This window comes from Thamnophis elegans, chromosome 2, assembly GCF_009769535.1.
Source record: "Thamnophis elegans isolate rThaEle1 chromosome 2, rThaEle1.pri, whole genome shotgun sequence".
NCBI lineage: Eukaryota > Metazoa > Chordata > Lepidosauria > Squamata > Colubridae > Thamnophis > Thamnophis elegans.
Genome location: NC_045542.1, coordinates 52,054,089 through 52,198,267, shown reverse-complemented (window position 1 = coordinate 52,198,267; position 144,179 = coordinate 52,054,089). Strand labels below are relative to the sequence as shown.

General features: G+C 41.1%; 2 protein-coding genes across 9 annotated transcripts; one reads left to right on the top strand and one right to left on the bottom strand.

Moving 5' to 3' along the window:
• Nucleotides 1-38,775: 38,775 nt before the first annotated feature.
• On the bottom strand, nt 38,776-114,220 carry TMEM104 (transmembrane protein 104). Its single transcript, XM_032210027.1, has 10 exons — nt 114,078-114,220; nt 110,339-110,444; nt 104,397-104,518; nt 99,506-99,587; nt 99,069-99,168; nt 96,241-96,321; nt 85,997-86,096; nt 85,078-85,186; nt 52,747-52,840; nt 38,776-40,598 (listed from the first exon to the last, which is right to left on the bottom strand). The coding sequence occupies exons 2-10, from the start codon at nt 110,381-110,383 to the stop codon at nt 39,838-39,840; spliced, it is 1,494 nt and encodes a 497-aa protein (XP_032065918.1). The 5' UTR covers nt 110,384-110,444; nt 114,078-114,220; the 3' UTR covers nt 38,776-39,837.
• Nucleotides 114,221-114,314: 94 nt separating this feature from the next.
• NAT9 (N-acetyltransferase 9 (putative)) lies at nt 114,315-124,348 on the top strand. Of its 8 annotated transcripts, none has more exons than XM_032210033.1 (7): nt 114,315-114,380; nt 116,767-116,853; nt 120,002-120,111; nt 121,731-121,871; nt 122,907-122,966; nt 123,766-123,860; nt 123,951-124,348. In XM_032210033.1, exons 2-7 carry the CDS (start codon nt 116,777-116,779, stop codon nt 124,092-124,094), a joined length of 627 nt encoding a protein of 208 aa, XP_032065924.1. In that variant the 5' UTR covers nt 114,315-114,380; nt 116,767-116,776; the 3' UTR covers nt 124,095-124,348. The 8 variants fall into 8 exon arrangements, with proteins under 8 accessions (XP_032065924.1, XP_032065920.1, XP_032065927.1 ...); XM_032210029.1 differs by having other exon boundaries at nt 114,321-114,473; XM_032210032.1 differs by having other exon boundaries at nt 114,379-114,655.
• The last annotated feature ends 19,831 nt before the right edge of the window (nt 124,349-144,179 follow it).

The window sequence follows — 144,179 nt, the reverse complement described above, 5'->3', positions numbered from 1 at the left end:
TTGCACCATTTCGGATCGCAAGACCCTACAGCGAATAGTGAGTACGGCAGAGAAGATCATCGGGGTTGTTCTTCCCTCTGTTGTGGACATATACACCACACACTGCATTCATAAAGCCAGAAATATTGTGGCTGACCACACACACCCCTCAGACATGCTTTTTACTCTCCTGCCATCTGGAAAAAGCTACAGAAGCATTCGGGCCGCACAAACAGATTGTGTAACAGTTTTTTTCCACAAGCCATCAGACTCCTCAACACAAAGAAACTGGAACCATAAATACTTGTGTATTTAGCTTGTGTATTTTTTGTGTATTTAGCTTGTGTATTTTTTTAGCTTGTGTATTTTTTCTCTCTTTAAGTTCTTAGATTTAGAGCTACATGTAGCTCTGTGTCCCTGCTTTATCTGACGTAGCACCTTGGTCCTGGGGAAACGTTGACTTGACTTGACTTGAAGATGTTGGATAACCATTTGTCTGAAGTGGTGTAGAGTTTCCTGTCTAGGCAGGAGGTTGGACCAGAAGACCTCCAAGGTCCCTTCCAACTCTGTTATTCTATTCTATTCTATTCTATTCATATTGCAGTTATGGGCATTGATAGCGTTTTACAGCAGTTTTATTGAAAAAATGGCGTTTACTTCCAATTTCCAGCAAAGTTGATGCATGGCAAACTATGGGTTTGCTTAACAATTGCAGTATTCCCTTAATGACCAGTGGGCAAAAAAAGTCATAAAATTGAGTCAGTCGTGTGAGCGATTTGTTTTACTCATTACAATTATTATGATGGGTAGGCTCCATTACAGTTGTAATTTGAGGATTTGCTGTACATAGCTATACATATCCATTTTTACTTTTGTACATTAAATATTCATCCTTGTAGCATGTCACATACAACCCCCTATCATACTACTAACATCTGCATATCTTTAAAAAGTTTTCCCACTTTTAGTAAGCATTCTACCAAGGTAACCAAATTAATGTAGTCAATAAGATGGGCATTGATAAATGATAAAATGAATAAATATGTTTGCTTTAGCTTTTTGTAATATATCTACAACCAGCAATTATTCATTCCATTTTCCTAGTGAGACACTATCACTTGGGTTTCTGTTACACTAATTTTTAGATGCATACATCTTGCCATCTATGTAATCTATCTCAGAGGTCACTAATCTTTCGGCCCTCAGGGGCCACTAAATTCATAATTTTTAATCCTGCGGACCACTAATATGAATTTTAAAAAAAGATAAATAGTATTTAGTGCAATATCAAAAATGCAAATAATTTTTCTGCAGACCACCAAAATTTTCTCATGGACCACCAGTGGTCCATGGACCACTAATTGGTGACCATTGACCGATTCTATCTAACATTGTCTGCTAATTATTCAGCTTCTAAGCCAACAACATGACATTGTCTGCAAATAAAAATACATCTCCCGAACCGATAACCTCTATCATCAACTCCTTATAACACTTCCTTATAAATATGGGTATATATAAACTAATCAAGGGACATTACACATCTTTGTTTTATTGTCTGCTCAATATTGAACCATCCACTAAGCTTTTCACACCTGTCATGTGTGCGTTCTTTCTATCATATACCACTCTCATCCCATTCAGCAACCAATTGGGAACTTCATATTCATTGTAAAGTATTCTGCATTTCCACACTATTCCCTTTATGGTACTTTCTCAAAATGAAGGAAGTGTAAATAAGCTTTTTTTCTCACCTCCATACTTTCCTTAATGACACCCCTTCCCCCCAAAATAAATCTGTTTTGCACATCCTCTGCCTGTCCTAAAGACAGACTACATCTTGCTTATAGCACCGCTTAGCAACGTTTTGCTAGAACCTCAACAAACATTATTGCAGCATGAACAGAGGTGGCCTTCAGCCGGTTCGGACCACTTCAGGTGAACCGGTAGCGGAAATTTTGAGTACTTTGGAGAACCGACAAATACCACCAGTGGTTGGCCCCGCCCTGCCATCCCTGTCGTTCCCTGTCCTATATTCCCTTGTTTTTTAGCTCAGCTGATTCACACGGCAGAGCGGATTGCCGTGCTTCAGCTGAGCTAAAAAACAGCTCAGCTGACCAGGGTTGACACTAAGGGCGGTCTTTGAGGGCTGCACATGCGCGCAAAGCGCTCTCTGTCATAGAACCGGTAGGAAAAGATTTGAAATCCCAACACTGAGCATGAACTAGTCTGCCTAGAGTTTCTATAATAATTCTTATTACAGGTAGTCCTTGACTTATGGCCACAATTGAGCCCGATATTTCTGTTACTGAGACAGTTGTTCAGTGAATTTTGGCCCACTTTACAACCTTCCTTGCCACAGTTGTTAGGTGAATCACTGCAGCTGTGAAGTTAGTAACATGGTTGTTCACAAAACAGATCACATGACCCCAGGACACTGCAACCATCATAAATATGAGTCAGTTGCCAAGCATCTGAATTTTGATCACATCACCACGGGGGTACTGCAAGAGTCATAAATGTGAAAAACAGTCATAATTCTTTTTTTTTAAGTGCTGTTGTAACTCCAAATGACCATTAAACAAACTGTCAAGTCAAGGACTACTTGTACCTCTCTCTTTATAGGAGGGAAACAAAATTGGCATGCTTCCAAGGGGCACCAATGCAGTCAAACTGCTGTAAAAGAAGCCACTTAGCCATGTCATAAGCAAACCACATCTGCAGTTCTTTTACTGTAGTTTCACCATTTATAACTACAGCCTTATTCAGAGAGCATTTATGGCTTCCTGTCAATTATATTTATATTATATTTTCATGGATGCTAACATTTACAGCATTCCTTTAAATTCTATCCACCATTCCCATACAAACTTCTATATATTCCTTCCAAGACACACACACACACACACACACACACTATCACTGTATAATCATTTATTTTTTTCTCTTTGCCAGAAGATTTTCCTGCAAGCCAGTCACACAACATTTTAAATTTTCATTTCTTATTTAATTTTCTCTGCTTCTTTTAATCATTACCATTTCTTGCTCTTTTACAGTATTTGTGTCTCCTTTGTTTTTCTTCTTTTGTGCAAAGTTTCTTTAATTCTCTCTCTCTCTCTCTCTCTCTCTCTCTCTCTCTCTCTCTTGCAGGAATCATTCTGTTATATGCATTTTCCCCTTCAACCACAACCTCTTTCACTTTACTATTCTAGCAATCTCTTTTTTAAACACACCTCATTAGTGTAACTTTACACACTTCAGTGGTACTCTATCATTTAATTTTTTTCATTCTCTCCCAGCTTCCACATCATTTTTCCATTCATTCTGTTGGGCAAATCTAATATACATATATATGATTCTACTTTCACTCTATTTTTTTTAAAGAAAACATTTTTCCATTTCTTCTACGTTCTTTTATTCATTATCCATTCTTGATACTGTGAAAAATGATCAGTTCAACATTCAGGATTTCTCGTCACTCACAAATCCTCTGTATGTATAAACCCTGTAACTGAAACAACAAAAATGTATTCTAAGTAGATGCTTTACAAAACAATTACCATTTCCTTTCCTTCTTGGGTAACATAAGACCAATTTTATTGCCATCCATTCATATTTTTCACCTAAATTGTTTATTATTCAATTCATTTAGCCACTCGACATATGACTCAGAGAACATGGACAGGAAATAACAGATTACAAGTATGTATATGTGCATGTGTGTGTGTTTATGTATGATTTGTTACACAGAAAAAAACATGCATGTGTGCGTAGATACACACATTTATTTATTTATTTATTGTTTCTTTGTTTGTTTATTTATTTATTATTTTATATTGCCACCTATTCGCCCATGGTGACTCAAGGTGGCTTACAGAACAAAAGACCACATTCAAAACAATAAAAACTAACAAAAAGAATCAAATAAATTAATATAGTACAACATAACAAAATCACCCCCACCTCCCATCCAACCTCCCTGCCCTGCTCTATTTGCAACATATTGCATCAGAGCAAGTTCAAACAATTAGAAATAATTAAGACACATACTTTAAAGACCCCAGGACACTGCAAGGAGTTCGATTCTCACTGGCTCAAGGCTGACTCAGCCTTCCATCCTTCTGAGACCAGTAAAATGAGAACCCAGATTGTTGGGAACAATATGCTGATGTTCTAAACTGCTCAGAAAATGCTGTAAAGCACTATGGAGCAGTGTATGAGCCTCAGTGCTATTGCTATTGCTAACTCAGTATTGTGGGGTGGGAGGGACGGGGGACGACAGCCAGATGTTAAGAGCCTTCTGAAACTCTGGAGAATGCCACTTTGTAAGGTAAGCTTAGGCACTAAGAAGCTATGACTCCTGTCATTTTCCCTTCATGACACTGCTTAAGAGATAGGGAGGACTCAGACCAATCCTATTGGATGGACAGAGGTGTCACAGACATACACTACCACAAATAACCAGACTCTGTGGTATGAAATGTTGAATTGCACTTGGAGTTGCAATTGAACTGTCTCTGTGTGAAGTTTTTTTATTTTTTAAAAATATACTTTCATTATTTTTTTAACTAAATATAATAGCAGATAAACCATGTTAATGTAAAACCAGGGTATATCTAGAACAAACAAATAAAAAATATAGAAAATACAATCGGGTTCTACTGCAATGAGGATTCTTTAGTTCTTGATTTTTAAGCTTATGATTTGGTCCTGTAAATAAATGCAGCGATAGTACTTATCTCCCATTTTTTAATCCAGTTAATCTAATTATTGGATCCAAGCAGGGGTGGGCTTCAAAAATTTTAACAGGGATTTGCAAAAAAATTCTGCCTAGTTGCTGGGTGGGCATGGCCATGGTGGGTGTGGCCTAGTCAGCCTCTTGCATCAGGGCCGGGGGGGGGTGTTTTTGCCCTCCCCAGGCTCTGGAGACTTTCCTCGAGCCTCCGGGAGTGCGGAAACGGCCTCCCCAGGCTCTGGAGGCCCTCTGAAGGCCAGAAATGGGTGCTTCTGGCCTTCCCAAACTTCTGGTAGGCCTGTTTTTCACCCTCCCCAAGCCTCCACGCCCGTCCTGCGCTTACCTGCATGGGCCCCGTGGGAGGGGTGGGCAGGGCCAGCCAGGAGTGGGATTTGGGAGTTCTCCAAACTGCAGAGAATCTTAGCTAGAGGTTCTTCCAAACCCCTGCGAACCCCCAGCAGCCCATCCCTGGATCCAAGTGTTAGTGCCAAGATTTCTAGAGCTAGGGTGAATAGTAAAGCTGATAAGGGGCAACCCGCCTTGGTATTTCTGAAAATCATGATGGGATCTGAATCATAACTGTTAAGTCTTATCTGGACTTTAGTTGGGCTGTATCATCAATCACATTATTAAATTTTTAAAATAAATTTAAAAAAAAATTAAATTTAAAATTTAAATTTAATTAATATTTAATCTCTTCCAACTGATGTGAATTTCACATGGTTTCATGGTGAAGTTTCTTAAGCATTTTACATATAAGCCATATGAATTGACAGAAAGAATGAAAATCTCTTATGTCCCTTCAGCTGTCAGGAATTCCACAAATGAGGGTGGGTTTACCCTGTAGCCAGCTGGAGTGTAGCATTGTCCTAAACAGTAACAGAGTTGGAAGGGACTTTGGAGGTCATCTTGTCCAACCCCTGGCTGACCCAGGAGACCTGTACTAGGGATTTGAACCACTGAACTGCTGACCTTTCTGATCGACAAGCTCAGTGTCTTAATCACTGAGCCACCTAGTCAGTCCTAAGAATCCCAATCTACTTCATCTTTCAAGTGGGGAGAAAATGTATGTAGTGTATTGATATGCAGGATATATGCTTTTCTCTGCCAGCAATAGCCTTTTATAAATTGGATAAGACAAAGGGAGAATAAACGGTTACAGTTTCATATTAGAAATGCTCATATTCAGAAGGTAAGAGGCATTTCTTTATATTGGCCACTGGTTGACTTAATCCACCAGTTACAGAAAAAAGAGTCATTATTGCAAATACTGGAAGAAAATGCTTCAAGAATGGTTTAAAAAGAAAAGAAAAACAGGAGAAAAATGTTAAATTGGCGTCTTTTCATAAAGTTCAGAAGGCAAATCCAGCATGAAATCGTCAAATCGCAATTTAACCCAAATTTTAATTTTGATTTTTTTTTCCTTTTTATCTCACTACCTTACCAATGTAAAGTTTTTGTCCTTCTCCCCAACATCACTCCATAAATTCTCACAGTAGCTATTTTGATTTAAAAATAATTTAATAATTAGCCACTTTACTTTTTGTATTGTGTCTTTATCCTTGTCCCTGTTTTGTTTTGATTTCCACTAGCCTCATTTCTCCACCAGTGTATGTACTCTATGTGCCCACATGCACACATCACAGGGTTGGGCTGCTGGGGGTTCGCAGGGGTTCAGGAGAATCTCTAGCTAAGATTCTATGCAATTCGGAGAACTCCCAAACCCCACTCCTGGCTGGCCCCTCCCCTCCCCTACTAGGAGTCCCCACACAGTCCGTTTTGGATGCAGGTAAGTGCAGTGGGTACACAGAGGGTCGGCCTCCCGGAGGTTCGAAGAAAGACTTCGGAGCCCAGGGAGGGCAAAAACACCCCTCCCTCCATGGTGCAGTAGGCTGACTAGCCACCCCCGCCATGGCCATGCTCACCCAGCAACTGGGCAGAGAACACCTTGCTAAAAACTTTGAAGCCCTCCCCCTGCACACATGGGTGTGCATGTCACTTTTGGATTAAATCAGAAGTAGATTTAGATTCTCAAACGCTCCTGTCGTAATTAGTGTGCTAGCCTGCAAAGTGCCCCCAACTCTGGTTCTCTTTACCTAGCTGAAGCTCTTATCTCTTATTAAAAGGCACACAAATGGCTCTGTGCCATTTAATTAAAGATGACATCACGATGTACATTCAGAAGCATTTCAAGAAACAGGCTCGGTCTCAAACTGGCACTTGCTAGAGGGAAGTTGTCTCAGCAATGTCACTGTTCAAGGTCACCATGTATGGCACGCTAAATAAAGGGAGGATGGAAACCTGTTAAAGTCCTTGCTGCATTTCAGCTGAATGGTTTTTTAATGTCTCATTGTGCAAAAACACCGTGCAGAGCCTGTTACTATACTGGGAGCTTAACTGGTTTAATAGCAGGCTACTGGGATAATTTACATGCTCTCACAACAACAACAAATCAGTCTGAGCCCACCCTTTAGCTAGAGAAGATACAACAGGGAGTTTACTTCCTCCTCCTTTGTCAGAAAAAGCACACTCAGTTTTTGTGAGATTTTAGCATTGAATGGAAATAGAAGTTGGCTCCTTTCCCTACACAAGAGTTTAAGGCCTACTGAACATTATTTGACCTACTGCAATCTAGGCTAGATGAGAGGCATTGATTTACATAACTTCACACATTAATATCTGAATTTGCTTTTTGTCTCCTGTTTCCTTTTTTGTCCCTATGTGGGATTATGTTCAACGAATTCCAAGACCTATTTTAGAAGTTAATGAACAGTAGCTCTGAGTGAAGAATGGTTCTGGAAGGAAACTTATTCAACTGTAATCTCAGGATTGGGGAATGGAGGTGGAACACCTCCGATAGTTACACTGGGCTAAAATAAGTATGTTTGCATTAAGAATCTACCTGTCAGGGTTCCAAATAGCTTCCAAAAGTAAGTCAGAGTCCAAGGCAAAGTATTGTTCAAAGTTCCAATTTATTAAGAGAGCCATGTTGGCACATCTGGAAAACCCACAAGTCCATCACATGGTCCAATCTTCCAATGCCATGCTGGCAGTTTCACCCATCCAGTTCCGATCAGGTGCAGAGACAAAGGATGACCTTGGCTTTCTAGAAAGAATTTATGGCTACGTCGCATCTCATTCCTATAATCCCCCCTCCCATTTTCCTACAATAGAAAATGTATAGTAGAATAATAGAAAGTGTGGCAAGCCAAAGATCCAAAAGATGCAGGCCTGACACTATCTTAGCATGGACATATAGGAGAAGAAGATAGTTCCTTCACAAGCAGGAGTTGAAACGTAGTCCCATCTTCTGCATTTGTCTAGAGAACAGTTACAGTTTCAATGAGACAAATATTCTTTTGGTATTTTTTTTTCTCTCCGACAATCTTTCTCAGCACCTTGGAGCCTATCTGGAACAGTTGCCTAAAGCTAACTTTAATTGGATGAATTTCATGGGTGGACGGTGCAATGTGAACGGGTAAATGAATATTTGCATTTAATCTGAAGTCACTGGACAATTGAAAACTACCATCTGACCTTGTTCAAAAATGGAAATTTCGATCAAATATGTTGCTTAAGTGAACTAAGGACCTATTTGAATATGCAAAAAAGAAAAAGAAAAAAACCTAATTAAAGCACTGCAGGAAAAAAAAAGCTTTGATTCCCCAGCCATGAATATAGATACAACCATATGAGCCAAAGGCTATTTGGCCTGGAAATTGCTCTTTGTATATATAAGACAATAAATCCTCAGTCTTTACTTACAATCAGTATGACTAGTATTAGATGACCTTGAAGAGATGTTTCTGTTTCTTCTACTGGACATCATATCTCAGCCTTTTTAAAGGCATGGATATAATAGCAATAGCACTTAGACTTATATTCCTTTTCGTAGTGCTTTTACAGCCCTCTCTAAGCAGTTTACAGAGTCAGCATCTTGCCCACAACAATCTGGGTCCTCGTTTTACCAACATCAGAAGGATAGAAGGCTGAGTCAACCTTGAGCCTGCTGAGACCCGAACTGCCAAACTGCTGGCAGTTGGTGATCAGCAGAATAAGCCTGCAGTACCGGTAACCCCATTATTTTAATTTTAAACAACATTTAAAGGGAAGTCAGAATGCTAGATTACCAATTATCAACTTCCAGAATCATCCTTACATTCCAGAAAACCATGAATTCTACATAGATCTCATAGGCATTCTTAAAACTGTTTTTCTTCATATATTAACTTAATAATTCCTATCATGGATCAATTCCAAAATATTTTCAACTAATATTAAGAGGCTGAATAATCTGGGGTGAAAAAATATTTATTTGCGCTGAAATGTAACTGTATATGTATATGCAAATAAAAACATGCAACTATATATGCAAAATATGCATACCGTATATACTCGAGTATAAGCCGACCCGAATATAAGCCGAGGCACCTAATTTTACCCCAAAAAGCTGGAAAAGTTATTGACTCGAGTATAAGCCTAGGGTGGGAAATGCAGCAGCTACCGGTAAATTTCAAAAATAAAAATAGATACCAATAATGTTTTTGAATATTTATTTCCTCCCCTGGAGTGGGGAGGGAATGTGGCTTTCATAGTATCCTTCCCCTGGAGTGGGGAGGAATTGGGGATTTTGCAGTATCCTACCCCTGTAGTGGGGAGGGAATGTGGCTTTCATAGTATCCTATCCCTGGAGTGGGGAGGATTTGGGGGATTTCATAGTATCCTTCCCCTGGAGTGGGGAGGAAATGTGGATTTCATAGTATCCTACCCCTGGAGTGGGGAGGATTTGGGGGATTTCATAGTATCCTTCCCCTGGAGTGGGGAGGATTTGGGGGATTTCATAGTATCCTACCCCTGGAGTGGGGAGGATTTGGGGGATTTCATAGTATCCTACCCCTGGAGTGGGGAGGATTTGGGGGATTTCATAGTATCCTACCCCTGGAGTGGGGAGGATTTGGGGGATTTCATAGTATCCTTCCCCTGGAGTGGGGAGGATTTGGGGGATTTCATAGTATCCTACCCCTGGAGTGGGGAGGATTTGGGGGATTTCATAGTATCCTTCCCCTGGAGTGGGGAGGATTTGGGGGATTTCATAGTATCCTTCCCCTGGAGTGGGGAGGATTTGGGGGATTTCATAGTATACTAAGTCAGAAATAACATTGCTGCGTAGCCAGGAGTGTGTCTCAGTCACTTAAACCTCATACATAAATCATTGTACGAGGCGCTCGACGGCGCCTCTTACCTGCCGCGGGTCCCACCAGGACCGGCCAGAGGCACAGCAAGCTCCGGAACCAGAGCGGGAGCCTCCGCCGCATGGCTCAGCTCCGCCAGGGACGCATCCGGCAAGGGGAAAGCGGGGTCCCCTCTCGCGCAGCGGGTGGAGGGCGCGGGGCGGCGGCAGGGCTGGGCTGCCTCCGGGTCCTGCCTCCCGGAGCCCTGGGGCTGCCGCGGGAGTCCGTGGGCGGCGGGGCTCGCTCGGCTTCCAGCAGGGAGGAGAAGGGGGGCTTCCCGGAGCCGCGCGCTCGGCAAGCTCGCCGCTCAACTCAGCGCCAGCGCGCCTTCATCTCCGAGCGCCCAGCGGAAGGGCCAAGCCGCTCGCCTCGGAGCCGCTGGAGCTGGGACGCCGCCTCCGCCGCGGAATTTGCTCCAACTCAGCCGCTCCGGCCCATTGTCAGCCGGCTGGTCCCTGCCTTCCCTCCCCTCCTCTCTCTAGCTTAAAGAGACACCGACTTGCCTCGGCTGGAGGCCGGGCACGGGGAGGAGTTGGCGCCAGCCCGGGGAGGGGGCTGCGAGCGGGCAGGCGGGGGGACGGGAGGTAAAAGGCTGGATGGGTTTGGTTGCCAAACCGAAGCGGCTCGCTCGGGGCTCTTCCCTCTCTCCCCACGGGTGGGCAGCGGCCGGAGTTCCCACAAATGCCGCTCCCCGCATTTTTCTGGACGGGGTCTCGCAGGAAGGAATCCCCTCCTCCTCCAACAGGCAACAGCACTGCCGGATCCAGTTGTAGACTCGAGTATAAGCCGAGCCGGCTTTTTTCAGCCCAAAAAGTGGGCTGAAAAACTCGGCTTATACTCGAGTATATACGGTATGTTTCAAGAGACTTACATCAAAAAAGGACAAAATACATTTATTGGCATAAAAACATTTTGACCACAATTGTGTAGTTTCAGTCAAATGGGGAAAAATGGAGTAATGGAAAACTTACCATTGGAATTTAGACAGATAAAACCAAAATGAAGAGTTGTAATATTACAATTTCACATGGGAAAATAACAATTACTTCGCATTGTGCAACAATTTATGCGCCAAAGGGTACCAAAATAAAGTTATATTAAAGATTTTCAATCATCCTTGAAATTGTAGAGGGCAATATTTTCATTTTTGGAGATATGATCAGAGGTCTTTTTCGAAACTTAAACAAATCTGCTTTATTAGGTGTATGTCATTACTTCCTTATTTCAATGTATAGAGACACAAGTATCTTATAGAAAAGGAATATTTTATTGCTCTTCAGTTCATAAAATTTATTTGAGAACAGATACATGCTGAATTTCCAATTGATTATTAATTAAACTCCTAAACATACACTCTTACTCAATAATTGTAAAATTAAACATAGGAACTTCTAGATCTAAGAGGTGGAATCTCAGTGGACTATTATTATTGCAGGAATATATCAAATCTATAGTGTGGGACTTTAGCAAAGCATTTATGAAAATATTATTTATCTCTCTAGAATCAAATAGAAAGGGAAAAACAAAAGGACACAGTAGTAAATGAATCAAAGCAATTAGAATTAACACTTAAACATAATCCAACATCAGATTAAGAAGAAAAGATGCAACTGATTTGTAATACTCACTAGGCCATTACTTTGTTTCAAATGATTCTAATTAAAAATGAAAATAAGATTAATAATCTTAAAGATTATTAATATTAAATGACAATTTGTCAGACAATTAATTTTATATAGTTTTTTGGGGGGGAAGTCAAATAGTGCAGAATTTAAAAGAACAAAGTAGTTTAGCACCACCAAATTCCAAAATCTGTTATCAAGCTAGATCCCAAACTTGGATTACAGACTGGATCACGTAGCCTTATCACAGGATTACTTCTGTTGAGGGAACATTATTTTACAAAAAATCTTTGATATAAGCAGAAACCCACAAATTGTAAGAGATCATTTAACAATATGCATAGGATAATCACAGAAAAAAATTGGTCAAGATCTCATCAAATTTCATTATTAAACATGTATTTCCATGAAAGTGAAAATTTAGATAAATTTAGTCAGTAGAGAAATAATAAATCATATGGACTGCAAGGTTTATCTGCCAGGAAGACAAATTTTGCAGAAATCCTTTGGGACTTTCTCTTCAAAATGATCAGAACCACCTGGCTAGTTCCAATGTCTTTACATAAGCCGTGTAATTTTAAATTACGAAAGGAAGGCAGAACATTTAGAGATTTGACTGAATTTGACAACTTTCCAACCCAAAATTCAGTAAGGGATTGGATAGAGTCCAGTTTGATCTGGTGGTGAAGGTTAGTTACTAGCTTAGAAACCTGGAGACTCTGAGTCAAGTACTGCCTTAAGCATGAAAGTTGACTGGGTGATTTTGGGTCAGTTACTCTCTCTCATAGAGTTGTTGTTGTGGGGAAAATAGAAGGAGGAAGGAGTATTAGTTATGGTCACTGCCTCGAGTTACTTATAAAGCAATAAAGGCAGGATAAAAATCTAGTAAACAAATAAAAAAATAAAGTATCTTAACTACTAAGAATGAGTTCCTCTCTAAGATCAGACAAGTGCAATTTGCACTGTGACATTAATATTTTCCCTAGCCATTTCTTTTCCTTCATTATGGTAGAATTCTTCTTTATCTACTTACTATAGCAAAGAAACATTTTTGTAAAATTATAAAGAGGCTCAACTGATGACAATACATAGTATATTTAGATGAATTATTAAGAGTTTTATTGTTTAGAATGTATTGGTTCCTCAGCACGTCTTGTCAAAAGATTGCCAGCAGGGGAAGTCTCCAGGCCAGTCAAACAGAGGAAAACCAATTTCTTCAACAACAGACCCTGAGTAAAATACATCCCACACATATTTATTTTATAAAGACTTGCTAATTAGATACCAGCTGCTTGAAAACCGATAGAGAATTCCCCAGGCGGAACCTGCTCAAAATGAGAAAGACTTTTGGACACCACATTAATTTGAGAGACAAGGGCAGATCTGCCCTACATCTGAATTCCAATATTCAGCACCAACGAGGAATTCTTAAAAGCAGCCAGTGGAACTCGGGACAGTTTTCAGTCTCCTTTTGAAGCTAATGAAATGCTCCGGTCAGAAACTGGAAAAGGGAGCTTTCAACTTTCTCGTATTGTCAGTGGCATCCCTATCCACCAGCCTTTTCCCACTCCAATTTATCTTTCCTGCAAATATTTTGTTGAGGAGGTATGTGTGTGTGTGCGCGCGCGCACGCACATTTGAAAAGCGTTGCATATGACTATAGACTCAAGAAGTTTAGATTGTATTTTTCTATTTCAAGAAGACAGAAATTTCAGAATCTATATTTGAGCTAGGCAGACCCCAGCCTTAATGTACCACCAAGCACGCTGTCGATGAATCATCCAAGTTTGTGCCCACAGCAAAAAATATGTGCCAGCAGAAAACACACTTGTTTTAAACTGGGTCGGCTGAAGACGACCTGAACTTGAAGCTGGGATGAGACAACAATGTGATGAGGTTCTGTTCTTTAAAAATATTTAGTGGAGTATCTACATGCTGTGGTTAAATGTGAAGCTGAGCCCTTTGAGATAATATTTTGGTGCTTTCTAGGGCAATCCAAACACTGGATGGTGACAGCCTCACCATCCAGTGAGAAAAGACTAAAGAGGAATAAATTGTAATTTCATTTCCACTCTTGCTCAGCCCAAAGGCAGGGTGCCTTTAGAATGTGTGACACAAGAAATAGCAATAAGTTGGAGGGCGGGTCTTGACGTCGCAACGACACGACATACAATCTTGGGGCTCCAGGATTACTGTTGATATCTCTGTTCCTCGATGGTCCTTTTGGACCTAAACTGATCTCAGGGGCATTGCAAAGCCCCCGACTGATCCAGGAGAAAGCTCTTGTTGCCAGCCACAAGAGAAGCAGTCAAAATGGCTGCCGAAGGTTGGAACAAGCCTCTGAAACAAGCAGTACAGGAATGGTGTCGAAATGGTGAGAAAAAAAAATATTATTAGAGAAGGGAAAACCCAAAAGAATTGGAATTTAAAATAAAATTGAAAACAGAAGAAAATAAGCAGCGAATTAACCCTGGTCTAAGACTATAGTGTTATCTTTTTTACCTTAACTTTGTTTGTTTTCTATGGATGGACTTTTTACAAATGGCTCTTACCTTTAAGCTGGACTGGTTTCTTTTTTTCCTTCTTTCTCTATACTTTTTCCATTTTTTGTATTCGTGGATTAAAAGCTTCTTCTCTCGTAAGACGGAGTGTAATTTTTAAACATTTTTTTTACCTCTCTCGGAACTGGTGTTTACAGAGAGAGGCAGAAACAGATGTAAAAGAGGTAACACTGCCATCTAGTGGCTAGAGGCTTGGCAATATCTGATAAAGCTTTAAGCTTTATTTATTGAAAGGCTCAGTGGAAAATGTTTTGTTTATGCAGTGTTCCTTTGAAGGTAAGAGAAAGCTTTGATTTGAAAAACTTCACTGAATTTGTTTGACCTAAAAAGTCTTGGATGATTTGGCAGTGTTTATAACCTGGAAAATTACACAATGTGAAGAAGAAAAGGCACTAAATTTGCAAAGAATTTTCTTAGAAATTAAAAAAGTTTTAATAATTACAGAGATAATTGAAAAGAGACTTGAAATTATAGATCAAAATACAGAAAGTACAGGGACCGTGATGAAGTTTGAGGACAGAGCTGAAAAATACAGAGACATATGAAAGTGATAAGAAAATTGTTGACAATGACAGCAAACTGAGAGTGGAGGGAAATGACAAGTGTGAAATACAAAAAGGAGAAATCGATGAACCGGAACGTTATTTCAGATGTCAGAAAATAGATGAAGAAAGGAGATAAAATTTGGCAGAAATAATGAGAGTAATCTCAGCAGAAGCACTAATGATAACAAAAGTTAAGCTGGTAAAAAGAGCAGATAGAGGGTTTCGAATTCTTATAAGACATGCAATGAACAACAAGTTCTTAAGAGAAGTCCACATAAGACTTATCAAGAAAACACTTAGAATACAGGCTTTACAAATGGCAAGGGATATTGGACTACACTATCTCTGGAAGGATACAGGATGATGAAATGAAATGTCACAATAAATTTTAGTTAAATGTAGTTAAATTTTGAGTGCTATGTACAATGTAATAATACCTATAATCAAATGAATGGTTAATAATGATAACAAAGCATTTATATATATTAAATTGATAATATGAAATTTTATACAATACTGTAAGTGAGGATTATGGAGATGATGTTGAAAAGCCTTTTTATAAAAGATAAATAATTTTATATAGAATAGAATATAAAGATGTAATATTGGATGATTTCAGGATGATGTAATAAAATGTCATAATATAAATTTACTTTAAATTTAATATGCCTTATGTTGAAAGGATGTAATAATAGCTAGGCTTAATGAATGTTTAATAATTATATCAATTTGTATACAAGTATATTAGATTGATGATACTAATAATAAGGGGGAAACCATTGAATTGAAAATTATTAGAGAATGTTATTAATGCTAAAATAATAGAATGATGTCACAATAAATTTTAGTTAAATATAGTTAAATTTTGAGTGCTATGTACAATGTAATAATAGCTGTAGTCAAATAAATGATTAATAATGATAACAAAGCATTTATATATACTAGATTGGTATTATGAAATCTTATACAAATTGTAAGTGAGGATCATGGAGATGATGTTGAGAAGCCTTTTTATAAAAGATAAACAATTCTATATAGACTAGAATATAAAGATGTAATATCATTGGATGATTTCAGGATGATGTAATAAAACATCATAATAGCAGTGGACTTATATACCGCTTCATAGGCCTTTCAGGCCTCTCTAAGCGGTTTACAGAGAGTCAGCATATTGCCCCCAACAATCTGGGTCCTCATTTTACCCACCTCGGAAGGATGGAAGGCTGAGTCAACCCTGAGCCGGTGAGATTTGAACCGCTGACCTGCTGATCTAGCAGTAGCCTGCAGTGCTGCATTTAACCACTGCGCCACCTTGGCTCTGATATATAAAGTTACTTCAAATTTAATATGCTTTATGTTGAAAGGATGTAATAATAGCTAGGCTTAATGGATGTTTAATAATTATAACAATTTGTATACATGTATATTAGACTGATGATACTAATAATGAGGAAAAAACATGGAATCGAAAATTATTAGAGAATGTTATCAATGCTAAAATGATAGAATGACTTAGAATAGAAGGAAGCATAATAACGATGTATACAAAGATATCTTGATTGTCAATATGTGAATTTTGATAAAACTCAAGTGATGACTATGGAAAGGACACAGAAGGCCTTGTAACCAATCGACATACTGTGTGTAGTTGAAGAGGCTTTTATGTTATATGTGCTGTGTGTTTGTGTTTGTCTGAAAATAAAATTTTATTAAAAAAAAAAGAAATAGCAATAAGCACTTAGACTTATATACCACTTCACAGCACTCTCTAAGCAATTTTATAGAGTCAGCGTATTGCCCCCAACAATCTGGGTCCTCATTTTACCGACCACGGAAGAATGGAAGGCTGAGTCCATCTTGAGCCGGTGGAACTTGAACTGCCAAACTGCTGGCAATCAGCAGTCAGCAGAAGGATCCTGCAGTACTGCACTCATTTGATGGATGCTAATCACACATATTGACATATAAGAACAGCAAATTCACCCCAAAAAAAAGATGTTTGTTTTCCAAAGCAGGTACAGTGATTGTGTTTGTTTTGTTTTTGCAATTCTATTCATGTGCTGTGGACTTTAGACCGGCTCCTACAGGATTAATTAGGCTTCTTCCTTCTTTTAAATTATATTTTAGCTTTTAACAAATAATATGTGGTAACATAAATCCAAGATACACATAGAGAAAAAAAATCAGAATATTCAAAAGAGATCTACTGCAGTGAAGATAAAGAGACAGGTACTGTACACATGGACATTTGTCTCATATGTGTGTGTGTTTGTGCATATTTGGGCATACCAGGGGTTGTGACACAATATATGTATATGTATATGTATATGATGTATACATATACATCATATACATATACATATACATATACATATACATATACATATACATATACATATACATATTGTCAGCCTCTGCTTTGCTGCTGCTTCAGCTGCCATTGTAACGGGGAGGGGGGGCATGGTATTTGGGAGGGGAATCATGATGTGCTGGAGGAAGATTCTAGACGCTGACCTGACCAACTTACTGCGCATGTGGAGGAAGGGAGTTTTCCGCCAAGGTTAACTGTCCGACATTCCATCCTGGTGATGACTTTTGAAGTTATCTCCCACCTGACAGTTGGGTGCATTATAATTGGACTATGGACTGGGGTGCCAAGGGGAGGGGATTGAATTATACATGATATTCTTTGCTTTCGCGCCTAATTAACCAGATTCAGCTTAGCTTTGCTACTGTTCGTTTATAATTAGTAAAAGTACACTTGATTTCAAACAAATGGAGTTGAGTGGTTACTTTCCTGATTATTAAATGAAGTTGCATCTGACAATAAGCTGAATCTCAATCGCACCCATCCTGGAGCGAACAACTTCCGAGGGGGGTGTCCTCACAAGAAGAAAAGAAAATGTCTTTGCATGAAAGCGACCAGGAGGAAGAAGTGGGGACAGCGGCGGGACCATCTCTAACAGAAAAACTGGACGAACTGAGAGTGGAAGAACCTGCCGTCCGTCCCAGATGGACTTGGGGTGTGGGACAGAAAGAGGAACCTGAGGAATTACAAGCTGGAGTCACGAGAAGGAGACCAAAGAAAAAACCAGCGGCTGACTGGAGTGGCACTGGTGAAGAAGACTACAAAATCTCCCACCCCATGAGGCTCCTCGAAGAGGCATGGAGTGAACGTCGAATTCGAGAGAGAGCTGTGGAAAGGGAGCCAACAGAGGAGCTGGAGAAAAGGTACTCAATGCATGGCTTAAGGGAAACTGGAGGGCCCGAAGGGGGATATGCACAAGAAAACCCAGAACCAGCCTCCCCCCTGCAGCTAGAGACATTCCAAGAGCGGGGGGGGCAGGCGACGCCGGATGGCTAAGGTCCCACCCTTAAGCGTAAAATATGATGGAGACCCCAGAGGCCTCGGGTTGTTTATTATTCAGGTCTGGAATTATATGGAAATATATGGACCTGATTTAGAGACAGATGAAACTAAAGTGAGAATGGTGTTAATTTTTTAGATTTTTTAGATTTTAGATTTTATTGACATTTGTAGGCCGCCCTTTTCCCTGAGGGGACTCAGGGCGGCTCACATAAAATCAGGGAAGGGGAAATGCAGACAATAACAAAGACACATATAATAAAACAGTAACCAACATGCATTCATCATTCGGGAGGGGCAACTATCTTCATCCCCAGGCCTGACGGGCTAGCCAGTTCTTCAAGGCTGTGCGGAAGGCCTGGACGGTGGTGAGGGTACGAATCTCCACGGGGAGTTCGTTCCAAAGGGTCGGGGCGACTACTGAGAAGGCCCTCCTCCTTGTAGTTGCCAGCCGACACTGGCTGGCCGATGGAATACGGAGGAGGCCCAATCTGTGTGATCTTATTGGTCGCAGGGAGGTGATTGGCAGAAGGCGGTCTCTCAAGTATCCAGATCCACTACCATGTAGGGCTTTATGGGTGATTAACAGCACCTTGAAGCGCATCCGGAAATCGACAGGTAGCCAGCGCAGCTCGCGGAGGATAGGTGTAATGTGGGTGAACCGCGGTGCACCCACAATCGCTCGCGCGGCTGCGTTCTGTACCAGCTGAAGACGCCGGATGCTCTTCAAGGGCAGCCCCATGTAGAGCACATTGCAGTATTCCAGCCTAGAGGTCACGAGGGCCCGAGTGACTGTTGTGAGTGCCTCCCGATTCAGGTAGGGTCGCAACTGGCGCACCAGGCGAACCTGGGCAAATGCCCCCCTAGCCACAGTCGTCAAATGGTGGTCGAACGATAGCTGTGGATCTAGGAGGACTCCCAAGTTGCGGACCCTCTCTGAGGGGTATAGAGTTTGACCCCCCAGCCTGAGAGATGGAATATTGGTGGAATCCCTGGGAGGGAAACACAACAGCCACTCGGTCTTTTCTGGGTTGAGCACAAGCTTGTTAGCCCTCATCCAGTCCATAACCGCCTCCAGGCCCCGGTTCATCACGTCTGCCGCTTCATTGAGTTGGCACGGGGCGGACAGATACAGTTGAGTATCGTCCGCATATTGATGGTATCTGATCCCGTGCCTGCGGATGATCTCTCCCAGCGGTTTCATGTAGATGTTGAATAGTAGGGGGGATAAGACCGAACCCTGAGGCACCCCATATGTTAGGGGCCTAGGGGACGATCTCTGCCCCCCCACTAACACCGACTGCGACCTGTCTGAGAGGTAGGAAGAGAACCACTGCAGCACGGTGCCTCCCACTCCCACCCCTCGCAGTTGTCGCAGAAGGATACCATGGTCGATGGTATCGAAAGCCGCTGAGAGGTCAAGGAGAACCAGGATGGAGGGAAATCCTCCATCTCTGGCTCTCCAGAGATCATCAGTCAATGCGACCAAAGCGGTTTCTTGCTGTAACCGGTCTGAAGCCTGACTGGAAGGGGTCGAGATAGTTTGCTTCCTCCAAGGACCGCTGGAGCTGAAAGGCCACCACCTTCTCAACACCTTCCCAAGGAAGGGAAGGTTGGAGACTGGACGATATTATTAAGGACAGCTGGATCCAAAGATGGCTTCTTTAGGAGGGGTCTCACCACCGCCGCTTTCAGTGCGGCGGGGAAGTTCCCCTCCCAAGAGAGGCGGTCACGACCGCCTGGATCCAGCCTCGTGTCACCTCACTGCTGCTGTAACCAGCCATGAGGGACACGGGTCCAGTACGCAGGTGGAGGCACTCACAGCCCTCATGGCCTTGTCCACATCCCCGGGGGTAACATCCTGAAACTCAACCCAGAGATGTTCCATCTGATCCCTTGTGCCTCGGCTGAACTGCAGGGGTGGAGTCCAAGTCCAGACCGAAACCGAGCAATTTTGTCCGCTAAGAATTGGGCATAATCCTCAGCTCTGCCCTGCAAGGGTTCCCCCGCCTCCCTTTTATTTAATAGGGAGCGGGTTATCTTAAACAGGGCGGCTGGGCGGGACTCAGCGACGCAACCAAGGTGGCTATGTGTGGATCTTTTCGCTGCCCTAAGTGCTCTGGTGTATTCCTTGGTGCAGGTGGTTACCATTGCTCGGTTCGATTCGGACTTATTGGACCTCCATCGGTGCTCTAGGCATCTCCTCCGGCGCTTCATCTCCCGGAGTTCCTCGGTAAACCAAGGGGGTCTCCGGGATCCGCCGCCTCGGAGGGCCGTAGTGGCGCAATCCGGTCGAGGGCCTCTGATGCTGCCGAATGCCAGGCAGCAGCCAAAGTCTCTACCGGATTGTGGGCGAAAGAATCAGGAATGACCCCAAGTTCCGTCTGGAAACTTAATGGTTCCATGAGTCGCCTGGGCGGAACCACCTGGTCGGTTCCTCCTCCCTACAGTGGGGGTTTGGTCTCTGGAAGTCGAGCCTCAGTAGGCAATGGGTCTGACCACGACAGGGGTATGATGTCGTTACCCCTCAGACCAAGATCACAAATCCACTGCTCCGAGAGGAATACGAGGTCGAGCATGTGACCCGCCGAATGGGTTGGGCCCCGAATTACTTGGGTCAAGCCCATGGCTGTCATGGAAGCCATGAACTCCTGCGCCCCATCAGAGTTTTCACCGAGCGAAGGCAAATTGAAGTCCCCCAGGACCATCAACCTAGGGAACTCAATTGCCAGCTCGGCTACCGACTCGAGGAGCGAGGAGAGGGCTGCTGCAAGACGTTGTTGGGAGGCAGGTACGTTAACAGCAAACCCACTTGACCCTTGAGGTCCAACTTTATCAGCAGAGACTCACACCCGACAAGCTCCGGAGCAGGGACCCTACGAGGAACTAACGACTCCCGGATAACAGCGGCCACACCCCCACCCCTTCCCTGGGCTCTCGGCTGGTGCAGCACCTGAAATCCTTCTGGGCACAGTTCTACAAGGGGGACTCCTCCCTCTGGGCCCAGCCAGGTTTCAGTAATACATGCCAGGTCTGCCCTCTCGTCTAAAATTAAGTCCCGGACGAGAGGAGCTTTATGTACCACAGACCTGGCATTTAGCGACAGCAGCCTGAGTCCAGGGTCCTGATTACTTGCGCCATCTGGTCTCGGAGTGGGACTCACAGGGCCGGAAGGAGGGATCTCTGTAATGTAGCGAACCCTCCTCCCCGGTAATGGCCTGCCCTGAAGTCCCCGCCGTATCTGCCCCTCCCTGTTACGACCATAATACCCCGACCCTCTCCCGTGTCTCTAGTTCCCTCAACCACCCCCATGGCCCCCGCTTCTCCTGGCAGGTCCTCCGAATCAGACATACTCATTCATTCACCCAAGCAGTCCCCACAGAAAGTTAAAACACATAAAAATACAATGATAATGAATAATAAAAGTGGGATCATTCACTCAAGCACATACAATCCCATGCACTCATCATACCAGATAAAAAATTGCGCGGTTAAACGGTTGTGCGAATTGGTGAAGGCAGGATCTTAGGATTGGCCTTCTCGTTAATAAGGTCTAATGGGAGTCCGATAGAAAGCTGTAAATGGTCCAGAAAAGTATATGTCCAAAAAGAAATACTAACAATGTCCACTGGGGGGAGTCTAAGTTCTTGGCACACTGCCTCTCTGATGTAATAGTGCTGGATGATGGTAAAGGTTTCAGATAAGTACCCGTAATGGCCACTAGAGGGAGTTCAGTTTCCCAGCTAACAGCACTCCTGAGGCAGTGATAATTGTAATGGTGGCAGCTGATGGTAATGGCTGCCACAGGGAGTCCGTAAATTAGTTCTTCCAGTTTTACTCCTAAACCAAGCCGATAGATGGTCAGACCTTTTAAGGTCCTGCAGAAACAGCGTTGAAATCGTGGCAAAACGCCCTTTTAAAATGCAGGGGGGGGATAGGAGCGAAGCTGTAACGGAGACAGGAAATCAATTCCTCTGCCTCCCGGTCCCAGTCCCAGTCCAGTCTAGACATCTCTCCTGGGCCTCCCACCTCCTCTTCGGGGCATAAGCCAGCCCCACGATGTTGGTCAGTCAGTGAGGGGGTTCGGCACTCCTCCAAACGGCAGGGCCAAAGCCTCCGCCTCTCGCACAAAGCCGTCGCCGCCGCTTCCCAGCTGTTTAGAAAGTCCGATGCAAAAAGCCACGCCAGGGAGGATCTCGTCGTTCCGGAGCTGTTCCTGGAGCCGCTTAAGGGCGGTCCCCTCCCTAAACGACCACCTCCCTGGGAAGGCTGAAGGCTGGTGCCCAAAAGGAACCCCTCCGTTACCATGTTAGGGGTCCTGGGCGCCACGGTTAATATCTTCTTGGTCGCAAGCATTCGGAGCGGTGGAATTCGGCGGCCATTCTATATATGGATTATATGGTTAATGGCTTTGGAGAAGAAAGCGGCCGACTGGATGGTCAGGCTACATAAATGCAATTCCCCTCTCCTGAGGAATTTTGATGAATTTATGGCAGCCATGAGAAGAAGGTTCGACGACCCTTTGACCGAGCGTCGTGCTAGGCTGAAATTTACGGCCCTTAAACAGGGAAAGAAAACTGTGCCTGACTATGTGCAGGAATTTCAGGAATTGTCAGCCTATATGAGGGGGTGGTCGGAAGAGGCCTTGCTGGATCAATTCGCTGATGGCTTGGATAAAGATGTTTACCAGCAATGCATAAACAGATGCCTTCCACGTCATTTAGAAACTTGGTATGAAAACGCGGCAGACGTGGAATTGGATTTAGTCAGATTGCATTGCATGAGAGAGGGAGAAGTTGAGAAATCCCCCCCAGCACCTCCTAACCCCCCCCCCCGCCCAAGAAGTGAAGGCAGGGGAAGTTTTGCAGGCAAAGCCAAGCCTTTCGCTTGTTTCCGCTGTGGAAAGGAGGGGCATCATGCCTAGTTAACCAGATTCAGCTTAGCTTTACTACTGTTCATTTATAATTAGTGAAAGTACATGTCAGGCTCCGCTTTGCTGCTGCTTCAGCTGCCATTGAAACGGGAAGGGGGGGCATGGTATTTGGGAGGGAAATCATTGTTGTGCTGGAGGAAGATTCTAGATTTTGAACTGACCACTTTACTGTGCATTTGGAGGAGGAGTGTTCCCGCCAAGGCCAACGGTCCAGCATTCCATCCTGGTGATGCCTTTCGACGTTATCTCACACCTGACATTTGGGAGAATTATGATTGGACTGTATTCGGTGCCAAGGGGAGGGGAATGAATTATACAATATATTATTTGCTTTCGCGCCTAAATAATCAGAATTAGCTTAGCTTCGCTTCTATTCATTTATAATTAGTAAAAGTACACTTGATTTCAACAAATGGAGTCCGGTGGTTTTCTTTCCTGATTTTTGAATGAAGAAGGGCTGACAGTACACTTGATTTCAAACAAATGGAGTTGAGTGGTTTCTTTCCTGATTATTAAATGAAGTTGCATCTGACACATATACATATACATATACATACATACATACATACATGTTGTGACTCAGCAGCAGTCTTCTCTGAGTCTTTTTGGAATGCAAGATTAACGATGCAGCTGGGGCTCGTTAGTGGGGTTTGGGGGATAAAAGGATGGATGGTGCCACGCCCTAGTTGCAGGAGTCAACGTTCCTTGGTTTGTTCAACATTGATTGATAATCAGTCGTGGTTTATGTAAGATACACTTGGAGAAGTGCTTTGATTTCTGTAACCCTGATTCGTAGAGACTTTGGAAGAAGTGCTTTGCTTTCGTTTTGTTCACCTTGTTTTGCCGTAAGAGAGATTTCTTTTGTATTCTGTTATCGGGTCAGAAACTGTACTTATGTTATTTTTGGGCTCGAAGCCAGTCAGAGCCGAGAGCTGATAAAGAAAGTTCCTTTTAAGTTTGTTTGCCTGCCGTTTGTTAACGAGCGGAGAAGGGGGGACAAAACAGATTGACTCCTGCCTGACAAGCCTTCATTTCAGTAATTATGGAACAATTAATGGATGCAAATAGACTAATGGCACAACAAATCGCAATATTGTCGGACCAAATTCAACAGTTGCAGAGAGCTGCAACCCCCTCCCCCCAGCCAAGGAGGAAGTGCCCAGTAGCCATGCCAGATAAATATGATGGGAGTCTGACCATGTTTGCCGCATTTCTGGGACAAATGCCAGCTGTTCCTGAGTTTGAGAGCGGAGGACTTTCCCACTGACCAGATGAAGGTGGGATTCATTATCAGTTTGCTCTCAGGCACAGCTGCCCGTTGGGCTACCCCCTTGTTAGTTCAGCAGAACCCTGATTCAGGAAGATACACTTGGAGAAGTGCTTTGATTTCTGTAACCCTGATTCGTAGAGACTTTTGAAGAAGTGCTTTGATTTCTTTTTGTTCACCTTGTTTTGCCGTAAGAGAGATTTGTTTTGTATTCTGTTATCTGGTCAGAGACTGTATTTATGTTATTTTTGGGCTCGAAGCCAGTCGGAGCCGAGAACTGATAAAGAAAGTTCCTTTTAAGTTTGTTTGCCTGCCGTTTGTTAACAAGCGGAGAAGGGGCGACAGAACACATACATACATACATACATACATACATACATACATACATACATACTCGTAGATTTTCACGGGGATAGATATGCTGGTCTTGTTTTATTCGGGTTTTTTCCCGAATACACGGGAAAAGACCCGAATACAACAAGACCAACATGCTTGTGCGAGCAAAGCGTGATCAGAGCTGCCGTCTTTCTATAAATATTGGTGGAGTGCTGGCTTTGTTGCTGTAAGCCGATTGGGTGGCTGTGTTGTAACATCTTGATTAGTTGATGGAGTTGATGTTTGCAGATTAGTCGGCTGTTTCGTAACATCCAGTGTGGCTGAGGTACTGGCTGTGCGCCTATTGTTCTTTTGTGTTGTAACGACCTGGGTAATGGGCTGTGTGATGTCATCCTGCGCTCTATTGTAGTGATATCCTGAGTCCTATGCTGCTACCTCCTGGGGGGGGGGGGTTGCTGCGTTGTAACATCCTGAGCCTTTGCGTTGTAACCTTCTGAGTTCTGTGATGTAATGTTCTGAGCTGATGGCTGTGGTGTAACATCCCAGGCTTTGGTTTGGCTCCGAGTTTGCGGTCTGGCCATGTTTTCATGGTGTGTGTCAGTTTGCTTTGTGTGGGGTTCGGAGGGGGGTGCAGCAGTTGGTGATGCCGCCGTGGTTTGGCTTCTGGATGGTGGTTGCATTTGGTCTATGGGATGGGTTTGGGTTCGAGTCTGGTGAGGGTGACCCAAATCAGACTTGAAGTCACCAACGTTCTCTGCTCCAGCACTCCACCCGGAAGCAACTTACATAAAGAAGAACAAAAAGCATTCACCAACATGAGGAAAGACAACAACATAATCATTCTCCCAGCAGACAAAGGTAACGCCACTGTGGTGATGAACACATCTGACTACCAAGCCAAACTATCCAATCTATTCCAAGACCCCGCTTACAAACCTCTAAACACAGACCCCAGCACCTACCTGGAAAAAACCACCAAATACAAAATAAAAGCCTCCCCAGAGAGAACTCATCCAGATGCCCCAAGCTCTATGGCCTCCCCAAGATACCAAAGAAGGAACACCACTCAGACCCATAGTCACTCCATAGGCTCACCTCTACAGATCCTGCCAATTCCTCGCCAAACACTCCAACCCTACGCAGAATCCATCACCTCACATGTACAAAACTCACTCCACTTCATAGAAACAATAAAGAAACAAAACCTACAACCTAGCGACCTACTCGTGAGCTTCGATGTCATATCCCGCTTCACCCAAGTGCTTATAAAAGAAGCCTTGACAGCTATCCAAAACAAATACAACCCCCCAAGCATATCCTAGATCTGACCAACCACTGCCTAACCAACACATACTTCATCCGCAATGGACAAAGATACAAACAGATAGAAGGAGCAGATAGTGATCCTCTATGGGATCACTCCTCTTACCCCCCATCCCAAACCTATACATGGAACATTTTGAAACTAATGCCTTAGATAAATCTGAACACAAACTCAAACTTTCAGTCGGGTTTCAAGCCTAGTTACTCCACCGAAACTGCTTTGGTCACGCTGACCAATGATCTCTGGTGGGCCAGGAATAGAGGACATTCCTCTATCCTGGTGCTTCTTGACCTCTCAGCGGCTTTCGATACCATCGACCATGGTATCCTTCTGTGACGACTGGGGGAGGTGGAAGTGGGAGGCACCGTTCTACAGTGCTTCTCTTCTTACCTCTCAGGTAGGTCGCAGTCGGTGTTGGTTGGAGGACAGAGGTCGACCCCTAGGCCCCTAAAGTATGGGGTGCCTCAGGGCTCGGTCCTGTCCCCTTTCCTATTTAACATCTACATGAAGCCGCTGGGTGAGATCATTCGCCAGCACGGGATCAAATACCATCAATACGCGGATGATACCCAGGTTGTATCTGTCTGCCCCGTGTCAACTCAGCGAAGTGGGTAGAAGTGATGTGCCAGTGCCTGGAGGCTGTCAGGGTCTGGATGGGAGTAACAAGCTGGCCACTCAATCCAGACAAGACCGAGTGGCTATTGATGTTGCCCCCCAAGGACGGTTGCAGATATTCCATCTCTCAGCCTGGGGGGTGAAACTATCACCCCTCAGAGAGGGTCTGCAACTTGGGTGTCCTCCTGGATTCACAGCTGACATTAGAACATTACTTGTCGGCTGTGACCAGGGGGCTTTTGCCCAGGTTCGCCTGGTGCACCATTGCGGGCCCTACCTGGACCGGGAGGCACTTCAAATGTCACTCATGCTCTCGTCACCTCTAGGCTTGATTACTGCAATGCACTTTACATGGGGCTTGCCCTTGAAGAGTATTCGGAGACTACAGTTGGTCCAGAATGCAGCCGCGCGAGCAATATCGGGTGTACCTAGTACACCCATGTTACCCTATCCTTTGCGAGCTGCACTGGCTTCCATCGGTCTCTGGACGCACTGTCAAGGTGCTGGTTATGGACCTTTAAAGCCCTACATGGGTGAGATCATTCGACGGCACGGGATAAAATACCATCAATACGCGGATGATACCCAGTTGTATCTGTCCGCCCCGTGTCACGCAGCGAAGCAGTCGAGTGATGGTGCCAGTGCCTGGAGTGTCCAGGGTCTGGATGGGGTTAACAAGCTTGTGGCTCAATCCAGACAAGACTGAGTGGCTGTTGTGTTTCCCTCCCAAAAATTTGGTTAGTATTCCATCACTCAGGCTGGGGGGTGAATTTTACGCCCCTCAGACAGGGCTCGCAACTTGGGAGTCCTCCTGGACCTACAGCTGACTTTAGAACATCATTTGTCGCTGTGACCAGGGGGGCATTTGCGCAGGTTCGCCTGTGCACCAGTTGCGTCCCTACCTGAACCGGGAGAAACTCGCAACAGTCACTCATGCCCTCGTGACCGCAAGACTGGGACTACGGCAATGCGCTCTACATGGGGCAGCCCTTGAAGAGCAGTCGAGACTTCAACTGGTCCAGAACGCGGGCCGCGCGAGGCCGATTGTGGGTGTACCTCGATACACCACGTTACACCTATCCTCCGCGAGCTGCACTGGCTTTCAATCGTCTCCGGATACGCTTCAAGGTGCTAGTTATTACTTATAAAGCCCTTCATGGTTATTGGACCTGGGTACTTGAGAGACCACCTGCTGCCAATTACCCTCCCAAAGACCCATTAGATCGCACAGGGCCGGCCTCCTCCGGGTTCCATCTACCAGCCAATGCCATCTGGCTACGACCCGTGGGAGGGCCTTCTCTGTTGCAGCTCCGGCCCTTTGGAATGAACTCCCCGCGGAGATTCGGACCCTCACCTCTCTCCCTGCTTTCCCGAAAAGCCGTTAAAACTGGCTGTGTCGGCAGGCCTGTGGTTGAGGAGCTCCCCTCCCCTCTCGACAGATGTGGGTTGTTGGTCATTTTAATATGTTTATTTTGTACTTGTATGTTTCCCCTTCCCGTTTAAGTTGTTCGCCGCCCTGAATCCCTTTTAGGGAATAGGGCGGCATATAAATAAAATAAAACTTAAACTTAAACATGGCTTGAGACCTGGATACCTGCGGGACCGCCTCCTGCCACATACCTCCCAACGACCCATAAGATCTCACAGGCTGGGGCCTCCTCCGGGTTCTGTCGACCGGGCAATGCCGGTTGGCGACCACTTGGGGAGGGCTTTCTCTGTAGCTGCTCCAGCCCTGTGAACGATCTCCCCTCAGAGATCCGGACCCTTCCCACTCTCTCGGCCTTCCGACAAGGCCACTAAAACCTGGCTGTTCTGGCAGGCCTGGGGCTGCTGACCCCAAAATACGGTCCAGCCACATCTAGAACTGAGTGCATGGAGTGTTGTTTTTAAATCTATCTTTTGTTTCCTTATATTTTGTTTTGATTTTATTTTGTATTGTAAGCCACCCGGAGTCCTACGGGATTGGGCGGCATATAAATGTTATTAAATTCAAAATTCAAATTCAAACTCTGGCTTAGATATGTTGATGACACTTTCGTAATTTGGCTACACGGGAAGGAAGAACTGGACAACTTCCTCACACATCTTAACAGCCTACACCCCAAAATACAATTTGCTATGGAAATAGAAGCTAACAGAAGTCATTACTTTTAAAGCCCTACATGGTATCGGACCTGGCTACTTGAGAGACTGCCTCCTGCCAATTACCTCCCTGAGGCCTATAAGATCGCACAGATTAGGCCTCCTCCAGATTCCATATGCCGGTCAATGTCGGCTGGCGACTCCCTGGGGGGAGGGCTTTCTCTGTTGCTGCTCCGGCCCTATGGAACGATCTCCCCATGGAGATCAGGACCCTTACTACCCTTCCGCCTTCCGCAAAGCGACCCAAGACCTGGCTGTTCCGGCAGGCCTGGGGCTGTTGATTTGTCCAGCCCCATCCTAAGTTGTGAACGTTGGGGATCTTTTAATGTTGTCTTGTTTTTGTATGTCCTTCCTTTCCCTTTTTTACTTTAAGCCGCCCTGAGTCTCTTTGAGAGTGGGCGGCATACAAATTTAATTAAATAAATAATAAAAAATAAATAAACAACCAACTTCCCTTTCTGGATGTCCTAATCTACAAAAAACCCAATGGCTCTCTAGGACACACTATCTACCGGAAAAAAACACACACCAACCGCTACTTAAACGCACAATCCCACCACCACCCTGCACAGATCAACTCTGTAGCCAAGACCCTCATCTCCAGAACCAAACACCTAGCTGACAAAAACCACCTGAAAACTGAATTACACACTCTCACAAACGTATTAATCTCCAACGATTCCAAAGAAAAACAATTACCAACCTAATCCAAAAGGAGACTCCCCACCCCCAAGAACCAAGACACAGAACAGGACAATGGCATCACCCTCCTTCCTTACATCAAGGCACCATGGATAAATCAGCAAAATTATCCACACCATTAAGCACTATATCAAGACAGCCTTCAGCACTGACCAAAAAAATTAGCCAACATCTTAAGAACCTCAACCACAAGATCCAGCTACAAAACCAAGGAGTCTACGAAATACCATACAAATCTGCCCTGCCAAATACATTGGACAAACTAATAGGAGATAAATGCATGCATCGCGAAACAAGAACGCAGTCAGAAAAAAAGAAAAAACTTCCTCCCTTTTCCAGCACCTTTAAAGCAACAGGACATGAAATGATTTTGAAGAGGAACCAAATTAATCTCCAAACTGAACACTCAACAAGAGAATATTATGGAAGCATTGAAAATAGAAAAACACCCCTACAACATGAATAATATGATGATACCTCTCGCCTATCAGACATCTGGAAACCAGCCCTAGTCACAAACGAGCCCCACCCACCCCCAGTCGTTACAACACAAAAGAACAACGGACACACAGCCAGCACCTCACCCACAGGATGATATAAAACGTCTGACCAATCTACAAACATCAACTCCTCTACCAATCAGGATGCAACTACAACAGCAATCAACCCAGCTTACAGCAACAAAGCCAACCCTCCACACACTCCCACCAAGATTTATAGAGAGACGGCCACTCCGACCATGCTTTACCTCGCACAAGCATGCAGCCAAAAACACTAGCCTGAAGATGGCGAGTGGGACCTTGCTGAAACATTGCCAAGAAATCTCAATCTTACACGGGAAAGCATCAGAATATATAAAAGACCAGCATCTATATTCAGGCTCCTGAGCTTCCATTTTTGGCTTGCAACAGACTCCTGCAACTGTGCTGCCAGCAAAAAAGACGGAGTTCACACATGTCCCTACCAAGCTCCATCTTTCATTGGAAGAGGCCATACGGCCAGTCCTTTGCTGTTTCCAGGGTAGCTTCATGGGGCCAGATCTAAGCACCCCGCAGTTGGAGTCTGACCCCCAGGCCTTGATTGACACCCCTGACGGTCAACCATAAAACCCATCCAAATTTGATAAAATTGTGGGTTTCTGCCCCTCATCTCACTAATTTAACTTTGTCTGTGACTTTTTTTCCTAATGTAGAAATTGAAGAGGCCTTTGTTATACAATAATACAATGGCAGAGTTGGAAGGGACCTTAGAGGTCTTCTAGTCTTCCTAGGTAGGAAACCCTATAACCGTTCCAGACAAATGGTTATCCAACATCTTCTTAAAGACTTCCAGTGTTGGTGCAATTCACAACTTCTGGAGGCAAGCGTGTCCACTGATTAATTGTTCTAACTCCGGAAATTTCTCTCAGTTTAAGTTGCTTCTCTCCTGATTAGTTTCCACCCCATTGCTTTTTGTTCTAACCTCAGGATGCCTTGGCGGAATAGTTGACTCCCTCTTCTTTGTGGCAAAGGCACACCCTGAGATAGTTGGAACACTGCTATCCTGTCTCCCCTAGTCCTTCTTTACTGATTAAACTAGACATTTACAAGCTCCCTGCAACCATTCTTCATATGTTTTAGCCTCCAGTCACCCTTAATCATCTTGTTGCTCTTCTCTGCACTCTTTCTAGAGTCTGCCACATCTTTCTACAACGTGGAGATGAAAACTGAATGCAGTATTCCAAGTGTGGCCTTACCAAGGCATTATAAGGTTGGTATTAACACTTCACCGTGATCTTGATTCTATCCCTCTGTTTATGTATAGACTAGAACTGTGTTGGCTTTTTTTGGCAGCCGCTGCACACTGCTGGCTCATATTTAAATGGTTGTCCCCTAGGACTCCAAGATCCCTCTCAGAGTTACTACTATTGAGCAAGGTACCCCTATATTGTACCTGTGCACTTCGTTTTTCTTGCCTAAAGGTAGAATCTTACTCTTTTCACCATTGAATTTCATTTTATTAGATAGTGCTCGATGTTCAAGTTTGTCAAGATCCTTCTGTATCTTAAGCCTGTCTTATGGAGTGTTGGCTATTCCTGCCAGCTTGGTGTCATCTGCAAATTTGATGAGTTCCCCATGTATTCCATCATCCAAATAATTGATGAAGATGTTGAAGAGTACTGGGCCTAAAACAGACCCTTGGGGTACTCCACTGCATACTTCCCTCCATGTTGTTAATCCACAACTCAATTGTTGTGTTATTTAGAGTTGTCAAATGTTGCACAATTATTATTTTGGCTGCTAAGATTAGACCAGTGGTTCCCAATGTGGGGTCCATACCACACCAGAGAGGCAATTTGATTTTTAACGGGCAATTTGAACCTTGTTTAAACCAAGTTAATGGCCTTTTAGGCTTCCTCTGCGTGATTAGAGTTCACTTTTTGAGTAAAGTAAGAATTATATGCCACAGGGGAGGCATCAGGATTTTAGAGATGCTTAGGTGGGGCATGACCAAAAAAAGGTTGGGAACCACTGGGTTAAAGTAAGAAGGTTGAAATCAATGCATCACAAGAATTCTCCAGATGTACCTTAAACTTTACTTTTAAGCAGCTCTACAACACGGACATTGGAGGCAATGTTGTTAAAATGGCCTTTCCGCTTCTGCAAATTCCTCTAATTCCTTCCTAATATAGCTAGCAAAATGAGAAGCATTTGAGAGCATCAAGATCCTATCCTCTGCAAATCGATTTAAAAATATCTCTTATCTCCCATTTTTATCCTTTTAATTTGATTATTGGACTGAAGTGCTAGTTCTAGGGCTTCTATAGCCAGGTTGAATAGTAAAGGTGATAAAGGACAATCCTGCTTGCTTCCTCTTAAAATTGTGATGGGACCTATTAAGTTGCATCTGAAGTTTATTTGGTCCATAAATATGTTCAATCATCTTATAGAAACCAGCCACAAATTTAAATGCAATTAATCTTTGTTTAAGACTCCTGCGAGTCCCTTGGATCAATCAAACCGGTCATTCCTAGGGGAGATCAACCCTGACTGCTCTTTAGAGAGCAGATCCTAAAAATTAAACTCAAATACTTTGGCCACCAAATGGGAAGGAAGGACTCAGTGGAGAAGAGCCTAATGCTGGGAAAGATTGAGGGCAAAAGAAGAAGGGGAACGGCAGAGAATGAGGTGGCTGGATGGAGTCACTGAAGCAGTCGGCATGAGATTAAATGGACTCCAGAGGGTGTTAGAGGACAGGAAGGCCTGAAGGAACGTTGTCCATGGGGTCGTGATGGGTTGGATATGACTTTGCAACCAACAACAAATCTTTATTTTAAAAATTGTATATCCAAACCTTTTCCTATATTTGAAGAATATATGGCTAATGAAGATTATTATGTTCATTATAAATTTTTCTAATTTGTATATTATTTAATAATTTCTTAATTGGGGTAGATACAGTATGGTCTGGAATGAAGTAAGACTGATCCATTACTATTATTTTATCTATAATCACTTTTAATTTGTTCAATACCTTTGTCCTTAACTTCAAATCAAAGCTCAGGTCATTAATTTTAAAGAAGAGATAAGTAGTCAGATTGGTCATTGCAGTTTTCTCTTTCATCCTTAAATTATCTCCTGCTACCATTCTGTAAATCTGCCAACTCAATCTTTATTTCAGAAATATTCTTTTGAGCCCTGCCTATTAAAGATAGTATTGATTGCAACTTTACTGGCAATAACCTGACCTGTATCTGCTATTTGCTGTGACATTTCCTTAAATTGTTTATTCATTTGCTCAGGCATACCTACAATAAGTCTTTAGTTATTCACATAGCATGTTTATCCTACTCTGCCTTCTATTCTTTGTTTTATTAATTGTCCGATTACCACCCTATTGGATGTCTGTCCATGTCGATGGACAGTGCTTCCTTCCTCCATTGCTTCTTCTTTATTGCTGGGAAGAGGCTCCTCAAACTCTTTCGGGTCTTTCAAATTAGCTTTGATTCCCTTGGCTTTGAGCAGATTCTCCTTAAGATTCTGCTTAAATCATTTTACTGTCTGAAGATATTTAATAAGGTAAACTGGCAATAGTAAAGAAAATAGCTGACTTGGGGCAAGAGCAGAGAACACAGCACAGACTCCTTATCTTTATATAAGCCGTGGTGGCGCAGTGGTTGGAATGCAGTACTGCAGGCCAACTCTGCTGTCAGCAGTTCGATCCTGACTCAAGGTTGACTCAGCCTTCCATCCTTCCGAGGTGGGTAAAATGAGGACGCAGATTGTTGGGGGCAACATGCTGACTCTGTAAACTGCTTAGAAGGGGCTGTAATAGCACTATGAAGCAGTATATAAGTGCTATTGCTATATCCCTCCATCAGGCTTCTACTTAAAGATAGCATAACTAATCAAAAGAAGCTTTAAATAGTGACCAGGTCTGATCATAAAGAATTCTGCTCCATACAAAAACACATTTATCCTTTTCATCCCTATGTCAGATTCTTTTCTTCTTTTAGGCACTGGGTGCCAGCAAATGTTATTACTGTGCTAGAACAAACTTCAATATGCAAGAACCTTTTATCTTAAAAAAAAAGCAGTTTGTGCACAACTGCACAACAAAAACTTCATTTACATTTAGAGTAATAGCAGATAAAGCAGGTTCCTTGCTGTTCAAAGGAGATGGCCCTGCTGGATGACAAAGGGAGTAAAAAAAAAACCATTATTTTTTCTTTTCTGCTTTGTCCCTAACTATGGCATTTTACTTTCAAGTGCTGTAAGATGTAAAGCCAAGAGCTAGTTATTTGAAAATTGTTCCTCCCAAAATAAACAGATCTACAGCAGGTGGATGAAGTAAAGATTATTTTGATTGACAGTTGGAGGACATACAGAGTTTTTCAGAATACATCACACTGCCAGTTTATAGGTCTTGTTGTACAAAACCAGAGGCCTAGATCTGTATACTGCTTCCACTTTGGTCACATTTTTTTGGTTTTATTTGATTGTCATTTTGTTTTTATGACATTTTAAATAATTATTTTATTGTTAATCATCTTGAGTACTTTAGAAGGCCTGGATTTATTTGGAAATATATATAAAAAAACCTACTACTACTATTACTAGATTATCTGCAAAGAAACAGTGACATATAAAATATAAGTAATTCAGGAAGAAAAACATTATCTCATTATGTACTCTTGTGTATTTTAATTATAGAAAGTTTTTTCCCATATTCCCTCTTTAAGCATTTTTTTTAAATCAAGGGTTATTTAACACTTCATTGAAGTTTTATTTAACACCAGAAAGTACCATTTCCCCAAAAATAAGACCTCCCTGGATAATAAGCCCAGTTGGGCTTTTGAGTACATGTGCTAAAATAAGCCCTCCCCCGAAAATATTGCAACACAGCAGCAGCCATGAGGTGACCACACTCTCTGCCTCTTGCACCTCAAAAATAATAAGATCACCCCAAAAATAAGGCCAAGAGCTTATTTCAGGGGTTAAAAGAAAATAAGGCCCTATCTTATTTTCAGGGAAAAACAGTAGTTAAAAAAAATATAGCAATTGTTTTACGTTTAAAATAAAAGAATTCTTCTAAGAGGGAATTTCAACCCAATTTTACAGACAGGATTCTAAAGAGAAAGAGGGAATGGTTTCTCCAGAACTTTCCAGAGATGTGACTGATCTCAAGAAACAGATCGACTGGACCATGGCAATCACAAAATATTCTAATTTCACAAGCTTCAGTGGAACAATAAGTGAAATGTTGACAATTCTCCCTATGGTCCTCTTCCTCAAATTTGGTATCACCAACTATCCTACATTTGGAGGTGGCTCTTTGCCCACGTGATCTTTGAAGTGAGGGGGGGGAATGGCCATCAGCTCTAGCATCACTTTGATTTCAGATTTACACTCCAGTTCCTCAATAAATCTGCCAGTGCTTTAATCCCTCAGACAGAAATAATGTGTGAGCCACAAAAGGGGAAAATAGAAACTGTTTATTTCCATCATAAAGATGCCTTTTAATATTTTAACATAAATCAAACTGTGGTTTATTATTATAATAAATTTACCAGGAAGAAAACCAACACTTCATTTGTTGCCCGAGACTGTGGAATGATTTGATTTGCTCCGTTTTTCAGTTTGAGAAAATGTAATTGAGATGGGTGAGGTACAGCTGTTTTAATTGAGTTTTCCGAGAGTACCTACTGCTGCTGGAAGCAGGAGGCTAATACGGAATGAAAAGGCACACACACACAAACACAAACCTTCTCCATGAGCTGCTGCCACAAGGCTGCCCTTCTTTGCTTCTGGCAATAGAAACCAATTCTAGATTTCCCCTAACCCCTGGAGGAAGGCCAGACACCCCAGATGCATAACATTTTGGAAAAATAATCACCCTTAGGGACAAATCAAGGACACAGAGCAGTAAAGAGCCATAGGGGAGATCTTTTGCATTAGAATAATCCATTAAAAATATCTCCCATGTTAAAACAAGGGGAAAGCTGCTCATACTCACCCAAGGTATGTTCTGGATTTCCCTGTCCTTGCAGTCCTTGATTATGGGGTCAATTAGGATTATCAAAAATAATCCTAAACTCTTTCTTTTGAAACTTTTTAATGTAAGTTACAACTATTGCGGAAATTGGATCACACTGGCATTTGCTGGCATTGGGACACTCACTCCAGCTCTAAGGAAGCCACCAAATTGGGGGCCCAATGGAGGGCACTATTATTAGGCCCATGGGAAAAATCTGATTCCCATTCATGCAGAAAGCAAGCCACATTTATCTAGAGCAGGGGTGGATCCAAAGATCTTAAAAGTTGTCAAGGTTAGATACCCCTGATCTAGAGAGTTGTTCTGAAATCAGGAAAAAAAAAACTACTATAATGTTGTGTTTTACAACCTTCAGAGCAGAATAATGTTGGTTGAAAATATATTTCATACAACGTGGACCTGGCAAGGAGCTGCCAGGGGAAATCCCGCAAAGCATACCAGAGGCAGGAGCTGTGCATTTAAGTAAACAATGGGAAATGAGTACACTTGAAGCCTGTGGTTTCCTCTTTTCAAGAAGGAAAAATGAGCGTCTGATTAACAGAAGACAGTTGCAGGAATTCTGCTTTTGCTGAAACCCAGGCCTTCTTGCCTGCTTCCAGAATCAAGCGATGGCCAACTCTATCTTCAGAGGTTCTTCTAAGATGAATGTCAAGGATGAAAGATAAAACAAAGAGGGAAGAGAAGAAAAACCCTGTGAAGATTCGAGAGGGATACATGCAGGAAATGAGTAATCCTCTCTCCAGAAGAAAAAATACATGGTAAATTCCTTTAGGTGAAATAGGACATGTGCTCATCTTTCAAATAATTCAAGGCCTGAAGATTAAGCCGCAATAGCCAAAATGTGCATTCTCATCATGTATAGGTGATCCCCTAAGGCATAGGAGATTTTGTTACTAAAATACTAGCAGTCACTCTATCTTTGCTGGTATCTTATTATTCCGAGGATAGATTGGTGCAGCACCTGACAGCTCTTGACATGACTCTCCAGGATCTCTCTTCTGCCGCTTAGGAAGGTTTACGGCAATTGTAGGCAAGAATCACAGAAATGAATAATGTTAAATCTACGTGCTTGTTGAGATAGATGATTTCCTATTTCAATGGAGGGTGGATATGGTTTTTTTATACAAAGAAAAGAAAAACTATTTTCGTTCTCCCTGAACCAGGGCGGAAATCTGACTCTTATGGGCTCAGTCATTAAGAGCTCTCTGCAACCTGGTGTCTGGGATCCAGCCTTATCCATTTGCAAGCTTTGCAGGTTGTGTACGTGATTCTCTGATGCACCAAAAGGGCTGCCAAGAACAGCCTGACATCGAGAGGGTGCTGTCATCAGGTCTTGATGTGCCTGCAGAAAACGTCCCTAGCTGCCAAGCCTAACGTTATGCAATCTAGCAAAGACACGGCCTTCTTTTGGAGACAGCTGAGTTTCACTGCAGAAAAGATACTGTCTCTCTCTATTTTTTTTTAAAGCACAGCCGCTGCCAATCTCTGTAACAAAAGCAATTTGGGCTTTAAAAAAAAAATCATTCTACTTAATCATTCTTTAAAAAAAAAAACCTAACACCACCGAATTTATCAACTAACCTTGGTGAACATCAAATTTAATATCACGGGTACAACCAGCCTGGAGAAGAGCATCATCATCCACCTGTTTGGAAGATGGAATTTAATAACAGAAAAAGCACTTTCAACACATCTATAGCCAAAGGAAAGAAAAAATAATACTTTCCTTATACGTATAACTTTGCGAGTTGTGATCCAAACTCCTCTTGTGACTTTGTATCAAAGCAGTTGAAGAAATATCCCTTCTTAACAAAGTCTTATGGTCTCAACTAGAAGAAATCAAAATCCAGTATTTTGTTCATCATATATCCAGTTGAATGTAGATATCGGGTTTAAGATCCAAATACTGTAATAGGTGATGGATATTGGGAATTCTTTCAAACTCCCCCCACCCCATTTCCCCCCCAGAAGGTTTAGTTGTTATAGAACAGCCTGAGAAAAAGAGAATACCACTATGGCTAGAATACTGCATCCAGTGCATTTTAGTGGAGACTTTGGCAAACTGTTATTTACTTATTTAGTTTGGTTTACATAGCTCCGCATCCATAAACAGCAACTAAGATGTTAAGGAACCTGGAAGGAAAAAGTTATGAGGAGATAGATAACCTGGAGAAAACTGCAGGGAGTTGTCTTAAGTAGCTGAATGACTGTCATGTAGAAGGGGATTTGTTTCTATTTTATTCATTAATCAAATTTATATGGCCACCCATCTCACAGGAAGTGACTCTGGGTGGTGTACAGCATTGTTCAAAGTTATTTCAGAAGACAGAATGGCAAACCATGGAAGAAATTAGTAATGGGTTGTCTGAATTTCCTTATAGGAGGAGCTGCTCAACAATGGAACAGATTCCTTCAGATGATGACTGACTTCACAAGAGGTGTTTACACAGTGTGGAATCATGCCCTGGGATGGCATTGGATTCAACACTCTCTAAAGTCTCCTTCAACCTTTACATTTTATGATGTGAACATCGGTTTAAGGAGAGAGAGAAATGAGATTTCATGGACTGGACATGATTTAGCAAGAATCAGGAGGCATCATTTAAAATATTCTGTTAGAAGATGGAATGGCTTTCAGAACAAGTCTCTTTCCACTTTCTATAGTTTCTCCCCTCACCCTAAATTTAGAAAATTATTTACATACCGTGTTTTCCCGAAAATAAGGGTCTTTTTTTTACCCCCGAAATAAGCACTTGGCCTTATTTTTGGGGAGGCCTTATTATTTTTGAGATGCAGGAAGCTGCGAGCGTGGTCACCTCATGACTGCTGCTGTGTTGCAATATTTTCAGGGAGGGCTTATTTTCGGGGAGAGCTTATTTTAGTGCATGTGTTCAAAAGCCCGATTGGGCTTATTATCCAGGGAGGTCTTATTTTCAGAGAAACAGGGTAGATTTAGTCATAATATATTGTATCCAGACAATATAAGCTGCTCTCCACTTTTATCCAAGTAGTCCTTTAGTAAGAAATCAACATTTTCACCATATAGAAAGCACGGGGCCTGCCCTGCTGCTGTGACACTAGCATGATTCCATTAGCAGTATAAAGAGAAAACAAGGCATTATACTGGGAAACATTCCTTATTACTTATTAAGAGATGGCTTTGTATCAACCGAGTGTATAGTTCATGGTAGGACTTCCTGCTCAGACCTATATTGTACATAAACAATTGAGGAGGGAAATATCAGAGATAAAAGAACAACAAAGATTAAAGCTTGGCAAGTTTCAGTCTCAGGACTGCATTATATGAAACAAGGCAACATGGAAAGGCATTGGAAAGGCTGAAAAACAAATGGGGAAAAGGGTCAAAGCAGGACTAGGGGAGAAGGAGAAGTGATGGGGCTCCTCTACTCATTTCAGAGCGCTTAGGTTGCCACATACATCATGCAATATTAACAGTTATTAAACCAAGTACCATCCTTTTGCTCCTAATGTTCAATGAGTTGGCAGGATAAAAAGCCGCTTCACAAGGAATACGAATGATTAGGGAAGCAGATTTCATTAAGTCAGATCTTGCTTGAGTCACTAGCTATTGGCTTGACTACTAAAACTTTTAGTAAAACTGTTCTTTTTCATCACGTGAGGGATTAGACGCATATCCAACAGTCTCTGATATCTTCTGACAGAGAGGAAAATACCCTGCTTAAAAACTGATCATAGCAGCCTGATGTAGGACAGAGTCCAATTGTTTTGTGCATGAAATGGAAAATCAGAATCTGAAAGGTAACTCAACAAATAGCAAGATGCCTCAAATGAGCATCAAGCTCAATATTGTATTAGTAGTTTAAAAGTAGTTTAATCTTAAATTAGCTTAAAAATATCCTTATTAGGTGCAACACCTGGAGCAGAAGTCTTAAGAGATCATCTTAACCAGCAATATTGCTCCATTAGTTTTTTGTTTCACTCAAAATTATATTTGCAGTCACAAACAAAAAACAAAAAAGTCCCCAGAGCAGCACAAACCCAATCCAGAAGGTGTGCCGGAAAGGGGACAAATGTTTATTGAGTGCACGGTTTCTAAAGGTCGTTTGTGTTTCTTTCCGACTATAGTATGCTAAAAAAGCAGGGATGATGTACTGGATCCCATTTCCAGCATAGGCACCAGTGATTCCCACCAAGGATTCCAGATCATGAGTACAGAAAGCCACAATAATTGGAGGAATTAGTGTGATGGCTGGGAAAAAAATCCTGTCCACTACCCATGGGTAGGTTCCCCCTTCCCGGTGGAAGAGAGTTTTCCAATTATTTCTTAGAGTCACAGCAATTATAGGAAAGTTTGTACTGATGGTGAAGACAGGGAAGAGTCCCAGGAAGTAGCGGATAAACGCAATGCTGACAATGTCACAGTTTGTGAAGTTGAGTGTATACATGTCCATTAGAGTCCCATTGCGGAAACAATAGATAGCAGTGAAAGACAGAAGACTATAGAAACCCAGGATCAAGACATAATCCAGCAGGACTAGCTTGTTAACATGCTTTTTCTTAGAGATGGGAGTGATGAGGGATGGCAGGGAGTGCTGACACATGAAGGAATAAACACAGACTCCAAAGAGATTCCGTACACCTGAGAGCTGAGCCAGAGGGGGGTGACCTTCCTCTTGACCCTTGGCGATGCGGAGGAGGGCCACAATGATCATGATGATGAATGCTGAAACAAAAAGGGGGAGGGGGAAGGGAAGAAGAGAGAAGGAACAGAGTTAGGTCAGAGAAATAGACAGGATCCTAACTTTTGTGACTTTTTCCCTCTGTCTTAGCTGGATCTTTCCTAGTCTGTAGCTGAAGGGACAAGGAAAAAACACTCATCTGGATAAAGCTGTTCCATGAATAAAATAGAATAACAGAGTTGGAAGGGACCTTGGAGGTCTTCTAGTCCAACCCCTTGCTCAGGCAGGAAACACTACACCACTTAAGACAGCATACAACATCTTCTTAAAAACGTCCAGTGTTGGAACATTCACAACTTTTGGAGCCAAGTTGTTCCACTAATGAATTCTTCCAACTGTCAGGAAATTTCTCCTTAGTTCTAGGTTGCTTCTCTCCTTGGTTAGTTTCCATCCATTGCTTCGTCCTGCCCTCAGGTGCTCTGGAGAACAAGTTGATACCCCCCTTCTTTGTGGCAGCTATCATGTCTCCCCTAGTTCTTCTTTTCATTAAACTGGACATACCCTGTTCCTGCTACCGTTCTTTATATGTTTTAGCTTCCAGTCCCCAAATCATCTTTGTTTGCTCTTCTCTGCACTCATTCTAGAGTCTCCACATCTTTTTTAGGAGTTATGAGTCATGAGGAGTTATCAGTACATAAACAACCCACCTGATTGTACTGAAGGTTGAAAAGGGATTATATAAGGCTCTGTTTAGGCTCTTCTAAATACCCCTATTTTTTCCTCAGGAGCACCTACTTCACATTTGAATTGTAGAAGAATGTACATGGTCCCTTCATTTGAGGGGTCTTGCCTTGTTTGTGCTAATAAAGTTGCATGGGGAAAAAACTTCTCAGCATAAGCATATACCACTTCAAGATGAAAGGTCATTTGAAAAATTGCCCCAGGCAGCGCAAGAGTACATGCCCTGTGGTTCAGGGCAGCATTTGTTAAATTTTTAAAAAACCGACAGGGCAGGAATTCTTGTAAATGGAATAAAGAAATCACCGGCATTGTTCTGAATCAAGAACAGTTAAATTTACTGCCTGTGGCTAACTGCAATCTAATCGCAAGAAACTTGGGTAAGTTATCATTCATTGTGCGTTTTATTTTCTATTATTTTCCTCTTTCTTTTTTGCATAAAAATGCATGCACCTTAGAAGATGTACCACTGCAGTTTATTGTTTCATTATAAAATGTTTCACTCTAAGGAACTAGCGCCCCCTCAGCTCCCACCTGGATTCTTTCAGTACTGATTTTCATCATGTTTGCCCAATGTGAGCAGACTTCTGTCTTACAAAATTTACTCCTTTTCTTCATGAGAATTTCAAGACCGACCAATTGTAGGGACAAGGTGGCTCAGCTCAAAGCATCACAAATAGAATTAAGGAGCAGTGAGTTATTGAACATAGACGTTAGGCTCTGGATTTGATTTCAATAATGTGTGAGCTTTCACAAAAATCAATTTCTGATTACTGCCTCCCCAAACTGGTCTACCTTCTGTTGGTCACCTGGTTTAGTTAATGTAGCAAATCTAAGGAGATCAAATAAGACTACAGTATTTTCAAAGTTTGCTCTCAATCATCTGTATGTCGGAGGCGAGGTATTTACTCCACATTTCAAAGTGGTTCATTGTTTCAAGATCACAAAGGCATTCCACATAACCCAGGACAAATCGATCTCTATAAAAATCTTAACTGTAAACAAAACCTAAAGCTAATTTTCTTAGGATTTATAATGACATGTTTCCAATAACTGATAATAATGTTTAAAACCACTTTTAACCCGAAGACTCCATTTTTTTTTAAACAATCAAACTGTGAAATGTAAATAGGGCTGCTGCTGTTTTGTATGTTTTTGATCTTCAGATGAAATGTATTACAGGCCAAAACAGCAGAGAACCCAGTAAATAGCTGAAAATATGAAGGCTGAAATTAAAGATTGAATTCTATATAACTTGTGCAGAAAAATTAATAAGACTCAACAGCACAGAACGCAGACATTAAAAAAAAACCTAGCTGGCAGAAATTCCTAGCTATACTTATTTACCTGTTTCAAAAACAAAAACCGAAGCTTCCTAAAGTAAATATTCTGCCACTTCAATTACTGCTTCAACTTCTGCAGCTTCTTGGAGAGGCTCCTGGGGGCATAAAAACTCTGTTCCTTATCCAACAACTTTGTTATAAAAAAAACTAAACATGTCTTTATCCAACAGAGAAAGCAGTTGGGTATCTGGCACTGAATACTGTATTTGACAAAGGGCTATTTCACAGTTGTAGACGGTGAATCTTTAAGTCTGCATTCTGGCAGGCAGACTATATTCACAATATTCCATTTTATTTTACTTCTACTACAGCCCAAAAGCAGAGTAACATGGAACAAAAAGATCCCTGTGCCTGCAAGGGGCAAATGTCCAAATACCAGCTTCTGGATGCTGGTACCTCATCAGGAACCACAGAATTGTGTCCTTAATTTGAAAATTATTCTGCAATATTGGTATAACCCTTTCTGCATTTATGAATGGAAAAATCTGCCTGTCCAACCAGATCTGATAGGGTGGGCCCACTTCATGTCCTTTCCTTTAAATGCTTCCACTTCATGGGACTTAGGTTGTGTATCACAGCAGCCCCTGTCCTGTGGAATATCCTTCCCCCTCAGATCCAGCAGGCTCCTACACTCCTCACATTCTGGAAGTCTAAAAAGCTGGTTTTTTCCAGGAGTATTGGGATCCATTGGTGGTCTGTTGCCTCTGGAGAGCCAGGATTCCTTTTCTTTTCTTAACCTGGATTAATATCTACTGATTACATCTTCCCTTGTTTTAATTCTGGACAAGGCACAAATTGTATTTAGGGTAGTTTTTATTTCTTTTTTGCTGTTACTTCCACAAGGATTCCATATTACACCACAGACAATGGTCATATGAAATAAATAATACCTTCCTCCAATTTCGGTTTGCACTGGAAAAGGTATCTTTCCCAATGGCTCAGTAAAATATAAAATAATAAAAACTAAATTAGAATTCCTCAGCTCCCATTTTTTTTCTTACAGAGGGGGTCCTTGGTGCTCTCTGCACTTGCTTGCACAAACAATGTCAACCCTGAGCTACAAATACTCTCCTCTATTGGTTCTTATAAACTGCTACAATATTTCAATACAGAAAGAAGTCCTGGTTTTTATTTTCCAAATCCAACTGTCTTTCCATGGGACCATAAAGTTTTTTTGAATATATTATGTTAACATATTCTACATGGAGAAAGCAGCTTTTTTCTGTTTTGGAGATCCACCGCCCCTTGTTGAAGAAAGCAACCTTAAAGCTCAACCTGTAACAGTTACAAGTCTCTTATTGCTTCTAAAAACAATTATGTACAAAAGCTCTAAATCACCGCAGGAAAGGTACAAAGCTCTTCAAATTATCTAGAACTCTCAAAAAGACATAAAATATTATCAGTAAGGCAGCAAGAATTGCAAGCTCACACATCCTGACAGGAATAGGACAGCAGGCGCAATACCAAATGGTAGCTTCAAAGAAAGATCAAGTAAGACAAGTTAGTCTTTTCAGAAAATACTTAACTCTCTATTTGGAGAAAAGAGTTTGATTTATGGTACATAGTCCCATAAACACTGCTGGAGCTTAATTATATTTAACCATAAGACCTCTGTACCTCTCCTCCTGCTGGAGAGTGAAACGATATATCTCTACTCTTTCTGTTCATTCAAGGATGAAGATCTGACCTATATCCTCCCAAAGCTCTCTTTATCAGGTAGAGACTGTTCATTATTTCCCATAATAGTAGCATGTGAGTATCAGTGGTGTAGCCCAGCAAACACAATCTTTCCAAACCCTTTGGTTTAAAGTCACCTAGCATCTTTATATATAACATCCTCAAATTCACATTCCAGGAGGCAAGTCACCAATCACTCAGGTGTAGCTTGAACCCGCCAGTGTGGGAACAATTCTGATGTTCACTTTGTAACATTTGATTTTTTTTTAGAAAAAGAGAGAGAGAATGCATTATTTCTGTGCTGGAAAGGCAGGGCCAAGCTTAGAGGCCATAGGCAACAGTGAATTGATACTTTACAGAGTCAATGGCAATTTACGAAATCAAGTCCCAATCTTTGCTATATATGGAAAGCTATATAAAGATATCTGTGACTGTAGCTGTCCCCTGTCCAGCTGAACAAATCCAGTGACAGGGTAACCCGCCAATTTTCTAAATTGGTTCCACTATCTAAATGCTTTTTCTGTTAGAAAAAATGTTCATACCATTTACAATACCTGGAATCTGCCTTCATATAATTAGACCCATTATTCTGCATTTGTCCCCTAGAATGATAGAGACTATGTATTTTCTACTGCCATAAGAATATGCTTGCTCTACTCAGAGAATATGTCTATTCTGATCTTCTTATTCTACTATTCTACTCATATAAATGCATGCATATATGTTCATATGAATGCATGCCTAACTTTGCATCTGTGCAGTTAAATGGTTTGTATCTGGTAACTGATTTATGACATTACCGTAAGTTCAGATTTTTTTTTAAAAAAAATGAATTAATCAACAGCTATACAACAGAAAACTCACCCACAAATAGACATACACAATTATTTTATATGAGAATTATTTATAACATCTGACTCCATTTTTGTATAGGATATATGAACAAAATGTAAACTATGCAACTATGAGTCTCAAACTTTTCAAACCAAGTTATGATTGGTCCTCTCTGAATTTGATTATTTTCTTGCAGAATTTTCATTATCCCAAGTAGGTAACATTATTAGTGCTAGTTATTTTTAAAATGTGCAAAAACATCACTAAAATGTTAATTTTTTCCCCTCTAGGAGTGATCTGGTTTACCTTATATTTTATAAGCTGTAAATCAAAGGTTTTGCTGGAAATGTTTATTTTTTTCTGATCTACAATTAACAAAAGTCTAATGCAATTTAAGATATTTAGCAATTATCTTACTAATTTCTTTCCGAGTGAAGGGGATAATGGGAACATCTTCTTGCTTGTGGTACAGGTACTGCAAAGCTGAATATTCATATGCTAAAATTATCTTTCTGTCCTGAAAGGCAGCAAGATGAAGACAATGTTCCAAAACCCAGTTATGTCCAACAATAAATCAAAACATAGAGGGTAATAACTCTTGATAACAAGTATTAAAGCTTGTTATTTGGTGGCATATGGGACATGCCCTGTTCATCCAACTTCAAGATCCTCAAGTAATGAGAAAGAGTACAAACATCCAATTTTATGAAAGTTAACTATGAAGTGGGTATTACTAGCTATTCTTCTTCAAATAAAAAATATTAAAATACTTACCTACCAGTGATGGGTTGCCCCACTGTAGCGGTGGCAGGAGGCACCACCCACCCGCTTCTGCACATGTGCAGAAGCATTGTGTGCACATGGGAGCGTGCATGGGAGTGCACCCAAACTGGTAGTAAAAATATTTGCAACCCACCACTGTTACCTACATATGTCTTTATTAGAAATTGATAGAACTTTCAGTTTGTCAAAACATAAGCTGCATCTGTAATTAAATGCAGTCCTGAATACGCGTGATTTAAGAAAATAGACTGCTAGATATTTTGGGTAGTACAACACTGTACTTCTATAATTCTACTTCTAGAGTGTTATAACTGGAAACAAATTTTATGTGGGAGTCGTTAATTGTTGGATGTAGGGCAACATAAAACAAATATATGTATGCAGAAAGAAATAAACTGAGAAATCCAGAGAAAATAAAAGGAATAAAGGTGAAAAATGAACACAAAAGAAACAAGCAGCATAAGAAATAGCTCTACAAAGTTCCATCAAGTAAAAAAAAAGGGACACATATTTTCAAGGAAAGGAAAAACAAATTCTGATTAAGAGTGTCCTGCTGCCCAGGTTTGATGCTCCTCCAAATGTGCCTTTTTTCAATGTTCACTTAGTTTTCTTTCTCACTTTACTTTCACAGGGCCCCTCAAGATTATTATAATTAAAAATAAAATAAATGGAGAGGTGGCATCTGCAAAGCATCTGCCTCTAGCATCCCATTTATTTGCAGGGGTTGTTTTTGTCCTTTCTGGGATATTACAGAGCATTTTGGGAGAGAGGAATTGAGCAACATGTCTAGCCTTCTCAAAAATGCCAATTAAGAATCCAGCAGATGTTGTATTCTTCCTCAAGCACTTGACACGGTACTTTGGCAATTCTAGAAAGAACTCTAAAAGCTTATAGACAGAGCCAATGTCAAAAGGATTCTCCTTAAAACACACTGAAAGGATGATCCCGAGGTGATCCTACATTTTAACAAAGTGACAAACATGTAGAGGAGTAGATGAAAATTAAGATTTCCATTTCCAACCCTTTTAGCAATTCTATCTTATTTTATGCCACAATTTTTACAGCTTGGGAGCCTTAATATTAATCAACAGAAATATCTTACTCTAGTTGTCATTGCCACAAACAATCTAGATTAGAACAGAGCATAAAATCATACTGTATCATCATGAGAGAAAGGGAGGAGCCTAACCCACATTGCTCTTTTGATCCAATTTAAAATCATTTGTTTAAGCAAACAACTATTAACCATTTTGACACATTTATGACAGAGCTATCTATCAGTACTAGCTCCTGGCGTGACACATATTCCCTTCAAAGCTGAGAGACAATATTCTAGACCATAATGATAATGAATCACCCTCTTTAAATATGTGCTTCTTGCTTCATTCTTCATGAAAAAACTAGCAGGATTTTTGTGGGAAGAAGAATCTTGAGGGAAAGAGAAGGCAGATGAGACCAAATCATGATCTCTGGAAAAATTCTCTTTCAAACATATTTTAAGGAAAGGCAGGCTCTTTGGCTCACAACAGGCTATCTCTTATAACAAAGGTCTTCAGTATTTTAGAGTGATGGACTTTACAAACTACATCTTAAAATATGAAAATAGGCTGATTATGCTATGTAGTACTATACTTAACTGATCAGGTTAAAGATTGTAACACTGGAATTAAGAGCGGTTTTAGAAATTATTTACAAAATTTATCTTCAAAGTCTACAATACTGAGAGAAAAAAAGTATCTTTAATGAAATTAAAATTGGAATCAAATATTTCTGTTTGCATTTATAGGCACACTCATGGGTGATATGCAACTTTACCACTAATGGATGTAGAAGAATTTTCATCTTTCTTTCATCTGGAACTGGATTCTAGATACTTTGCTTGTCAAAAATATCCCACATAAGCAGAATCCAGTAGAATGTTATCTTCTCCACTGTACATAAAAATTACAGGGGTGTAAAGTACCAGCTGATAGGTTCCCTGTGGCTTTTGAAAAAACCCTTAAAGGCCTTTCTGGAATGCCCATTAGGTTACTTCCAGGAAAAAGCAGAGGTTGATTTTAAAAGCAGGCTGGGCTTTTTCATTTTTTAAGCTGCAAAAGTTTTATATCTATCAGGAAAAAAATCCTACTACATTTCCTGTCCTGTACAGAGAGATTTTTTTCCAGTCTTCAGAAAAATCCTATAGGTAGCCCTCGATTTACAACCACTTCCAAATGCAAAATTTCCAAACCCCAGGTGCTAAGCTGAGACAATTATGTAAGTTTTGCCCCATTATATGACATTTCTTGCCACATTTGTTAAGTGAATCACTGCAGTTAAGTTAGTCACACTGTTCAGTGAATCTGGTTTCCCCATTGACTCTGCTTGTCAGAACATCACAAAAGGGAATGTCAGATCTCACGATATCATCCATCATAAGTATGAGTCAGTTGCCAAGTGTCCCGATTTTGATCATGTGATTATGGGAATGCTGTAAAGGTTGTGTGAAAAATGATCCTGTCAATTTTTGCAGTGCTGTTGTAACTTTGAATGGTCCCTAAACAAACTGTTGTAAGTTGAGGTCTACCTGTACTAACAAGTACCAGAGACAAAACCTCCCCTGATGAACTTGAAGCTGACTCTGGAAAAAAACAGAATTATTTTAGGCTTAACATCTCTACGGTAAAATGAACACCATTGATAAAACAACATCCCATTGCCCCAAAGCCCCTATTTTCTTTTTGAGGGTTGAAAAGCCCTTGGGTAAAGGAAAGACTAAGAAGCAAGATGGCCCTATTTTACTCTACCAATCATATTTATACTATAAAATGGAGAATATTTCAATTCTGTATCTATGAAAATAGGTTCTTCTCTCATCATATTATTTATGAGAGCCACTCTTGTCCTCTCTGAAAGGATCAAGAAAAATGGTTTTATGTGGGCACATATAAAAACTTTATGAGCTAAAGACACCAGTTAAAAACCTAAACATACAGTATATGATGGTTCAGGCTTCTATGTAAATTAAAATCTAAGGAGGAATAAATCATACAAGCTTTTCATGAGCACTCAGCTTTTTTTCACTTCACCTGGGTAAAATGTAATGATAAAGACAGATTAATGTCATTAACTTAGTAACAGATTTTATATATCATTATATTAGCCATGGCTCTAAATATTGAGAACAGTTCTCCCCAGTTACAATTTGCATAATAGCAAAACTAATTCAGAGATGGATCTGCTAGATACATTTTAATTTTAAGATACATGAAGGACATAGCTAAGAATTCAAAGTCTATACAACAACAGCAGTGATGTAAAATGATTTTTAGCTGTCACCATGCTTTTCAGAGGCACCTATTGTGACTCTCAATTACACCAAAACCAGATGTGATTACTAATAACAATAGGTTTACCAAACTCTATTTCATTTTAATGTCATCCAAATTAAATATGTTGTATCCTCATGCCTGTCATTTAATCTGATATGAATGTCTATATATTGGTCACTTGGTTCTGAAACAGCTGCAAATCTCAAATCTATTTCTAAAATGGTCAGTTTGCTGGAGAAAGCAACTTGGTATACATGTCAAAGTCTGGAGTCTTTTAGAAACATAAGAATAATGTATATGTATGTCTTAAGCTTTTGACTTTGAAATTGTTTTCTGAACTGAGTTTATTGTTAAATCAAGAGTAATGATGGAGTTCAGTCATTATGTTAAACCATGATTTATTGAAAACACCATAATGGTTAGTATCATATGAAATGTTAAAACATAAACTGTGATTCCTTAAATGAGTTCACACAACACACTATGGCAAAATTAAGCAAATCACTTTGTGTTCAATGTGTACGTATGAAGCCAGCTTTCCCCCTTAATGATGAAATGATTTTTCCCCCTTATGACTCAGATTTATTTCTTCATTAGGCTTCTACATTCAATTATCTACGAGTACATTTTAATTCTTCTTGTGTTTAGAAAAAAGTAATAAAACTCTAATTTACCTGCTTACTTTCATGTGGTATACAAAAAGTCAGAAATAGACCAATTTAATTTTGTAACATAAAAGACTTTTTGGAGTCTGAAATATAATTGACACAAAGGAGAGAAGTATGGGGAAGCTTTATTAACTAACTGAATCAAGTACAATCAACGATTTTAGTTAATATATCTTTAGGGCTGATTTTGCATAAGGATAAGTGTTGTGACTCAGCAGCAGTCTTCTGTGAGTCTTTTCGGGATGCAAGATTAACTATGCAGCTGGGGCTTGTTAGGGGCATATTCTGGGGATAAAAGGACGGATGCTGCCATGCCCTAGTTGCAGGAGTCAACGTTCCTTGGTTCGTTCAACATTGATTGATCATCAGTCGTGGTTTATGTAAGATACACTTGGATAAGTGCTTTGTTTTTCTGTAACTCTGATTCGTAGAGACTTTGGAAGAAGTGCTTTGCTTTCGTTTTGTTCCACTTGTGTTACCGTAAGAAAGATTTGTTTTTCATTACGTTATCTTCAGGCAGAGACTGTAATTAGGTTTATTTTGGCTCGCAGCCAGTCTGAGCCGAGAACTGATAAAGAGAGTTCCTTTTAAGTTGTTTGCCTGTCATCTGTTTAACGAGTGGAGAAGGGGGAACAGAACAGATAACCTTACACTATATGTATTAAACCACTGTCCCTGTATTTTTTCTGATGTAATAGAGAACTTTATACCATATCATCTTATATCATTTCAGCAGTCCTTAAAATGCTAATTATTAAATCCTGTTTTCTTGCATAAAATACTGAATTTTAATTAATTCTTGCATCCACAATACAATGCATCTATTTATATTTTGTTAAAATATATCACAGCAATTCTAATAAATCACTCCCACATTATGGACTAATTGCAGTTAAAACAGCAGTACTGAGTGACAAATGGAGTCATTGTCTGATCCAGGAGGAGGGCAACCAAGGGCAGAATGACTGAATAGAGGAGATGCCATGAGGCAGCTAAGAGATGGCAGAGACTGTGGGAGCAGGCAACTCCATAAAGCATGGAGTAAGCTAATTGATTCATAAGTGTGTTTGGTTATATTAAAAAGAAATGACCATCCCAGGTTTGGCTTGTAGGGAAGTACTGGGAAATGACAGGAATTTGGGAAGGAAATTAACCCTTAAGATCAAAAAGTCCAATTTATGTTCCTTTCATATTCTTTCTGCATGTATTTGCTACTCCTCAGATATCTTTCTCTTCCCCCCTTACTCCCCCCCCCTGCAATACAAGGTACCGGAGTTCATTAGGAAGTTTTGTTCATTGTTCAATTTGATTGTAACACTGAAATACAGTGAGAACAATTTGAAGCATATTTGAGACTGGCATTTCTTCTATGGTGTTATGGTCCCGGGCTGAGTTTAGCCATACCTTGCCTATTCTGATCTCAGTAGCTCTGAGGATGGACATCCTTCTTTTCTATTCCAAGCATCTCCAGTAAAAGAGATGAAAGAGTCATTTCCTTGAGAACCTAAAAATTTCCGGTTACAGGAACACACGGTGTAGCATCCCTGGATGGGAATCAGCCTGGGAATTTTTTTATTTTAAACTAGAAAGTTCTGCAGCCTGAAAAAAGGATTCAAAATCCTGATCTAGAAAAATCAATATATAGAGAAATCAAAGATTTATGGAAATCAAAGATATGTTGTTAGCATGTTCTTTGCAAGTTAATACAAGTTAAGTCTGGCAAAGAACAAATTCTTTATGATCAGTCATGCCCAAGAAATATCAATTTTGTAGTACAAAAGCAATTACCTAAGATATTTTTTCAATTGTATCAAATTTGGTAGGTTAAAATTTGGTTTAATTGCAAACAGCTGGTGATCTTTCTATAGTGTTCCATATGTGTTCAGGATGAAACATTGAGACTAGATTGGGGGTATTTTATGACTGATTTTAAGCAGCATACAAAAAATAAACCAAAAAATTGATGAACAGTAGCACAGTCTCTTTTATTATGATGGTAATATATTCAATTAATGAGTTAACCATAGATAATTGGGATATTATTAGCATCTTGATCTCTTTGATTCTGGGTTTAATAATGCCCATTAAAATCTCTCTTTTTGGGGGGAGGATGTAACTATCTAAAATATGATTATGTCCCAAGGGAAGGAAGGAGGGCATGACTGACTGACTGAATAAGTGTTTTTTCCACTACACTTTTGCTTAATAGCTGGTCTCAGTGGAAAAGTCCACTGTGCATGCATACATATACAGGCAGATCGTTGGGAATACCTTTTGAAGCAGCCACACAAGCCTTGTAAAATATTACTGCTTTAGTATTTCAGTAATAATGAAAGGTTTTGCAAAACACGTGATTGTTGTATGCCTTGCAAAATATCTCTTTTGAGTTTTTTGCAGTCCTGGTAGTGATTGCTACTCATTCATTCAATTACAGAAACAAAACTACTTAATTTCATATCATGAATCATTTTGGTTTTTAAGAATTCTGCCCTGGTCAAAGGAGAATTTCTATGGTGTACCCATTAAGCCATCATCACAACTGCAACATAAGTGAAGCAATCACATACATTTTTGTACCAACAACACAGAATGGTATTCTTCCTCCCTCTATCTTCCCACAGCTGGCCAAATCCAATCCAGAGTTGGGGATATTCGAAAACAGATGTGGGACACATATGGATGAATAAAGGGAAATCCTATTGGTCAAGTGAAAGTCTATTCAATTAATATTGTACACAATCCGGAGAGGTCTCTGTTTCTGTCTGTCTCTCTCTCTCTCTCTCTCTCTCTCACACACACACACACACACACACACACACCTGTGATTTGTACACTTACCTAACCACCTCATTAGCGATGTCATGATCTGAAGATATTTAGTTTTCTGCACATTAAAAAAGGTGAAAGGACCCAAAAGAAGAGTAAATACTGCCTGGAAGAAAAACAATTGAGAAAAACAATGTAGATTAGGAAAAGCAGCTTCCTCGTAGAAGTATAAAGAGTTCACTGATATACAGTTTTATTATTAGTCACTTTAAAAAAGTATTAGTCACTTAAAAAAAGAATAAATTTGCTTAGTAAACAATTTACTTATTTTTTTTTATTAAGGTAGCGGCATAATACTAATAGGCTTCATCACACTGGCTACAGCTGATAGTGCTACACAAACTACTCTACCTCAGATTATACCTAGTATCCATTATTAATATTTTTTTGCAAATTTCTCCTAGGAAGAAACAAATTTTGGCATTTTTAGTAAGACTCAAATTCATTCTAAAGTGGTTTATTAAACTTATATCATTAATACTAAAATATGCCATATAGAATACATTGTCAGAAAAAGTGATAAATAGCAAAATAAAAATTCAGAATATACATTTATGTAGGTGCAAAAGCAGCCCAATATTTCTTGCACATTTCACTACTAACTTTAAAGAGGTTGTCATAATTAAAATGACTAATCATCCATTATGTTGTTTTTTTTAATTGACAAAAAGGTGGACAAATCAATTGGGACTGAAGTCTAAAAGAGACTTTCTTTTCACTCTGCTTGACTCAATGAAAATCACCCCTAACTTATTGTTTGTCCTACTAAATATTCATGTTTTGTCACCTGGGATAGAAGAAAGGGAATGTGGGCATGAGCATGCATTTCATTTTCATTTGGAAATATATCCCAGGTGCAATCATGTCTCTCATGGTTAACCAAGGTGTTGAAAAAAATGATGGGAGATTCAAATTTCACTTCTTTTAAGTATTTGGTCCAGGAACTTATCTCATGGCCATATTTTCAAAAACTGACAGTAGTGATGCATCGACAGTATTGTAAGAATCAATAGTTTTATAGGATTATCAATAACCTGTTTCCCTTTCAAGGATTGATTTTATACTAATCACTAATGATTTACTTTCTAGGGTGAAGAAGACAAAGATTGCGGCTAGGGTCCTTTCGGATCATAACCCAGTTTGGATGGAATTGGGAAGGGCAGTGCAGGCAAGAAGGTCTTGGAGGCTGAATGAAAACTTATTCAGATATGAAAAGTACATTAATGATTGTAAAAAATTGTTATCTGAATACTTTGTTTTGAATATGAATAAGGGTGCACCTATGGAACTTGTATGGGATGCAAGCAAAGCATATATGAGAGGAGTATTGATGAATATAAACAAAATACATAGACATAAACAAGGGCTAAAACGAACAGAATTGGAAGAGGAAATTAAAAGGAAAGAGTTGGAGTTAACATTGAATCCAGGCGATACAAAGGTTAAGGAAGCAATTACCATATTAAAATCTCAATTTGACATGTTGATCTCTGACCAGGTAGCCACTAGTTTATTATATGCAAAACACAACACTTTTTGTAACGCAAATAAACCGGGTAGATGGTTAGCTTATCAGATTAGGAAAAAAAGGAAAACTCAAAATGTAACTAAACTGATTTATAGAGGGAAGGAGGTGTTTCAACAGGAGGAGATTCAAAAGGCATTTCGGGAATTTTTTACAGAATTGTATAAAGGGGATAAAATTAAGGGCTTAGATATAGACAAATACGTAGATAAAGAGAAAATACCCTTAGTCAGAGAAGAGCACAGGCAAAAGTTGAACCAACCAATAACCTCGGGGGAAATTTTGCAGGTAATTAAGCAACTAAAGTTAGGGAAAGTGCCAGGTACAGATGGCTTGACAGCGGTTTTCTATAAAAATTTACAGTTAGAAATGGTAGAACCTCTTAGAGAATTATTTAATAAGATTCAAACGGAAGGTAAAGTGCCTCCATCTTGGAAGACAGCGTTTATATCTTTGATACCCAAAGAAGATCAAGATATTACCCAACCAAAAAATTATAGACCTATCTCATTACTTAATGTAGATTATAAAATTTTTACTAAAATACTGGCAAATAGGTTAATGTTGGTTATTCAACAATTGATACACACCGACCAAACAGGTTTTATACAGGGGAGACAGATGAAGAGTAATGTTAGACTAATCATTAGAATATTTGGGAAAGAACAACCAAATTCCTGCTGCGTTCATATTTCTGGATGCTGAAAAGGCCTTTGATCGAGTTAACTGGCAATTTCTGTTGAAGATATTGCAAAAAATGCAGATAGGAGACAGCTTTTTACAGTCAATTAAAGCAATATACCAACAGCAAACAGCTCAAATCATAGTCAACGGAGGTTTAACAGACCCTTTTCAAATTGGAAAAGGTACAAGACAGGGCTGTCCTTTGTCCCCACTATTGTTCATTATAACTTTGGAAGTATTGTTGAATAAAATACGGGGCTTGGATGGTCTAAAAGGGATTTCAATTTCAATTTTTTTTTTCAATTTCAATTTACTTTATTTGTATACCGCCCTTTTCCCTGGGGGGACTCAGGGCAGCTCACAATTCAAGGGAAGGTAGGAATAGACAAGTTACAAACATGAAGACAATACACCGTTAAAAAGCACAACAGTCATACCATTTGAGTGGGGTTGAAGTCTTTAGCCCCAGGCCTGTCGGAACAGCCAGGTTTTAAGGGCTATGCGGAAGGTCTGGAGGGTGGTGAGGGTACGAATCTCCACGGGGAGTTCGTTCCAGAGGGTCGGAGCAGCCACCGAGAAGGCTCTCCTCCGGGTAGTTGCCAGTCGACATTGGCCGGCTGATGGAATTCGGAGGAGGCCTAATCTATGGGATCTTATTGGTCTAGTGGAGGTAATTGGCAGTAGGCGGTCTCTCAAGTACCCAGATCCAATACCATGAAGGGCTTTGTAGGTGACAACTAGCACCTTGAAGCGTACCCGGAGATCAACAGGCAGCCAGTGCAGCTCGCGGAGGATAGGTGTTACGTGGATGAAACGAGGTGCACCCACGATCGCTCGCGCGGCTGCATTCTGGACAAGCTGAAGTCGCTGAATACTCTTCAAGGGCAGCCCCATGTAGAGCACGTTGCAGTACTCCAGCCTAGAGGTCACAAGGGCATGAGTGACTGTTGTAAGAGCCTCCCGGTTCAGGTAGGGACGCAACTGGTGCACCAGGTGAACCTGGGCAAATGCCCCCCTGGTCACAGCTGACAAATGATGTTCAAAAGTCAGCTGTGGGTCCAGGAGGACTCCCAAGTTGCGGACCCTATCTGAGGGGCGTACTATTTGACCCCCCAGCCTGAGAGATGGAACACTTGGCCAATTAGTGGGAGGGAAGCACAGCAGCCACTCAGTCTTATCTGGATTGAGTACAAGCTTGTTAACCCCCATCCAGTCTCTAACCGCCTCAAGGCCCTGGCTCATCACGTCCATCGCTTCATTGAGTTGGAACGGGGCGGACAGATACAGCTGTGTATCGTACGCATACTGGTGGTATTTTATCCCGTGCCGTCGAATGATCTCGCCCAGCGGTTTCATGTAGATATTAAAGAGAAGGGGGGACAAGACCGAACCCTGCGGCACCCCATACGTTAGGGGCCTAGGGGTCGATCTCTGCCCTCCGACTAACACCGACTGCGACCTGTCCGAGAGGTAAGAGGAGAACCACCGTAAGACAGTGCCTCCCACCCCCACCTCCCGCAGTCGTCGCAGAAGGATACCATGGTCGATGGTATCGAAAGCCGCAGAGAGGTCAAGGAGTACCAGGATGGAGGCATGACCTCCATCCCTGGCTCTCCAGAGATCATCGGTCAATGCGACCAAAGCGGTTTCTGTGCTGTAGCCAGGCCTGAAGCCTGACTGGAATGGATCAAGATAACTGGTTTCCTCCAAGGACCGCTGGAGCTGAAAGGCCACCACCTTCTCAACAACCTTCCCCACAAAGGGGAGGTTGGAAACTGGACGATAGTTGTTTAGAACGGCTGGATCCAAAGATGGTTTCTTCAGGAGGGGTCTCACCACCGCCGCCTTTAATGCGGGGGGAAAGACCCCCTCCCAAAGGGAGGCGGCAACAACCACCTGGATCCAGCCCCGTGTCACCTCCCTGCTGTTGACAACCAGCCAGGAGGGGCACGGGTCCAGCACACATGTGGAGGCACCTACAGCTCTCATGGCCTTGTCCACGTCCTCAGGGGTAACAGCTTGAAAATCAATAGCAATAGCAGTTAGACTTATATACCGCTTCATAGGGCTTTCAGCCCTCTCTAAGCGGTTTACAGAGTCAGCATATTGCCCCCAACAATCTGGGTCCTCATTTTACCCACCTCGGAAGGATGGAAGGCTGAGTCAACCTTGAGCCGGTGGGATTAGAACTGCTGAACTGCAGATAACAGTCAGCTGAAGTGGCCTGCAGTACTGCACCCTAACCACTGCGCCACCTCGATGACCTACCAGATTATCCCTTAGTGCCTCAGCTGGTTCTGCAGGATTGGAGTCCAGGTCCGCCCGAAACCAAGCAACTTTATCCGCGAGGAATTGGACGTAGTCCTCAGCTTTGCCCTGCAAAGGATCATCCGTATCCCTCCTATTTAGGAGGGAACGGGTTATCCTGAACAGGGCGGCTGGGTGCGACTCAGCGGAAGCAATCAGAGAGGCAATGTGTGTTCTTTTTGACGTCCTAATTGCCCGGCTGTAAGCTCTGATGCAAGATGTCAAAAGTGCTCGGTTCGATTCGGACTTGTTGGCCCTCCATAGGTGCTCTAGGTGTCGCTTCCGGCGCTTCCTCTCCCGGAGCTCCTCGGTGAACCAAGGTGGCCTCCGGAATCCGCTGCCTCGGAGCGGCCGTAGTGGCGCAATCCAGTCAAGAGACTCCGTCGCTGCTGAGTTCCAGGCAGCAACCAGAGTCTCCACCGGACTATGGGCGAGGGTATCAGGAATAACCCCAAGCTCCGTCTGGAACCTCAAGGGGTCCATAAGTCGCCTGGGGCGGAACCACCTGGTCGGTTCCTCCTCCCTACAGTGGGGGTTTGGTCTCCGAAAGTCAAACCTCAGTAGGGAGTCGTCCGACCATGACAGGGGTAAGATCTCACTACCCCTCAGACCAAGATCACAACTCCACTGCTCCGAGAGAAATACGAGGTCGAGCATGTGACCCGTCGAGTGGGTTGGGCCCCGGATTACTTGGGTCAAGCCCATGGTTGTCATGGAAGCCATGAACTCCTGCGCTCCATCAGAGTGTTCACCGAGCGAAGGCAAATTGAAATTCCCCAGAACCATAAGCCTGGGGAACTCAACTACCAGCTCGGCTACCGACTCGAGGAGCGAGGGGAGGGCTGCTGCAACGCTGTTGGGAGGCAGGTACGTTAGCAGCAAGCCCACTTGATCCTTGAGGTCCAACTTCACCAGCAGGGACTCACACCCGACAAGCTCCGGAGCAGGGATCCTACGAGGTACTAGAGACTCTCGGATCAAGATTAGGCAGCAAGAATACAGAGTCCGCGCTTTTGCGGATGATTTGGTCATAATATTGGAACAACCACAGGAATCTAGTATGGTTTTAATGAATATGGTTAATCAATATGGTCAAGTGTCTGGTTTTAAAATAAATTTAGGAAAAACAAAAATATTAGCTATAAATATGAATACTAAACAAAAGGAAGAACTAGGAGGGATGCTAGGATGTGAGGTAGCCAAAAAAGTCAAATATCTTGGGGTTAATATTTTAACCTCAAACGGGAAATTATATAAGCACAATTATGAACCACTTTGGCATAGTATACAGATAGAGATGAAAAAATAGGAGAAATTGCACTTATCTTTGCTGGGTAGGATAGCGGCAGTGAAAATGAACATCTTACCAAAATTTTTATTTCTCTTTCAAATGTTACCTATACTTTAAAAAGATGCGAATCTTTTAGAATGGCAGAAGGGTATCAACAAATTTGTATGGGCAGGAAAGAAGCCGAGGGTAAAGATGAAAATAATGCAAGATGTACGCGAGAGAGGAGGCTTGAAATTACCTAACCTAAAATTATATTATGATGCAGTGGCCCTATCTGCAATTAGTGATTGGACTCATTTAACCAACGATAGAATACTGAATATCGAGGGACACGATCTGGTATATGGTTGGCATGCTTACTTGTTATTCAACAAAAAACTGGATAAGAATTTTAAAAGTCATATTTTAAGAAATGCTTTACTGCGGGTCTGGAAAAAATACCAATATAAACTAAATGACAAGATACCCATGTGGGCAATTCCTAGACATGCAATTGAAAATATGAATATAACACAAAAACAGAACCACCCACAGACAGCTTCTCACTTTGGAAAGGGGGGTACTACAATTTAAATCTTTAGCGGTATTGAAAGAGGAGAAGGTAGTTCAAACATGGTTCCAGTATGGGCAATTACAGGCCAGGTGGAAAATAGACCAAAAAAGTGGTTTTATCCAAGTTGAGGATAATTTGTTTAAACAAATAAGAGATCAAAGCTTAATGCACATAAAGAGGATATATAATGTACTAATACAGATGGATTCAGAAACAGAATTAGTTAAAGATTGTATGATAAAGTGGGCTCAAAATATTGAAGAACCAATAATGTTGGACACATGGGAAAGAAGATGCGTAAGAAATGTGAAATTTACACAAGCTCAAAATTTGAGAGAAAATTTTTACAAGATGTTCTATAGATGGCATTTAGATCCTAAAAAGCTGGCTTCTATGTATCCGAATGTAAAGCCTAAATGTTGGAGGTGTGGTTCTCTCGATGCTACATATTTTCATATATGGTGGACTTGTCAAAAGGTTAAGGCATTTTGGATAAAAATGTGGTGGATTATGCAAAATATCTTTAAAAGAAGGATAAAGTTTACTCCTCAGTTATTTTTATTAGGTATATGTACTGACTTTACAGTGGTAGAGACTAACTTGGTTCTGCACCTAATAACGGCAGCAAAACTGTTGGTGGCGCAATACTGGAAGAAGGAAGACTTGCCTACAACTCAAGAATGGACATTGAAAGTTACAAACCTAGCCGAGATGGCTAAAATATTGGCATATCTTAAAGATCATTCAAATGAGAGTTATAAACGAGACTGGAAAAAATGGATTGACTATACACAAAACAAATACGGGACTAAGAAATTCCAGATTGCCTATGCTTAAGATCAGGAATAATCTAAACTGTTCAAAGTTAGTGCAACAGGAAGAAGCTGAGTTGTAGAGATGTTATTAACTTCTTTTTTTATTTCTTTTGTCTTAATATATTTTAGACTGTGTTTGTTAAAAATCTATACCGTGTACGGGCTCTGGGAAGTCGGGGGGGGGGAAGGGAGGTGGGGTGTTAGGAGGGAGGGGGGAGGGGGATATATAGTATGTGTTAGATTTCAATGTAATGCGATTGCACATGTATACTGTTGCTCTTTAATTTTACTGTAAAAATAGGACAAGCTGAATATATTGACATATAGTAGAAATACACCAAAGGGAGGAGTAGCGGGATAGAAGAAAGAGGGGTAGAGAGGGTGGGAGAGAGGATTGGAGGGAGGGTGAGAAGGGAGGGAGTGGACTGGGAGAGAGGAGTGGTAGAGGGGGAGGGGAAGTAGGGTAGAGGGGAATGATGGAGGGAAGATGGAAAGTTGGAGGGTGGTGAAAGAAAGAGATGTATGGAAGGTCGAAGAGGTATATTGGGTTTCTATTTTGGGGGGTATTGTTGACAAGAGGAATTGCTGTGTTTATTGTTTAATGTTGCATGGCCCCGGTTATGCACAGTATATATGTGACTGTATGAAAATGAAAAATGGAAAATAAAAAACACATTAAAAAAATAAATAAATAAATAACCTGTTTCCGTATTTCCTTTCAAAGGACTTCCAAAATGTTCAGAAGTATCTCTTAAAGCATATCATAAACATTTTATAAATTATCTAGATTATTATTATTATATACACATTATATAGAGCCGAGGTGGCGCAGTGGTTAGAGTGCAGTACTGCAGGCCACTTCAGCTGACTGTTAGCTGCAGTTCGGCAGTTCAAATCTCACCGGCTCAAGGTTGACTCAGCCTTCCATCCTTCCGAGGTGGGTGAAATGAGGACCCAGACTGTGGGGGCAATATGCTGACTCTGTAAACCGTTTAGAGAGGGCTGAAAGCCCTATGAAGCGGTATATAAGTCTAACTGCTATTGCTAACTGCTATACACAACAATATGAAATTACAGCTGCCAGTTCTTTAACTGGTGTTAGCCTTCGTAAGCGCTAAGTTCTTCCCAAGATCTAAGTCATATGGCCTTTTCTAATTAGTAGATGGAAATTTTGTCAATGTGCAGATTTACTAAGTGTTATCCAAGGCTTTTTCATATACCATCCAGTGTACTGATAACCACTGTGACCACAGCCAATTTATGCCATAATTTTTCAACTTTATTTGTGATACTTGGTGATCTCCAATTCTTTGTCTTCTATTCTACTATCCCGATATTGTCACATCAATTATCCACATAATAATTATCCATTCTTCTTCTTTTCAACCACACTTAAATCTGTTGTGTTATGCAGAAAGACTTTATTGGTTTGTATTTGGAAATCCCACAATATTTTAAACTGCTCATTTTCAATTAATTTTTCCAACTATTTCTTCCCATTAATTTACATTACTGGGTCATGATAATTTTTCATAATAGGTTTGAGCTGTGTATATAATCTACTATTCCTCCTTCTTTGCACAATCTGCACTTTGAATCGTTAGATTTTTTTTTCAGTTCTGGCCTTGATTGTATTAGTTCAAATAGCTTGTTCTTGAACAGCCAAAATCAAACCTTCAGCTTCTTTTTCTAATTCTTCCAATTGTAAGCTATTGCCATGTTTTATCTTTTCCACTTTTCCCTCCATCTTTTAAAGAAATTGACCATGTAATGCTTTACCTTGCTGGCATTTTGTTCATGTATTATTTTGGTATTTAAATATTTTTTCTGTACATTCAGCAAATTCCAATTTTTATCCTGCATCAGTCCCCTTTTTTACTGACATTTACACAACCATATGTGTTCTGACCCCCACCTTCTTCGTTCAAAAACTACAGCCAAACAGAACTTCAAAGGAAATATTTTTATCAGTCCTGGCTTTTGCTGGCTGCGAGCCCAAAATAAACACAGATAAATTCTCTGGCAAAAAGTTAAACAGCAAATGCAAAAACAAACTCTTACAGCAAACCAGGTTTATATAAAGCAATCACTTATCCAAGTGTTTCTTCTCGATGATTGCAAACAAACAGAGACTTGACTAGGACAGGTACGGAACGGACGAACATTGACTTCTGCAACTAGGGCATGGCACCATCAATCTTTTATCCGCAGGAGATCCTTAATGAGCCACAGCTGCTTGTTATCCTGCATCCTGAAACAACTCACAGGAGGTTTATGCTGAGTCATAACACATATGCATGCTTCACAGTTTGTTTGACCTAAAGTAAACCTCTGCCTCTATTTTTGCAGATGTACAATCTATCAATATCACTTCAGGGACATAATGCATATCAAATAGTCATCAGTTTTCTTGTTTTTCAATCCAAACTGTCCAGTTCAGCTTGTGTCCAGTTAATTACTCCAAGTGTGTGTCAAATCACAAGTTTGGCCCAGGTATTGATAGATTTGATGGTGTTTGTATCATTCAATTTTGTCTTTAGCGTTTTTCTTATTCTTTGGATGTATTCTTTATTAATCGCTTTTTAAATTTATCCATACTTGATGTTAACAGAATAACAGAGTTGGAAGGGACCTTGGAGGTCTTCTAGTCCAACCCCCTGATTAGGCAGGAAACCCTACACCACTTCAGACAAATAATTATCCAATATCTTCTTAAAAACTTCCAGTGTTGGAGCAGTCACAACTTCTGGAGGCAAGTTGTTCCATTGATTAATTGTTCTGTCGATGTCAGCCTCCGCTTTGCTACTGCTTCGGCTGCCATTGAAACGGGGAGGGGGGGTATTGCATTTGGGTGGGGAATCATTGTTGTGCTGGAGGAAGTTTCTAGACTCTGAATTGACCACCTTACTGCGCATGTGGAGGAGGAGTGTTTCCCGCCAAGGCCAACGGTCCAGCATTCCATCCTGGTGATGCCTTTCAAAGTTATCTCACACCTGATATTTGGGAGAATTATGATTGAACTGTGCACAGGATGCCCAAGGGGAGGGGAATGAATTATACAATATATTATTCGCTTTCACGCCTAATTAACCAGACTTAGCTTAGCTTTGCAACTGTTCATTTATAATTAGTAAAAGTACACTTGATTTCAACAAATGGAGTCCAGTGGTTTTCCTTCCTGATTACTGAATGAAGAAATGCTGACAATAAGCTAAGTCTGATCTTTCACCCATCCTGGAGCTACAACGTACCGAGTGGGGTGCCCTCACAAGAAGAAAATAAATGTCTTTGCATGTGAGTGACCAAGAAGATGATGAGGGGGCGACAGCAGGACCATCTTTAACTGAAAGGCTGGCTGGGCTAAGAGTGGAAGAGCCTGCTGTTTGTCCCAGATGGACTTTGAGTGTGGGACAAAAAGAGGAGTCAGAGGAGTTGGATGCTGGAGTCACGAGGAGACCAAAGAAAAAGTCAGCGGATTGGGGTGACTCTGGGGAAGAGGATTACAAGCTTTCCCATGCCATGAGACTCCTCGAAGAAGCTTGGTCTGAACGCAAAAGCCGTGAAAGAGCAGTGGAAAGGGAGCCAGCTGAAGATCTTGAGCAAAGGTACTCGATGCATAATTTAAGGGAGGGTGAAGAAGCCGAGGGGGGTTGGGCGCAAGGAAACCCAGAACCAGCCTCCCCCCCTCCAGCTAGGGCCGCTCAAAGAGTAGGGGGGGGCAGGCGACGCCGAATGGCAAAAGTCCTTCCCTTAACTGTAAAATACGATGGAGACCCTAAAAGTTTAGGATGTTTTATCATTCAGGTCTGGAATTATATGGAAATCTATGGACCTGATTTAGAGACAGATGAAATGAAAGTAAGGATGTTGTTAATGTCCTTAGAGAAAAAGGCAGCCGAATGGATGGTTGGCCTACACAAATGCAATTCCCCTCTCCTGAGGAATTTTAATTACTTTATGGCAGCCATGAAGAGGAGGTTTGATGACCCACTGACCGAGAGACGCGGGCGCCTGAATTATGGCTCTAAAGCAGGAGAATAAATTGGTGCCAGTTTTGTCCAGAATTTCAACAGCTTGTCAGCCTATATGAGGGGGCGGTCGGAAGACGCTTTGTTGGATCAGTTCGCTGAGGGATTGAATGAAAAAATATACCAGCAGTGCATAAACAGACGCATTCCCCGCCGGGTGACTGCTTGGTATGAACACGCGGCAGACATTGAGTTGGATTTGGCCAGGCTTCAATGCATGAAGGAGGGAGAAGCGGAGAAATCCCCCCCAGCAGCTCCAAAAGCCCCCCTCCGCCCCAGAAGTGAGGGAAAAGGGAGTTTCACCGGCAAAACCAAGCCTTTCGCGTGCTTCCACTGCGGAAGCTGTGAATTGCTGTGTAAAATTGGCTCAGACTGCTCCACCCCCTCCCTGAAAAGAGGGAAGAGCAATAAAGGCCCCGGGCAAGAAGAGAGAGGCTCCGTGCGCCGCTGAAAATGTTCCCCAGCATTTCCAGCCGGAGGAGGAGGGAGGCGTTAGCTCCAGCTCATCTGACGAATCGGATGAGGAACAGTCTCATCACTGAGTAAGTTTCAAAAGGGGCCCCATGCTTATCCCAATTGAACTAAGAATGCCACCTTCTGGTGCAACTGAAAAACTTTTAGCTCTCCTGGATTCTGGCTTATGATAAGTCCTGAAATGGTGGAGAAACTTGGCTTAAAATTGAGGACTTTGAAAGCCCCTATTGTTTTTTGCCAGATTGATGGTTCTATTGCAGGAGGTGGTCCTGCTCATTTTTCTACTGAGCCCATAGAGATGAAAATGGGGACCCATCAAGAATTAATCACTTTTATTGTGGCACCTGACATGGACACGCGGCAGACGTTGAGTTGGATTTGGCCAGGCTTCAATGCATGAAGGAGGGAGAAGCGAAGAAATCCCCCCCAGCAGCTCCAAAAGCCCCCCTCCGCCCCAGAAGTGAGGGAAAAAGGAGTTTCACCAGCAAACCCAAGCCTTTCACGTGCTTCTGCTGCGGAAAGGAAGGCCATCGCGCCGTGAATTGCTGCGTAAAATCGGCTCAGACCGCTCCACCCCCTCCCCAAAAAGAGGGTTTTCTTTCCTGATTACTGAATGAAGAAATGCTGACAGTCAGGAAATTTCTCCTTAGTTCTAAATTGCTTCTCTCCTTGATTAGTTTCCTCCCATTGCTTCTTGTCCTTCCCTCAGATACTTTGGAGAATAGCTTGATTCCCTCTTCTTTGTGGCAGCCCCTGAGATATCGGAATATTGCTATCATGTGACCCCCTAGTCCTTTTTTTCATTAAACTAGACATACCCTGTTCCTGGAGCTGTTCTTCATATGTTTTAGCTCTAATCCCCTAATCATCTTTGTTGTTCTTATTTGCACTCTTTTTAAAGTCTCCACATCTTATTTACATCACAGCGACCAAAACTGTACGCAATAGTCCAAGTGTGGCCTTACCAAGGCATTATAAAGTGGTATTAACACTTCACACGATCTTGATTCTATCCCCCCGTTTATGCAGCCTAGAACTGTGTTGGGTTTTTGAAAGCTGCAGCACACTGCTGGCTCATTTTAAAATGGTTGTTCACTAGGACTTCAAGATCCCTCTTACAGTTACTAATGTTGAGCAAGGTACCACATATACTGTACCTGTGCATTTTGCTCTTCTTGCCTAAATGTAGAACATTACTTTTTTCACCATTTCATTTTGTTAGATAGTGCCCAATGTTCAAGTCTGTCAAGATCTTTCTGTATCTTAACCCTATGTTCTGGAGTGTTGGCTATTCCTGCCAGCTTGGTATCGTCTGCAAATTTGATGAGGTCCCCATCTATCCCCTTGTCCAAATCATTGATGAAGATGTTGTATTGTATTGTATTGTATTTTATTATTTGTATGCCGCCCTTCTCCGGGAGGACTCAGGGCGGCGAACAATTCAAGGGGGAAAAAAAGGGGGAACATAAAAGACAAAATACAAATAATAAAAGTAGACAACAGTCGCACAACCATACATGTCGAGAGGGGAGGGAACTCATCACCCCCAGGCCTGCCGGCAAAGCCAGGTTTTGATGGCTTTTCGGAAGGCCTGGAGAGAGGTGAGGGTCCGAATCCCTGCAGGGAGTTCATTCCAGAGGGCCGGAGCTACCACAGAGAAGGCCCTCCCCCGGGTAATAGCCAGGTGGCATTGGCTGGTAGATGGCACCCGGAGGAGGCCAACCCTGTGAGATCTAATGGGTCTGTGGGAGGTAATTGGCAGCAGGCGGTCTCTCAAGTACCCAGATCCAATACCATGAAGGGCTTTATAAGTTACAACTAGCACCTTGAAGCGTATCCGGAGACTGATCGGTAACCAGTGCAGCTCGCGGAGGATAGGTGTAACGTGGGTATACCGAGGTGCACCCACAATCGCTCGCGCGGCTGCGTTCTGGACGAGTTGAAGTCTCCGAATTCTCTTCAAGGGCTGCCCCATGTAGAGCGCATTGCAGTAGTCCAGTCTTGAGGTCACGAGGGCATGAGTGACTGTTGCGAGTGCCTCCCGGTCCAGGTAGGGACGCAACTGGTGCACCAGATGAACCTGGGCAAATGCCCCCCTGGTCACAGCCGACAAATGGTGTTCTAAAGTCAGCTGTGGATCCAGGAGGACCCCCAAGTTGCGAGCCCTGTCTGAGGGGTGTAGGTTTCACCCCCCAGCCTGAGTGATGGAATATTGACCAAGTTTTGGGGAGGAAAACACAACAGCCACTCGGTCTGTCTGGATTGAGTACAAGCTTGTTAACCCCCATCCAGACCCTAACAGCCTCCAGGCACTGGCACATCATGTCAACTGCTTCACTGAGTTGGCACGGGGCGGACAGATACAACTGTGTATCGTCCGCATATTGAAGGTGTTTTATCCCGTGCCGTCGAATGATCTCACCCAGTGGCTTCATGTAGATATTAAATAGCAGGGGGACAGGACCGAACCCTGAGGAACCCCGTATTTCAGGGGCCTAGGGGTCGACCTCTCCTCCCCAACTAACACCGACTGCGACCTGTCCGAGAGGTAGGAGAACCACCGAAAAACGGTGCCTCCCAACCCCCACCTCTCGCAACCGTCGCAGAAGGATACCATGGTCGATGGTATCGAAGGCCGCTGAGAGGTCAAGGAGCACTAGAATGGAGGAATGACCTCCATCCCTGGCTCTCCAGAGATCATTGGTCAGTGCGACCAAAGCGGTTTCCGTGCTGTAGCCAGGCCTGAAACCAGACTGAAAGGAGTCATAGATAATCGGCTTCATCCAAGAACCGCCAGAGTTCAACAACCTTCCCAATGAAGGGGAGGTTGGAGACTGGACGGTAGTTGTTCAAACTGGCTGGGTCCAGTGATGGCTTCTTCAGAGGGGTCTCACCACCGCTACCTTCAATGCCGTGTGGAAAGAAACCCTCCCGAAGAGAGGCATTCACCATCGCCTGGATCCAGCCCCGCGTCACCTCCCTGCTGTTCACGACCAGCCAGGAGGGGCATGGGTCCAGTACACATGTGGAGGCACTCACCGCTCCCATGGCCTTGTCCACTTCATCAGGAGCAACAGGTTGAAAATCAGTCCAGAGGTGTCGTTCAAAGAACCTTCCCCCGGTACCTCGGCTGGCTCTGCGCAATTGGAGTCCAGGTCCATACGAAGCCGAGCAACTTTGTCCGCGAGGAACTGGGACATATTCCTCTGCTCTACCTTGTAAAGGGTTCCCCGCAACCCTCGTGTTTAAGAGGGAGCGGGTCACCCTAACAAGGCGGCAGGGCGGGACTCAGCGGACGCAATCAGAGCGGCAATGTGGTTGTTCTTAGGCTGTCCGTAATGCCGATAGATATGCTCCGATGCCGGCTTTTAAGACTGCTTGGTCTGACTCGGATTTACTGGTCCCCAGCGGCCTCTAGGCGTCTCTTTTGGCGCTTCATCTCCCGGAGGTCCTCGGTAAACCAAGGAGCCCTCCTGGATCCACTGCTGCGGATCGGCCCGTAAAGGTGCAATTCGTGGAGAGCCTCAGACGCTACCGAGTTCCAAGTATTGACTAAGGTCTCCACCGAACTGCGGGCGATAGTATCAGGCATAACGCCAAGCGCCGTCTGGAAACCCTGGGGATACATAAGACGCCTGGGGTGGAACCACCTAATTGGTTCCCTCCTCCCTACAGCGGGGGATTGGTCTCCGAAAGTCAAGTGTTGAAGAGTACTGGACCTAAAACAGAGCCTACATACTTCTCTCCATGTAGATGGAGTTCCATTGAAGATGACACATTGAGTGCGGTTGGTCAGCCAGTTATGAATCCATCTGGTGGCGGTGCTTTCTAACCCACATTTTTCTATTTTATCTAGTAGTAAGTTATGGTCTTCTTTATGAAATGCCTTACTGAAGTTCAAGTAATTATATAGAAAGCATTCCTCTCGTTCATAATTTTGTCACTTTATCAAAGAAAGCAATAAGATTAGTCTGGCATGATCTGTTTTGACAAACCCATGTTAGCTTTTGGTTATTACTTTGTTTGCTTCTAGGTATTCGCTGATTCGTTACTTGATTATCTTTTCCAGCATCTTCCCTACTATTGAGGTCAGGCTGATAGGTAGTTTTCATGGATCTATTTTTGTTTCCTTTTTGAAGATGGGAACTACATCAGCTCTTTTCCAGTCCTCTGCCAATTCCAGGGTGCTCCAGGACCTTTGGAAGATATAGTTCAGTGGTTCTGAGATCTCATCTGCTAGTACCTCAGAACCTTGGGGTGTAATCCATCTGATCCTGTTGATTTGAACTCATCTAGGGCAGACAGATTACCATTTTCTTCCCTATTTTAACTTGTCTTCCTATCTAATGTTATCCAAGTATAAAATGTAAAATGATAGATATAATTGTTACTAGTATTATTTAGCCTTGACTAATGATATTAACATTCTAAATTTATTATCTAAACATGTAAAATTCATTTTAAAACTAATCTTGAAAATTCCCTAAATACCAATAAAATATGGGTACAGTCTATTCGGTTGCAAGCCTGTCCTTTGCAAATAAAAGATACAACACAATTCTATATTGTGTCTAGGGAATAAGACAAGTGAATTATCCTGGCAGTTGAGTATATTTATGCATACATATGAATGCAACAGTTGTGGTATACACATTAATGGCATGTATGAGAACTTCTGTATGCTGAGAGTATTATGCTGCCAGCCAAGAATCTGTATAATTTGGTTGAGAACCTACATGACAATGAATAGTCTGGTGGTAGGAGTACATTGTATTCAGCAATTAATAATAAAGAACCTTAATATTGTTTAATATCACACATTGGTTGCTATTATTCATAATTCAAAAGGCGGATTCTCCAGAAATAGTGCCCACTTTTCCTGAGTTTAAGATTATAACAGTCCTTGTGTGCCTCTGACAAAACCATTTAAGCAACTCTGCTTGGAATGAACGGGAGAAGGTGAATTCCGATTCCTTAACATAAGGCAAAGAGGAAAACAATATTTCGTGGTAGCGGATACGCTTGAAGTTTAACAAGGTGAACAACAGCTTCTCAGTCTCCAACAACACTAGAACATCGTATAAGCAGCAATGCAGTCTACATTCTGAGTGACAGGTGGTGTGATTTGTGGATCAGTAGCTGCAAGAATGCATGTATTTTCATGTAAATCATCTTTACTACCTTTCTTCAAAGATTTCAGGACATGTTTTAAGGTTAAAAAACAAATGCAATATTATGAATTCATTTCTGAACTCATTATGAAGAATGAAGGAATTAAACAGAGTATTAAGCAGAGATTACAATAGCATTTTTATCGTATTTTTCACTGGTCTATTTTTCAGCTGGACACTCAGCAAACCACACATGAACAACTCAACATGACAAAATCTTTAAAGAACACAGGTAGCTAATATCACAAGCATTTTCAAAATAGAAAGATATATAAAATTCATGAATTCTGATACCCTTTTGCTGCAGGTAAGATCTGCTCTCCTGTTATACCAAGTCTGAAGATGTGTCCAATGTCCTTAAAACTCTTAAACATACAGAAAAGGACCTCCTATGATCGTCTTTCTTAGCCAACCTATTCCTTTCTTTCTTAGCCAATATATTCCTTTAACCCTAAAAATTAGCTGCATATTTTTCAGGGTTGCATTTCTGATCTCACAGACCACAAACTAATCTAATCTCACATCTGATAGGAAAATTCACCTTTTGCTGCCAGGGAAATATTATTTTCCTTCTATGTCCTTCCTTTTCTGCAGAACCAAGAATGAAGTTACAATGCAATTGTTAAAAATACTTGTCCAATGGCCATATAGAAACTAAGTAACTCTACCTACATTAAATATGATTTTATAGATTGGCAACCATCAGGAAATTAAGTTCCTGAAGTCCCATGATCATTTGTATTACATTCAGATGCTTAACCACTGGTTCATATTTATGACGGTTGCAGTGTCCCAAGATCATATGATCCCTTTTTGCAACTTTCTGACAAGAAAAGTCAATAGGGAAGCCAGATGCACTTAAGAATGGTGTTACTAATTTAACAACTGCAAAGACTCACTTAACAAATGTGGCAAGAAAAGTCATAAAAGGGGAAAACTCACTTAACACATTCGCTCACTTAGCAACATACATTTTGGGCTCAATTGTTGTCATAAGTCGAGGCTACTTTAAACTCTCAATGAATTGTCTCCACAACTAGAGTCAAAATATGAAACCAGGAAGAGGCCAAATGATACAGGTAGTACTCACAATTGTCTCATTCAGCAAATATTCAAACTTTTCAATAATGGTTGAAAAAGATTTATGACTGATGATCACATTTATGGCCATCACAAGCATCCTGAGGTTGCATGAGCGCAATTCAGGCACTTTGAAACTAACTTGATTTACAATTATCACAGTATCCTGTGGTCATATTGTTTATTGTTTATTAAAATGATTGCCATTTATGACCTTCACAATGGCTTCCAACACTATATGTTGCTTACTTCCAGCAATAGTCGCAAGTTGCAGTCATGTGACATCACACTAAATGACCATAATTTGCTTAACAATTGAAGTAGAAATGATGTCATATGTTGGACATGGTCACTTGATATTTTTCTGAAGGACCATGTTGTTCATCAATGGGAGTTGCCAGTCCCAACTCTCTCAGGTAACTCCTAGACAGGACACATAATTAGAACGACTAATTCTACTTTATTGTAAGGCTACATTAAATGAATTGGCAAGTCTGAAAGTACAAATTTCCTGCCACCACTTTTAACTGTTTGATCCATTTGGGCAGTCCTTCCTAAGTTTCTTTCTCTGAGTGTTAAGCCACCATGGGCTCCTATTTCTCTTGTCTGATTGCTTCTTAGGCAGCATCTCTACCCTCATTCCCCAAGGTCATCCACACATTCAGTTACATTAAGCGAAGACCATCTGTATATTTATTGTGGAATGCAAACTAAACATTTTGCGTTAGCAATGTGACAATTGATGTTGCAAAGCTAATGTTTTAAGCCATAATATGAGCAGCTATGCAGCGTGTAAAATTTAGAATGCTTTCTCTTTTAAATATTTGATCTAGAAAAATTATCTGAAGTGTCCTGAAACTCGTATTACAATGAGATAAAAAAGGATCATGATTCATAGCCACACTAAATAAGTATAAAGCTTGTATCAGTGCCAAAAGAGAAAAGCATTCTTCTGTGTCTAGAAATTATAATTCGGGTCCCTATTCAATTTTCTTAGCAAAACATGATTGGACTACTAATAAAATTCCCACTCGAAAAAAAAAGATTAGCCTATAGATCAAAAAGAGGTGAAACAAAGAGACAGACAAGGGATGTGATAATTAAGAACAGGTGTTCTTAGCAATTGGAACACACCAAAATCAACCAGCAAAATCTGCAACTTGTTTCAACTCCATAAAGGACAGGAAATTGCCATCAACAAAGTTGAAGCATGGGAAACCTAAAGTTGAGCACATTGACTGTTACTTAAAGGCACAATGGTCTTCCTCACTGGAGGGAAAAAGGTGCTGTCTGATTTATTGCTATAAGATTTTTGAGTAAAACCTTTTTCGGAAATCTATCTACTTTTGCTTGGTTTATATTCTAAAGAATAACTTCACCATTATTTGCAATAAGATCATGTCTTCAAATACTTCTTTCTCCTAAAGGGTTCTACATTAAGTTCATTACCAGAATGAGTAGTCACAAATCACTGGCGCTGAATTATGAATTTTGTTTTCCAGTCTCCTTTATTAAGAATAATGTTTTGTTCTTCATGCATTTAAATAAGCTAAAAGTTTGAAGGAATGTTTGGTGAATGTGAGGTACAAATAACAATGCTTACGGGGTATCACATGAATAAGCCTTATCTGAGAGAGGAAAGAGAATGTACTTGATGCTGAAAAATAATGCCTAGACTTTTTTATTCAGGAAGGGTTCATATAGGCACTATTAAAAAGCCCAAAGCAGTTATGTCTAATAATCCGCAGCCAACAAAACAAAACAACCCATACAATGAACTAACAAGATACTACACTCTTTAATCCATGACATTTAAGAATAAATCTTTAGTAATTCTATTGGATATAATTATTATTGTGGCAATAAGTGTATTATCTCCCAAACAGAAAAATCAGTATAAAGGAACTGGAAATAGATTTGGTACCATATTTTATAACATTCTCTCCTCCCTCCCCCTCTCTCTCCCTCTCCCTCTTAAAATAGAGCCATTGCCCAAGTTCCTTTTACGATTAATCTAAAGCTGTCAACACCAGCAGAAACCAATCCAGGATATTTCCACCTTCTTTAAAAATGTGTGACATATGATGACTTGTACGGCATGTATTCTGTATATTTGCAAAGAACCGCAGTCCAAAAAAGAACAGAGCAATGAGCAAACCCACCCCAATCACTATAATTAAAGGTAATTGCCTGAAGAGTACCCCATTTAAAAATTAATTCCTTCCTCTCCCAATCTCTCACACACATAAGTAAGCCCCACACTAAGGAACAAACATACAGATAATTCTCAACTCACAAACCACAATGGGGACCAGAATTGCTGTCATTAAGCAATGTGGTCAAAGCAGTGTGACTGCTTTGTTGGGGAAAGCAATTCAGATAGTCCTGTTTGCTATCATTAAGTGAATGTGCTGGTTATTAGGCAAAAAAACTGACAGGAAGTTGCGAAGCCCAGAGAGGACAGATGGAGGAGGAAGGGAGGAAGTGCCTGGGAGGGTGCACAAGAGCCTTAGAACAGCTTGGATTTTCAGCCCTGAGAAGCTTCTGAAACCACCCTACTCTGCGGCTGAAAGTTCTCTGTATCGGAATCCAAGCAGATTATCTAGGCTTATGTTTCATAGATTCCTGGCTCAAGAGACTATCATCCGATTTATTCTGTGCCTGGGTTGAAGGCAGAAAATGCAGCCTGGTTTTCAGTACTATTCGCAAACTGTTAATTTCACAGAATCAATTAACTCCTGTTGCTCTTATGCCCTACACAATAATATTCTTATATTTCTTTGACATGCATAATCAAAGATGGAAGACACACAGGCAACATATATTTGGAACACTTCTTCTAATGAGCCCCCCTCCCCCACCCAGAACAAAAGTGACAAACCTTCTGAAAATGTGAGCTTGGGCTTTATCTCTTTCATCCTAAGGGTAATAACCTGACTACCAGGACTCTTTAAAATCTTACAACGTTCTACAGATAAAGCAATAAGTTTTGTGGTGTTCAGTGGGATACTTAAAAGAGAAGGAATCAGCAAGAAGAGGGCAATAAATGTATATTCAGATGCATGACACCAAGCCAATTATCTACACCCTTTTACAAGGGTCCCAACCCCCTGGCCACAGTTCGCTATGGGCCTTGAGCGCCTTTTGGAACCGAGCCATAGAAGTGGTGGGCAAGAGCAGGTGTGTTTGTGGTGTGTGTGTTGTGGGTGTGTGTGTGTGTGGTTCGCGCGCACATAACCACTTGTATGACAGCTGAAAAAGCTGGGGAGCTCTGCCCTATTAGGATGAGCCCCAGGGCAAGTGCAACAAAAAGATTTAAAAAATAATGTAAGCAACTAAAATATGGCATAAAAATACAATCTTAAAACATGACTCTCATATGGGATAGAATATAGGAAATAAAATGCAAATCAGGAGCCAGAGTACCTGAACTGAAGTGAGGAAATTAAAATCAATTCTTTAGAAATTGTATCAACAGGCTGGATGCACAGTCAATGTCTGTTCATAACCTCATAAGCTGAATCAATAAAAATGAAAGTGATTACCATGCTGAAAGAAGCAATTAAATCTAACACTACTAGATATATATACAGACAGACAGACAAAGATGCAGACGTATAATGAGCCGAACAGACAAATCTTCATATTGGAATGCATTAATTTACTGATGGTTCACAACAACTGATTCAAAAGAGACATTCATATCAGACTAAACAAGACAAGAGACAACAAGGAATGAATTTTATTGTCCCCTAAGGAAATTATTTTAAAATCAGATCAAGCAAGGCAGTTATTCTCATTTACGGCTAAGCGCCTCTAGTCAGTATAAACTGTTCTATTTCCTCTGTTATTTATTGATACTTTATTCTTTTCCACCATCTCTCTACCTTTTATTCTTTATGCAGCTATTTATTCTTCTACTTTAAACATTTTAGGAAATTATAACTACCAAAAAAATGAAGGAGGGGACTTTTCAGATGATGCTGATCCTTATCCCCCATCCACCCACCAAGTAGCAGTCTGAGCCAGTGTGGTCAATACTGAGGGGACTCTAGGAGCTGTAACTCTGCAGCGTCAGGAAGGTACAGATTCCTGCGTCTGAAAGGCAGCACTACTCAAAGGCTTTGATAAGAATCTGCAAGGTGCTGGGCACTCACTTGAGAGTCAGTTTGATCCAAGGTTCCTGACCTGTGCATTTCTGGGCACAGATCTGTAAGCAGCTTGGTAAGGAGGCTGTGAGTTATAATTTTGGTTTAGGGCACAAAATCAGATGGGTGACCTTAGGCCAGACTCTTTCTCTCACCCATAGAAAGGAGATAATGGTGGCCTGCTCTGGGTTTGCCCAGGTTTGGGCGATCCTCTAGAGAAGATTCTGCATGGGTTGGCGAACCACCCAAATCCTACTCCTGGCTGGCCCACCCTGCTCCACCCCTCCTAGGAGTCTCCACACGGTCGTTTGGATGCCAGGTAAAGGCAGGCGTGGAGGCTCGGGGAGGGCGAAAAAACAGCCCCCCCCCCGGGAAGCCTGAAAATGGGCCCGTTTCTGGCCTCCAGGGGGCCTCCGGAGCCCGGAGGTCCATTTTCACCTTCCCAGAGGCTCAAAAAAAACCCTCTGGAACATGAAAAGGGTGAAAATGCCCCCCCCCCATGGTGCAGGAGGCCGACTAGGCCACACCCAGCCAGCAACTGGGCAGATAACCTGTTGCTAAAAAATTTGAAGCCCATTCCTGGAAAATGGCAAACCACTTCTGACAAAGCTTGTAGAAAACTGCAGGGTCCTTTTTTCAAGCAATCTCCAAGAACTGGATGGAAGAACAAAGAAAATGGGTGGGGGGGGATGCTGTCAGGCTTTTCATAACCTGACTGTTTATAGTCTGCTTGTTTTAGGGCCAATAGGAACAGCCTTCCTTGTTCAAAGTTAAGGGATGGGCATGCAGTACAACAGCATAATGAAGGTATGAATTACTAATATATGTGAATCTATTCCTTAAGTTGAAAAAATGGGTTTCAAAATAGGTGTTGCTGTCTAGTAAACTGAAAAGATGCTATTTTCAGAAAGTTAATGCAAGGACACAGGATCCTACCATATATGGACAAAATATGTAATGAACAGCAAGCTAGCAGTTTAGAATGTAGATATACTTCCACTGTTACTTTCCACAATCAAATTAAGGGGGAAAAAGAGACTGCCAATTTCCTAAGATGACCGCTACTTAATTTTTTATTACCAACTATTTATGGTGCTGTATCAGGATCACTTTGGCACCATTTTGCTTATATTTTTACTATTCTAAATGTGAATATATCATGATAGAGAAGGAGAAAAGAAAACAAAACTAATAAGAAAACATAATAAGAATGTGGCAACAATACAGATAGATCTCGACTTACAACAGGTCCCCTAAGACAACTGACCTAACTTGGAGGTACTTATAATCTGGATTCAAGGTTCCAATGGTTACACACACTCCCCAGTCCAGAGGTGGGTTCCTTACTGGTTGGCCCAGTTTGGCTGAACTGATAGTGGTATGGCGGGGCGTGGATCACTGGAACTGGCAGCAACCCAGGCCTGCCACACCCCTGAACCAATTCTCCGCTTGGCACCATATCTTGTTTTTAAGTTCTGTGCACGTGCAGAACAAGTTTAATTGAACAGTGTGTGCGCACAAAGCACTTGCATGAGCAAACCGGCAGTAAAGCCAGTGGGAACCCATCCCTGCCCCAGTCACATAACCACACCTCAGACCAGAGGTGGGTTCCGGCCGGCTTTACTGCTTGTTCACTTGTGCACATACTTGCTGTGCGTTGCGCACATATACACAGTTAATTAAACTTGTTCTGTGCATACACAGAACTTAAAAGCAGATGGCGATGCAACAGCGCTGAACAGAGAACCAGTTCGGAGATATGGCAGGCTGGGTTGCTGCCGGTTCCAGTAACTAATGCCGCCATACCATGACCAGTTCGGCTTAAACCGGGCCGAACTAGTAGGAAACCACCTCTGCTTCAGACGCTCAGCAGTTGGGACATATTTATAATTGTTTGCAGCGTCCTGTGATTGCGTTTTGTGATGATTTTGACAAAAACCAGCATTTATTCCTGGTTTTCAGCAAAACTGCAACCATAGCAAGCCACTGGTTTGCTTAATAACTACAGCTTTCATTTAATTACAGCAGCATTTGCTTTACAACTGACAAAAAACCCCAATAAATCAAGTTAGTTGCATGACCAACCCACTTTATGTCTCTCACAATTACGACATGATGGGCAGGCTTCATTATGATCATAACTCGAGAACTATCTGTATTATATACCATGGAATTGCTCTGGAATAATTAGCCAAAATAACGAACAAAAGTAAATAATTATTAATTAAATGTAGAAATTTAATTAATTTAATGAAATTTAATGCAATAAATTGTTTCTAGTAGTTGCATAATTGCCTAAGAACATTTTGGGGTAATTTTTGAAGCATAACAATTCAATGAAGGAGTATAATAAAATATTACTATTAAATAGTACAAAAAAAATCCCTGAGAAATGGAGACTACAATCATTAGCAAAAAGTTCAATCACATTTAAAGGGAGCAACAAAGACAGATGGAAATCAGCCATATCCAAAATTAGCTCATGTGATTACTAGATCTAAGTATTCTTTCTTGAAACAAAATACGGTTCTATTCTTTAATATTTCAACTGCTAAAATGATTTCAGCTGCTTCTGCATGAAAATAAATACCTTCATTATATTTTATTAAGTGAACTGAAAATGATAAAAACTTACCTGCGACTAAGGTAAATTTGAGCAAGTTGAATAAGGGTTGACAATAGGAAGGGTTAGGGTTAGATTTAATAATTACTCAATTGTGAATTTTCTTATTACACACTACACCTACTATGGCTCTGTTCCCCTGGTCCTAAATTACCAAACAAGAAACACAAAAATTTCTTTAGTTGAAGTTTTAGCAGTTATGTCCATACAGAAAATCGGCTGCCAAGCATGCAGAATATATACAGCCCCAATCAAGACTTGTATATTTCTTCCAAAGGACATGCTCTAGAAAACTTAATACTATATAAAATGATAGTTTCTTCTGACAAATCCTAACATATTCTTAAACTGTCAAATTCTAAAATGAAAAAATCTCTGAATCTAACACCCTATGGTTTTGCATCAGTAATCCTTCAATTGATATGACCAGTTACCATAGTTTGGCTTTTATTCCTACAGATTTCATGGCCCGTAAGTAATAAATCAAACTATGTAGTTTTGAAGTGCTAGGCATAATATATATTTTTGCCTTGCATAAATGTTCTGGTTATGGAATTGGAAAGAGGAAACCTATAAAAATCTCTTTATAAGACTATTCCAAAACAGTCAGATCTATAATGACAACACAAGCCATGCTTTAAATGAAAATAAGGCACAAACCAAAATCCTAGCTATGCAGAGCAATATAAATTGAGCAAGCAACCAAGGAAACAAACTAATAAATATAATTGGGCCTCTTGTGAAGTACAAAGTATTCTTTGTCTGTGCAAAGAATATTCTCAAACCCTCTTTGTTACTATTTATCTGTAAATTGAGATAAACCAATAAATCCAATAGGTTCACTTTTCTCCTAAAACCCTCCTTCCAACCATCTCATGTTTTGCAGTACATGGCAAGCTCAGTATCCACTTCAGAGCCATATCACCAAAGTCTATTTTCTCATTCTAATCCAACCAAATTCCACTTTAAAATCTGACCTCAGAAGCTAATTCTGAAGATTATACTTGGTTTGTAATGTAGGAGGAAGCATCAGGAAAGATTTGGCTTTATCAAATGAATAGAATACAGAATACAGAGTAGAATATTGAATTGAATTTAGAATTGGAAGGGAGAAGAAGGGAAAATGGAATGCGAGTGGAATGGAGTGGGGTATGGTAGGGTAGAGAATAGGGATAGGATAGGATTAGGATTAGGTTTACTGTAGAAAAAGCCTTAAGAGAACAGTTATTTGTGTTTGTAAAACAGGGTATGATTAGAATAAATTTACTAAAATAATGAAAGAGTAATAGTCATGACAAGAACAAAACTAATAAATAAAATATTTTATTTAAAATCTTTAAAGGACTTAAATCAGCTTTGGACTATTTTAGTCCAAATTCCCTTCAAATCTACTTTTAATGTCTCATCAAAAAGTTAAAAACAAAATAATTCATAAATTATATCACATCCTTTTAAAAGTACATTAATCAAGCTTTTCTAGATCATGTTGAATCAGTTGATATATAATACCATAATCTCTAGTAATTAATCCCAAAATAGTACAATGTAAGACTGTTGTTGGGGTTTTTTTTGGTTTGTGTGCCAATACATTTAAAAGTGTGAGAAGCTAAAAGCTAACTTGCTAAATGTTAATAGAGCAAAACTGTTTGAAGATTCCTTAAGATAAGAACAGTTGATGTATTGGTTTCCATTTTAACAAACACATTCTCCAAAACTTAATACCTCTGCCAATATAAATGTTTTGGACAAAAATATTGTCACTGGACTTCCAATGATGGAGTGGTCCTATAAATACTATAAGCTACATAACCATTTTTTATCCTATCATAATTTAGTCCCAGATTACAGAACCTGATCTATTCCCACATCTAGACAATTGTGTAGGATTTCCATAATATCCCTTAATTCATAAATAATAGAGAAATACAGCTACCAATAATTAGCATGCTAACATGCTCCTACTATCTACCACCAAGCTTCATAATAATATTAAACTGCCACCTAAAATCTTGAAGGCAATGTAATAAAGTATTGCATTAAAATGTATCCCTATGTCTCTGAAAAAATGTTCCACCAGGACAAGAAACTAATTTGTTCACAAAATCAGATAACCTAGATTGAATTATTTCAACAACTACAAATCCTACAAAAATATATGGATGACCATTTTGTTAACTATTTCCTTTCCAAATCCCAAAAGATATGGCAAGGATATGTTAGACAGTAAAGATCTTTCATTACTTTATTCGAGTCCACACAATTGTTCAACCACAATTTTTCTATTGTTAAACTATCTGCATTCAATTGTCACAAGCTTATAGTTGAGTGCAGGAACAATATACACCTAGAACATTAAAATAAAATGTTTGGTAAGGGATTCACTTTTAAAGTATTTAGGAAATATTAGCTTACAAAAATCTCAGACCATTTATTTATTAGTGCTCAAATGTAAATAACTTCCTTTGCATTCTTTAATCACAATTTTCAGTGCATAATGCCAGACCATACTAAGAAAATTGAAAGGGTACTCATGTGGGGAAAATACCATAACAAGTCTGTTAGAGCCTGTATCTAATACTGGAAATTATTTTTGGGGCTTGAACAACGACATCTAAGTAAAATAGCTAAGGATAGCAAAAATAAATAAATAAATGAATAATAAATGAATGAATGAATGAATGAATGAATGAATAAATAAATAAATAAATAAATCCAGATATTTTGCAAAGACTAAGATGGAAACATTTTCCAGAAACAGAGGTCTGATAAAATTCTCAGGGATATTACTTAATTCATAAAATATGCTAAATTAGGTGAGCTTTCCACTGCAAAGCACCTAGATTTTTGCTAGGCTTGTTCTGCATATCAAGTGTTATTCACAATCCATGGACAGGAGGAGACATCTCCAGTGACTGGAATGGGAGGTGGGAGAAAACAGAGGGGAAAAATAAGAATAATACATAGTTTATTATAGGGTTCATTTCTCTTAAGTAAAGTTCTTGAAGTAAATCAAAATGAGGAAAGTAAGAAGTGAGGCTTTAGTTTTTCTTTATCTGGTTTATCTCAAATCAGAATCACCATTCTATCAAACCAGAAGACCTGTTTGTGATTCTAATCAGTGTCAGCCTGGAGTAGCATTGCCTCTTCCTAATGAAAATTTAAGTTTGTGCAACCGTAATTTTACTCACTGCGCTGTATGCTTCCAACTGGGATAACGTCCATCAAACCATCTGCATGTCTCTCTTTGCTCAGCCTGCACCTGCTGGGCTCCCTGTAACACTGCAGCATCTCTGAAACTACATGCCTGAATACAGCTCTCATCCTAATTAACTCAGAAATTTCATCCCAAGCTCTGACAGAACAGATGAAATAAAATGTCTCAAACAGACTAAGCCAGATTGGAGATAACATCTTTTGCAACACTCATATCAAATCAATATTTTGTTCTCCTATCTGGAAAGCATTGCATATTCCCTGTGCTTGAAAAATAGTTGAACAGTAGAGTAAAAACTAAAGCAACTTGGACAGACAGATATCAAAAGAATTGAGATTCTTGTGTTGTATCCCTTTGCTAATTGTTCCAGTTTAAATTCTAACAGCCAAGACAAAGATCTATGCCACAAAGATAACGCAAAGCTGTCATTTGTGAGGGTTGATTCTACTTTGATAAATATTTAGAAGGCCATTATGTAAAGCCAGGGGAAACCCTCTCCATTATCAGTGAAGAAATCTGCCTTCTCAACAGATCCCAAAACACCTGTTGGAAAGCAAAGGAGAATGTCTTGGTCCTAATATGCACATGGACATATTAGATTTAAATAAATAATAGGTTTGGTTGCTACAATTCTTTTAACCATATCCCATTCATTACAATAAATCTTACTAATGAGAATTATTTAAAAATATTCCTTGGGGGGGAAATCACTTTCATTTTTAGTCCCTGCCAAAGAGCCTGATATAATAAGATTAAGAATAAATAGGCTGGATGGGATGCTAATTCGTTAATTCATAATCCACATGTAGAATTGATGCAGAACAAAGCAAAGAGCTTATTCAAGAATGTACAGCAAAGAGAACTATCTATTCTTAAATAATGTATGCTGCATAATTGCCTCATCACTCTGGACTAAGAAAAAAATATTTATGACAGCTTATAAATAATACTGAGATTTTCAGGCATAATGCCAAGCTATGGTCTGTTATTATTCAAGAAAGCTATGAACTCCCTCAACCTTTCTTTGACTTTATGTCAATTAATTGCTCCTTCTATAACAAACTATTTACATCCAAACTAGGAAAATATATGCCCTCCAAAGTAGCATTTCAAGTTAATTTCTAATATGCTTCAAACTATTATCTGAGGGAAAAATTAACTCAACCAGAGGTTGCAAGTGCTTCCAAAACCACTGGAATCTGAATGCTGTGGTGCCAAGAAACAATAAATAAGAACCAGAAAACATGGTCAATCTTTACCATTTGCTTTAACCAATAAATCTGCATTGCCATGAATTAATGCCACCAAATATGCCAGTTATTAGAGAGAGAAAAAGTACTGATAACACTTTATAAGTGAACCCAGATTCAAAACCCACCAGTAAAAAACCTACAAAATGATGTTTGAGAGTGAGGGAATCAGTTTAATCATTATCTTCTAAACAACTTTATTTAATTACTTGTTTATCAAGGTTATACTTTGGAATTTAGTTTCCCGGGAGAGTTTACCAGAGAGTCAAGTATGAAATTTGTGAAAGACGAAGTTTAAACGTAAGCCTACCAGACAGTGGAGCTATGTTTAGGTTGCTGGAGCCTGCAGAGTAATATTAAGATGCTGCGCAGGAAGGAAACTCATCAGAGAGCAGCTTAATCTGTCTAAATATTTTCACTACGTGCATGGCACTCAGCCTTCATTCAGGCATAGGAATGCAGACTACTTCTGGAGGAGCTTTTGCACATTACAAAATAATATTTTTATGTCCATCATTCTCTCTTCTTCTTTCCTAGCTTCAGGATACAGTTAATGTATAATAAAAAGTTAATACTGCAAGAGGAGAGGGAGAAGATTACAAACAGAAATCTTAGAAGAAAGAGATTATATATGTGCTTGTGTGTGTGAGTACATATGTGTACATTTAATAAATTACTATAATAGACAAACAACAATTTTGAGCTTTTAAATATAGCAATATATAAGAAACTGGCAAAATAAAGTACAATATAGGAAGTCAGAATGCAAACTTCAACTTTGGGGGGGGGGGGCGAGTGGACAGTTTGAGAACTCACATACACTAAAATCTTTACCACATTTACTGAAAATGGAAGACTGAAATTAGACTCCATTGGAAGACTTATTTTCTCCTTTCCAATGAACCTATTAGGGAAACTGTTTTTACAACAGTACATACAACTATCTGGGAAAACTGAAAACTGAGGAAAATATTTAGTCATCTAGATCGGGGAAGGACAACTTTGAGGGGTGGCCAAGGATTCTATTTAACTATTACTGCAACTGCTATTGCTGCTGCTGCTTCTTTTTTAATAAAGCAAAGGCCACAGTACATACGATAATGAAGTAAATTCAAAAAACCGTGGGAAAGCTGAAACACATGGGAGCAAACTTATGCTACTTTTTTAACCTGTGTTTGGAGGAGGTTTGGAAGGTTTTTAAAAATATCAGATCAACCTTATATTACAATGTATATGTTTTCTACTTTCGAACAGCAGTAAATCTATTGCTGGTTTACTCTGCGGTGGTCATATGAAGCTCTGAAGCCCATAAAGGAAAGAGATCACATGCAACTTTGGGAATCAGGTTGTTTAATTTAAACACTTCATCTCAAAGTATGAATGCACCGCAGGCCATGAGCAATGATTCTCAAATACTCAACCCAATCATTCTTCCTAATGGTTTAGGAGTCAGTCAGCAATTGAGCACAGAAGGTTCATTGATTCTACTACCAATTTTTACATACTGTTAAAGCTGCAACATTAAAGATGCCAAATGCATCATAAAGCCAAGGAAAGACAGCATTACAGAACTGTATTATTATAGACTATTATTGCTTTCACAAAATACTCAACCTACTACTTCCATAAAGGCACATTTTCTTCCATCCCTGCTTTAAAATATTACCTTATGAATTATAGGTGCAATATCTCAGAGATACAGGCCATAATTAATGCCTGCACGCCTTTCCTTCTGCTGGATCAAACAGTTACTGAAACTCAGTATAAAAGAAACCTTCAGTGGTATAAAAATTCTGTAGAAACAGGCCTAGGCACAATTTAATAAAACAATACTTCCTTTAAATAATTAACCAGGCTATGGCATTTCTTAATATTACCAAGGCTTTCTTCCTGTTTTCTGCATTATTACTGTGTGTCGCCCATCCTCCCGAAGCGTGCTGTTCATAGTAATAATCTAATCAGGAGTGCAGGAACAAAGTTTAAGATGCACAGAGTACCCTGAAGGAAAACTGTATTTATTGCTTCAGGTTTGTTTCTTCTTTGCCATCTGCATGATTTACCATCTGCCACTGCCATGATTTAGTAATAAAAATCTGATAAACTTTTTAAAAAGATTTTTGTTTTAGCACTCTTTTCCCTAATTATTACGTTTAACGCTTGATTGTTACAACTTACAGCTGAATGTCAAAGTAAATTCATGACAAACATTACAATAGAAGTATGAAAAGGGTAATCTCTGGATAACTGCAGTAAATAAGCAAACTCATCAGTCTGTCACCTGATTACTGCAACAGCAAAACAATATCCCTTTAACATCTTAAATTATACTTCTAAAATCAAGGTAGTTAGAAAAAAAGAATGAAATTAGTTCAAATACTGAAACAAATTCTTGGGTTCAGTTGGGTTTTTTTAAGCATGCAGAGTATTTTTCATGTGCAGCTTCAACTGGTGTATCACAAGTTTGGAATAAAATGAAATGGATCACAAGCTGAAAATTTACACACACCTGCTTTGGTAAAATTGTTTAATATATACTGAAATATTGGTAAAGCAGGACCAGTGAACATATTTGCTAAAAATCACACTCATTTATAAAATGCCAACATACAACAAGCAGTCCTACTTTAAGTATATGAAGCATCTAATATTTCTTAGACCCAAGTAGCAATATTAATACAATTCAGTTGCTTTTCCAGTATTAAGTTGCTTTTCCAAGGTAGTCTGACAACCTTTTTCAAGTTTTCATCACTTCATTAGTATTGTAAATATTTCTGGCTTGGAAAAGAAGAGCTACTTAAATTTATTGCCTTATACAGGAAAAGAGGAAAATTAGGAAGGAGGCACTACAGTTAGCCAAAGTTGACACTCAACAGGATACCGTGCCTGAAGTGCAGTGTGTAGACAGCCTGATAAATATGAGTTGAGGCGGAGGTGATTTCCATTGAAAAGTATCATTAATTTTCCACCTATGTGTATATCTCAAGGGACTACTACAGTACAAGGCTGACCTACTGAAAGGTATAAAGTTAACAAACTTCCAGGAGAAAAAAAAGAAGAGAAAGAGGCTGAAAACAGCAGCAGATTATACCCTTAAAATTTAAATCAATCATTCTTTCACAATGTTATTTTGTTTAAGAACAAAGCAAAATTCATACTGTACCTTTGGTTAGTGATACCTACCAGATAAATCCTGTAAGCATCAATCCTCCTGATTGGCCCCCAGCATTTGTCTGTGTCATTATACTTTGTCCCATCTTCCACACTGCATGAATGATTGCCAGTCACAGTACTGACAAAAAAAAGCAAAGCAGAGTATTAATGTTCATCTGAATATGTGAAGAGACCCTTATTAATAAATATACCATACAGGTATGTCCAGGAAACAGTTGCAGATCAAGTAATAACAGCTTTTTAAGCAGCAGATGAAATAGCTAGTAAGACAACTGCAACTATTCCTTAGCTAGTTGGTTATGGCAATGGTTTTCCATTCTGCAGTTACTTATCATTGTAATGTATTTTATGTGGGCTGCCCTAGATAGCATTCAGAAGATATAATTCATAGCACAGTTGGATTACTAACTGGTATATTTAGTTTGCCTTGAATATTTGTATATATCGACAAATGTTTTTCAGAAATTCTAGTGCTGGTTTTTACTTTCCAAGTCCTATATAGCTTGGGGCCTATGTGAGAAAACAATTTGGGCTGTAAACAAATATATCTGGACACTAAAATTTGCCACTAGTTTAATTTGTGTGTTATCAACTCTTAGCAACCACCTGGATAGATCTTCTCCAAGATGATCTGTCCTCAACTGTCAAGTTTCCCAATGGCATACCCACTGCCATTGTAACAGAGTTCTTCTCCTTTCCTGCTTTCCTGATTATCATTATAAGATGGATTCATGATTATTTCTAATAATGGTTTTTAAGTACATTGTGGCTCTTTTAAGTTTTGTATAGCCTGAAATTGACTTGAAAACTGGGATAGTTGTAGACCTCAATACAAAGTCAAAACCATCAATATGAAATAACTATGTTATCTTTTAGCTTTTTAAGAAAATGAACACATCCACAATATTGTTACCAGACGCATACCTACCAAGTCACTTCCATGAGAGAAACTGGGACAGCAGCTGCATAGATTGCCAGATCACCATATAAATAGATGATTATACAGAAGTAAAACAAATTCACTCCCACTACAAAGAAGAAAAATGAGAAAAAGATAAACCATTGCGATTCACAAAATTGTATCAGTTTTTTAAAAAGCTTAATATTTTAGTCATTTCTTATTGAAAGTTCTTTTTTTAGAAGCCATGTAACCATGCTGAAATGAAATTGATCCAAAACACTGCTTGAAAAAAGAACATACTCAATGCATACTGGAATTAAATCTTACAGGCAAAAATATGGTGCCTTATCTAGTATCTTAAAATCTATTAACATTGTTTTCTATAATTAAATATTTCAAAATGTTACATTAAATATAACGCTCTCACTATGACAAACCTTCAGGCAGAAGTAAAGGATCTTACCGTGTGTGTGTATGTGTGTGTGTGTATGTGTATCTAGAGTAGAATACCTACTTCATTTGACTACAATTTGCATCAATTATTTCACTCAGAGTATATAAAAATTATGATAGGTGCCGTACAATCACATTTAAATGTCATTTTATCAAAGCATACAAAGCGTAACCCTCTTTGATGGATTACATGTAGTCCTTCTCTTCAGACTGGTTCAAAGTTCCAAAGTTCTACCTGGGGAGTACTTACAACCTGAATTCAAAATTCTGTCGGTTGTCATCCCCCCCCCTTGCAGTCATGTGACTTCACTTTGGGCAACTGGCAATTGGGCCACATTTACAAACCCTAGCAGATTTCCATGATGTGTTTTGCAACCGATTTGCTGAAAACCAGCATTTACTTCCAGTTTCCAAAACTGGATATGATTCTAATCTTGCCAAATTACCATATGATTTATAAAAGGCTATGATGTAATACTTTTTATTTACAATTTGGGGACAAAATTATTGGTATGCCAAGAAGCTTTTATGATCAGACATCAGGAAAGATAAAAAAATTCCAAAACACATCAGCTTGTTTTTCAAAAAGGAACTGAAATAACTCAATCTAAACATATTTCATTTTCAAAGTAATCAGGCCAAGGACAGAAGGCATCAAAGACAGGACGAAAAAAAGAACATAAGAAATACAAAAATGGAGTATATTCAGCTTGGCACTAGGAATGGTCTTCTGCAATCTATTTGTGAGGATGGAATACATGTGCATACAGTTATATACCTATGCACACGCTGAATACATATACACATGCACAACTCTGTTAAAACAAAGTATTCTTCAGTCAAGTTTAATGCTTGGTGATTTCATAAATATATCTCTATATGTTTTGGCAACATTTGCAAATCACCTATATCTCACCAGTGTTGAGGTACTGGATTAACTTTATGCATGCTCAGATAAATAAATGCAGAATTCAAATAAAAAATAAATAAATAGCCAACTTTTTCTTCTGAGTTTTGGCTTCCAATCTAATCTATTAATTATCCTTATTTTTCTTGATAGTCTCCTATTTGAGTATAAAACGCATCTGACTCTACTCAAGTTTTGAGATCAGCCAAGGTCACCGCTTAAAAAATACAAGTACTAGGCAACCCTCGTTTCTTGGCCAAAATAATGTCTTTTACATTTAAAAAAAATCTCCTCAAACAGAAACAACATGGTGTACTCAGTAACTACATGTCTTCTAAATGGGGTCAAGGAAAAAGCCTTTTATTTCATCAGAACACTTTGTTCAAAAGATAAATGGAAATGGGCACTATTCACTTATGCCACTATTCAGCAGTATTAATTCTATAACTGTTTAGCATATATTTTTCCCCGTTATAATTTGTTTCACTTCCTGAAATACCAAATTATTTTATGAATCAGTACCACAAGTATGTTGAAGCTTGACCTGATGCAAAACATGGACAGGCAGTCATTTGTTTTAAGCATCTGGTTCACTAATAAGTGACCACCTTTCTAGTTTCCTCCATGCATGATACACTGAAACATGATCAATGCCAATTATATGTATTTTTTAAACAATATGAACTATGGTAATCGCCAATATATTTATGCCTGCTGAGGTCTGTTGCCAGGCTAGCTTTTCACTTGCCTTACAACATGTTCCTCTCTAGATACTTATTTGAGGGTTCCTTATGACTATCAGAGATCAGAGTTTGACTTCCAACATCCAACTGAAACCAATGATGCTAGGTGCGAAAAGTCTGTTGCATACACAAGTTCACATTATAACACTAGATGAAATTCACTTTCCACTTTCCGGGCAAGTGTTCTGTCAAAGGCCACTAAAAAGTGTACCATCATGAATATGCAAAAAGCACAGTGCACGCCAGTTTCAATTGCTAATTATATATTGCAATTAAGTGGGCAGTGCAGTAGAATAGCCATCCCATTTATAAAACCTGCATCCATTATATAACTTCTATACAAAGAGTCATCAATTCATTTATTACTAGCATATCTATGCCATTGAATAGCCCAGAAATGGTTCTAAAGCAATGATATTTCATAATGAATAAGCCAAATTATTTAGAGTATGCTAATAGATGGAAACCAGAAAAATTCTTGTTTATGCCTACAACATATTCTTCTTTCTCTTCTTCTTATAAAAATATTTTGGTTCTTTGAAGTATTAAATCTCTTAGTGTAACTTAAGAGGAAAGCATAAAAAACAAATTAAAAACACACAAAATGTTATCTAACTAGTTTTCTGTTAATACTGATATGTCTATCAGTAGAATAAAAGCAAAATTATTTCTCTGCAGTAATAATCAGTAATTATGTTACCACATTTAGATATTCATAATATTAAAATGAGACAAGAGCAGCATGGTAATCAAAAGCATATTTATTCCCAGCTTGGAGTTTATTATTTTTAAAATAGTAAATAGATTAAAATATTCATTAATTCTTTAAGACCCATTGCAGCTTTTCCTCCAGCTAAATGTACAAACAACTGCAGCTATAAATGCTTATTAAAATCTTATTCAAAGAAAAAAAATCAAATTAATCTAAAACCAAATAAAACTTGAACATTAAAGTCATTATTCATGTATATTATTAAACTATAATGGATTTTTGTCAGCCTTTTTGTAAATGCTAAATTGAATATATAGTCCCATTATAGAAAAAAAAATACTCTTAATTAGGAGAAAGAGAAATTAGTCTCATGAAACTCTGACAAGAAAATGAGTTTGGACTAACATTCAAGTCAAGCTAAGACTGTCTCATCTAGCAAGTTCAAGACAGCACTTTCATCTTTCTAGAACAGGTCACTGAGACCAGAAGTTTACTGTTTCGAGCTTTTGGACTTAAACTGGAGCCAATCATCTCTCTATTAGAATGTGTGCTTTGGGCTATTCTATGCATAGTATTTATGCAGTGCTTGGCTGTGTACAGCTTTAGTTGTTGATTGGGATGCTGATGGCCGACTATTAAATCGTTGCCTGGTTTTCCTTGTGCTGCCAAGTTCTCAGCTCCTAATACCTGATAAGCTGGTGGTAAATCAACACTCCTGTTGATTGTCAAGGGGCCCATTTTCCAGGCTTCAATCATTTCCCTGGCTATTTTTGTACCTGCTTGGCCAACAATCTTAGTAGTTGTAAAATTGAACACATGTTCACTGCAATGTGAAACTACCAATGAATTCAGGTCTACTTGTCTGACTGCTCATATTCTTGCAATCTGGTGGTTAGACTCCTCCCTATCTATTCTACATAGTCTATCAGGTTGAATCTCGACTCCGATGAATTTGGGCCACAGATTCATTATTTTACCATTTTATCTGCCCCTACTAATAAGACATCCCAGTGATCTGGCCTTCTACTTTACTTGCTGTCTCCCCTTGCTTTTATTGTTCTCATCCACCCCACACTTAATTGTTTTTGCTAGTCGTTTATAGTCATGTGAACAAGTATATTCACATTAAATCATTTTTTTAACTAATGTAGACACATCAACATAAATATAAAGATAATGTAACTGAACAAAAACCTACAGAATAAAATATTGTCTATTCAACATAAAATTAACAGATATGCCATTTCCTTCCATAGAAAAAATAAGTCCACCTTTAATATTTGATTATTACCCCCTCTGGCAGAAACAACTTCAAGTAGACATTTCTTATAACTGTCTACCAGTTTCTGACATTAAATAGGATTAATTTTTTCCTCACTCCTTCATGCAGATTTGTTTTCACTTGTGCAATGTTGGGAGGGATTTCTTGCATGCACAAGTTGTTTCAAATCACTCCACAGAATCTTGATGGGATCTGGACCTAGGCTTTTGACTTGACCATTCCAGAATCCTCCATTTCCCTTCTTTTTTTCCCAGCCATTCTTTGGTGGATTTACTAGAATGGCTACTGCCATTGTCATGTTGCAAGGTTCACTTTTAGTTACGCTTTTAACAGATGATCTTACGTTATCCTCAAACACCCTCTGGCACAATGTACAATAGATTCTATGATGGACACCAAGCACTCCATACCATAACCTCGCTTGCCTGCTTTATAGTTAGAATCAGTTTCTTCTGGTAAAATTATGGATTTGGCTTTTTACATGTCTTCTGATATTGTGACCAAGTATCTCAATTCTTTACCTTGTATGTTCACAAAACACTGTTCCAGAAGCCCCAATTTTTGCCTAGATGTTCATGAGCAAACTTTAGTTTTGCCCTCAAATATTTTCTGTAAGCAATGGTTTTCTCCTGGCACATCTCCCATGTAGATCTAATTTGTGCAGCTTCTTTCTAATGGAAGTCTCATGCACTTTGACACCAATAGTAGTGAGAGTTACCTACAGGTTACATGGTAAAATTCTGGGGGGGGTTAGGGATCTTTTAGGCATCTTGTGAACTTGTTGGGGTGGCCTGCCCTGGGCAAGTTGGCACTTCTTTGAGATCTTTTCCACCTCTTAATCATCGTCTTGACAGTGGCATGATTGATGTACAATTGTTTGGCAATCTTTTTCAATCCCTTTCCCAGAATCATAGGTGCCTATAATCTTCTTTTTGAAGATTACAAGAGCTATTTTAATCTAGACACAGTGATACCTCCCACTTCAACAACAAAGAGCAAATCAAACTAAATATCTGAGGTTTCAATAAGGCAGGTTTATTCAAGATCCTCTCTAATAATGTTCTAATCATGTGTACCTGATCTGAGCTTTTCTACCATATCAAGGTGATAATCTCCTGGAAGGTATTTTGAATACACCTCGGTAAATGTAAGAACAAGATAGCAGCAATTTTAAAAGCTAATACTTGGATTCTCAGGGAAAAAAACTGAATTAGGAACAGCTGTAATTTAATCAGAGATATACAGTAAAATTAGACTGTCATTTTTCAAATAGTCCATTTAACAGGCCAAGGACAACATATAGGATAAGAGGATTATGAAAGGGCTGCTATTGTTCATTGTTAAAATCAAACCAACTAAATATATTGCTCACTACTTAGATCATTTGATTCCAGACTTGAATGTATATTTAATAATGCTTCTCATAGGAATTTTAGTTCAGTAGATTATAATCTAGTTATTTAAATAGAAAGTAAAACAAAAATGCTCACATTACTCATTCTTTGGGCTACAAAAATGGTTATGCCTTGACTCCTGCTTATGATTTAAGGTAATTCTAAGAACATATTTCTGTTTTAATGTTCTGTATTATTCATTTGACAGACAGAACTTTATTTTGGTTGTTGACTAATAAAAATACTATCAATAAAATGAAAACTATCTTCTAACAACAAGAACTACTATCAACCATTTGTACGAGAAGCTTACACATAATATACCAAAATTTTGCTACTTTTAGATAAATACACTTATCTTCCTTTTTGTTTAGATAGTGCAGATAAAAGCTAGGTTCAGGTATTAAAATTTGGTTATTTACAGTTACAATATAATTGAGAAGATTGTGAAAGAAAGCAGCAATTTCTGTTTGATCTTCTACATCTAAGATCCTTTGTCGTAGTATTGATCTAGCGTGATCTAACTATAAGGTTAAGTTTGGCATCACTGGAGAAACTAAACAAAGTTGGTTTCTTTTGGATCACAGTTTCCCAGGAAGTTTTATAGTTTTTTGCAAATGTTAGATAGGTCAGTTCACTAGTTTGAAACTACTGCTTTTTAGGCAATCCTGTGGTTCCCCTGGAGAACATTTTGGCTTCCTTTTCTTAATTCTTCAATTAGTGTTTCATATTATTTTTTGCAATAAAGTTATGGTTATGGTTTTGGTTTGCCATTTGTTTTTTTTAATTAAGGTAAACATTGTGCCAGTTCTGTTTTATAAATAATCATGGGTCTTCATTGATTGATACTTTCATTACTAGACACAAAAAAAGGAAGATCAATGGATTTCTCCAGGAGTGGTACATGACATATATGCCTAGAATCCATTACTACAATAAATGACTCCAGAGTCCCTGTTAGAGCAGGCCAAACTATCCTTCAGAGTTAGACACCTTTCATAGAAATCGTCAGAAGACATTCTTTCTCTTTAAGACTACATACCAATTTCCTACAAAGTACAGTCTGAAGCCTTATGTGTCTCAGCTTAAATTGGTAAGATAACAATTTGACAAGCATTGATTCTTATAAGATTACCAAAGGAAATGTGCAGGATATGCAGCGAACACAAAGACGTCCTTTTTTAACAAACCTATAACAGCAATTATAATAGAATATGATATTCTGAAAATCTTACTCTTTGCCTGGACTATATCTTTTTATTCTGGTAGCAAAACTTGCCAGGTTTTAATTGGGCATTACATTAGATATATTCACCGTGACTGCATAAATTTATTTTAGCCTGTTCTAAAACTACCATCACATAGAAAGCAAGGTCAGAAGTCAGCTCTTAAAAGCAAGTAATTGATGTAGTGCTGATTTCATTCACTGAAAAATTATGCAGAATTTCCACAGTTGCAGGAAGCCTGGCAAATGCCAAAGTATGGCAAGGAAAGAGCAAACTGGAAACGATGGATAGTATTTCTGACACCCAATAACCTCCAAGAAAAACTAAGTAAAATCCCTGGTAAGGGAATAGCAGGGAAGACAATGGCAAAACTATGCATTTGAGAAATTTGATTTTTCAGCAGTACAGGTACTCCTCAATTCACAACTATTCGCTTAGAACCATTCGAATTTACAACCACACTGAAAAAAGTGACTTATGACAGTGCGTGCGCTTACAACTGTTGCAACATCCCTACAGTCACATGGTCAAAATTCAGATGCTTGGCAACCAGCACATATTGACGATGGATGCAGTGTAACCAGCGTCGCGTAATCATCATCTGTGGCCTTCCCAGCCGGCTTCCAACAAGCAAGGTCAATGGGGAAGCTAGATTTGCTTAGCGACTACACAATTCATTTAACAACTGCAATGATTCAGTTAACAACAGTGACAAAAAAGGTCAAAAAAGCAAGCATGACTCACTTAACAACCACTTTGCTTAGCAATGGAAATTCTGGTCGCAATTGTTCTCATATATCGAGGACTGCCTGCATTTATTTCTGTTTGTAAAAAGATGCAACTGCATCTAATCCAGACAAAATATATGAATCAGCATAGCAGCAGTCAATTTTAGTCTAGCTGAACAAGAAAACTATAACATTTAGTAAGAGGCAGTTATTCAAACTTTTATATTTTAGAAAAACAAAGAGTCTTATCACTTATGTAAATTATTTAGAATTATCTTGCTTTCTAGATATGTTTGAACTAGAGACACCTTATAGGATTTCCACATTCCTATAGAAAGCAATGCTGCACAGGCGAATAAATATGTAATTGTAATTGTAATTGTAAAGTTTATTTATAGGCCGCCCTTTTCCCTGAGGGGACTCAGGGCGGCTTACAACTTACAGGGAGGGGAATACAAACAGTAATATATAAACACAGTACATAATTAAAATATAGAAACAACATTCATCATTCGGGTGGGGACGGATTACAATCTTTACCCCCAGGCCTGACGGGATAGCCAGTTCTTGAGGGCTGTGCGGAAGGTCTGGAGGGTGGTGAGGGTACGAATCTCCACGGGGAGATCGTTCCAAAGGGTCGGAGCTACTACTGAAAAGACTCTCCTCCGCGTAGTTGCCAGTCGACATTGACTGGCATATGGAATTCGGAGGCGGCCTAATCTATGCGATCTAATAGGTCGCGAGGAGGTAATTGGCAGGAGGCGGTCTCTCAAGTACCCAGATCCACTACCATGAAGGGCTTTATGGGTGGTAAGTAGCACCTTGAAGCGCACCCGGAGATCAACAGGTAGCCAGCGCAGCTCGCGGAGGATAGGTGTTATGTGGGTGAACCGAGGTGCACCCACAATCGCTCGCGCGGCCGCATTCTGGACTAGCTGAAGTCGCCGGATGCTCTTCAAGGGCAGCCCCATGTAGAGCACATTGCAGTATTCCAGCCTAGAGGTCACAAGGGCACGAGTGACTATTGTGAGAGCCTCCCGGTTCAGGTAGGGTCGCAACTGGTGCACCAGGCGAACCTGGGCAAATGCCCCCCTGGTCACAGCCGACAGATGGTGGTCAAAAGTCAGCTGTGGGTCCAGGAGGACTCCCAAGTTGCGAACCCTGTCTGAGGGGTATAATATTTGGCCCCCCAGCCTGAGTGATGGAACACTAGCCAAATTATTGGGAGGGAAACACAACAGCCACTCGGTCTTATCCGGGTTGAGTACAAGCTTGTTAGCCCTCATCCAGTCCCTAACGGCTTCAAGACCCTGGTTGTACACGTCTATGTACAAATGTCATGGTTCTAGCTTCAGTTTCAGTATGTACATTTTTGCTTCATTTCACTAGACTATCAGAAAATTATATATTTCTAACCGAACACTATTTAGAGACCATTCAAAACACTACACTGGGTGCACACTAAAATATTTTGCCAATACTGACATCTATAATGTAAAACCTCTATAGACGAGAAGCCAAAAGAAGGAATGGCAGGAAGAGAATTTATTATTCTCCTAGCTAAATTCAGTGCTTGATAATGTATGCCTGGATTTGGAAATCTCTATGATCTTTCCAAAGCATTCTAATGCAACCAAGTATCTTTCTACAGATCAAAAGAACAGAAAAATCATATGACGCAAATTAGGGCCATCCCTACCTTTGAAGGGGCACTTTTATTTTGCTATAACTGTTCATTTTTGAAAACTTTTCCCTCTGAGAAAGAAAGCTAGTATGCTGCCTATAATAAGTGAAAAAGAGCAGAATAAATTTTGTTTGAACTGTCAACCAAATAAAGCATTTGTTAAAAAAAAATTAACTATGCTTAACCTGCATTCACATATGTGATTTGAGCACCCTCTACTGTGTAAAATTATTCATAGCCGAAATTGAGAATTAATGCTACCATATTATTCCAGAGCTGTATTTCTCCAATGTAAACATCCCTCTAGCCACCCTATCAAAAAAAAAAAAATCCATGATAAAAGCAAAATCTCAAAATTCATCCCAAGGAAGACATTTAATCACTATGGTATACAGTAAAAAAATGTACTAATGCTGAAAAGGTAACCCTACTTCAAATGAAAGCAAAAATATAGACATGGTGGAATAAAGGTACTCCTACATACAAATAGCAAAAACAAAACATAGTTTTGCATCCCATTTATCATTATCTCACTCTCCTTCATTGCCTACAACTTCATTCATTAACTATTACTTCTTACCAGATAGTTAGATATGGTGTCGAAGAGCCAACTTTGGAAAGGTGGGAAGATAAAGTTAGCCAACACATCTTGACCCTTACTAGCTCACTTTGGATGAAGCTCACTTTGGATGACACTGACCAGAATAATACTTCAACCTTTGCTGTGAATACAAAGCTTAATGAAGAAGAAGCCAAAGGCCCCTGATTCCATACAAAGGCTTATTCAGTCCCAGATCTTGGGAACTATCACTTACATATGTTTGATCTATTTTCCATAACATATGTATGGATAATGTAGATGTTCTTAGCCAGGCCATCACCAATAAAACTTATACTTAGGAGGAAATTGAGGGAGGAAGAGGAAAGGGGGAAAGGCGGGGATAGAAGGAAATTGAAAGCTTTTTGGCAATAATTTAGCAGTACTTCATTTTCTGTATTAAGTGTTTCCTAGTTTGTGTTTACTTGTAAGTATTCCACAAATAAAAACTGTAAGCATGTTTTAGGAAATGAACCAGATAAGGTTTAAATAAAAACTCAAAAAACATATCCGAAATATAAAACAGGGCCTTAAAAATAGTTACCTTTGTTGAAGAACATGGAGGCCATCTGACCCATTTCTACCCTTTCTGTGATTTCAAAAATATTAGGTGCTCCTCGTCTCTCTGAAAATTAGAAGGAATATTTTAGACCCATAATAAGTCCACGCTATTCATGTTATAAACCATTTCTTTCACAAGTAAGTCCTCAATTTACAACTATGTGTTTAACAATTATTAAAAATTACAATAACACTGAATAAATGACTTATGGCCGATCCTCACACTTATGACCATCAAAGTGTCCCCATAACCACCTGATCAAAATTTAGCCACCTGGCAACCAGCGTGTATTTACAATGGTTGCAGTGTCCTGGGGTCACATGTTCACCATCTGTGATTCTTCCAGCCAGCTTCCAACAACCAAAGTCAATGGGAAAAGGGGGATTTGCTTAACAACAATGTGACTCCCTTAACAACCGCAGTGATTCACTTAACTGCAGCTAAAAAGGTCTTAATATTGGACACGACTCATTTAACAACTGCCTTGCTTAGCAATGGAAATTCTGATCCCAATTGTGGTCATATGTCGAGGACTACCTGTATCTTGTTTATGAGGTACCAATACCATGTTTCCCCAAAAATAAGACAGGGCTTATTTTCTTTTGACCCTTGAAATAAGCACTTGGCCTTATTTTCAGGGAGGTCTCATTATTTTTGAGGTGCAGGAGGCAGTGAGTGTGGTCACCTCACGGCTGCTGTTGTGTTTCAATATTTTTGGGAGGACTTATTTTAGCGCATGCGTTCAAAAGTCCAACTGGGCTTATTATCCAATGAGGTCTTATTTTCAGGGAAACAGGGTAGGCATATATACATATAATAAAAAGAAAGAAACGTTACAATAGAGGCATATTTTTAAAACTCATTTTAAACTGCTTTGTAGTTAAATTTCTCAATCTTCTCTTGTTTTTCATCCTTTAAATGATTCCTTTGGTTGTACTACTGAGTAATGTATATGATTAATTATGGGGCAGAATTAAGAAAAAAAGTGTCTCCTTCTTCCCTCTCTGAAGGAGAACAGCTGCTTAAATAGGCTGAAAGATTTGGTTGATGACCCAAAAGATTAAGTAACGGCGGGGGGAGCTATGTTCACCATTTTAAAGACATTTTCCCCATGGTTTATGAAGGTAAACGTGCAAAACATTGAAAGATAAGTTTATTCTAATAATGTTACATATATTTCTGATTGTTGTTATTCACTGTAATTACACAAAATGAGTAGTTAATAAGCCAATCAAATTTAAAGAAGTAGAATATGATAAAGTTGAATATGATAAAGTTGGGAACCTACTAAATATGATACTGTACCTAAGCTTGATAAGAAATGGAGTAAAAAGTTCATATCCTAATTTTAAATAGTGAACTGACCAATCATTGATATTGATGCAACAGAGCAGTTACTTTCATATATATATATATGTATGTGTGTGTGTTTGTGTGTGTGTGTGTGTATGTGTGTGTTTGTGTGTGTTGTATTTGTGCTGATAAATAAATAAAGGGAGACTAACAAAGGCAACAGTAAAAATATTGGGTTTCTGTCTGAATGGTCTCCTATGACGAGCCAATGGACAGAGAATGGAAGCAATGAACTTCCTCCCATATTTGAGCATACCAGGGGTTGTGACTTTATATATATATATATATGTATGTATGTATGTATGTATGTATGTATGTATGTATGTATATGTATATGTATAATGTATAATGTATATGTATATGATGTATATGCATATGATATGCATATGTATATATATGTATATATGTATGTATGTGCGTGTATGTGTGTCTATGTATGTATGTGTGTGTGTGTGTGTGTGTGTGTGTGTGTGTATATATATATATATATACACACACACACACACACACACACACACACACACACACACACAAGATTTTTATCACTACTTCCATTCTCTGTCCTTCGGCTCGTCACAAGAGACCATCCAGGCAGAAACCCAATATTTTTACTGTTGCCTTTTTGTTACATTTTGTTGTATTTGTGCTGATAAATAAATAAAGGGAGACTAGTATAGATCTATTTCAAGCTATTTAGCTCTCATCAGCTAGCCATACCCTTACTGGGATTTGAACCTATACATATGTATGTATGTATGTATGTATGTATGTATGTATGTATGTATGTATATATATATTACATTTAGAATACATTTATCTGGGTCACTTATATAGAAGTAGTATCAATAAGTAGTATCAATAAAAAGAAAACTATAACCAGGAAGAGACAAAAGAGAAATTCCCAATCTTGATGTGATCTTCTGTTCTAATGCTTTTGAAGGGCTTGGTAACCAGATTATCAGGGAACCTGGCCTCATAATGTTGTGGATTAATGCTTATCTTCTGCAATAAAACCACCTTCATTCATTATTTAGGGATGGACAAGCAGGGAGATCTGGCGTGTATTACTGAAACCAATGAGGATGGGGATGTTGTTTGTTCTGAGAGTTATCCAACTATGTATCCAACATTGCAAAGAAGGACAAAATATGTATATTACAAGGACACCATTGTTGCAAGCAATGTGGCCTGGAATCAAGAAAAATATTTTTTAAATATGCATTTTGGTCAGCTGCAAAAAAAGAGCAAGCTTTTGACTTTGATAAACTATTTTTTTCAATTAAAATATGGTTTGCAAAGTATTACTAATGTTTGATTTCCTGACACACTTGTATTATTTACAGAAAGTGTAAATAAAGAATGGGGATCTTTTTTCACTTGCCTTTGGCAAAGAACTGTAGAGAGAGATTGATTCTTACATATTATCAAGATGAAAGTAGAATCAGCTAGATACTTACGCACAGATAGAATAGGCCGTGTTTCTGATCGTTCATAGACATCTGGGAGAACTTCACTATCAGAAACTTCAGATGAAGAATCATCATCATTATCATCTTCCTAGAAGAGTAAGACATTAAGCTAGATCTCAAAAATGAAGAATTATTGTAGAATTCTAAGTAAAAAAAAATTAAGTACTAAATTAAAAACACATTTACTGGAAAAATAGCAAAACTGTTTAGCTATGGGGTCTTTAAGATGCTTAGAATTCCAGTTCCCCCATCATACTGAATATCCAATTTAGTGAGAGAAAAGAATGCTGTTTACAAAAAAAATTGCAGAATGGTAGGGAATTTATTGCTGTATTTTAAGGGCAGGCACAAGAGCAATATTAAAAGTTTCCTACTACGTAACAGTATGATTGGAGAGATATCAGATTAAGACATGCCACACAAACCTTGTGCTTTTCCATTCTCTTTAAGTGAAGCTGAGCATTAGCTGCAGCCATGGCCTCCATTACAAAAGTTGTCGTCATGTAGCTATAAGAGAATTAGAAAACGTCAGTTATTTTAAAACAGAAATGATTCACAATATTCCATTTATATTAACACGTTCATTTTCAAGCTCTATTCTGAGAAGTTTTCAGACAATGTTGAATATTGAAAGCAAAGTTAGATATGATGCAGGCAGCCAACTTTTTTCCCAAAATTCCTTTGTATAAAGCAGGGGTGGGACTTTAATTTTTACACCTTGGTATCAGTTGTGATTTGGAGAACTCAAGTTAGTTTGTCTTCCAATTCTTAGCTTCCCTTGACACTTTGCTTTTCTCCCAGCCAGCTTCAATGATAGGAGTCAAATGGCAAAGCTTAATAAAATTAACCAGACTAAAATATTGTAGATGGATGGAAAAGACACATTTGGAACACGCAATGTTACGTATTTGTGACAGATTTTATTCCAACATTTTCAAAGAACTACAATACTGAAATTAAAGCTAGGATAGGTATACCCCCCCCCCTTGTTCAATTTTGTCCAGTTGCCTGGATAAGTCCTTGAAGTTTTTTTGGCAAGGTTTTTCAGAAGTTTGCCATTGTCTATTTTCTAGGATTGAAAGAAAGTGACTGGGCCAAAGTCACCCAGCTGGCTTTATACAAAGACAGGACTAAAACTCATGATGTAGCCTGATACCTTAACCACTATGCCAAATTGGCTCTCTTTCATAGATTTTTATTACATCATTGACTTTATTATTTAGTCAGATAGCAGTTGTATCACAGAAACAGTAGATAATAACCATTGGGACAATTAATGTATTTATGCCATTCTTTACAGAAAAGACTAGAACAGCAATAGTTAGATTATATGGATATACCAGGGCTGGTTTTACACATCATATTAAGTAATAAATGTGGCAGGTTTGAGCTACCAATTACACTTTAGTATATATAAATCAGGTTATATTTATTTTACAAACCATAATTTAAAAAATCCTAATTTACCATAGTATATGGAAATAGATCAGTGGTTCACATACAATGATATGCATTAGGGATTGAAAATACTTTTTAAGATCTACTAAGACAATAACTGGGAGTAAGTGATCCTTTAATTAAGAGATCAATGTTACAATTTGATTTGTTGAGCTTTCACCCATTTAGGTAGTTATTTTGTTTCTTATTTTTAGCAAAAATGAGCAAAGGATAAAATAATGTAATTCTCAAAAATAATATTTTCCTGCTGTACAATTTGAACTAATTTACAAAAATTGAATGAGAAATCATTTCTGCTATAATTAATATATATTTTATGTATATGTATGTGTGTGTGTATACATACACACACACACACACACACAAAAACATTCCCAGGGGCCTAAAAAACAATTCCCCCTAAGGGCTTCTCACTATATAAAACATATTTCAGGGATATCACAGATTCAGAAGTATTTATACAGAAATGAAAATATCAGAGTAATACTGCAGGAAACATTTTCAAATTGACAGTAGTAAGAAAAATTTGAAGGACAATACAATACAAATAGAACAAATAATTACAAATTGGAACAGAACCTATCAATACAAAGAAATGAACAGGAAGAGAAATCAAAGCACAAGGTAGGAAACTATAGATAAGCCTTAAAGTTTTAAAATAATCTCTTTTACAAAGCTCAGAAGCAATCTGTAAAGATTTGTGTTTTCCATCCAAGGAAACCAGCACTTTTTCAATGCCTTCACTAGTAATTTATAAGATTAATTTGCAAACAACATGGTCTCAACTGAGGGAGAAAGAATACAAGAAAATCTGTTTAAGAAAATACTTTTACAATGGAAGGTAATGATGCTCACAGTAGAACAATTAAATGTAGGTAAATAATTAGTTGCAGTTATCTAACAAATCCACAAATTTAAACAGACCATTAATGACCACAGTGTATAGAAAGCATTTAAGAAGGGAACTAGGTCATTTTTTTTATTTACATCTTTTTTGTGTGCATGGTACAGAACAAATTCTTGCATGTTCTGTGCACTTTTAAAGTTCATTCAGAGGTATAAAACTGATCCATTACCATTAATTCTCTATACTTAAGGCAAACATTAATGGGAGAGATTAAATCTATTTTTTTATTCTGCACAACATACAATCTTTGTCTCCCTACTCCGCTCCAGGGGACATTACTGGTCGGGGTAGGGAGAAGAACCATATCATCTAGACCAGGTCCTGGACAGCTAATAATCAGGCCCCACAAGGTAATAAAAAACTGAAAAATAAAGTAAATTTATTATTTATGTATATTAACTATGTTATATATTTTACATGCAGTCCAATGCAATTCCTCTTCACTCAATAAGGCCCAGGCAAACCAAAAGGTTGGGCAACCATGATCTAGAGCAGGGGTGTCAAACTCAAGGCCCATTGGCCAGATCTGACCTGTGAAACAGCAAAGGAAAGGCCCATGGTGCCTTGGCCCACCCAGGTCAACTGGGCGCTGATCTACAACCCGGTGGTGGCCATCCGGGCCAGAAAGTGGCCAGCCTTAGATCCGCGGGCTGCCCCCACCCCACTGGCACGCAAACAAGAGGCAGCGAGATGCACGGGGCCTGGCGTCCCTGGGGACCATCTTATCCTGCAGGCTGACTGTATTCGGAGTGCCTCCCTTTCACCCAGTAAGCCAGCCCCTGCCTGCATACGTCACCGCTTGAGCAGGGAGGACAAGAAGGAGAACAGCAGGTGAGGTTTTATGCCAGCCGGCCGGCCAGACAAGAAGTAGGTCAGGTGGGACTGACTGGCTGGGGTGGGGATCATGGCTGCTCAGGTGTGTTGTGAATTTCTTATGTTTCTCTTTTTCCAAGATCTCATCCAATTCCAACTCTCCCTCCTCTTTTCCCATTCACTTTTCCTTCATTATTTTGGTTTCATGATTTAATTCTCATTCATTCTCTCTATGAGACTAAACCGTCTGAATGGACTTCTTTTGTTCCAGGCAGTCATTTTTCTACATTCAGGCATCACTATACATTCTTGACTGTATCTCTTCTTTCCATTGCAACTCAATGTTTTCTTGTTTTACCATAGATACTTTTAAGCAATGCATTTGCACTGCATTTAGTTTTCACAGCGAGATCTGTAACCTCCTTGCTTTACAAGAGTTATTTTAAATAGCAATAGCACTTAGACTTTTATACCACTCCTTATACTTTATAGCACTCTCTGAGTGGGTTGCAAAGTCAACATATTGCCTTTAAAAATCTGAGTCCTCATTTCCACCCTCAGAAGGGTGGAAGGCTGAGTCAACCTTAAGTCCGCCAGGATCGAACTCCAGCCTGTGGGCAGAGTTTGCCAGTAATACTGCATTCTAACTACTGTACCACCAGGGCTCAGGAGAAATGAACTAAAATTTCAATGTATACATTAGGCAAAGATAGACATGGAACTTTAGTTATGAAACATAATTTAGAAAAGACAATCTGATTGCAGCAAATTAATTTTCATTGAAACAATTATTACTGGATATACTACATATGTAAAATAGAATTTTCTACATTTATTAGACCACAGGTGTCAAACTTGATTGTGTCACATGATGTATCATGACGTATTGAAACATTTTTTGCCTTTGCAAAGCTGGGGTGGGCTTGGCCTGCGCATGACTCATCTGGCCCACAGGCCGCCAATTTGACAGGCCTGTATTAGACTATTCAGAAAACACTTCTTCTATGATATTCAGTATATAATAATTCAATTCACCAACAAATTCCTAAGCTATCTTCATGTGTTAATTGCCTAACAAACTGAAGACATTCAGCTTCCATTAACTTTAACAATAGCAGCTAAGTAAACAACCCAGTAAAGCATTAGAAGTGCCTATGTAACAGTATAAAAAGAATGGCATTAAAATAGGATACATTTGTTCAAAGAGTATTGTTCATAAAATTTAGGAATGGCATCTAATTTTCAGGGCAATTATATTTTCATATAGTTCCAGGTGGTGAAACATTAGTAGGTCTAGGCTGAAAAAAAACAGGTCACACAGAACACCAGGAAATTTCAAGGATATAGATTAAACTGAGATATTTTTTAAAGGCAGTAATAACAAAGAAAATAGATGTATCTATGTAATTACTAAGAATAAAACTTGACACAGGAAATAATTTATTTTTTTAAAAAATTGTATCATTATACTTAAAATAAGTGTGTATTGAGTGTGTATGAGCCACAATGGCACAGTGGTTAGAGTGCAGTACTGCAAGCTACTTCTGCTGACTGCCAGTTGCTGCAATTTGGCAGATTGAATCTCACCAGGCTCAAGGTTGACCTCAGCCTTCCATTCTTTTGAGATGGGTAAAATGGGGATCCAGATTGCTGGGGGAAATATACTGACTCTGCAAATTGCTTAGAGAGGGCTGTTAAGCACTGTGAAGTGGTATGTAAGTCTAAGTACTATTGCTATTATTATTTACTGTGCTATTTCAATTTGCCAAAAATCAATTAAAACTTTTGGCAGCAAAAGTAGGTCAAAAGACACGGTTTCTTATTTCTTCCACTGTGATCCCCAATTCCATTCTGTGGGTCATGTCACTGTTGCTCAGGTCTTTTACCAGCTCAACTTTTTTAACCTTAGTTTTCAAGATGTGATTCCAGTGGGTCCAAAGATGCTGCTGAATTTGATTTACAGAACTATGTTAAGTTAAAGCAGCATATTTTATGTTGACCCTACTTGCTGGTGACCATGCTGAAAATATACAACAAAGAAAGTTGGTGTCGAATGAGCTGCAGCTAATCCCAGGTATATCTCTACATACCTCTTGTTTTAGCCAACTTAACAGAAGTAACATGTAGCAAAATCTTACCTCATAAATCCCAAGAACATTATTAGAATAAGGCTGACAAGCCAACCAGCAGCAGCAAAGGCCTTTGGCATGGTTAGAGCTCCTGTGCCAACTATGAGGTTGAACATATAAATCAAGCCAACCTGCAATGAAAGAACAGAAACATTTAATAGAAACTATTTAAATTAGTTCCACCTTTGGACAAATTGGGTATACAATATACAGTACCAATCTCCACATGAGCAATCCAAACTCAGGTATTATGACTATGTGATTTCAGAAGTCTAACTGCCCAATGAAAATTTTTTTTTTTTTAGGATTTTATTGGAAATTTATATGCCGCCCTTTTCCCTGAGGGGACTCAGGGCGGCTTACAACAGTGAAGGGAAGGGAGTGCAAGACAAGACTTAAAAAGAAAAAAATCGTGATTAAAAGAAAATTGATCATAAAAACACAACATTCACTCAACATTCGGGCGGGGTGAGAGTAATCCTATCCCCAGGCCTGACGGGATAGCCAGTTCTTAAGGGCTGTGCGGAAGGCCTGGACTGTGGTGAGGGTACGGATCTCCACGGGGAGGTTGTTCCATAATGTCGGAGCTGCAACTGAGAAGGCTCTCCTCCGCGTAGTCGCCAGTCGGCACTGACTGGCGGATGGAATTCGGAGGAGGCCTACTCTGTGCGATCTGATGGGACGCAGGGAGGTAATTGGCAGGAGGCGGTCTCTCAAATAGTCAGATCCACTACCATGGAGCGCTTTATAGGTGGTAAGTAAGACCTTGAAGTGCACCCGACGATCAACAGGTAGCCAGCGCAGCTCACGGAGGATTGGTGTTATATGGGCGAACCGTGGTGCGCCCATGATCACTCGCGCGGCCGCGTTCTGGACTAGCTGAAGTCGCCGGATGCTCTTCAAGGGCAGCCCCATGTAGAGCACATTGCAATAATCTTTGTTAGTTCATATTAACTGTTCCAGTAATAATATTGCTTTATGATATGAAGGGTTCTTTTCCTCAACCCATGGAGGCGGTTCATTTGGCATAGTATAAGCCTGCAAAGAAATGTCTCAGTCAATGACTTTGCCAAATGCATCTCATGTGCTTAATGGGGCCAGTAGAGCAGTGGGTGGAACTAAATAAGGTCACCATGGTCAAAGCAATCTAAATCTGGCTTGCTACCATCTGTTCCTACCTACCAGAACTTCCTACTTGCATTAATTCTCATCATGTTCCTGCAAGACATAAAAAATATCCTTAAAATTAACCAAGGGTTTCCTATGAAATTTATCTAGCAATATATTACTTTTCATTGGTATAACATATCACTATCTTTTTCTTCTTCCATAATTCTCTGCGAGGTGGATTTATTTCTTGAAGCCTGGTCTGCCTACATCTTTGGTAATCTTGTGTTCCATCTTTTCTAGAACCTACACTTCTTCAGCAGCCAAAACTGCTTAAATCCGATTTAGTTTGCCAACTATCTTTGGCTCCTTTTTCCAAGTTCAGCAACTTCCTTTCAGGCAGCTTCCTAGCCTATTTCACCTTCCTTTCCCTCTTTATATATGTGAAAACCTTAAATTTGTTTCACTATCAGCATTTCCCAAATAGAGTTTAACAACTTGAAGTATAGTTCATGTGCTGGGAGACAATTGACAAAATGGCAAAGAATACTGGATTACTCCATTTTGTTATACTCCTGTAAAAGCTCTTTTGCACATTATAAGGAAGCATTCGTACTAAGTTCTGAAATAAATCAATAAATTCTCAAGTGAGCTACCTACCCAGATAGTGCTGGCTTTGGAAACCATTGCACAAAAAGCACCCAAAAGTACAATACAAAGAGAATTAGTCTGGCAGAAAGCCAATTCTGAGCAAGAAATTCATATAGTATACTAAACGTAGAACACTTCCTAAAAGCACAAGATAATGGCAGAAAAAAAGCCAAATCCTGTAAAATTTACCATACCTATCAGAATTGTAGGAAACACAAAAGGGGGGGAAAGAAGGGGAAAATAAAAGAAAGTATCACTGTTGCCTTCAACTGCTTTATTAGAAATTCTGTATATAAAGCAGCTCTCTCTATAGAACTCCTATCTTCACTGTCAAAGTACATTTATTTCTGGATCTACAATATATGAATAAAATGAACCAAGAGCACAAAATAGCATAGATTTCTGGCATAAGTTTAAACAATAGCCTTCAAAGACTGTATAATAATAATATATAAACATCATGTTCTTTCTGGGAGAACAAGATCCTGGTGTTCTGATCAGCATCTGATCAGCAAATGCATCTTTTAACTGGATCACAACATGTAATGCAATTTGTAATTTAACATTACAATGATCTGGCTTTATTTGGAAAACTTACTATCCTATGAACTAAGTAATCTAGAAAGTGCTGTAACCACCTCTTCTTGGGATTGATGGACAGTTGAGAAAAAAAGTAAAAGAATTTTATAACTTCAGTGAGTATGAACGAAGATGGAAAGTATGAACAAAGATGGAAAGCTGTGGCAATACCTACAACGGATAAATAGTTGGTGAAGATGACAAAACTTGCTGAGATCGCCAAACTGATTTGTTTGATCAGAGAAAATGCAATCTGGAAAGTTTATTATTGGAAACCTTTTATCAACATTTTTGTATAAAACAGAAAAAATGAATTTATGAGTTATGATTTTGATGGTTAGATAAGATACATCAGATACAGTGACGTGCGGTGACGGTTACCGTTGGTGAGGCAAGACTGCAGCAACGGTGAGAAGCAACATCCCCGGCACTGTGTCCGACAGGCATCTCGCATTTATGGCGGACATAAACGCGAGACGCCTGTCGGACACAGTGGCGGGGGTGTTGCTTCTCGCCGCCGTCACGCTCCACCGCCTTGCCCCCCGCCTCCTCCGATGAACAATCCTGCAGCCAGCCCACCCACCCCTCCCCCGACCTGCTCCCTGCCTGGACTCACCTGGCTTCTCCTACTCCTACTCCTCCTCGTCCCTGCTCGGTGCTGGGCTGGCTGCAGGCCGGGGCATCAGGATTGTTTGTATGAGGAGGCAGGGGGGGCAAGGCAGTGGAGTGCGACGGCGGCGAGAAGCATCTCAGATGGAGTCGGGACACCCGGAAGGCAAGTCGGAACTTCGGCATGCCTTTAAGTGCCGGCTTGCCTTCCGGGTGTCCTGGCTCCATCTGAGATGCTTCTCGCCGCCGTCGCGCTCCACCGCCTTGCCCCCCCTGCCTCCTCATACAAACAATCCTGATGCCCCAGCCTGCAGCCAGCCCACCCACCCTCGCCCAACCTGCTCCCTGCCTGGACTCACCGCTCTCCTCCTCCTCCCCACTCGATGCTGGGCTTTAAAGGGGTCTCCCCTCCCCAGCCAGCCAGCCCACCCAGCCAATTCCTCCCACCACCACCACTGTGTCCAACAGGCCAGGTGTCTCGCGTTTATGGCGGACATAAATGCGAGACGCCTGGCCTGTTGAAACACAGCGGCGAGAACGTCCCTGCCGCTTCCGTGCTCCGTCGCCTCGCCCCCCTGCCTCCTCTGACCCCACCGCTGTGAAGAAAGAAAAAAAAAAATACACACACAAACCTCACAATAAAAAATTAAATTTTTTATTAAATTACAAATTACAAATTAAATTACAATACATTTGAATCCCCCCCTCCCTCCGTCCGATCCACCTTTTCCAGCTGTGGAAACTCTCTCAACTCTCCTCTTGTCCGCCCAATGTAAGCGTGCTAACGTAAGCGTGCTCCTAAGGCATGATTCGCTGCTCCCCGATCAGGAGGCGGGAGAATCAGTGCCTCTTTTGCATATGAAAGTGTTCGCTTGTTAACTCCGCCTTAACTTTTAAAAGGCGAACAATTCCTTAGGCAAAAGAGGCCACGAGTTCTCTGGCCTCCTCCCATAGTTAACACTGAGAGCAGACACCAAGCCACTGTGACTTTGAATCTGGTAGCAACTACCCTGGCTTTAATTATTTAAAAAAATTATTTAAAATTCTTCCTTTCCCTCAGGAGACTGGTGAGGCCCCACCTCCCCTGCCTCTAGTGACTGCACGTCCCTGATCAGATAATAGAAAGGACAGAGTCGGGATGTAATTTTAGACAAAGAGCAAATTTATAATTGTACTTATAACTGTTATAAAAATTATCAAACCCCACTTTTGCTGAGTCTCCAGAAAATGGCACGCTAAGCTGTAGGATGATTATTTTTCTGCTGCCAACAAACTACTGACTTTGCTGCCAAAGCCGGTTCTCTGGGTTAAGTTACGGGAGTAACTTGGAATAATCCATGATGGCCCTCGGATGACTGTGTACTTGCCTGGGAAGAGAATCTAGTGGATTGTGATTTTCTGCAAGAGCAGTGGATGGTTGGGTCTCCATCTTTTCTTATCACTGTTTGCTTTTTTATAGGCAAGTCTCTCTTTTAACATTTTGTTTTGAAGTTTCCCTTTGTTTTAGCCTATATTTTAATTGTTAAATTGAAAGCAAATGGAAATTGCGGAATAGGCTTATTATACGCAACCAGAAGACAACTGTTGGGGGATGCTGTGTTTTGATTGATAGGAAAATTTATTGAACAAGTGTTGCAGAGATAATCTCAACTCAAATGCAACTATTTGGAAAGATCCCAAATAATTCAAGGAAAAATTTTATTACCAAGAATCAATCAAAGATTCGTGATCCTGGATGAATCAGGGATAATGATTGTAGTGGGTTTATGATAGATTAAAAGCCATTTGTGGACTATCTGTGATTTAAATACAATAGCAGATAATTAACAGAGGGCATTGAAGTTTAGCATGCTGTTGGGATTATTTGTTAACTGCTTTTTTACAGCAGACAGTTGGTAGGTCGAATTAGTTGATTGATAATAGATTTTCATATTTGTAATATTTTTAATGTTACAGTAATTACTAAATAGTAATTTAGTAAATAGATTTAGAAATTCAAAAATTGAGGACCTATTTTGCAAGAGAAAGTTGCTCCAGTTGAAATATATTTATCAGTATTCAACCAGGGGGACAATCTATGTGTATCTTTGTCTTTTATGCATATTATTTTGTTTTGTTTTGTTATTTTTTTTTCTTTTTCCTCTATTTTCTTTTTTGGATTTGGATTCCACTTCTACTAAAGCATAATGTAAGAGTCCCTGTGCACCTAAAGACCCTATTTTTGAATAACATATTTTGAATAAAAACAATTAAAAAGCTTAGTATTGCTATTAGTATTTCCAATTTGGAAATAATGAGTCATGAAGATGATCTCAATTTATCTCTTGTTGAACATATTATATTTTATCAAATATTGTGCTAATTAGGAGTCTGAATATGTCTAACTTACCTATAGAGACATATACAATAATTCCTATCAAGCTTATAATCTTACTGCCTCTTAAATAAAGCTAAGGCAACACCATCAATATTAAGCAAAGATATATAATGGAAAAACAGCATGAAACAAAATATTCTAATAATATTTATAATATTTTAATAATTAAGGCTTTTCACTGCATTTTGTTATTATGTAATATAACTAGTCAGCAGGAACCATTCTTAAACTTCTTTTAACAACTTGTTGCCTGAATTCTGGAGGGAATTGCTGCTTATTTATAAACTTGTTTCTGTATCCTTTGGCATCAAAAAATATTTTAAAAATGTGCTATACACTAATACTTTCTTTAAATTTGTATTTATATGAAGTATAGATATAATCATTTACTAGTATTTTCAAATCCTTTTCTAGGTCGATTACAATGCAGTTATGAAATGATCACAACAATATTCGGTATCAAAGCCCAATTTATAAACAGGCTGTAATATGTTCCATAATTTGGAAAAAAATTTAAAAAACAAGCACAAGAACACATTTGCCCTACATAAAATTACAATTTTTCATGTTAATACTGGACTAAACATAAAACACGCATTAAGTGACTATATCAATGCTAAGCACTCACATAAGGAGAGTAGAGCTCCCCTGTATCGGTGATGCTTCCAGCCATATTGAAAAGAATTTAAAGACTTGAGACAGATATGTTGTCAGTCGTTCTTGTTCCAGTTAACCTGAAAAACATAAAACACTTAGCTTTTTTACAAAGTTACTTATAATTATTAAGAATTGAATCCACCACATATCAAATTTTACTGAGATAAAGATAGAATCAGAGACTTAACCATCATGGCTTTAACCAATTAAAAAAAAAATCACCGGTTTCCATGCCATTGCTTTATTAAACAACTCTAAGATTTTCTCTGCTTGAAATTAGATTGCAGTAAGTAAAAGGCACTCTTCCCCTTAATTGTTAGTTCCTAATTGAGTCTGCATCCTAGGGCAACACTAACATTATTTCCAGGGAAAGCTAATTATGAGATCCTAGTAATATATGAAATTACTTCATAATAGAAAAATAAAGTAAGTGAAGAGAATACAGTATATCAGTTGCAAATAAAGTCAGTCAATCAAACAGGAAACTGCAAGACTCTGATTGAACAAAATATTTTCTATAGAAGAAAACTGGATTTATAGCCCATCTTTCTGTTAAAAGCACAAATGTGACTTAAAAATATCCATAGATAGCTCCTTAATTGGCTATTTCTGACCAAAGACATAAAATATTTCATATAATAAATCCCAAAGACCTTAATGCAAAGTACTGTTTCCCTTGTCAGAAATCTTTTTTTTTGTCAAAAGCACAATGTTTAAAAACTTCCAAAACTTCTCAGAAATCAGACTGAAAGTTGATCCATCTTTTTTGTTAATAGAGCATCCTGTCAAATAGGCATAGCTTATATGGGATACAATCAGATTTTCTTTTTAAAATGTATTATTTATTCTCAGTCATCAGTTTCACATATTTCATAATGAAAATCTCTTTTGTCAATATTTTCATTTTGAAGTGTAGCCTAAGAAATCATCTAACTCTGCTTTTATCCCATTTTCTATCTTTGCACTGATGTTAATGCTAAAGTACTGCTATACATTTCTTTAAGCTTTAATAATAAACAGGGATTACTTTTCACCTTTATTCAATAGGCTTACATGTTACTTTAGCTCTTGAGAAAAAATGTATTTCCTCTCCAATACTATCTATCTATCTCTATCATGAACTAAGTAAGTAAGGCTATCATTAAGGATTATAAAAGGTAAGTTTAGAGACAGAATGGCATTAGGAGTCTGTATTCAAATTCAGATTCAGTGTATACTTCTATTCAGAAGTATTCCGACCATCTTATTCTGAACACACTGATGTTCTCAACTTAGTCTCACTGCATGGAGAACAATGACATTTCAAGCGTGGTCACCTTATGGCTGCTACTGTGTTGCAATATTTTTGAGGAGGGCTTATTTTCAGGGGAGGGTAGTTCTTAACAATCCCTTGCAATTCTTAACAATTGTTAAGTGAATCTGGCTTTCCCATTGACTTTGCTTGTCAGAAGATTGTAAAAGGTGATCACGTGACTTCCAGACACCGTGACTGTCATAGATATTAGTCAGTTGCCAAGCATCTGAATTTTGATCACATGACCACAGGGATGCTTATCATAAGTGTGAAAGAGTGTGATAAGTCATTTTTTACAGTGCCACTGTAACTTTGGACAATCATTAAATGAAGTGCTGTAAGTCAAGGATTACCTGTATGATACACATAGACCATCCGCTCCTGTTTTAAACACATTACCCCTTGATCATATGGAATAAAATTGAGCAATCTTTCTGTAACACTGACATAGAGCCAATTCATAAATCAGTCATGAATGTATCTTGAATCCAGGACTAACTTCAGGGTAGGACTCCAATATTTTTTTCCATTTCACCCTGTGCTCACTAAAGCCATAATTAGGAAGTTCCAGGTGTAGTTATAAAAGAAGAGACAGACATTGCAATCTCCGGAACTTAAAATATATTACCCACTTAGTTTTCGTTAGCCTCTGCTAACATCATCAGAGTGTAAATACTATCATTGAAGAAATATATAAAGGGTGTGTGTGTGTGTGTGTGTGTGTGTGTGTGTGTGTGTGTAATTAGTGTCACAACCCCTGGTATGCCCAAATATGGGAGGAAGCTTACTGCTTCCATTCTCTGTCCATTGGCTCGTCACAAGAGACCATCCAAACAGAAACCCAATATTTTTACTATTGCCTTTGTTACATTTGTGTTGTATTTGTGCCCTTTATTTATTTATCAGCACAAATACAACACACACACACACACACACACACACACACATATATATATACATCCTTTATATATGTTTTTTTTATTTGTGCTGATAAATAAATAAAGGGAGACTAGTATAGATCTATTTCAAGCTATTTAGCTCTCATCAGCTAGCCATACCCTTACTGGGATTTGAACCTGGGCTATATTACATACTAGGCAGACTTCTTAGCCATTAGGCCACAGGCTCTTATCCGTTATCAGCGAAGCTAGGGTGAAAGGTATCTATTAGATTTTTACAATCGCTGATAACGGATAAGAGCCTGTGGCCTAATGGCTAAGAAGTCTGCCTAGTATGTAATATAGCCCAGGTTCAAATCCCAGTAAGGGTATGGCTAGCTGATGAGAGCTAAATAGCTTGAAATAGATCTATACTAGTCTCCCTTTATTTATTTATCAGCACAAATAAAAAAACACAAATATAACAAAGGCAACAGTAAAAAATATTGGGTTTCTGTCGTGATGGACTCTTGTGACGAGCCGATTGACAGATGATGGAAGCAGTTAGCTTCCTCCCATAATTGGGGCTTACCAGGGGTTGTAAAAATTTAATAGATCCTATGTATGTATGTATGTATGTATGTATGTATGTGTATGTATATATATATATATATATATATATATATATATATATATATATATATATATATATATATATATATATATATATATGATGTATAAAGGTAGATATCTCATCAATGGTAGTTTTTACAATCTGATGTGGGCAGAGGCTAACAAAAGCTAAGTGGGTAATACATTTTAAGTTCCCAAGATCGCAATGTCTGTCTCTTCTTTTAGATAGATAGATAGGTAGGTAGGATTATAAATACAGATAGATAGATGGATGGATGGATGGAAGGATGGATGGATTTTATAGATATATAAAATCTAACTTTAGGAATGCAGTTCAGATTATAGAATATGGTTTCGGAAAACCAATAGGCATAAACATGTGACTAGTATCTTAGTCCCTTTGCTTACTCTTCGCTTATTATACAATATTGCACAATTTGCTTATTATACAGTATTGCACACCTTTTTCTAGATTACATCCTTCGGCGTAATTGGCGATCAAGTACGCCGGGGCCGATCTTTTCACCACAGAGCCGCCCGTGCACACGCGTGTCAGCCCCTCAAACGATGCTGACGACTGTCCTAACACGAAGTCACCCCCTCGGTTTAACAATGCCACGGAAACGCCCAAAGCTGGTTTCAGGGTACTTTAGGCATCATCCTACACGGGTCCCTTTGGAAAAGCATTTCGGGGTTGCAGTCCCTGCTGTTAGAAAGCCAAAGGAAACCTCTGCCGGAGCTGCTCCGGGCATGCCACGTCCCTTAAACTCGCCCAGCCGCGGCTTCCTCTTCCCATTCTGCCTCCCAGGGCTGCTGCTTCGCCGTGCCGCTTCCCGCCGTTCCCCACAAACCACCACGAAACGCCCTTCCTTATCTCTCTCTCTCTCAAAAAAAAAAGCCTTTACCGGTAACAACCACAAGCCCAGAGAAACCCCAAGGCAGAGGCTTCTTCACCCGCAACTCCAAGCCGGCTCCTTTCATGCTGCGCCCGGGGAAGCGAAGCCGCGGACAGCGCATGCGCCACGCCGGCCAAAAAAAGGGGCCCACTTCAACCACCACGACTGTACAGCTGTCCGAGACGCTTCCTACATCAATCGAGGAGGAGATTCGCGAGGCGGATTGAGGCTCTACGGCTACCGTAGCGTTCAGTTACGATAGGAGGGCCTTCGATTGCGCAAGCGTGGAGATCGAGGATTTGAGAGATTGGGGTGGGGGATGCGCGCTTGTCGCCGGTTGCTTTTAAATGGGGCGGCAGTTGGTGCTGGCTTGGGCGACGGAGCGGATGGGCTTTGTATCCTTTCGTGAGCTCTTTTGGCCTTTTGCTCTTCTTTCCTTCAGGAGCGTAGATATTAAAAGCCTAGCTCGAACCACGCTAGGCTTCGAGGGAGCGGTTGTCGGAACTCAGTGGGGCGATTTCTTTCTCTGTAACTAAATATTCAGAGATACGGTCATCAGCACGCAAGTCTAACATACATTGCCCAGTGTATGACTCGATCGATTGATCGATCGATTGATTTATTATGCGCCATCAAGTCAGCGCCCACTCTTAGCGAGCTTGTCTGAAATGGTATATAGGGTCTCCTGCTTGAGCAGAGGGTTTGACTAGAAGACCTCCAAAGTCCCCTTCCAACTCTCTTACTCTGATTGAAACATCAAACACATAGACAGATTTTCTCCGTGAAGATGAGATGGATAATTTGAGCTGATACATCTATACCTCAACAAAATCGGAATACTACAAGTCATGGCATTTCCCTGTGACACTACATGAAAGCAAAAGTTGGACTTTGAAAAAGCTGGTTAGAAAGAGTATTGACGCCTTTAGATTTTGGTGGAGGATACTCTGTGGACAGTCAGGGAAATAAACCAATGGATCGTTGAATGTCTGTAGAGTCTCAGTCTTCCAGGTTATGGTTGTCCCAAAGGTGCTTTTTTTTCAAGAGGCAATTGGAGTTTCTGGTTTTTTCTTTGAAGACATTTCATTTTTCATCCAAGAAGCTTCTTCAGCTCTGACATTCATCACCAACCATCCAGTCAGAGCTGAAGAAGCTTCTTGGATGAGAAATGAAACGTCTTCAAAGAAAAAACCAGAAACTCCAATTGCCTCTTGGAAAAAAAGCACTTTGGGGGCAATGGATCTTTGGGCAAATAATTCTCTGAGATGCAAATGCCAAAGGCTCCAGTTACCCTACTTCAGACATATGTAAGACCCAGAGCTTTGGAAAAAAGCTCTAAGATGGAAAAAAAGCAGAGTGGACCAGCATTATGGTGCCAATGAGGGATCCAGTGGGAAACTAAAGAATCGGTGAGGGATCGTGGAGAAAATTATGTGGTCACTAGGAGTCAAAAATGATTTGGTGGCACATAATTTGTGCCTTGAGTGAGAAGTCTGGTTTGATTTGTTCGATGATCCATTGATTTGTTTACTTGGCTGCCCATATGCCCATAGAATATTGTCCAACACAAATGGGTCAAAAGCTTCACTACTCTTCTTATGTTGCTTCTTCAGCATTCAAAATCAGAAGCTGGAGGAGCTTATTTAGCCAGGAGCTACAAAGTGCTATACAAACTTAAGGCTTAGAGTTAGTTTGATCTTTTTTCCCCTTCTAACCTATTTTTTTTCTACATCTAAAACCCTTCATAGTGGGTTTTAATGAACCCTCAGCCTTCCAGTTGTTCTCCACATTACCTTCATACTCTTCCCATTCTTGATTTAACTGGTGACTTATCAGTGCTACGTAAGCATTGGCATTTTCCATCCTAGAAAATACCAGTAATTATACTATTGTCCCTCTCATTTAGTCAACATGTTGTCTGTAAGGATGTAGATATTTGTTGTGTAAGGAAAAAGTGTGACGGCTTTAAAAAAACAAACTTTGTTATATGTATATCTTTTGACACCCCATAGGGTTCAAAAAGGATTATGATCTTGGCTTATCAGAGGACAAACCTACTGAGGCTTTAAAACAGCCTGACCTGTTTATCAAACACTAGTACATATATGGTGGGGGAAGAAGAAAATGAGTTTAGTCTTTTTCAGCTTGCTTTTAACTTTCTAAGTAGGGAAAAGTCCCCAAATAGGAAAACAACAGTATAAAAGAAGGATGGAAATATGTGGCACTTCGAAGAGTTTTGGGCCAAAAAATTCCATATTCCATATCCGTGATCAACATCCAATGATACATTCATTCTTTTATGTGTTCTATCCGGTTATTGTATGTAAGTTTTAAAACTGTTTTCCAAAGAATGCTGTGGACACTGCCCTATCTAGATATTAGTTCATGATTCCAAATCTTTATTTTGTTTAACTTTGAAATAACTAGATTTTTAAAAGTTAAAAGTAGTTGAAAAAAATCAAAATGGAAATGAAATATTATAAATTGCTTTTTGTAGCAGCCATAGAGAATAAACTATTATTAGATTGGTTATTAAAACATACTTTTGTCTCATTACTCATATAGGTACACATAGCTTTGTATTTCACACATTTTTAATTAAGCATACTGTAATACAAATAAAACGTTCAGTAAATGTCTTGAGTTAATTCTAATACTATTTCTACTCAGATTTTATTTCTCACTTATGTTGTTTTAGGATTCAGACTATGAAGATTAACCAAAACACTGTACTGCAGGGGAAGAGGGTAGCCCTTGTACCATATATGTCTGCTCATGTACCCAGGTATGCAATAAATAACTTAGTTTGGGGGGTGGGGAGTGATGTTGATTTGAGAGCTCTGGTTTGAAAATATATTTATTTTACAAGTTTATGTTTTCCACTCAAATTCCCGAGATGTTCAGTTTTGAAATACATGCACAAAATCATTGGGCAGATAGGGAAAACATTATATTAATGTATTGTTGTTTAAAATCATGAGAATTTTTGTCTGGAAAATGACTGGTGCAGCTATAAATCATATACAGCTGACTTATTTGCATATTTATTCAGATTCAAAACCAAACATGTTATTTGGAATGTTTGTTCACCTTGCAACTGTAGGCAATTCTTTTTAAAAAAAAGCTGCATATTTTCTGTGATTGACCTGCAATCAGAGAAAAATATAAGAATAGAATAGAATAACAGTTGGAAGGGACCTTGGAGGTCTTCTAATGCAACCCCCTGTTTAGGCAGGAAACCCTACACCACTTCAGACAAATGGTTATCCAACATCATCTTAAAAACTTCCAGTGTTGGAGCATTCACAATTTCTGGAGGCAAGTTGTTCCACTGATTAATTGTTCTAACTGTCAGGAAATTTCTCCTTTGTTCTAAGTTGCTTCTCTCCTTGATTAGTTTCCTCCCATTGCTTCTTGTCCTTCCCTCAGGTGCTTTGGAGAATAGCTTGATTCTCTTCTTTGTGACAGCCCTTGAGATATTGGAATACTGCTATAATGTCTCCCCTAGTCCTTCTTTTCATTAAACTAGACATACCCAATTCCTGCAACTGTTCTTCATGTTTTAGCCCCAATCCCCTAATCATCTTTGTTGCTCTTCTATGCACTCTTTCTAGAGTCTCCACATCTTTTTTATATCATGGTGACCAAAACTGGATGCAGTATTCCAAGTGTGGCCTTACCAAGGCATTATAAAGTGGTATTAACACTTCACATGATCTTGATTCATTCCCTCTGTTCTTGCATCCTAGAACTGTGTTGGCTTTTTTGGCAGCTGCTGCACACGGCTGACTCATATTTAAATGGTTGTCCACTAGGACTCTCACAGTTACTACTATTGAGCAAGGTATTACATATACTGTACTTGTGCATTTTGTTTTTCTTGCCTAAATATAGAACCTTTTTTTCACCATTGAATTTCATTTTGCTAGCACTTAATATTCAAGTCTGTCAATGTCCTTCTGTATCTTAAGCCTGTCTTCTGGAGTGTTGGCTATTCCTGCCAGCTTGGTGTCATCTGAAAATTTAATGAGTTCCCCCTCTATCCCCTCGTTCAAGTCATTGATGAAGGTGTTGAAGAGTACTTGGCCTAAAACAGAGCCTTGGAGTATTCCACTGCATACTTCCCTCCATGTACATGCAGTTCCCTTGAGGACTACACATTGAGTGCGGTTGGTCAGCCTGTTACAAAATCATGTGGTGGTGATGCTCTCTAACCCACATTTTCTACTAAATTAAGGAGTTTCAGACAGATGCAGCATGCATACAATCATCTTACTCCCTTCAAATATATGGTAGATTGCTGTTTAGGCCAAGTAAACTATAAACTAATTTTGCTTACTCCAAAATTAACATACATTTAAGTTTCATCGTTGATCTTAAAATTTGGAAATTAGGATTACAAGTAGTAAGAATGAGAATTCTAAGGTAGACACCTACGTGTTTATTATACGCTGTTGCAACAGAATAAATATCTGAAAATAATTTCTGAATGGGGACCAATCTTCCAACTATCAGAGAAAGATCCCATTTTTTCCTCTATGAGCAAGATTTTCACCACATGAAATCTTTTCCCCCTTTCTTGTAAAAATGAATAGCAACTGAAGATCAAAAGGGAGTTCACTCAGTACTTATGAAATGAGCTCTGCATACTTGCTTAGTCTTTATCATAAATTGTATTACTTGCTAACTCTAGAGCAGCGATAGGAAACCCAAGAATCATATGCCAGGTGCAGCATTAACCCTGTTTTTTCAATAAGGTCATGCTGTGAAATTCAACAAAATGCCAGTTTCTATGATAAATGTTTATTAGGTAGGGTGTTGTTGTTTTTTGTAAAAAGAAAAGGTACAGTGTAATAAATTCAGTTTCTCTCCTCTTGTGATAACTAGAAACCCACTGTCTAAGCATCAAGTACAGGTAGTCTTCGACTTACAAGCACAATTTAGCCCAAAATTTAGGTTGTTAAGTGAGATAGCTGTTAGGGGAATTATGCCTCATTTTATGATCTTTCTTGACACAGTTGTTAAGTAAAGTACTGCAGTTATTTTAAGTGAATCTGGCTTCCCCATTGACTTTGCTTGTCAGAAGGTCGCAAAAGGAGATCATGTGACCCCGGGACACTGCAACCGTCATAAATATGAGTCAGTTGCCACGCATCTGAATTTTGATCACGTGATCAGGGGGATGCTACGGCAGTTGTAATTGTGAAAGGCTATCGTCACTTTTTCAGTGCCATTGTAAATTTGAATAGTCACTAAACAAGCTGTTGAAAATCGAGGACTACCTGTAAATTCAATCTCTAATTAGAGGAAAGGACTAGTGTGCAGAATTTGAGATGGCAGCTCTTAATCTGAATGGGGGCTATCAAAATGCTTATGTGAGTTACATTGTATCACTACACAGTTCATCAAGAAGTGTACTTAACCCCATACCAGCTTATAGGGCAGCGATGGAAACCTTTTTTGGCTTGCGTGCCATAAGCAGGGGGAATGCGGATGGGTGCGTGCATGGGCACTCATAATGCAATGCGCGCATGAAGTGACTTCCGGTTTGCTCGTAGGGCTGTTCGTTTTCCTCCGGAGCCTTCAGGGAAGTCTCCAGAAGGCCCCTGAAGGCTCCAGAGGGCTTAAACTGCCCCTATGCACAAACCGGAAATCCGTTCCCGAACTTCCGGTTTGCCCATAGGGCCGTTTTTTTGCGCTATGGAGGGCCTCGGGGGGGGAGGTGTTTCGCCCTCTGGAGCCTGAGGAGGGCGAAAAATGGCTTTAAAAAAGGCTGAACTCAGCTAGCCAGCGCGGGCATGCAACGCCTCATGTCCCCTGACAAATGGTTCCGCATGCCACCTGTGGCACACGTGCCGTAGGCTCACCATCCCGGTTATAGGGGATAATATTCTAAATAAGCCTAGTTACTTTTTCCTCAATTTTCTGATTAGATACCATGAGTGGATGAAGTCTGAAGAACTACAGCGTCTGACTGCATCTGAACCCCTAAGCCTTGAACAGGAATATGAGATGCAGTGCAGCTGGCGGGAAGATGCAGACAGTGAGATTTCTGAATATTTGGGAAGACCTGGAAAGGGGTAGTCTACACATATGTTGCGTGGTTCATTTCACAAATATTATTTATCTATGAAACGTATATGGCGCCGATCTGGCCTAGGCAGCTTACAGCCGATATAAGCAACAAGATAAAACATCAAAACAATAAATAGTGACACTAAAATTGACTTTAAAATTAACAAAGATGACAAAGAAGGGAGCAAGATGCACACAGGGGGGAGGTGGGGTCTCATCTCAGTCTGTTAACCACCTCAGTATGACATACACCCTTGACAAGCCCTACAGGTAGTTAAAAGAAGCATTTTTACACCATTACTGCTAATTGTTACAGTTTAAACTTTACAATTTCATAATTTTCAGTTCTGGAAATGCTTTTTATTGTAACTCAGTTCAATCATGATCAAATACAAAGAGATATTGTATTATAATAGAAAATCTTATTTAAATGTTTATGTACAGTATATTATGGGGCATTCTATTATACTCGGTGAAAGATTTCTGAAGGAATACAAATTAACTGATGGTTCTAGTCTTTTCAGCTATTTTGATACCCTTCTACATCATTTGCTTGGATTATCATTAGGAGACATGATATTAATATTGATTACAGTTCTTCCTGGAAGAGAAGTCTCAAAATGAGATGCTAGGAAAATTTTATTTTACCACAACATTGTTAGTCCAAGGACAATATTAATCTGTGAGCAAGCTTCTACCTACCATGTTTTAACATCTCCCTGAAATCCTTCAAGGAAGCTATCCTGAAGTTTCATGCAGTCATCATGAGAATCTATTTACTATTTCTACATACCTACTTATTCCAGGATGGCCCTAAAATTTTTGTTTCAGGATTTGAAAGCACTTTTGGGTAGATAGAAGATAACAAGACAGTGGAGTTAAAGTTTGGAAAACTAAATATTTTTATGGAGATCTACAGTTCTTAAATAAGCTTGTACTCCTATCAAAAACCTAAATGTGCAACCTGATGGCATTCAGGCTAGACTTTTGTAATACACTCTACATGGTATTATGTATTTAGAAACAGATCTCGACTGTTCAAACATGAAACAAACATCTCTTTCAAACTTTTGTGGTCCGTGAAATTGGACTGCAAGCTGGAAATGTTTTCTGTAATATTGTATAATTCTGGTTGCCATTGAGAGTTTGTCAGTCTTTCTTTTGAAATGTTGTACAGAACAACTGTTTTCCTTGGCTTTTTAACATTAGTCATTAATTATTAGATTATTAATTATTATGATTTATTTATTATTAATTTAAAAACTCATTAGCTACAATGTTGTCTTCAATTTTATTGTAAAGACCAGATTTTTTTTTTATCTGATGCCAATTGATTGTAGTATTTCAGAAAAATGCGATAAATTGCCCTTAGAAGATATATATTTATGTAAAGTGAGAAATCTGTAATTCAATTTTATATACCTGCAGAATGTGAAATGGAGTGCTGGTAAGAGAGTAGAATAGTGGCCAAAGCTAGATAATATTGATTCCAGTAATCATATATATTTACCTTGATTTTATATATTATGCTTCTTCCAGAGATTCATAATAATCTTTTCTGATTCTACTTTTTTTTACGTTTCCCAGAATGCACATTTATAATACTTGATGCTGAAAAGTGGTCTAGCCAGAAAGCCACAGAAGAAGACTGTATGGTGGGAGATGTGAACTTGTTCCTTACCAATTCTGAAGATCCAACAGTGGGAGAGATAGAAATCATGATTGCAGGTCATCTAATTTGTTTCATGTCTCCCAGTATTTATTTTGTTACTATATCATTTTTCTTCCAAGGAGATTTCCACGACCCCCCCCCCCAAAAAAAAAAAAGCTGGATCTTAAATGCAACAAAGGCAACAGTACTTAATAATAATAATAATAAATTAAAATCAGCTCTCATTGTTTAAAAATCAAAAAAACTTAAATCACAGACATGTTTAAAGGGAATGTATTTTCATAAATGCCTCAGCACACAAGGATATCTTCAACTATTTTATTGACCCAAATTCCTTTCAGGAGATAGTTTTATTATTTCACCACTGCCAATGAGAAAACTACTCCTGGCATCATATTGTAAACAAAACTCATTGGGGCCTCCCAAATAAAACCTAGAGCAGAAGTTGCATCATATTGGTGGAGAAAATTATTTCAAATACTCCTTTACATCTTGAAATAATCTTTTAAGTTTATAGCAACATGCCTTTGCATCTGAAACCTACCAGAATCAAATCGAGTATATTTAATCATTTATATGAGAGACAAAGATAGAAGTTTGAAAGAATGCCCTTCAAATATTTTTTAGCAGGCCAGTGAATGCTGTCTAGACAATATTGTTAATGTTTTGAACCTATAGGATACATCTTGATGAATAGGATTAGATCAGAGGTGGGTTCCTACTGGTTCGCACTGGTTCAGTGCAAATGGCGACTGGGTCTCTTAACCAGTAGGGACATCATGCCCACCACACCCCCAAACTGGTTCCCAGTAACCACAACATCTTTTTTTAACCTGTTTTAATGTTCTGCACATGCACAGACCTATTTATAGGCAACTTTGCGCACGCACCGAACCAGCAGTAATGCCAACAGAAACCCATCCCTGGATTAGATATAGAGCAAGAAAGCTTTGCCATCCCCCCCCCTTTTTTTTTGATTGCCAATCTTATGCTTTCTAAAAATGTGTCTTGTGTAATACCAAATTTTGTAAAATGTAGGAAGAATCATAATTTTCCTAAAAGGAGACTTTGGCACCTGTTCCCTCTTTCAGAGCCCAACTACCGTGGCAGAGGGTTTGGCAAGGAGGCCACTCTCATCATGATGTTTTATGGTAAGAATACCTAACATAGAATATGCAAACTCTGATTTTTAGCTGTTACAATGTGAGAGGAACAGAATGAGCCAAGAAATTAAGGAATTTGTATGGTCAAAAAGGGTGCCCAACAGAACAGATTTTCTGACAGAGCATATTAACAGTTGAGCAAAATATTTAATGTTGGGAGAATGGGAAAATGTTTCCATATCACTTTTACTTCAGATCTGTGTGTGTCTTCTGTTCAACTTCTTTGTGTCTTTAAAATGCCAAAGTGCAATTCAATTGTTTTGAATTAATGTGGTGTATTTACATTCTAGTTGATGTTGGATTTTAGCTTCATATGTAAAGTACTTTATGAACGAGTATTGTTTATTTAGAATAACTTTATTGTCACTTTAAATATACACTAATCGGCATACACTAAAATGAAATTTCATTGCATACAGCTCGCATAGGGTCACCACCTCTAATATACACTACATAAACATGCCAATAAATAAACATATACCCACTTATATTATATGGCACAGAGAAACAGCATAGTTCAACTCGCACAAAATATACTAAAAACAAAATGTCAACTTGTCTTTAACAGTAGGAACATTGTAAGCATACCTTTAGTTAGTTAGCGTAACCAAATCAAATTACTTATCTATGTATGATGGTACTGTTTCTAAGGAGTCAATGGACCCACTTGGAGATGCCAGGAATTCAGCATAGGGATGTTTACATGCAAAGTTTGTATACTACCATTAGTCTGTAATCATTCCTTTTCCAAATAAAGCTCTATCTTCATTATTATCTTCATCTGTAGGAATTACGCATCTTGGACTCACCACTTTTGAGGCAAAAATTAAATTGGAAAATGAAACCAGTATTGGCATGTTCAAAAAAATTCATTTTCAAGAGGTATGGTAACTGGAAGCTGTCCTACTGCATGTCAAGTTGATATTAAATTGTGTTTGTTTCAATGATAACTTTATCTTCCATATTACCCAGGTGGGAGTAAATAGAACCTTCCAAGAAGTGACACTGAAACTGATTATGGACGAACAGGAGAAACAGTGGCTTTTTGAGCAAACTAATGGAATGATTGAAACAAAATACAGTGCCATGAAACTGCACCACAATTGTGACAGCTGAGAAGCTACGCTCAATTTGTCTCAAATTTAGAAAGATGGTTTTTTCTTGTCCAAAATTGGAATCGTGTCCCGAATCCATGGCACTGGCTCTTGCTGAAGAAGAAAATGAAGTGTGACCTCTGCCTTGTAATTGCCTTAGATTTAATTTAATTTATTAGATTTATAGGCCGCCCGATCCCGGAGGACTCCGTCCGGCTTACACAAAACAAGAAAAGAAAAACAAACAAAATAAAATAAAAATAAAGATTAAAATTCTCCAACAAGCTTACATTCAAATTGGGGCTGGACCCTACATAATAAGGTCAACAGCCCTAGGTCTGCCAGAACAGCCAGGTTTTTACAGCTTTTCTGAAGACCATGAGGGTGGGCGAGGTCCGGACCTCTGGGAGTAGCTGATTCCACAGGTTCGGAGCGGCCACAGAGAAGGCCCTCCTCTGAGGCCCCGCCAGCCGACACTGTCCGGCTGACGGTGTCCTAAGGAGGCCCACCCTGTGGGATCTTATCGGCCGTTGGGAGGTATCCGGCAGTAGGCAGTCTCGCAAATACGCTGGTCCTGAGCCATGTAGGGCTTTAAAGGTAATGACCAACACCTTGAATTGTGTCCGGGTACTGTTCTGGTAACCTGCTCTGGAGGGCACACCCGAGCTCCTTACTGGTCTTTTAAGTCTTTGGCTCTTCCGTGCACACTCATGGCTCGTACAGCGCCTGTGCGATGCTCCACTGAGCAGTTGGAGCATCACGGAGGCGCTAAGATGCATGCGCAAGCTGCTGCCGGGCCCGTTCCAACCATACCGGTTGGAACAGCATCCGAAACCCACCACTGGGACAAATCCATTTGCAATGGCCACTACTTTAAGAATTGTATGACATTTTCAAAATACAGAGGTTATGGTACCCTACAGGTATAAGAGTTCCCAAGTTTGACTTTCTACAATGAGCCTGTGGATCAGTAGTGGGAGATAAATTGTCCTTGCTTTAAAATCTGTCAAATTGTGCCTTCAATGTTTACAGAGAGCCGCAAGAAAATGGCTTATTGAAGGCCATGGGAAACAGTTTTAGATTAAGGATAAATATCTATCATCAGATTTCTACGTGTCTTTTATGTATAATTAGCAAATCAATCACTAGAGAGAAACAAAGTATAAGATACTTATGCATAGCTTGGCAGACTAAGTGAACAAGAGAAAACTTATTTTGGAAAAAAAAATCCACTGTAAAAGCAAAAAATTACAAGTCTGCATTGATTTTAGTTTCTTCCTGAAGGGTGGGTTTAAAATAAAAAGAAAGGCAGTTTGTTTTTTGCAGATCCAGTTCCTTGCTTGTAGGTCATGCAACAACCTCTGGATTGTTGCACAGTTATTTGTCATCCCTGGAGCAGCCACTATTCAATTAGAGAACTCCTGCCGGATCCTCCAGATTCAAACACTAGCAACAAAACCACATTCTGGGACCATGGAAATAAAATACTATTAGATAGTATTTTATATTGCTCTCGTGAGCAATATAAATCTTTATTAAAACAGTCATTTCCTTTCACTGAAGATAAAGAGCCTCTGTTAAGAATCCCATTGGATCATCCTCAAGTTTTCTGAAAATTTTCCATTGCATCCTTGCACTTTGAACTGACCACCCAAGCTGTTTTACAACTACACTGTCACGTACTGAAACAGTTATATGAATGCAGATTATGTACGATAGCACAAATGTGAAAGTACAACTATTTGAGTAGTTCAGTGGTGGGTTCCTACCGGTTTGGACCGGTTTAGCTGAACCAGTAGTGGTTTGGCAGCCTGGGTTGCTGGAACCAGCAGCGACCCAGGCCTGCCTTGTCCCCAAACTGGTTCTCCTTGTTTTTGGCTTCTGCGCATGCGTGGAACAATTTTTATTGCTGTGCGCCCATGAGTGAACGGCAATAGTAGCTGCCGGAACCCACCCCTGAAGTAGTTGCAAGTATAAGTCACAAGCTAGACCTGGTAAGTCTCCAAGGTGGGGCGTGGGAGGAGTCATTGAATGGGTATTGTTACGGCCCAATTGCCTAGAGACTGAGGAAATCTGAGGCCACTCCCCCTGTTCCTCCTGGTGACTCCCCAGATTAACCTCAGTCTTCAGCCTAACAGGAGCTATTCAGTGACTCTCCAGTGAATAGTGTTAGTTAGGATATTTTTGTAGCCTTTTCTCCAATTTTGCAGCATCCACAGGATTTTCTTACAGCTTTTACTTTATTTTTAAAAAGTTTTTCCATCTCTCCTACCTTGAATTTTGCACCCTTTCCTGCCTGCCTAAGCCCGACCTACGCTCGTGCAGATTTGCAGGCCCCGCAGCACCGGCTCCCGGTGAAGGTGGGGTACAAGAAAGCCAAGCCTTGCAGCAGCTGCCCTCCAGAGGTGAAGAGGAAGCCATCGGAGCTATGAAGACACTGGAGGCAGCGAGAAGAGGAAGGAGCGGCTCAGCGGGAGCGGCTCAGCGGAACCGCTCTAGGCATCGGACCGTGTGGTCGGCAGTCGCCATCTTGGAAGCAAGGGTGCACGCGCACAGAGCACTAAGGAGACTTGCAGTCTCCCAGCTCACCAGCACCGCAGGAAAACAGTTTCTTTGGGCCCGATTCCTTCGGCCATCCATGGAGGGCCGGCGCAGGCGGTGCAGCAGCCTCTGATTGACCCGCAGGTTGGCGGGTGCCTGGGAAGACCGCAGAGCCAAATGTAGCACTGGATCTGCGAGCAGAGGCCTTGTGGAGGTAGGAAGAGAGAGAGAAAGACTCACAGTGAGTACTGTGATGGCGGAGGCCATGAGGAGCAAGGGAGCCAGGGCTCCCAGCTCTCTAGGGGCCGCTGATCCGGGTGAGGGAACCTCTAAGGGGGTAGGCCCCAGGCCCAGGGGGAGATCACCTCCTAGGAAGTGTTCCTCCAAATCTTCTGGAAGGGAGAGGCCTAGGCAGGAGGCCCCATCTACCAGGGCGACCAGCAGGAGGGCTAGGGATTGCATCAGCCCCTCCCCAACTAGATCTCACTCTCCCTGCAGGCCCCCTTCCCTCTTCCAGGAACCTGGATCCCCAGGTCCAGTGAGGCACTCAAGGAAATGCAGTCCCTTGTCCCCCCCCTCTATCTGCTTCCCATTCTCCAGGACCAAGGGGGGATCCCTTTGGGTGCAGGCCAGGGGGCTCTTCCAGGCACCCTTTGGCCCCTCAGGCCCCAGAGCGCAGGGACTACAGGGAGCCTCCTCCCCTTTCCCCTGCCTACCCAGAACTGCCAGAGGGATTCCAGATTGTACTGGCTAAAGCTATTGCAGATGGCATTACCTCAGGCATGCAGCACCAGTTTCAGGTAGCCAGATCCCAGTCTACCTGTGTGGAGCCACGGGATCACACAGCCAGGCCAGACTCTCCACCCCCAGGGACCACCGAGCATCATCACCTTCCATTACCAGCGAGGAATCAGAGTCGGCGGGGGGGGGGGGGGAACAGAAGGATTTGGGATTTTCAGAAGATGAGGATCCATCACCCTCAGAAGCCTCCTCCATTGCAAAGTTGTTTTCCCCCTCGTCATTCAGTTCCCTTCTGCGCAAGGCTAGGGCCACAGCAGATCTGGAGCCTCCTCCAGATACTAGCCAGAACCCCACCCCCAGCACTAGTGGGGAGAAGAAGAAGCAGGGCCCATTTCACAGGCCCCCAGTGGAGAAGGAGGAGATTCCAACTCCAGACCTTTTCATGGAAGTGCTCAAGTCCCAGTGGACCAAGCTAGGGTCCTTCCCCACCCCTGGGAGCAATGACCGTAGATTCTACAATTTAAATCCAGCTTTCACCCAAGTATTGCAGGTGCCTTCTACGGACGCTCCAGTGGCAGCCTTGGCCTCCGCTTCCTCCGTAGTAACAGGAGACATCTCCATCTGTCTTAAGGCAGAGGACAGGAGAGCGGAGCTGGTCATGCATAAGACCTTCCAGGCTGCTTCGTGGGCCATCAGGGCAGCGGTGGCCGCATCCTTCTTTAATAGGTCCGCCATCTTGTGGCTGGAGCAGATCCAGGACAGGACGCCTGCCTCAGACGTAAGACTTCAACAGGACATCACGAAGCTGCTGGCGGTGACTCAGTTCTCAGCCGACGCAACCCTGGATGCGGTAAAGTATTCCTCCAGGACTCTAACATCTTCTGTGGCATCTAGACGTCTTCTATGGCTTCGTCATTGGCAGGCTGATTTCCGGACAAAGTGGCCCCTGGGGGAGGCGGAATACACAGGAGACAAGCTCTTTGAACCCGCTCTGGACTCCAGGAGTTATCTCGACCCATTCCAGTCCGGCTTCAGGCCTGGTTACAGCACAGAAACCGCTTTGGTCGCATTGACCGATGACCTCTGGAGAGCCAGGGATGGAGGCCACGCCTCCATCCTGGTTCTCCTTGACCTCTCAGCGGCTTTCGATACCATCGACCATGGTATCCTTCTGCGACGACTGCGGGAGGTGGGGGTGGGAGGCACTGTTTTGCAGTGGTTCTCCTCTTACCTCTTGGACAGGTCGCAGTCGGTGTTAGTTGGAGGGCAGAGATCGACCCCTAGGCCCCTAACATATGGGGTGCCGCAGGGTTCGGTCTTATCCCCCCTACTATTTAACATCTACATGAAACCGCTGGGCGAGATCATTCGGCGGCACGGGATAAGATGCCATCAATATGCGGACGATACCCAGTTGTATCTGTCCGCCCCGTGCCAACTCAATGAAGCGGTGGACGTGATGAACCGGGGCCTTGAAGCTGTTAGGGACTGGATGAGGGCTAACAAGCTTGTGCTCAACCCGGAAAAGACCGAGTGGCTGTTGTGTTTCCCTCCCACTAATTTGGCAAGTGTTCCATCTCTCAGGCTGGGGGGTCAAATATTACACCCCTCAGACAGGGTTCGCAACTTGGGAGTCCTCCTGGACCCACAGCTGACCTTTGACCACCATTTGTCGGCTGTGACCAGGGGGGCATTTGCCCAGGTTCGCCTGGTGCGCCAGTTGCGACCCTACCTGAACCGGGAGGCCCTCACAACAGTCACTCGTGCCCTTGTGACCTCTAGGCTGGAATACTGCAACGTGCTCTACATGGGGCTGCCCTTGAAGAGCATCCGGCGACTTCAGCTAGTCCAGAATGCGGCCGCGCGAGCGATTGTGGGTGCACCTCGGTTCACCCACATAACACCTATCCTCCGCGAGCTGCGCTGGCTACCTGTCGATCTCCGGGTGCGCTTCAAGGTGCTACTTGCCACCTATAAAGCCCTTCACGGTAGTGGATCTGGATACTTGAGAGACCACCTCCTGCCAATTACCTCCTCGCGACCGATTGGATCACATAGATTAGGCCTCCTCCGGATTCCATCTGCCAGTCAGTGTCAACTGGCAACCACGCGGAGGAGAGCCTTCTCGGTTGTAGCTCCGACCCTTTGGAACGATCTCCCCGTGGAGATTCGTACCCTCACCACCCTCCAGACCTTCCGCGCAGCCCTTAAAATCTGGCTATCCCGTCAGGCCTGGGGCTAAAGATTGTAATCCATCCCCACCCGAATGGTATGAATGTTGTGTTCTTTTTAATTATGTATTGTGCTTATGTGTCATTGTTTGTATCCCCTTTCCCTATGAGTTGTAAGCCGCCCTGAGTCCCCCCAGGGAAAAGGGCCGCCTATAAATAAACTTTTCCAATTCCAATTCCAATTCCATCCTCGTCGAGGATAAGAATAAAAGGAAGGTCTTCCCGTCCACCACCAGATGCACAGACCACCGAGCGGCGCCATACGCCAGAAGGGCTTCGTACCGACCGCCAGAACAGGACAACCAGACTCACAGGTACTCTGCACCCAGGTACTCCAGACAGGGGGACAGGCAGTTCTCCAGGAAGAGGTTCAGACCCCAGCAGGCCAGCAAGCGGCCCTTTTGAGGAGGGGGCGGCCACTCCTTCCAAAGGGGCGGCCGCTCCTTCCGCAGGGGTAAGTGATTTGGGATCGAATCTACCCATCGGTGGTCACCTTTCCTTTTTCACAGCTCGCTGGGAAGGCATCACCTCAGATGCCTGGGTCCTCCAAACCATCAGGGCGGGACTCCACCTGGAGTTCCGCTCTCTTCCGCCCAGTAGATTCTGCACCTTTCCCTCCTCCAAGAACCTGGCTAAGCGCGCTCTCATCCACGAAACCATCCGCCACCTCCTGGACATTAGTGCCATAGAGCCGCTCCCGGAGGAGGAGAAGGGATCAGGATTCTACTCACACCTTTTCCTAGTTCCCAAAGGTTCAGGGGGATGGAGAACCATCTTGGACCTTAAGCTCTTGAACTCCAGGATAGTCTACTGGAAGTTCAAGATGGCCTCATTCAAATCCATCTTGGAGGGGGTCAGGAAAGGGGATTTCCTAGCCTCCATCAACCTCACAGAGGCCTACCTGCACATTATGATTGCCCCTGACCATCGCAGGTTCCTCAGGTTCTCCTACCAGGGAGACCATTACCAATACAGGGCCCTTCCCTTTGGTCTTGCCTCTGCTCCCAGAACCTTCAACAAGGTAATAGCCGCGACCTACGTCCATTCCCTTCTGATCCGATTACACTGTTATTTAGATGACATCTTAGTCCTAGTCCCCTCAGCTCCCCGCACAGAGAGGGATTCAGCTACCACCATCAGTACCTTGTCATCCCTGGGATTCTCGATTAATTTCGAGAAGAGCCACCTAACTCCCTCCACCAGGCTCCAACATCTGGGCACCATTATAGATTCAGTGGAGGGTAGGGTCTTCCTATCCCAGGAGCGCGGGGACAGCATCGTGGAATTGGTCCAGGAGATTCGCAGGCTCCGATCTGTTCCTGTAGCACTTCTCTCCAGGCTCCTCGGGAAGCTCATCTCCTGCATCAGGATCGTCCCCTGGGCTCGCCTCCACGCCAGAGACCTGCAGTGGTTCCTACTTCCCCACCAGAGGAACAGAACATCCGACCCAGCTTCAAGGTCCTAGTGACCCCGCAGGTACTGCTCTCCCTTTGCTGGTGGAGGCCCTCCTCCCTGGCGAAGGGGTCTCTTCAGGGAACCGGACAGGCTGGTCCTTACCATGGATGCAAGTCTGTTCGGCTGGGGAGCCCACCTGCAGTCCCAGCTGGCCCAGGGCTGGTGGACGCTGACAGACCTGCGGAGGAACATCAACTGGCTGGAGCTAAGGGCAATCCACCTAGCCCTTCGCCGGTTCAAGCAGACGGTGACCGGGAAGCACGTCCTGGTTCTCACGGACAACGTGGCAGCAAAGGCTCACATCAACAAGCAGGAGGGGAACTCACTCCGTGGCTCTTTGCGACAAGGCAAAGCGCCTGGGGTGCTGGGCAGAGCGGAACCTCCTTTCAATTTGAGTGGAGCACATCTCTGGAGTGGACAACCAACAGGCAGACTGGCTCAGCAGGGAGACGGTGGACCACGGGGAGTGGCAACTTCACCCCAGCACCTTTGCCCAGATCAACCAGAGGTTCAGTCATCCGACGGTGGACCTCTTCACCACTCCATCGAATGCACAGGTTCCGAAGTTCATATCCTGGTTTCCCACATGGGGGGCAGTGAACTCACTACATTGCAGGTGGCCGGCAGGCCTCCTCTACGCCTTCCCCCCACTCCCCCTCATACCAGGGGTCGTGAGGAAGCTAGTGGCAGAGAGGGCAGAGATCATCCTAGTAGCCCCTCACTGGCCACGGCGACCCTGGTTCGTGGATCTGGTGGAGTTGTCAGTCCTTCCCCCCTGGCGTCTCCCACGGGAGAGGTTAGAGCTGCGCCAGGGGAGTCTGATCCACCCAGACCCGGAGTGGCTCAATCTAACCGCCTGGCGCTTGAGCGGGAGCAATTGAGGGTGTCCCAGATCTCTTCTAGAGTCGTCAGCACCCTGGAGGCTTCCAGAAGGAGATCCACTACCCTCATTTACAACGCGACATGGACCGCCTTTGCCGTCTGGTGCCAATCCAGGCAGGTAGAGCCATCATCAGCCTCCATCCCTCAGGTCCTGGACTTCCTCCAGGACGGCTTGGATAAAGGTTTGGCTCACAACACCCTATGCAGACAGGTATCGGCTCTAGCCACCATCCTCCGAGGGGAGGGTTCACAGTCCCTCTCCCAGGTTCCAGTCCTTAGGGGAGCGGCCAACCTCTGGCCTCCGGTGGTCCACCGGTTTCCCTCCTGGGATCTTCCCATGGTTCTCCAGGCACTCCTGGAGCCACCCTTCAAACCCCTTAGGGAGGTTACCCTTCAACTTCTCACCCTCAAGTTTGTCTTCCTTGTGGCAATCACCTCGGCCAGGAGGGTTTCCGAGCTTAACGCTCTTTCTTCTAGGGCCGACCTCTGTACCTTCCACAATAACAGAATCGTCAGACTTGACCCGGCTTTCATGCCCAAGGTCAATTCCCCCTTCCATAGGGGGCAAGAGATCATTCTCCCAGACTTCTGCCCTCACCCTTCCTCCAAGAGGGAGAAGTCCTGGCACCGCCTAGACGTAAGAAGGGCCCTGCACATTTACCTCAAACGCATAGCCCCATTCAGATGGTCGGAGGTTCTCTTTGTCTCCTACCACACGTCCGCCAAAGGCGCCAAGGTCTCGCCTACCACCATCAGCAGGTGGATTAGGCTGGCCATCTCCAAGGCCTATGAGGCCTGAGGGCTGCCTGTGCCACAGGGCATTACTGCACACTCCACCAGGAGTGCAGCCACCTCAGCGGCCTGGGCCACCCAGGCCCCCATTGAGGACATCTGCAGAGCTGCAGCCTGGTCCTCTCCTTCACCATTCATCAAACATTACCGGCTAGATACCTATGCCTCGACCGAGGCATCCTTCAGGAGGCGGGTCCTGGACACTCGGGGAACTCAGGCCAAATAATCCCTCCCATGGACATCTAGCTTGGGTATGTCCCATTCAGTGACTCCTCCCACACCCCACCTTGGAGACTGTCAGTTGGTCCTACCTGAACTGCATGTCTCAAGGGTGGGCATGGGAGCAGTCACTTTCCGCCCGTCAGGCGCCAGCGCCAGGCCTGAGTGGCATTCACAGACCATTCACGTTTCAGGAAGAGAAGCTGCCATTGGTTTTGTGTTCTCTTCCCTTCCAGGTTCTTCTTCCAAATCTTCGGTTAATCTGGGGAGTCACCAGGAGGAACGACCTCAGATTTCCTCAATCTCCAGGCAATTGGGCCGTAACAATACCCATTCAGTGACTGCCCCCACGCCCACCCTTGAGACATGCAGTTCAGGAAGGACCAACTGACACTTTAGCATGGGATGTCATCATTGATATAATTGGCTCACCAAATGGCAAAATATCAAAATTTTAATACAGACTGACAGCTGCCACTTTATTCATTTAAAAGATTTATGTAGTCACCCACTTTATACTGGATTGTAAACCAGAAAAACACTGGATTGTAAACCAGAAAAATCAAGCCACCATAGTGGCATTACTAGCTACTTTGAGATGCCTCTGATCTGGACCACAGCAAATAGCACAGTCAAGTAGATAGTCTGTTGACAATCCAAGATGCAAATCAAGGCTGAGGACGTTCTAGGCATGGGAGAAATTGGGGAAAGAGTGGCAGAGTTGTTTTCTCCAGCTGTCAAAATCAGGCGGTATTCTCTATTTGAACAAAGCAGTTAAAAGATGAATGGCTGTAGATGCAAGCATTTCGTATGGACTCGTCAGTACCAAACTTACAATAACACAGATAAAAATGTGTTATTATAAGTTTCGTATTGATGAGTCCACACAAAATCCTTGCATTTATACAGCCGTTCATCTTTTAACTGCTTTGTTCAAATTGTTAAAGAGGACTAACTGTTATTCTCTATGTTGCATATTTAGGATTTCATACATACAGAACACAGAGTTTGGCTTTTTCCCATGTTCTTTTATTCTCCTTTCAGACCACCAAGACTAATAGCACAGGAGGTTCTATCTCCCGTTGACTCGACCCACTAGATCCATCTTTGGACTTTTTCTGTTGGGGTAGACAGTAGAGGCATTGTCACCAGTGTTATCAAGGGTTGCTGAAAAGGCATTTGAATAGACCAGCCAATATGGATTTGTTCTAATAGAGCAATTAGACTAATTGCAGAAGCAAAAGGACTGCAACAGATCATTAACCCTGTGACCATAAATTTCCATTCTTAATCAGGATAATGCAAAATGATGACATGGACATTGTGACACCAGAGCAGCCTTTCATTTGATGTCTTGCGTGTGAAGGACAGAATTTGCGTTGGGACATCATCGTGCATGTTTCATCACTTGCCCTCTTTGGCCCTACCCAGACACCTACCGTATGCGTGTGATTAGGTATTAACAAACCTCAGTAAAAGAGCTCCTTTGTCTTACTTGTTGATGTTGCCTGTTTCGAAGAAGGACATTTCTTGTGGCTCAGGATTACAGTAATTTCATGGAGCATCTCTTTAATGTTATCACATATTAGTCAGCAGCCTCATCTCTCACCACCTCATTTTTTGATTAAGAAGGATATTCTCTGGCAGTGACAATACGTAGTCAATCTCCAAAGATATGAAGATATTCCATGGCACCATGATTCAATCATGTGTGAGCTCGTGAACGGCCGGGAGCTCCTACTCCGGCGTGGGACAGATGAAAGATCGGGAAAAGCATTGTGTTCCTATCGGCGAGCCCCCGCAGGAAAAGGGGAGAGCGGTGGGGTATGATCTGGAGGACCGGGCGGGGCGGTCAGCTGGGGGTTTGCTCTCTCGGGCTGGTCGCCTGCCTGTGTGGTTGTTGGCGGTCTTGCTACTTTGGTGGCGAAAATGGCGCCCAGCAGCTTCTAATGACGCCGGCGCCTTTGGTCTGCCTCTTGATTTAAAAACCCAGGAGAAAACTTGGAGGAAATTCGGGGGACCTTTTGGGACAGCGCTACGCTATTCTGCCAACGAGGGGTGGCTGGCCCAAATGATGCCAAACGGAATTAAGTGGCTGGCTTTGCTGCCGCCACCACGGCTCTCCTGGGCCCCCCTCCCTTCTCCTCATTGTATCCTGGCTTGCGGTAGCCCGGGCGGCCTTTGCTTCAGTTTTTCGTAACTGGGAGAGCCCTGGAAGCTTTTGGAGCCTGCAGGATGGTATTGCCTTGTTGCCTGTCTTCACGGGGTGGGGTGGCTGCTTCATGTGGCGCCGGATGGAGGTGGACAGCTGTTGATTTACCATCACCATGACCCCTCCAGGCGCCCCCTCCCACTTCCCCCCCACCCCATTCGATCGGACACCTTCACGCTGTGGCCTTTCCTTGCCCTTTGGTAGCTTCCTGTTTTATTACTCTTACCACCTCCCCCCCCCTGCTTATGACCATTGGAGTGTTTATGAACTTTGGACTGCCTACGAACTTTGGACCTTGGTTTTCGGACTCCTGGATTTCCGGACATATAATCCTGTTTTCTCTATTACAACCATTATTATCTATTATTACTCTAGAGACACCACCTCAACCACCCAGTCCTCTGCCTCCCTCTACTATACTATCTGGGAGAGAAGAGAAGACGAACTATTTCATCTGCACCCCCTTGTCATCGATCTGATCCTTGTGTCCCTACTTCACGAACCAGAGACCTTACTTGCACAATTTTAACATCCATCTTAATATTTGCGCACCCCCTTTTTTCTTTGTATGTGGAATGTATGTGTATGCCTGTGAATGAATGAACCCACTCTCTTTTACTTTATTATATTGTTGTATCTTATAAACTGTAGTGGGGTATGTTTGTGGGGAATGCTTGGTTGACACGTATGAGGGGATTGAGAGTGCGGTCTGGAGCCCCCTCCACTGAGTGCAGTAGCAGAAGTGGATGGGGGCCCGGATCCGCCTCCCATCCCAGAATGCATGGCAGAAATGGCCTGCCGGGAAGAACGGAAGCTACAGGAGGGGAAGAGGGGTCTACTGGTGCAGGGATGGGCCAGTGCATCCCGGTCACAGTTGGGAGAGGCAGGTTTGACGGGAGTTACAGGGCTAGCCATTACCAGGGAAGGAGGGTTCGCTACGTTACAGCAATCCCTCCTTCCGGCCCTGATAGCTCCACTCCAGGACCAGATGGCAAGAGTTGTCAGGGCCCTGGTCTCAGGCTGCTGTTGCTAAATGCCAGGTCTGTGGTTCATAAAGCTCCCCTCGTCCGGGACCTAATATTAGACGAGGGGGCAGACCTGGCATGTATTACTGAAACCTGGCTGGGCCATGAGGGTGGAGTCCCCCTCACTGAAATGTGCCCAGAAGGGTTTCAGGTGCTCCACCAGCCGCGACACAAGAAAAGGGGTGGGGGAGTGGCAGTCATCATCCGAGAGTCACTAGTCCCTCGTAGGATCCCTGCTCCAGAGACTGTCGGGTGTGAATCCCTGCTGGTGAAGTTGGACCTTGGGGGTCAAGTGGGTCTGTTTCTAACGTACCTACCTCCCAACTGCATTACAACAGCCCTGCCTGTGCTCCTTGAGTCAGTAGCCGAGCTAGCGGTTGAGTTCCCTAGGCTTATAGTGCTGGTGGACTTCAAACAGCCATCGCTCGGTGAACACTCTGATGGAGCACGGGAGTTCATGGCTTCCATGACAGCCATGGACTTGACCCAGGTAATTCAGGGTCTGACTCATATAGTGGGTCACACGCTCGACCTTTTGTTGCTCTCGGAGCAGTGGAGATGTGATCTAGATTGAAAGGGCATTGAGAGCTTGCCCTTGTCATGGTCAGATCACTTCCTATTGAGGCTTGACTTTCGGAAACCAATCCCCCACTGTGGGGAGGGGGAACCGATTAGGTGGTTCCGCCCCAGGCGCCTGATGGACCCTATGGGATTTCAGATGGCGCTTGGTGAGATACCTGACTCCCTGGCCCACAGTCCGGTAGAGTACCTGGTCGCTGCTTGGAATACAGCGGCAGCGGAGGCTCTAAACCGGATTGCGCCTTTATGGCCTCTCCACAGCAGTGGATCCAGGAGGGCTCCTTGGTTTACCGAGGAACTCCGGGAGATGAAGCGCCAAAAGAGACACCTAGAGCAACGCTGGAGGGCTAGTAACTCCGAATCCGACCGAACACAATTAAGAGCCTTTATTAGGACTTATCTAGTGGCGATACGGGTGGCAAAATGTGCTCATTTTTCTGCTCTTATTGCATCCGCAGAATCTCGCCCAGCTGATCTGTTTAGGATAGCATGCTCCCTCTTGAAAGGGAGGGATGCGGACGAGCCTCTACAGGGTAGAGCTGAGGAATTTGTTCAGTTTCTGTCGGATAAAATCGCTCGGATTCGGACGGACCTGGACTCCACTTGGACAGCACCAGCCGAGATGCCGGGGGAGGATCTTGATCCGATTTTATGGAGTGAGTTTCAACTTGTCGCCCCTGAGGAAGTGGACAAGGCCATGGGAGCGGTAAGTGCCTCCACTTGTTTACTGGACCCGTGTCCCTCCTGGCTGGTCTCGACTAGCAGGGAGATGACACATGGCTGGATCCAGAGGATTGTTAACACCTCTCTCCGGGAGGAATCCTTCCCGCATCCCCTAAAGGATGCGGTGGTGAGACCCCTCCTTAAGAAGCCTTCCCTGGATCCAGCCATCTTAAACAACTACTGTCCAGTCTCCAACCTCCCGTTTGTAGGGAAGGTTGTTGAGAAAGTGGTGGCCTTTCAACTCTGACGGACCTTGGATGAAGCAGATTATCTGAGTCCCTTTCAGTCGGGGTTCAGGCCTGGTTACGGCACTTAAACTGCTTTGGTCGCGCTGATCGATGATCTCTGGCGGGCCAGGGATAGAGGACATTCCTCAATCCTAGTGCTTCTTGACCTCTCATCGGCCTTCAATACCATCGACCATGGTATCCTTCTGCGGCGGTTACGGGAGGTGGGAGTGGGAGGCACCGTTTTACGGTGGTTCTCCTCCTACCTCTCGGACAGGTCACAGTCGGTATTGGTTGGAGGACAGAGATCGACCCCTAGGCCCCTCAAATATGGGGTGCCGCAGGGTTTGGTCCTGTCCCCCCTCCTATTTAATATCTACATGAAGCCGCTGGGTGAGATCATACGCCGGCACGGGATCAAATATCATCAATATGTGGACGATACTCAATTGTATCTGTCCGCCCCGTGCCAACTCAGCGAAGCAGTGGAAGTGATGTGCCAGTGCCTGGAGGCTGTCGGGATCTGGATGGGAGCGAACAAGCTTGCACTCAACCCAGACAAGACCGAGTGGCTATTGATGCTGCCTCCCAAGGACAGTCCAGACATTCCACCTCTTAGCCTGGGGGATGAAATTATACACCCCTCAGAGAGGGCCCGCAATTTGGGTGTCCTCCTGGACCCACAGCTGACGTTAGAACACCATCTGTCAGCTGTGACCAGGGGGGCTTTTGCCCAGGTTCACCTGGTGCACCAGTTGCAGCCCTATCTGGACCGGGAGGCACTTCGAATGGTCACTCACGCCCTCGTCACCTCAAGACTGGATTACTGTAATGCGCTCTACATGGGGCTGCCCCTGAAGAGTGTTCGAAGACTGCAGTTGGTCCAGAATGCAGCCGTGCGAGCGATATTAGGTGTACCTTGATACACCCATGTTACACCCATCTTCCGCGAGCTGCACTGGCTCCCTATTGGTTTCCGAACACGCTTCAAGGTGCTAGTCATTACTTTACATGGTTTAGGACCTGGCTACCTGAGAGACCGCCTCCTGCCACGTATCTCCCAACGACCAACTAGATCTCACAGGTTGGGCCTCCTCCAGGTGCCGTCGACTGGACAATGCCGGCTGGCGACTCCCCAGGGGAGAGCCTTCTCTGTAGCTGCGCCGGCCCTGTGGAATGATCTACCTGTAGAGATCCGGACCCTTACCACTCTCCCGGCCTTCCGTAAAGCCACCAAGACCTGGCTGTTCCAGCAGGCCTGGGGCTGTTGATCAATGTCCAGCCCCACCTACACTGAATGGATGATGTGCAATTTTAATTATGTACCTTTTTTTTAAATTTTTAAATGTTTTTTATCTGTCTGTAAGCTGCCCAGAGTCTCTAGGGAGTGGGCAGCATACAAATTTTATTAAATTGGAAATTGGAATCTTGTGCTGGGGGAGGCTTACAAATCAAATCAATTTAAAACCATTATTATGAGCTTTAAGTCAAAGACACTACAATAAAAATGCATACACCTATAGTTATTAATATACATAACTAAAAGTCAGTTGCAAAATATAATAAGAATACATAAGAATAAATTAATATAGCAACAGTAATACCGACAACATTGGCAATCATCAAAATTTATGCTAAATTTCAATCATTGGTAGGACAACCATTAATTGTTTATTTGTTTCATAGCATAAAACCAGGCAAATTTGGAAAAGATCTGTCAGGATGCTGGTCAAATAGATGAAATGCCCAATTAGTCTTGTGCTCTCTACCAGGATAGTTTTTTTTAAAAAGTAAGATAGGTGAGTATTTTCTGAGATTCCCTGTAAAGAGAACAATGATGGAGCAGATCTCAGGCTTAGGGACCTGCAGAGCCATGATGAAGCCACAGAGGCTTCAATATCACAATGGCATTCAACATATCTGCTTCGGCCTCCTGATGTGGAGCTTTGGGCACAGGCCGGAGGGAAGTGCTGCTGGTGATGAAGATCCAGAGGGCCTTGTTCCAGTGGGACTGCATCATGGCCTGGAACTGGCTGACCATCTCAGCCCACTGAGCAGAGGTGGGTTCCTACCAGTTCGCACCAGTTTGGTAGAACCGGTTCGTCAAATCTACCGAACCGGTTAGAAGAGGTTCCACCAGAAAGCAGGCCATACCTACAGAAAAGGTTCCAAAATTTTTGAAACCCACCACTGACACACACACAGAGAAAGAGAAAAAAAGGAAGAAAGAAAAAAAAGAGATGAAAGAAGAAAAGGAAAAATGGACGGAGAGACAAAAGGAAGGAGAGAGAGAGAGAAAACACATGGCTGGCAAGCCACTCCCACCAGGTCACATGGCCGGCAAGCCACTCCCACAAAGGAGGCCACACCCACAGAGTAGGTTCAAAAAAATTTTGAAACCCACCACTGCCGCTGAGCCTCCAAGCACTGGTACCTGGCCTCGCACTCCCACAGATCTTCCCTCTGCTTAGAAAGCCTATGCTTGTAGTTCTCAGTGAGGTGCTTCTGCTGAGCCTCCTTCTCGGTCAGATCCAATTTGAACTGAGCTGTTTTGCCAACTTTTTCTCATGGTGGCTGCTTAGCTCCAACAACTGCTTCCTGTTGGGGGCCTAAGGAGCCCTGGTGGAGAGGCGAGGAGTGGCTGGGAGGGGAGGGGCGAGTAGAGGCCGGCGATGTGCCCCTCAACATGAGTGACATCGGGTTAACCATGCCCACCCAGTCACATGACCACCTAGCCATGCCCACCCAGCTGGTCATTAGGCAGATCATATTAGTGGTTTGTGAGATTTAAAATTAAGAATTTAGTGGTCCCTGAGGTCCAAAAGGTTGGTGACCCCGGTCCTGCATGATGCAAAAATACTACTCAAAGCCTAGTTAAGACCAGGATACCAGGACAGAAACTGGGAGACTGAGTTCTAGTACCACTTTGGGCACAAAGCCAGCTGGGTGAACATGGGGAAGTAGAGCCAATTTGGCCTAGCAATTACAGCATCAGGCTAGAAATCAGGAGATTTTTAATTTTATCATAGTTCTAGTCTCACCATACACATGAAAGCCTATTTGGGAGAACCAGTGGTTAACTTTCTAAGCAGTTCGGAGAACTGGTTGTTGGAAGAAATCTCATTTTGTTTTTCCCCACTTTACAGGGCTAATCCTGTAAGGAAGGCAGGAAGGAAACATTCTGGTGTTCTTTCTAGCCTCATCTTTATTGCCCTGCTTACAGAATCTGCCTCTCTGTTTAACCTTTATTACATTATAGTAGTAAGGCAAAGCACCCTTCGACATGAGTGACATTGAGTTCACCATGCCCTCCCAGTCACATGATCACTGAGCCCTGCCTACCCAGCTGGTCATTAGGGCAGAGAACCGGTTGTTAAATTATTTGAATTCCACCACTGCCTTGGGCCAATCATTCTGTCTCATCCCAGTTTGCAGCCTTGAGTTCTTTATTTAAAGAAGAATAATTAGGGTGGGATATATTTATAAATAAATAAATAATACAAATAAAACAAGCAAAGAAATAAACCACTTCCGAAAAACCTCGCAAGGAAAACTGCAGGGACTTGCCAGGATTCAAAAGCAAACTCCAAGACATCGGAGAACAAAAGAAAAAAAATTATACCCTCTTCCCCACCTTTTTGTTTTTATTTGTTTTTAGACTTTCCCCCCTTTTCATCTGCTTTTAGGAGTGAGGAAACAACATTTTCCCTTACACACGCCTCTCCATAATTTCGTGCAGCTACAGGCTAATTTTAGCCGCTCTCAGCCTAATTATAAAAGTGTTTTTAGAAGTAATCAATTTGTGTTCTTGGAAGGGTGGTGGGGAAGAATGGAAAAAGATCTCTGAAAGACAAAAAAAATGAATGATTTCAGAGAGAAAGAGAAATGTCAACAAGAGGAAAGGAGGGGGAGAAAATGCTTGGCTCCATGCTCTGCTTTGCCTCCCCCAGCACAGGCATATGACCTTTCTCCTCAAGAGTCATCCCCAAGGAAATCATAGGGGGGTAGGAATGTTCACCTGTTTTATGAGAACACTGATTATGAGGAAGAAAAACATTTATGTAATCAACAAACTTCTCTCCAACTACTGCTCTCTCAAAGCAATACCTTTTCACATTAATCTGCCTTAGGGGACTTTCAATTTTTATTATTGAAGGCTTAATATTTAGTTTGATTATTTATGGAGCTGTTATATCTCTTCTCAGACCTAATTATGAATACTATCTTCTTGATAGGAGGGCTTCTTTCATTATTACAGCGCAAGAGATTTGATTAAATTTAATCATCAGGAACAGTTCTCAAAATCCAGCTGATATGTAACACAGCTATTTTAGCCAGAGTGATACAGTATGTTTTCCAAAGTTGGTGACTTTAAGATATTGAAATACATCTTAATAATACACATCTTAACAGTTCCCAACTTTGGAAAATATTGGTGTAATAAATCGCCAACCAATAGCCTGACTATAGGATTCTGACAAGCTAAAGATTCCGAAAAAGATTCAAAAAAAACCATCAATCCAGTTATCTAACAGTGAAAAGCAGAATGAATAACTTATTAATTCTGAACTTGTCTAACAGCCTTGCAGTTAAGAATGCAAATATTTGAATCATTGGGGGAATCAACTATAGTTTTCTGGTAAAATTATAAGTGAGTTGAGACAGTGTTTTTCAAGTCTGGTAGTAATACTAAAGCAGCAACACTGTTAATTACTAATGCTAATTGGCTCTGTCTTTAAAATTTAGAGGAAAGAAGGATACATTTTACATGTACAATTGTTTAATGTGTAACCATGTTTCTACAGAAATAATTGGTGTGGTAAAGCATTATTGTCTTTCTTACTATAGTTTTCATTTAGCTTTTAGTTCTTTTTTTTGTTTGCTTCTTTGTCAGCTTATTTTACCCAATGTTCTAATATATTCTGTTTTATTTGCTTTTACCAGTTCTGTCCATTTTTGTTTTTCACTTTGTAGTTTTATTTTAAAATAAATGTTATCAACTAAAGTATTGTCTGTTACTATATCCTCACCTTCTCATATTCCCATGTCATTTCTTCTGTAAGTATGAATTTTACCCTCCCTGTAACAGATTAGTTACTTTCTAGAAATGAAAGACAGGAATGTAATCTTTCTTTCAAATGTGAGGTTGATTCTTTGGTATTAGCCTTGCCTCATTTGAGCATTTGCAGATTATGGAAACTAGGACTCTGGACTTAATGGTCTTTTAGCAACCTCTTTCTTTTGATAGTTAAACCATCTCAGCCAGGTGTGCTCTTCACTAATGTTGATTTATGTAACATCAATCCCAAAACTGGTCTTGGTACCTCCTATAATTCGTTACATTTTCTAGGTTCTCAAAGGAACCTGAGATGTTCTTCCTTGGTCTCTTTCCATTGTGTTTGTGTACAAGGATTGATATGAAGTTGCTCTAGCCCACAGGTGTCAAACTCAAGGCCCTTGGGCCGGATTTAGCCCACGGGGTGCTTACATCTGACACACATGGCTGCCCTGGAAATAGTGAAGGACCGGCCTGTGGTGCCTCTGCCAGCAAAAAACGAGCTCCCAATTTCCATTTTCGGCTGGGACAGCGTCCTACAACCCTCTGCCAGTGAAAATGGAGCTCAGGAGGGCCACATGCATGTGTGTGGCCCTCTGTGTGTGTCCGTGCGGCCTTCCCAAATTCCATTTTTGCTGGCAGAGGGTTACAGGAGGCCATCGCAGCCAAAAACGGAGATTGGGAGCCCATTTTTGCTCACAGAGCACTCGGGCCACCACAGGCGCCCCTGACATGAGTGTTGTCAAGTTGGCCACGCCCACTCTGGCCATGCCTGATGTGGCCCTCAATGAAATTGAGTTTGACACCCCTTTGTTACAAAATTATTGGTTGAATTCATGCAGTTAATGTTCTTTCTACACTGGGGGTGATTTCAGCACATGCAGAGGCTTGTGTTGTTTGCCTCCTCTGACTTGATTAACATTGGGAGGTGTCCCTGTAGTCCACCTGTGAACCATGAGGGGTTGCTGAGTTTAACAAAGTCTACAGGGCTTGGAGTGAGATTGGTTTGCCCACAAAATTGTATGCTGTCATAACCATTGCCATAAGAACAGTTTCCTTGCTCATGGATTATATCTGAATATGGGGCAGTATGGTGTCTCCTTGTGTTTTAACTATTGCAGTATGCACTACCTCTCTATGCTTGTAATAGCAATAGCATTTATACTTATATACCCGCTTTACAGTGCTTTACAGCCCTCTCTAAGCGGTTTACAGAGTCAGCATATTTCCCCCAGCAATTTGGATCCTCATTTTACCCAACTTGGAAGGATGGAAGGATGGGTCAACCTTGAGCCTGGTGAGATTTGAACTGCCAAGTTGCAGGCAACCGGCAGGCAGCAGAAGTAGCCTGCAGTACTGCACTCTAACCACCGCACCACTGTGGCTTTGGAAGGTTCACTTGTGCATTCAAGACACTCAGTCCT

Coding starts and splice junctions, on each gene's coding strand:
- TMEM104 (XM_032210027.1), bottom strand. CDS start 110,383: ATGGCTGGAAGCATCACCGATACAGGGGAGCTCTACTCTCCTTAT. Junction 86,097..96,240: donor CTCCATGTTCTTCAACAAAG/GTAACTATTTTT, acceptor TCTTCTTTGTAG/TGGGAGTGAATTTGTTTTAC. Junction 85,187..85,996: donor TCTCTCATGGAAGTGACTTG/GTAGGTATGCGT, acceptor TTTTTTTGTCAG/TACTGTGACTGGCAATCATT.
- NAT9 (XM_032210029.1), top strand. CDS start 114,388: ATGCGCGCTTGTCGCCGGTTGCTTTTAAATGGGGCGGCAGTTGGTGCT. Junction 114,474..116,766: donor GATGGGCTTTGTATCCTTTC/GTGAGCTCTTTT, acceptor ATGTTGTTTTAG/GATTCAGACTATGAAGATTA. Junction 123,861..123,950: donor AAAAAATTCATTTTCAAGAG/GTATGGTAACTG, acceptor CATATTACCCAG/GTGGGAGTAAATAGAACCTT.